The sequence below is a fragment of the Mixophyes fleayi genome, chromosome 8 (assembly GCF_038048845.1).
Source record: "Mixophyes fleayi isolate aMixFle1 chromosome 8, aMixFle1.hap1, whole genome shotgun sequence".
In the NCBI taxonomy this organism is placed as follows: Eukaryota; Metazoa; Chordata; class Amphibia; order Anura; family Limnodynastidae; genus Mixophyes; species Mixophyes fleayi.
This window is the reverse complement of record NC_134409.1, coordinates 57,948,004-58,092,182: the sequence shown is the minus strand read 5'-3', so window position 1 is coordinate 58,092,182 and position 144,179 is coordinate 57,948,004. Positions and strand designations below refer to the sequence as shown.

The following is a 144,179-nucleotide window of genomic DNA, read 5'->3' as shown; positions in this document are numbered from 1 at the left end:
AACCTTGTTACATATGCTACTGTTTGGTTCACTCTGCGAGGGAATCGCAGAGTGCATATGCAAGTTATGAATGATAGGGAATTATGAACTACTAAAGACTAAGGAATCCTGGCGGGAAGAGCAGAGCATACCCCCTGCAGAGATGACCCCCTCCTTTGGATTCCTTAGGATGAACCAGCCAATGATTGACGACCCCTTGGACATTCCTGAGACCCGGACCAATAGATGCAAGCTATACCATCTTCATTGTATTACTGTATTTGATTGTGTATATAAGCAGCAGCTTGTGATCCAGAGTGCAGACATCTTGTCCCCAGACTTCAGGATTGAATGACTGCACTGGATCCAGAGCGCCTGCGATAAGTAACGGCTGTATTTACTATTACTTCGCTTGAGCATATTATTCCACTTATTGCGAATAAATCTTTGTGCTTTGGAAACACAAATCGAGGTTCGACAATCGTTATTGGTTAGCGACAATACTCACATAACAGCTTTTTTTATATTTATTTACACAGCCGGATCCGCTTGCATTTCCATTTTAATGCCAGCAGTGTGATTGTCGCCATTTTCACTGTCGGCAATCACACTATCTGTATTTTATGCGCGACAGTATTTACACTGTTAGGTATTTTCTCCTTGTCAGTATTTACACTATCCATATTTTCCTGTCAGTATTATTTCTGTTGGTATTATAAACATCAGAAACATGACTACCACTTGAATGCCTGAAGCAGAGATACTGTTGTTTTAGAGTTGGACATATCTTGAGATATGCGTGACTCAACATACATACAGAAGATGCATTTTTAAAGCAGAATTTTTACGTATATGTAGTGCTTAGTGAATATTCATGGACCCAGTGTTGGCATCATTGAGAGCTGTTCATCAGGGAATTAAGTTAAATATGAAATAGATAGGTATTTAACAAACTAGTAAATGTAAGACTTTAGTTGGTATTTAATTAATGTCAAGTTGTATACAATAATGCACTCTAAAAAAGTTCCAGAAATAATGAACATTACAAATACTGTAGAATAATTGTGTGCTTTAAGGGTTGTGGAACTCATGGAGAGTTGGATGGACTTCTGTTTTCTTGCATGACATACACATTTCAGCACTGTGCATGCACACTAAAAACACATATGCATTCATCAGCAGGTTTTGTCCCATCTTAAACTTACAACTTCTTATTCTTATAGAGTCAGAATGAGGGAGGAAAGGGGTGGGTGAGCATAGACTGAGTACAGTAGGAGCATGTCCTTATAATTGAGACTGATGTAGACATGGCCACAGACACATATGCACCTGTCAGGAGGTGTATCTTTTGTGGGTGCTGGAGGGCAGGTGTAAAGACACGCAATGATGATGACGATGAGTATAAACAGCACTAGCTAACCGTTTTTGATTGGCTTATTGCGTCTTGAATGCTCCCACCAATAATACTTAATTAGTGCGGCTACTATATTACATGTGGCTCTCAATTTTGGTGACTTAATTGATGCTTCCATTTGGGCTGTGGTTAGAAAGAAGATTCCAGTTTTGTTATCCAATGGGAAAACAATAGAAGCTTGTATTTAATTATACCTTATCATATCATAAATGCAATTTTCATATTTATTATTAACACTGTTCAGATACTATTCCTCTTGTTTAAATTAAACTTCATTATATTATTATATTGTGTACGAATAGGATAATGCGACTTTCACATTTACTACTAACACTCTCAATGTCTACGCTTACTTCAGCCCAAATAACTGAAAAATCCCAAAGGAGAGAATCACCTGCTGGTATTTCAGAGAGTGGTAATCCGGATAACATCAGTAGTTTAGAATGACAGTCTGATCAGGAATAGCGAATATTGCTTTTTCACCATTATGGCATTTAGGCCTTGATAGTCAATGTAAGGTTCTCATCATTCTTTTTAACAAAAAAGAATCTGTGCTCCTACAGGAGAGTATATTCTATGAATTAATCCTTGTTTTAAGTTTTCTTAAATATACTCAGATATAGCATTGGTCTCTAGGATAAACAGTGGATATTCACAGCCATAAGGAGGAATCTTGCCAGGAAAAAGGTCAATCCTAGACACGATGGAGAGGAAGTTTAGTTTGCTGAAAACATCAGCAAAATGGTGATAGTGAGATGGATGTTGGGTTTCCTGTGCTATACCAAAAAAAGGGTAATGAAGTCGGGGGAACTACCATTTGTAGACAACGGCCATTACAATGTGTAATTCGAGAGAGATTTTGAGAGGTACGCCATTTAAGGGTAAGAAATTTGAGTCGAAGCTGTGAAAGTCCCAAAACAACCGGATTAATTGCTTTGGGAATAACAAAGAAGGAGATGGTTTCTTCATGTAGAGCGCCAATCCACATGGTTAACAGTACTGTATAATGTTGAAATAACCCACCTGTAATATTACTTCCATCAATTGCGGTAAGGTAAATAGGGAATTATACAGGCATGCTGGGCAAGGTAAACTGACTGACCATAGAGGCTGAAATGAAATTACTTGCGGCACCGGAGTCCAAGAAGGCAGGTAGAGACAGCACCTTGGAAGAATGATGAAGGGAAGTGGGAATAATAAAATTTGTATTGGCGAGAATGATCCAGGGAACCTAACGTAGCCACTCATGAACCTGTTAGGCTCTGTCATTTCCCGGACGCTTGGTACAGTTTCCAATGAGATGAGCAGCATCACCGCAATAAAGAAATAAATTACTTCAGAATCTTCTTTCTCTCTCTTTGTAAGATAGCCGGGCATGAGCCAGTTGCATAGGTTCCTCGAGAGGGACAATAGGATTCTGATACTGAGTAGCTAAATGAAAAGAGAACCGGTGAGTTTGTTCCTTTTCTTGGGATTGTTCCCAAAAGCGCAGGTCCACTTTGTTGCACAAAGAGATGAGTTCATCCAAATAAGGGTGAAGGTCTCGGGAGGCCAGCTCATCTTTGATAAGGTCGGACAACCCCTGCCAGTAGATTGCGACCAGCGCCTCATTATTTGAACGGAGCTCAGAGGCCAAAGGTTTTAAACTGGATGGCATATTGAACCAATGGTTGGTTTCCCTGTAGTAGGCGTAGAATTCTGGAGGTGGCATTAGACACCCTACCCGGTTAATCAAAGATTTTCTTTAATGTAGCCAGGAAGTTATTATAGTAGTAAAAAATAACTTCGTTCTCACAAGAGAGTTGCCCAGGCAAGAGCCTGTCCGGAACAGAGAGAAATGATATTCGCCACTTTGGCTTTCTCGGAGGGGAAGTTCCCTGGCAGGAGTTGGAATTGAATGGCACATTGATTCAAGAACTCCCTACATATCTTGGCATCCCTATCAAATTAAGGGGGGTTAGGATTGTGCAGCTGAGAAGAGACTGCCTTAGGAGAGATTGGCTCCGCATTTGTGTATTAGGTTGACATTGAAAAGCACACCGACACTGGACTGTGGAGTAGTGAACATGTGTTCTGTGGAGTGATGAATCACACTTCTCTGTTTGGCAGTCAGATTGCCGGGAGATCATTACCTGTCTGACTGCATTATGCCATCTGTGAAGTTTGGTGAAGGAACAATAATGGTATGGGACTGTTTTTCAGGGTTTGGGCTAGGCCCTTTATCTCCAGTGATGGGCGATCTGAATGCTTCAGCATACCAAGTCATTTTGGACAATTCTATGCTTCCAACTTTGTGGCAACAGTTTGGGGAAGTCCCTCTTCTATTCCAACATGACTGTGCCCTAGTGCACAAAGCAAGGATTACAAAGACATGGTTTGATGAGTTCAGTGTGGAAGAGCTTGACTGGCCCACACAGAGCCCTGACCTCAAACCCATCCAACACCTTTGGGATGAACTAGAATGGAAAGTGCGAGCCAGGCCATCTCAACCAACATCAGTGCCTGACCTCATAAATGCTCTACAGAAAGAATGGGCACAAATTCCCACAGAAACACTTCAACATCTTGTGGAAAGTCTTCCAAGAAGAGTGGACGCAGTTATCGCTGCAAAACGGGGACCAACTCCATATTAAAGTATATGTATTTGAATACAGTGTCATTGCAGTCCGTATTGGTGTAATGGTCAAGCGTCTGAATACTTTTTTCCATATAGTGTATATATATAATGGGTCTTATTCATTAAGGAATGTAAAGCAAAAAACAGGAGTAACTTTGCACCATGGCAAACCCATGTTGCATTGGATGGGGAGGTAAATTTAAAATGTGGGGAGCAGATTTGTAATTTGGGTAGGGCATGTGCTAGATCAACTTTAAATTTCATTGTAAAAATAAAGCTATCAAGTATTTGTGTGGTACATGAAAAAACAATTAAAAACAGCCAGTATTTAACTTATATGCAAAAGAATAAACTAATTTGCACTCTTTGCATTGTAACATGGTTTGTCTTGGAGAAAATGTACTCCTTTTTTCCCTTACTTTCCTTAATGAATCTGGCCCAATGTGTTAAATGTTATGTTTTATATGGAAATTCCCCTCTATAAATCCTGCATTTGCACCTGTTTACGTACACTGTCAAGATCCAGAGCCACAAATTATTTATACAGTTTTTTTACACAGATACAGTCTTACTCCCAAATACATATTAATTTAAGTTATCGTAAAGTATAATAAATAATAATAAATTAATTGTATTACCTTTTTGTCCAGATGAAAACTAGAAAAGAAAAGCATACAATTTTAAGATTATTAAAACTACACCTAGTTAATACTGCCAAAAAAATAATATCAGATACCTAAAACAAAATTATGATGCACCTAAATCATCAATGAATACCAATTAATATATCAACATATAAACATATAAAATAAAAAACAACACTTTACAAGTAAATATTCATTTTACTTTATTATACTGTATATGTTCAGCACAAGTACATTGTTGTGCACATGTATGAACACTACAACAGAGAAAGCTCCTGAAGAAAAATTAAACAAACTCAAGTGAACAGTAACTTTCATGGCCAAAAGTTCATGAAAAATGGTATCTCTGAAAAACACTCAGGCATAAGGAAATTCTTGTTTTACTCAATTTAAAATAATCAAAACATATGTTTTCAGAATAAATGCTATTTCACTATAATTTCAAATTACTGTATATCACACAAACATAATTCATAGATCTTTAAGGACAATACAATGTCTATACATGTCTGAACAAGACTAATTGCCTTTTCACTTTCCATAGTAATGTATTCAGAATTTCATATAAATGTTTCAGTAAAAATTATCAACTTTACACTTGTCCGAAATTTCTATGCTAAAATTATCAATGATCATACTTCTGTAATTCCAGAATTAGACTGTAAAACTATAATAATTTGGAGGTAATTAGTCCTATCCTACACAATTTAGATTAGTTATATATTATTTTAAATATAACAAAAATAGAAAAATTAATGTTCTTCCATTTAAATGTACATATTTCACTTGGATTAATTACCAATTGCATTGTGAGAGAAATGTAATGATATTTTCAAATATATTTTTATATCTATCTATGCAATACCTCCTAAGTAGCAAGCATGGATTGAAATAAGATAACCGATACTCCATGATGTTAGTAATGTATGACAAATATTCACATAATATATTGCAAAATATTATAAAGAATACTGACGTTTAAAGCAAATGTTATATGAAGTTTACGTCTAAAACAAAACAAGCATTTGCATTAAAATTCTTTGAAATGTAATGATATTTTACTATATTTTACAATAATATCACACAGACATGTGCTTGCCCATTTATTCCTTATACAATGGATTTACAATGGAATCAAACCTCTGGCAAATAATTTTATTTTGCTACAGAGTAATCACTGAAAAAATGTATGTGTCTATGTTCACCTCCTAGAACCCACAAGTATTGCCTGAACATACCTGAAATAGGACTGAAAGAAGAGTCAGTGTCACCAAAATCTGTAAGTTAGTCATTTCTTGTATTCTTCAATTATTCTTTGAGATTCATCTAAAAAAGTACATTTGTAGTTGTTGACCGAGCAAGTAATTGGTTTGGAAAGAGAAGTTATGTATAATGGATAATATAGACCAAGATAGGACACTGAAAAAGATATCAGGTAGAGAGCACTACTCCTCCCATTGAAATATATCTTACTTTTTGTTCCTGGAGAAAGCATGTTTATGAAAGGGATACTATGACTCTCATTGTTTGGTAGTACATTGCAATACAAGGATTATAAAAGATTATTAACTGTCATATATAAAAGAGAACTGAAGAACAGACCAGAACCTTAAAGGATACATAAGTGTGAGTACAAGAGGGTAGAGGTCACATGAAAAGTGTTGATTCCCAGCAGCTGTGAAAAATACTACAGCAGGAAGTGAAATAGAAACCATTTGTACAAAGTAATGATAAGTATGACATGGGGCTTTTGCAGAATGAAATTATATTTCATGTTAAAGCTTTCATAAGTTAATATTGTGTTCTGACAGTGATTTATAGCCAAGAGGTATCTCAAAGTATATCATAATTACCAACATTTTAAAATAGTTTCCAGTTACAATTAACTGTTGAGCCTGTGCATCTAAGCACTTTTGCATGAGACTGAGACTTAGTGATATTACAATCTCCATGTTTACTGAATTTGATTATAATATATTATTTTGCATTTTAATACTCCTCATTAAATTTTAGCTTATAAAGTCAAAAGTCTAGGAAAAACATAGTAGGGATTGCACTGAACCTAGATATCATCATCATCATCACCATTTATTTATATAGTGCCACTAATTCTGCAGCGCTGTACAGAGAACTCACTCACATCAGTCCCTGCCCCATTGGGGCTTACAGTCTAAATTCCTTAACACACACACACATACACACACAAACACACACACACACACAGAGACACACACGCACACACAGACTAGGGTCAATTTGTTAGCAGCCAATTAACCTACCAATATGTTTTTGGAGTGTGGGAGGAAACCGGAGCACCTGGAGGAAACCCACGCAAACATGGAGAGTACATACAAACTAGATATGTCCCTTTTAGTGTATGTGTGAGGATTCACAACACTAGCTCCAGATGACAGTTGTTCACATTTCACAATAGCAGCTACAAACACCTTTTTTCAATTCCTGTAATCAGCACTCTGCTAAGAACAGCAGTCTATCTAGTCACATCCCCTGGACTACTCTACAGAGATACTATACAATGTATCTCGCCTGTTTGTGGCCTTTATAAAGTCTCTTAGTTCTACCAATCCTTTGTAGGTGCAAAGTTTGGTATTGGACTTCTCTGCTTGTATTTTGAAGAAGACTTGTTTTGTTTGACTGTACATCACAATACTACTTTCTTCAATCCTTCGAACTGTGCTTCATCTCCTACTATTCTACCTTCTCCAGTCCCTTCCCTTTAGCTTGTATCTTCCAACTAGTCCTCTCAAGGACTAAGTGGCTTGGTTGGATGTGTTTCTCTGATAGCTACTCCAGCCAAGTGGTTCTTTCCTGGAAGCTACCAACACCATGACAGTAAGAGAGATGAAATGATTTCAGGAACTGTTTAAAATGAGAAACTTTGGTAGTTCTGTGAGTTTGGAAAATATCAATTGCAACAATTTATGAAAGGTGTTTTGAGTTCTGAGAGGGATGTTCCAAGAGAGAGATATGAGCCAGTGAGACTGCAGAGATTTTAACAAAGATAAAACACAGAATAAAGTCAAATCATACTTACCTACTTTTTAAACTCACAGCATTTCATAGCAGGGGCGGGGCTTAGTGACACGGATTTGTGCCCATCACCTCCGGGAGGATGCCTACTATTCTGGGAGTCCGGGAGAAATTCTGGAGCCTCCTGGAAATTCTGGGAGAGTAGGCAAGTATGAGTCAGATCAGGTACCAATTCCCATATAAGAATATCCAGAGTATCACAAAACTAATCTGCCTAGAGTCTTATGGCCTGATTCATTAGGGCACATATTCTGAGCGTAACTTGTGCGCAGAATATGTTGTGCATATCTCGACTTTACATGCCACTGAATTCATCAAGACACAGATCATAAGATTCGTGGCCTGTTGAATTTGGGCACAGAGCTGCACTGTCCGACCCCTACTACACAGGCGCTGCAGGTACGTATGTACCTGTCATCGCCTGTTGAGCCGGCGGATCATGCGGCTAATCAGTATTAACCCTGCTACTGCCAGACTAGTGCTGATTGCGGCAAAATCGCCCAATCTCACCATAACTAGCACTAGGCCAACCACCCAGGATGGTTGGCACTAAAGCAGGGGGACATACAGCTGTCATACCCCTGCCATAATGACAAACCAACCCCAGGCTATTCAGCACTGGGCTGGATTCCCTAGGGTCTGGGTTGTTGGGTCTGCAAAAAAAGAAGAATTTTCATGAACTTTAAGAATACAAAATGGGGTCCTTTGGACTGAAGATGAGAAGATTGTTTTCATGAACATTTGGAATATAATTTATTTGGGACAGCTACTGTAACCTTGGGAATATTATGGTTTGGCTTTGGACATGGCTACAAGTATTATTGGATTGCAAGCTTAGAAAAACAGATGAAGACATCTGATGGTAAGTATTTGCTCTTCCTAAAGGGGGGACCTACACAATTTTTTTGCAGACCCCACTCGGTAGGGAATCCAGCCCAGTGCTCAACACTCGGTGGTTAGTTTGTCATTATCGCAGAGGGACCCCTGCCGCATGTCCCCCAGCTATAGTGCCACCCACCCCGGCTGGTTGGCCTAGTGCGGGTTATGGTGAAATCAGAGGAACTCCACGCATTTTTATCCGCCCGATTCACCGCAACCAGCTCTGGCCTAGCACTAGGGTTAATACTGGATAGAGGGGGGACCTCAAGCTTTTTTTTTTAAGTATCTATTTTTTTACACAGTAAAGAGGCCCATTGCTAGAGCAACAGATACGGGCAAAATGAAAGGTTACTTCCATGGCCGTAGACCTTGCTGCGTGTGCTCGAGTTTGGCACAGCCCTTCTGTATATTGACTCCGGCAACACACCCTTTCTCATCCAGGACACCCCCCTTTCATGTAGGGGATAGTAAGTCTCTTTTTCGTGCATTAGTGCATGTATCTAATTCTCCAAATCTCCATATATGAGGTTCTGCGATAAATATATATATATAAATAAATATAAAAATCAGGTTATAATAAAAAGCCATGTTGGTATTCATCTAAGCATCTGACTGATAATAAAGTATGCTATTCAACATTTTCCTCTTGTGTTTTAGTTAAGTTCATGGTTGCGAATGAGAACGAAAACATCTAGTAATTAGCAAAGCTGATTGAAAGCCAGCGTGAGACCACAATCTGGTTGTGTTAGCTCCATTTCCATACTAAGTTCATTCCCATTGTTGATTTAAAACATATGGATAAATACATTACCGATACTGCAGTATATGCTTAAACAATAGAGTCATTTTGCTGTTATTCCATAGTAATTTCTCATTCAATATGGAGAAGTTGTTTAATAATTGTAGCACAAGCTAAGATTGACACAGAGATCAGTGATGCACAGTCTAGGTTACTACTGATATCCACAAGACCCTGCCGCATAGCACAATGAATTTGGTGTAGTTACCAGGTCAAGGTCCACCAAACTGGTACTTAGCTTGGTGGGTGGAGCACTTGGAGGTCGAATATTGAGACTAGGCCAGCAGGTTGCACATTAAACAAGCAGAATTAACAAGCTGAGGAATATTCTGGAAAAAAACAAAGATCAAACCCAATCTGATAGTGCAGTACAAAGTCAGGATCTCAGAATCACAAAGACGGAATCAAACCAGGTCAATAATCAGGAATCAAGCAGTAAACGCAGTGGTGGGATTCAGCCGGTTCTCACTGGTTCACCAGAACCAATACCTAATTTTAGGCTCGGTACGGCGAACTGGGGACTACAGGGCTGAGTCCGCCCTCTTCGTTGGTGCAGCGAACAGGGTCCTTTAAAAAAAATATTCACCTGTCCGCGTCGGCACTCCTCCTCCCTGTTCTGTCCGCACTGAATGTCACGCCAGACATTCAGTGAGCAGCGGCGGAGGGAGGAGTCGGCAATTAAGAATCAAGAAGGGAAGAAAGAAGCCGATAGAAAAGGTAAGTGAAGGAACCAGGGTCGGATTTACTGCTAGGCAACCTAGGCAACTGCCTAGGGCCTAGCCGCTCTCATGGGGCCCAGATGGGGGGGAAAGAGAGAAAAAAAAATAATAATTGCGGTCCCTCCCCTGACTTGCGGCAACTGACCTCCCCCCCGCGTCTCGTGCAGGGAGGGGTGCCGCGATTCGGGGGAGGGTGGTCAGGTGCCGCGAGATGAGGGAGGGGGTGGTGTGGTGGCTGGTCTCCTCCCTCCCTCCTTTGTGTGGCCTGCTCTGTGTCACATGGGGCATCCACCACATGACAGGTGCCGTCCCATGTGTGAAGAGAGGGAACAGCTCGTGGATGGAAAAAGGTAAGTTGGGGGGTAGTAGTATATTGCTATATTATGTGTGTGTGTGTGTGTGTGTGTGTGTGTGTGTGTGTGTGTATATATATATTATGTGTGTGAGGGGCCACTGTGTGTGTATTATGTGTGTGTGTGAGGGGCCACTGTGTGTGTGTATTATGTGTGTGTGAGGGACCACTGTGTGTGTATTATGTGTGTGTGAGGGGCCACTGTGTGTGTGTATTATGTGTGTGAGGGGCCACTGTGTGTGTATTATGTCTGTGTGAGGGGCCACTCTGTGTATATTATGTGTGTGTGAGGGGCCACTGTGTGGGTATTATGTGTGTGTGAGGGGTCACTGTGTGTGCATTATGTATGTGTGATGGGCCACTGTGTGTATATTGTGTGTGTGTGTGTGTGTGTGTGTGTGTGTGTGTATGAGGGGCCAGTGTATATATATTATGTGTGTGAGGGGCTGTTTGTGGGAGGGAAATAGTTTTATTTTTTAAATGGTAACATCATTAATTTAATGTTTTGGTTGGAGGGAGGCCTACTTATAAAATGTGGGTGCTGTATTGATTTAATATTGGCGCTGGTTGGAGTTTACTAAATTTCATGTACCCATTTTGTTTTCCAAATAGGGTCTCCAACATTCCAGGATCCAGACAAGCAGCAACTGATCTAAAGACACAGCAGCCACAAGTGATGAAAGTGACGAGAACAGGTAGGAGAGAGCAGCACAGTCTGCCAACTATCCTGAATCTGGTGGGATTTATATTATGAGGAGGTCTGACTTGTTTAAATGTTGCACTATGGGATTCATGCAGAAGACTGACATATTAACATGATTATTACATTCCAGCACTTTTTCATGTTTCTGTAAGCAGAGGGCCGCAGTCAGTAACTGTAGTGGTGGACGGTCTATGACATGGTAGTGATAGGAGATTGCTGTTTTTTCATTACTGGGCTTGCTTACCCTGAACTGCAGTTTCTTGACATGTTAATTATGATTAATACCTAAGTTTAGTTAAAGATAAAGTACAATTTGTGTGAATTGAAAGGTAAGCTGTGGTGGAAGTGGGGTGTATATGGTAGTAGGCCATACCGCTACTTCTCATACTGCCTTCATTGTAAAATAATAAAATCCCATTTACTTGTTTACAATTCCATTACATTTTTCATACCGCCACTTCTAAATTTCCACTTCGAACACTGAGCTTAATATTCATCGTATGGAGTATATGATTAGTATAATTCAAAATTCTGCTAGATCCTTTGACAAAATATGGGGTCCATGGTCATTATTCTTTAACTGCTGGGACCACAGTGTGATGTAGTGTAATGATAAACAAGGGCACAGTGTGATGAGAGGGACAGTAATGAGGGGCCGCAGTGTGATGCAGTGTAATGATAAAGGAGAACACAGTGTGATGAGAGGGACAATAATGAGGGGCCGCATGGTGATGCAAGAGGAGCAGCGTGATGTGCGGCGGCACATAGCTTACCCTTCTACTTAACTATAGGAGTATATGCTATGCTAAAAAAAGATAGTGCTATGGATTGTTTCATGGAGGGGGGGCAAACCAATATCTTGCCTAGGGCCCCATGAGGTCTAAATCCGGCTCTGAAAGCAACGGAAGCAAGAAGGAGCAAAGGCAGCATGGCAGATTGTGAAGGGGGAGCTAAGGCAGCGTGACAGAGTGTGAAGGGGTAGCAAAAGCAGCATGGCAGAGTGTGAAGGGGGAGCAAAGGCAGCATGGCAAAGTGTTTTGAGTGGCAAAAGAAGCATGGCAGAGTGTGAAGGGGGAGCAAAGGCAGCATGGCAAAGTGTTTTGAGGGGCAAAAGCAGCATGGCAGAGTGTGAAGGGGGAGCAAAGGCAGCATGGCAAAGTGTTTTGAGGGGCAAAAGCAGCATGGCAGAGTGTGATGAAGAGGGGCATTACTGTGGCATAATTTGAAATGGAGGCACTACTGTGTGGCATAACATGACTCATTACTATTATAATCTTGAGATTTATTATTTGAATATTAATATGCATTAAATGCATATTCATTTGAGTATTAAATGCATGAAATATTAAACTACCTTTCGGTATATCTTTTTGTATACTTAAAACAGTTATTAGGGCAGAGAACCAGTTGTTAATTTATTTGAATCCCACCACTGAGTAAACGGAATAACATGCTCAGGAGCTAAGAACAGCAAAGCTGATACTAATTGATGTCAGTAAAACCTGATTGCATCTCAGTGAATGGAAACTTGAATACTGAGTATTGCATCTAAATACAGACACTGTGTCACAAAATATGCAAAATTTAAGATTATATGCCTGTTGAAAGTACTAGTTTAATCTATAATGAACTCCGTACTGAACGGAAAGTCATTTTGAAGTATGAGCAAAACAACTCCACTGTTTACGGACGTTACTCCACTAAATTAATGGATTTCTCTATTTGTTCTAACCTGAGTATGGAAATGAAACTTACACTTCCAGATTGTGGTCTCACACTGGCTAAATAGCTTTGCTAATTACTAAATGTTTCCGTCCTCAGTAATATGAACTTAACTAAAATACAAGATTAAAGTGTTGAAAAACTTACATAATTTCAGATCCTTAGATCAATATCAATATGACTTTTTATAATATATATTATTATATTAAATTATATGCTGTACTGTGAAATGGTAGAGCTTGAGTGCTAGCTGCCACCGAATTACCCAGGCATTCATTTCCTTGTTCCTATGCACCCACTTCCGTGGTGCATGGTCAGTAAGCAATGAGAATTCTCTACCCAGGATGTAGAACCTAAGAGCCTCAGTGGCCCATTTATTTTCTAAACACTCCTGTTCCACAGCTGGAGTATTTTTTCTCCCTTGACAGAGGTTTGCGGCACAGATAGAGGAAGGCTTTCTCTATTCCATCAAACCTCTGCAAGAGCACAGCTCCAAAACCCACTCCAGATGCATCCTATTAGAGATATAATCTTCTGCTAAAGTCTGGTGCTTGGAGTATTGGTGCTGAGCACAGAGCTACACAAAGATCCTGCAAGACAGCCTGCTGACCAAAACAACTTGTCTGGGCAAGCCTTTTTAAGGAGCTTAGTAAGAGGAACAGCTCTAGCGGAAAATTTCTCAATGAATCGGCGATAGTAACCTACTAGGCCCAGGAAAGTTCTCAACTGGGACTTCCGCACGAGTTTAGGCCAGTATCTGACAGCCTCCAATTTGTCCACTTGGGGTTTGACATTCTCCTACCACGTACCCTATTTACTTGGCTTATTGCATGGCCAATGTGCACTTCTCAATATTGGCACTAAGATGTGCTGTCTTGAGTGATGCTAAAACATCCTTCATAAATGTAACTCCCAGTCCTGGGAGTTGATGGCTATATTGTTTAAGTATGTAGCTGCATATTCCTGGTGCGACTTTAAGAGCCAATTCATGGCACTCTGAAAGGTGGTGGGAGCTCTGTGAAGCCAAAAAGGCAGTACATTACACTGAAATAACCCATCCGGGGTTGAAAAGACTGTCTTACCCTTGGCAGATGGCATTAGGGGGCTCTGACAGTAACCTTTAGTCAGATCAAATAAAGTAAGGTATCAACGGTGGGCCAAGGTTTCCACTAGCTCATCAATTCTGGGCCTCGGATTTGTGTCTAAACAGGAAACATTGCAGAAATGGATTCTCCTATTTGGCTAGGTTACTAGAAAAATGGGGCTATGTCAGTTGCTCTTGGATTCGTCAAAGACATCGAGGTCCAACATTTTTTTAATTTCCTGTCTCACAGCTATACGCCTAGCTTCGGGAATGCGGTATGGTTTTAATCTCACTACCACCCCTGGAGGTTTAACTATATCATTGTCTATGACAGTGGTACATCCAAGTACCTCAGAAAACACATCAAGGGTCCTTTGAAGTATTGTCTCAGGCTGTTATCTCCACTTTGGTGACAGATTATCCATTATGGGAACTTTGGTTTACTGCACTACTGCGTTTATTAACACGTCTTGTGGATCCTGCTTCTCATGCCATGGTTTCAACAAGTTGACATGATATGTCTGAATTGGTTTCCTCCTGCCTTCTTGCCTGACTTTATAATTAACAGGCCACACAGGCTTAAGCACCTTTTCCAATGAGTGAATAGTTTAATTTCTTGTGTGGGTACCAGGACAACAACTTTGTCACCTGGTCAGAAAGTCCTAAATGCAGTTGACTTATCATAGACCCATTTTTGTCTCACTTGCGCCTTGTGCATTTGTTGCTGTACCAATGGGGTGATCTTCCCCAACCTGTCATACAACTGGGATACAAATTGGATCACATTGGGTTTTTAGGACCTTGCTGCTCCCAGCCCTCCTTGAGGACATACAAAAAATGACCCTTGGCTTTCTGCCCTACAACAATTCGATGGGGCTAAAGCATGTGCATGCTTGAGGCACCTTTCTCACTGCAAACATTAAATAGTGTAATAACAAATCCCAGTCTCAGTTTTCCGGTGTTGCTGCCTTTCTCAACATATTCTTGAAGGTTCTATTAAAATGTTCCATTAACCCGTCAGTCTGCAGATGCTATACTGATGTGTGCATTGTTTTATCCTTAACAACTGACACAGCTTTTTCATGAGACGGGACATAAAGGGAATACCTAGGTCAGTCAAGATTCCTTTGGGGATACCATGCCAGGTGTAGTACAGAATGAGTTCTTTTGCTATTGCACTGAATTTTACATTACGCAAAGGTATAGCTTTGTGTTGCCTGGTGGCATAATCCATTAGAACCAGCACGTACTGCTTGCCTTTGTCTTTCCCCAATTTGGCATGTGCAAGCTAATTTCTAGGCATAAAAATGCAAATATGTGTTTGTAGCATCGTGTCAGGCGCCATCCCGCGATCTCTCCGAGACGGTCGCCGCTGCAAACTCCTAGCGTGCCCAGCCTCTGGAGACACACGCTTCCTGTTGCTAGGCAACGGGATGCTATTAGGCTAGTTTTGTCGCTAGCTATGATAGCGCTACAGGACCTGCTCCCATTGGCTCCTCAGACTATGTAAACTACTTCCTGGCCCTTCACCTGTGCCAGAGTATCAGGTCTGAAGAGCAGCTGATCCACTCAATTTAGTAGAAGCTCCTCACTATGTGGAAATATCTATTTTTATTTTTTATTTTTCGTTGTTAGAAGTGTTTGAAAAAATATCTCTGTATTTTATAGAATAGAAGTGTTTTTAATGAGTATTATAGACATCTTACTTTGTGGATATCCGTTGAGCTACATGATTGGTCTACGGACATTTAAATAGGAGTTGTTACGAGCCGCGGCTCCCCGACGGGCCGCCGCGGCTCGCTTCCGGCTCTCTCAGACGCCCCGGCCGTCTCCATGACGACCGGGGTCTCACTTCCGCCTCTGACGTCCCGGTTGCCTAGGCAACAACCGGGACGCTGTAATCCGGAGGCCGCAGCGCCCGGCCAGCGGTCTGACACCCGGGCGCATGCGCGCAGAAAAAGGTAACTTCTTGTTTTGTTTTTTGTGCATAGATTCTGTGTTGGAGTCTTGGCTAGGAAGTTACCATACCTGGCTCTGATAGAATTGATTATTCTGTTCTCCTGTTTCTGTATGGCCTATTCTCTGAGATTAGTGCAGTAGGGAGGGGTCTCACTGGCACTCACTCCTATTGGCTCCCCTTGCTACTTAAGGCAGTGAGGACAGAGCCTCATTGCCAGTTATAGCTTCCTGTTTAGCTAGGCTCCTGTTCCTGTTTCCCTGCTCCTGTGTTTACTCTATTATTGGATTTCCTGTGTATGACCCCTGGCTTGTTTTTGGACTTTGTTGTGTTGCCTGTGACCCCTGACTACGGCTCGTTTTCTGATATCCCTGTCTGCTGCCGGCCCTTGACCTTTTGCCTGGACCACATCGCTGTGTTCTACCACGCTGCCTCTGGGTTCTCCCCAGTCAGTGCACACTACACAACCCTCCGGTTGTCTGCAGCCAAGTCTGTCCCCACCACTAGGGGCTCCAGTGAACACCAGACATCGGAGCAGATTCCGGGTTCTGTCGTGCTGACTGAAGGAGTTCCTAACAGGAGTAGACAATCATACAAGTAATTTACCTTGAAAAAGAACCAGCCTTGGGTTCAAAACGCGTTGGTGTTTATTCAGTGCTTTACGGAAGAGTCACACACCTACCTGCAGTTTGCCGACTATCGCTGATCCCGGGGTTTATCTGGAAAAGGATTTAACCAGGCTGACAGTTCTTGGGAAACTCGGTAGGAGTGAACTTGCTATGTGCACTATAGGATTATTTTAGATGTTATTTTATCCCATATCATTTATTTTATGTGATACTGTTTCATGAGGTATTAAACAAGCTCGGTTAGAGATAATGCACTATGTGCTCTATCTGTTCATTTATTTTCCATGTGCTACTTGGAGCTGAATATACATTGGAGAAATTAGGACCTTAATGATCCATTATCTACGCTTTAAAAGTAAGCAGATTGGAAGGGGTTTTTAACCCCGCTAACTCTATTACCATCTCACTTGTTTTGTATTATATGCTATTTATAGCTGCATTTCTAAACATCTTACACGTGGTGTTAATTATGAGAATTTTTTTCCAAGCGCATATACTCAGCTTCTATAAGTTTCCCCCTGTTTGGGCTATAATAAAGTATATATCATCTACATTGCGAGAGACTATTACTAAATGATTTCTCTGTTTGTGTTTTTCCTGTCTATATTTGTGAGAAATATCGGAGGGATTTGACAAAGCCGCCCCTTCTGTCTATATTTGTGAGAAATATCGGAGGGATTTGACAAAGCCTTGAAAATATTCTAAAGACATTGATGTGCCATTTCATAATTATCTATTACGGAGGAACTATTTCCACAAGAACATAGTGGACTAAGATAATTTATTGAACAAGACAATTTGTTTAGTTAGACAACTTGTTTAATTAGAAATCTATTCCCAGAACTCATAAGCATCTGATATATACACATTGTTATATAAATGTACTCAATACCTTTATAAAGAGCACGGATCCCGGCAATTCATGCAAGTGTTAAATTCATTCATTTATTTGGTGGTTGTCACTGTAATAAATTAGACAGTAACTCTTTTCTCCAGTGCTCGTCAGAATGTTACTGTGTAGCACACTGAACTGGGGAATACTACCGGATGGTACACACTCATATACGAGGTCCAATAAAGTCTGATAGAATTAGCAATCGAAACCAATGCAATAATGGTAGGTGTATAAATACCGTAACTTTCTTCCGTACATGCTGATCGGATAATGTAGATGTAGGTGAGTCATCCAGTGAACCGTCTAGACCGCCGTGATGGTTCAATTCAGCTGGCGGTACAACGGGTCACAATCCATAGTACATAGAAAGCTCAGCTCAGTCCCGTAGTCTTGGGGCCTAATTCATTAAGGATCTTAACTTGAGAAACTTCTTATTTTAGTCTCCTGGACAAAACCATGTTACAATGCATGGGGTGCAAATTAGTATTTTGTTGTGCACATAAGTTAAATACTGACTGTTTTTTCATGTAGCACACAAATACCTGATAGCTTATTTATACACTAAAATTTAAAGTTTCAAAATTACATTTTCAGAGATCTCCTTTACCTATCATGGTAATTTATTTCGATGACATTTTTTTTTTTTTCCGCAATCTTTTCACCCACTGCAAATATGTTAAGGAGGTACTTTCTCATCTACAGGCCAATCACCTCTATTGTAAGCTTGAGAAGTGTCTTTTTGAACTTCCCCAAGTCACCTTCCTTGGTTATTTGGTCTCTGGAACTGGGCTTCAAATGAACCCTATGAAGGTGGAGTCTATCCACAACTGGCCACAACCAGTTGCCTCAAAGCCACCCAACACTTCTTTACTTTTGCCAACTACTACCGCCAGTTTATCAGGGGATTCTCTACTCTTATTGCTCTATCACCTCCCTAACCCAAAAAGTTGGGTTGTGTAAAGTATGGTCTCAGGACACAGTCTCTGCTTTCAATTCCTTAAAATAAGCTTTCATTTCCACCCCTGTGGTCAAACACCAAACCAAAACACACCTTTCTTTCCATAGGTGGATTCATCCTTGGTTGGTATAATGGTGCAATCTTATCTGAGAGATTTTCACTCGAGTTTCTCAAGTCCTGTGGATTCCTTTCTAAAAAACTTCTCTTCCTGTGAGAAAATGTATGGTATTAGAGATAAAGAACTTCTAGCCATCAAGGTTGCCTTGGCAGAATGGTTCTATCTTTTGGAGGGGGCCCAACACCCGGGTTACAGTTATGACAAATCCCAAAAATCTTACTGTGATGATACCAGGTTTAATTTGACCCTCTGTGTCGCACAGTTGGACTACCCAGTACCTATCCAAGGTTCAGAATCAACCAGGCAAATATCCAAAATAATATAAACAGGTTTATTTAACAAAATGGTAGCACCAAACAGCAATAATAATATATAAGTAATAACCTGCCACAAATAACACTACAGTCTGCTATAGACAACATAAAGGTTATAAAACACCTCATCAGTATCCTAGTCCCTTTCAGGGACTACTGTCTATACATCCAAGCTTCTCCCCCTCTCATCCTTTCAGGCTACCAGCAAGGCAGGCAGTGGTCCTGAGTCACTGTCACTCCGCTTTAGGCGGACACACAGGGCCCTAAGACCTGGAGAGGTAGATCAGGGCAAAGGCAGTACTCCAGGGACTGATTTTCCCTGGAGTACTGAGTCTAGATCTCAATACCAGCCTGACCTCAGCTATCACTCCATTGTGAATGCCTATTTGCTGATCTCTGGAGCTCTCTTTTAAAGGCATTAATTACCATTGTGAAGATACTGGGTTTTCTGGCCCAATTCTACCCACTTCACGCTGGCTGGCCACCTAGGGGTGCCTTACTATGCCAGGGAAGCTACCCAGTACTTTCTAGGGTTCGTATAGTCACTCAGCAAATGCAGTTAGAAAAGTACAACAGTACATTTATTGTAATAAACAACACTAGAATATTATATACAAACAGTAAATAAATACCAGGCAGGTTTACCACATCATCTGCCCCTTACCCCACTAGGTTAAGTAGTTACAATCACCAGGCTGTCCTAACTTAAAGACCCATGGATCTGCATTTGTAGTTCACTGGTAGAGAACGGCAACTCCACACCAGATCTTGCACTTCCAGGAATCAAATCACAGAATGAACATCCCTCCCTCCTGGAGAGGCTCCTTATATCCAGGGTCAAATTTCCACAGTGCATTCCCCTACCTGGGCAAACCCATGGCTCTCTCCCTCTTTAAACATTGGTGGGTGCTGGATCAGGGGGTTGGAGAAGGAGTGGAGATGAGCTGAGTTTCCACAGAAGCTGCCATACTGGTTTGCAGAAAAAAATGTGTGGACTAGTCCTGTGTAGGAATAATGGATACTAATTGCCCCCCCCCCCCCCCACTGTATCCTGCAACCTGATCCTTACACTTACCTACCTGGCTTCACTTTAAGAACAATGAATAACAGCTTCACTGCACTATCAACAATACTCAATAAACAATATACATATGTACAATGAGCTACAATGTCTCCTTATCCACATGCAATTGTACATGTCATAATTCACATATTGTGAGAAACGCGGGACAGGCTGGTTAAGGTCTTATCAAACTCGTTTTGTTACAACCTTCTCAGGAGTTTCAGGAACTACCTGATTGGTCCTTTTAAGTGTTTACCGTTTCACGGGTAAACATGCAGACAAAGGGATAGCAGATGACCCACTCTTGATATAATTAGGGACATGTATTGTTCTGTGGCTATACAGTAGAATTGTTTAAACATGAAGGGTTACAATCCAGAGACATTACATTTAAATATATAATGTACTCTTCTATCTGTTTGACCTTTTTCCAATAATAACTCATACAGACACACAGCTAAACAAAGACAAGAGACCCCCCCGGTGTGATTTACAGTCATGCAAGAATTTGGTGGATAGGATCATAGGAAAACTATGCTGCCAGACATATTAACTTCTTGCAAATACAATATATACAAGTTTAAATATGATTGATAAATATTGGGAAGCAGAGGGCTCAAAAAACTATATGTTTTTATAGTCCAGACTTCGTGAGAAACGAGGTGCAGACAGTTTGAGGTCATAATGATACCTCGTTTCATCATACTTACCTATTTACAAATTGCACAATGCCGCAATCCTCACTAGGCTCGTTGGTCCCAAATTTTCTCTTGTTTCAAAATTTTTACTTATCATCCTGGTACTAAGAACTCTAGAGCGGACACTCTTTCCAGATCATTTAACAGTTCTGATCTGTTTTCTCTTCTTGAAACTAAACCCATTATCAGCCCAACCAAAATCATGGCCTTGACTGGGTCTTTGGTGAAATCTCCTCCTGTTGGTCTCTCTTTTCTGAGTCCTCACCTTTGTCCCAAAGTCCTAAAATGGGCTCATGACAACAAATGTGCTGGCCATGCTGGTTCCAAGTAGACTGTTGTCCTCCTTTACAGATATTATTAATGGCCATGCCTGGGCTCGGATGTCCACAAGTACGTGCAAGCCTGTAATGTCTGTGCTTGGCATAAGGTACCTGTTATCTTAAGGAAAGCCTGTGTCAATCTCAATTGGCACTACAGATCAGGTGCACGGAGTCTAACGAGTTCTCTGGTTTTCACCAAAAACTTCCGCAAGGCCGGATGGGATTCACTGCCGAGAACTCACAGGTCGCAGCCCCCTGGACTACCTTGGTATGTAACAACGGGGAAAATATAAGAGAGAAGTATCTTGAAGGTGCAGTGTAAAGGAACTAGCTGAGACTGGTTCACGGGAGAACAGGCGAAGGGTTATCAGACAGGCAAGTTCGGTACACATGAGGGCACAAAGTTCTTGGTCAGACAGGCCAGGTACGGTACACGGGAGATCAGGCAGCACTTGGTCAGACAGGCCAGGTACGTTACACGGGAGATCAGGCAGCTCAGGGTCAGACAGGCAAGGTTCGGTACACAGGAGTTCAGGCAGCTCAGGGTCAGACAGGCAAGGCTCGGTACATAGGAGCTCAGGTAATAGGAACACACAGGAGCAACTCTGGAGTCAGTAGCACAGCAAACAAGTTGCAATGACACTGTACAATTGTCAGTGCGAGTGTTAAGTAGAGAGGCAAGTTTGAAAAACCCGCCTCTGGAAACGAGTCATGTGACCCGCCGCCCGGAAGTGCCGAGCACGGCACAAATAAGCCGGTGCTGGAGCAAGGAGAGGTAAGTTTCGTTACAGTACCCCCTGCTGTAAGGGTGGACTCCGAATTCCCTAATAGGGTTTGTTAGGATACCTCTTGTGAAACTGCTTGAGTAAATGTGGTGCATGAATGTCTGAAGCTTTAACCCAGGAGCGCTCCTCAGGATCATAGCACTTTCAATCGAAAAGAAACTGTACAGAACCTCTGGATCTGCGGGAGTCCAGTAATTTGTTTCTCATACTCGTGATCTTAAAACCGGGCATGGCGAATTCCTAAAAGTAGAGAACTGATTCTGTACTACCGACTTCAAGAGGGATATATGTAATACATCGGGAATTCGAAGAGAAGAAGGTTCAAGCCTGTAGTCAACCGGATTGATGATGTCAGAAATTGAGAAAAGTCCTATGAATTTGGGTGCTAATTTGATACTGGGAAACTTTAGGCTGATATTCTTGGTTGACAACCATACTTTATCTCCTGGAACCAATTTAGGAACAGGGCGCCTTTATCAAAGATCCCCTTGGAGCGGATGAAGAAGTTCTTCAAGTAGGTTTTGGTCTGTGCCCAAATCTGAGAAAAATTGTGTATAAGAAATTCAACTACTGGAATTGAAGATATCAGAGTTTGGGAAAAGGTTGGTGGTCTCGGATGACAACCGTACATTACAAAAAAGGGAGAATTCGCAATTGCCTCATGAAAATGATTATTATGGGGAGCCCAAGGAAGAAGTTCAACCTAATCCATCTGATGACCAGACACATACATCCGAAGAATTTTTTTGAGTTCTTGGTTGGTCAGTTCAGTAAGTCCATTAAACTGGGGATTATACGCTGAAGAAAAGTCAAGTTTGATACCTAATTTAGTGCAGAAGGCCCTCCAGAACCTAGAAATGAACTGCGAGCCGCAGTCAGAGACAATGGGGAGTTGACAGCCATGAAGATGAAACACTTCTTTGATAAAAAGATCTGCCAGAAGTGAGGAGGATGAAAGTCCCTTGAGTGGTACAAAGTGAGCCACTCTTGATAAGCAATCTGTAATGACCCATATGGCAGTGTACAACTTGGAGGGGGGCAAGTTGGTAATTAAAGCCATGGAAAGCTGAGACCAAGGAACTTCAGAAATAGGTAAGGAAATGAGTGAGCCAAAAGGTTTGGCCCAAGGGACCTTATTCTGGGCACATATAGAACAAGCTCCCACAAAACTCTTAACCTCCTTTAAGAAAGATGGCCACCAGTAATAACGGGTGAGAAGTTCTCTGGTCTTTTTGACTCCAACATGACCTGCAAAACAAGAGACACGAGCCCAATGCAGTAATTTAGGGTGAAGCTGTGGTAATATGTAGATTCTGCCAGAAGTGCAACTGAGACTTTCCAGAGGAGTGGAAGCTAAAATACAGTTTGGGTCCAGAATAGGCTTGATCTCTTCAGGGGAGTCCTGATAATCCAAATTGAAAGATCTGGAGAGCGCATAAGCCTTCTTATTCCGGGCCGAAAGGTTAGAATAATCTCGAATCTTGAAAAGAGCAATGACCATCTGGCTTGGTATGGGTTGAGACACCAGGCAGAATGAAGATAAAGAAGATTTTTGTGATCTGTATATATAGTCACAGGAAACAAAGCCCCTTCTAAAAGATAACTTGATGGCTAATAAATCTTGATCTCCAATATCATAATTTCTTTCAGTGGGAAGAAATTTACAGGAGAAGAAACCACAAGGGTGCAATCTTCCTCAAGGGCCTCGCTGAGATAAAACAACACCAGTACCGTATGAAGAGGCATCCACCTCCAGGAAAAAAGGAAGCTGGGAATCTGGTTTGTGAAGAATAGGTGCTGAGGAAAATGCTGTTTTTAGTAGATCAAACGCGTTGAGAGCCTCAGGGGACCAAACCTTAAGGTTAGCAGTTTTCTTAGTAGGCGCAGTAATTGGGGCAATGATGGTAGAATAGCCCTTGATGAATTGCCTATAGTACCGTATTTCCCCATGTATAGGACGCTCCACTGAATAAGACGCACCTATATAAATCATGTGAAAAAATTGAGGATAAACATTATCCTCAATTTTTTCACAGAGTATTTGTGCAGCTTATACAGTGGAGAGACTACGCTATAGTGAATTCTGACTTACCCTAGTCAGATGCTTCCTCTGTCTGGTAAAGTCTTCTGTCTTCTCTTCGTCTGATCCTGATGCTGAAACCCGATTAAGTTCCTCTCTGCGATGTCCGGATGTCCTTTCAGGACCTTGACAATCCTTTCAGGACCTCAAGGTCCTGAAAGAATGCCTTTCAGGACCTTGTCAAGGTCCTGAAAGGACATCCGGACATCGCAGAGAGGACCTTAATCGGGTTTCCAGCATCAGGATCAGACGGAGAGAAGACTCTACTGGACAGAGGAGTCATCTGACAGGGTAAGTGCTACTGCCCCTGTATAAGACGCACCCAGTTATTAGACCCAAAATTTTGGGGAAAAAGGTGCGTCTTATACATGGGGAAATACGGTAATTCGAAAATCCAAAGAAACATTGAATGGCCTTTAAACCAGTGGGAATAGGCCAATCTAATATGGCTTTCAGTTTGGCAGGTTCCATCTGAAGACCAGTTCCTGAGAGAATATAACCGAAAAAGAGCAATTGTTTTTGCTCAAAGAGACATTTCTCTAAGTACAAAATAGATGGTGTTTCCTATGCTGAGTAAGGACTACTTGTACATGTCTTCTATGGGAGGAGAAATCCTGAGCAAAGATAAAGATATCATCCAGATATATAATGACAAACTGGTAAAGAAGATCTTGAAAAATTTTATTCATAAAATTTTGAAATACAACTGGAGCATTACATAGCCCAAAGGGCATTACCAAAATATTCGAAGTGCCCATCATGGGTATTAAATGCCGTCTTCCACTCGGTCCCATCATTGATGTGGATAAGGTTGAAAGCTCTTCTTAAATCTAATTTGAAAAAGAAGTTAGCCCCTTTGATACGGTTGAAAAGTTCAGATATCAATGGTAGAGGATATCTGTTTTTGATAGTTTTGGTGTTTAAGCCACGAAAATCAATGCAGGGATGAAGACTGCCATCTTTTTTCTTTACAAAAAAGAATACGGCATCGTAAGGTGGATTTATTGATAAAGCCCCTTTTAAGATTTTCTTGAATGTATTCAGACATGGCTTCCCAGGGAGAGCTTAATACCACAATCCCAGACTCGATGAGGTGGAAGTTTGGTTGCCTTTGTTCACAAAAGATGTCAGAGAATTCCAGGTATTGGGGTGGTAAAGACAATGATGAAGTAACTGAATCTAGATGGAGCGGTACCACTTTCTTTAGACAACGAGAGTAGCACTGTGGTCCCCAGGTGAGAATTTGGGCGGATTGCCAATCCAACGTAGGAGAGTGGAGACGAACCTATGGAAGGCCAAAGACCACGGAGTTGATAGCCATGGGAATTACAAATAAAGACATATCCTCCTTATGTAGAACTCCAATCTGTAATGTAAGAGGAACCGTCCGAAACTTAATTAGACCCCTAGATATCTTACTGCCATCGATGGCCGTGAGAAGTACAGGATGTTTCAGTGGGGGTTGTGGGGATACTAAATTCTGAAACCACAGCAGAAGAAATAAAGTTACCTTCTGCTCCGAGAACTTAAAAGTGCAGAAAGAGGGAAAGAACTTTCCCTGCAGCAGAGGAAAACAGGAAAATGAAGATTCTCTTGCTGAAAAGAGTTCAGGAGACAGAGATCATGTGAGCCCAATGAGACCCCCTCTTGTCCCGCTAGGCCCTGTAGTTTCCAGTATGGATAGGGCATGAGAAAGACAAGCACAATAAAGATACAATTTGTTTTTAAATCTTCTCCCCATTTCTTCAGGAGAATGACAAGCCCAGCCTAGCTGCATTGGCTCCTCAGGGGGTAGGGGAGGAGCTTGAAACTGATGGGCTAGGCGAATGATAGGGCGCCGAGTCTGTTCTTTCTCCTGTGATCTTTGTTTGAATCGTAAGTCCACTTGTACACACAGAGATTTGAGATCGTCAAGGGAAGACGGGATATCACGGGTAGCTAATTCATATTTTTTTATTAGACAATCCTTGACAAAAGGTAGGCACAAGCGCCTCATTGTTCCAGCGTAATTCGGATGCGATTGTCCTGAATTGAACAGCATATTGTCCCACTGACTGAGAGCCTTGACTTGAAGAATTCCTGTGGCTGCGCTCGATACTCATCCTGGCTTGCCAAATATGTTTTTGAAAGCCTTCAAAAATTCGGAGCGAAGCCCAGACGAGAGCCTGACCCGAAAGAAGAGATATAATATAGGCGACTTTAGCTTTCTCAGTGGGCAGATTACCAGGCAGTAGTTCAAATTGTACCGAACACTGGTTTAAAAATCTTCTACATAGCTTGGGGTCCCCATCAAACTTAGGAGGATTGGGAATTCGCAACTGCGATGTAGAAGTGGAGACAGGAACAGAAACAAACTCAGCAGGGGTGACTGCTGGACAAGGTGGTACTAGGGTATTTTGTAGAGAATCCAGCCAAACAGATAAATATTGAAGAAACTGTATGAGGCACTCCTGGGGCCTGATTTATTAAGGATCTTAACTTGAGAAGCTTCTTATTTCAGTCCCCTGGACAAAACCATGTTACGATGCAAGGGATGCAAATTAGTATTTTGTTTTGCACATAAGTTAAATACTGACTGTTTTTTCATGTAGCACACAAATACTTGATAGCTTATTTGTATACTGAAATTTAAAGTTGATATTTGTGTGCTACATGGCTGGACACCAGGGGAGAGACTGAACACAGAAACACATGACACAGACCATTTTCTGGCCTGGAATGTCAGATAATGTACGGGCCTACTGTAAGTCCTGTGATGTGTGTCAGCAGCTTGGGCGCCCCAGTACTCGTGTTCCCCTCCGGTCCGTGTCAATAATAGTGGAACCGTTTCAGTGAGTGGTTGCTGACATTGTAGATCCACTATCTGTGCCCAGTAGATTAGGAAATAGGTACATCCTCACTGTGGTGGATTACGCTAACCGGTATCCAGAGGCTGTGGCTCTGTCCACCAAAAGAAAAAGGTAAAAGGTAATAGAACTAGGAATATGGTACTAGGAACGCTGCTAGGAATATTTAGTACAGTAGGATTCCCTAGTGAGTTCCTAACTGATCAAACAATTTATGAATTAACTATTCCAGTGTCTCTGGGCAAAGTGTGAGCTGCAGCAACTTCATACTGCCCCCTACAATCCACAGACTAACAGACTGTTCATTGTTTCAAAGACCATCACTTTGTCAGTTTGTCATATTCACTGATAACCTTGCTGCCCACTTGACAGCTTCGTCCATCCTGCTACTACCCAGTGATACTTTTCATATGTGTGGGCTTTACACCTAATGACGGCTACTTTCTTGGTTAACTGGTTCGCTGTCAAAGTGTGAGTGTGCTACTGATGTCCTGTTACTGTCATAACAGTTCCCAGGTCATAAATTCAGTGCATATAATAACTGATTTACCCTCTGCCAACTCACATGCCTTCCTCAATTTTACGAGTTCACCTACTTGGCTAAGTGAGTTGGGCCAAGGGGTTCAATTTCTAAAGTACTTGCATCATTTATAACAGTATATGTCCATCTGTCTATGAGAAATATAAAACATTACATTTTCAAATTTTCTAAGGGAGTATCACTTATGTCAGGCCTTGCGTTAAAAAGTCTGATTCAAATATTCTATACAATCATGCATCCCTACATACTTGCCAAATTCACCCTCAGCTAGAGTCTCCTCTCCTTCCACACTTTGTGCATCTGGAGGCACATTTTTGTAAATCTTGCTTAGTAAACATACCTAATTTAGGCAAAACTTAGGAGGGAATATGGCGCATGTGGTATATAAACAGTTGAATCATGTTTCTGCAACCAGACTCCTGTAACAAAAACCTGCTGTCTCAGTAAGTATGGAAATACAAATCTGCAGCTGCTTTTGCAGCCATGTCAGTGTAGTGTATAGCCTATGTTCTGTCCTTTGTCAAGTATCGTAGCCCCTTGGGAGAGACAGTATCTTAAATATTTAATCTCGTCTGGCGTGGCTGTACTCTATCATTTTGCAACCTTGTGTCCTGTTACTGAGAAATAAAGGAACAAGTATTTAGTTTCAAACACTGATAATATAAATGAATCAGAACACAGCAATACTAAATTTTCATACTGCACCCATTGTTTGGTTAGAAAGATTGAAAACAGTCATGCCAGGCTTGTGCCAAGACACTGAGGCTGTCTATGAATCCTTGGGAGATTGTCTATGAATTTTGTACCTCTTTATAAGAGAAAGAATGAAGTGCCAACAGTCAGAAAGGTTAAGGAAGACAAAGAATAACAGTACAGAGATGATTTGCAGAAAATTAGATTTTGCATCAAGATGACAGCTGGATTAAGTACTACAGGGAATTGGCTCTCAATTATTTTATTAATTCCCCTTAAAACTTAACTATTCTATGGCCCATCCCCCTTCTTTTTAATCCTAACAGGGAGTTACATTACCCATCAAATCCAGTATCATGTCCATCTTTAGTTCATAAGGAACCCGGTATCTCTGATAACATTATTTCTACAACCTGTGATGGATTTATAACTATAACAGTGGAGTGCAAAATTAGCCCGTGTGAAGCATATCCTGTATATCCCATGTGTGTCTTCCTTTAATATCTAAAAACATCATCAGAATACAGTATACTGCACACTCCATTTTAAATAATAAATCTCGGCCAAGTAAATTAGTATCAGCCACCACAACTAGAAGAAAGAATGCTTGGAATGATCCAATATAACATCTGCCGGTGCATTCAAGGGAAAAATTGTGCACTCCTGCTGTAATATAAATATAGCCGTTTTTTTCTAAGGAAGAGGGAAAAAAAATTGAATTAATACCAAATAAAACACTTTTTTTTCTTTTACTTTTGGTACCAATCAGAAGTTATCCAGACTTCAAACCACAGTCTATTTACTTAATTGGTAGCAAATGTTATATCTAGATGTTATTTTATCTCTAGTCTTTTGTCACTTACTTGTTAATTTACTCTGTCCCCTGTTATATGGTTCTTACTGGGTTTAAGTCTATTGTATCAGAGCACTCAGGGTCAATTAGCTGGAACCATTGTCTCTGCACAACGGAAATATCTGTTTTCTCTTCTCTCAAATATGTGTGGAACAGTATTCCCTCTATGAACTCTGAAAATAAGTTATTACAGGGATTACAACAAATTTATTACAATCCCCCTTCCCTAATATTAATACATTAGGAGGGGGGCTGCTGTCGTGCATGAGGAGATAGAAGGGGGGCTGTCTTAATAATACTTGGGTGTGAGGTAGGCTATTAAGTTAATGGGGAAGTTTAGGTGGGGCTATTTATTTAATGGGTGCTATTTTTTGGGAGGGGTGATGGTGGGGCAATTTAATTTATTGGTGGGCTATTTAATTTAATAGTGGGGCCTATTAAATTAAGATGGGATGACAGCACCGTTAATTTAATGTTGGGGTGGATTTTTTCTAAGTAGGGCCTCCAACATTCCAGGACCCAGACAAGCAGCAACTGATCTAAAGAAAACAGGAGCCACAGGTGGTGAAAATGACAAGAACAGGTAGAAGAGAGCAGGACAGTCTGCTAACTGTCCTGAATCTGGTGGAGCAGTCCCGAATTGGGATGACTGTCTCGCTTAGTCAGGATTTGGTCCGACTACAAGAATAGTTGGGAGGTATGTCCCGCTTCACACTGTACTACTTGTGAAGGCAAAACTGCATGCACCTAACAGTAGTAAATACAGTTTTGCCTGTGTATTCGTCTAAAATGTGTTTAAATAATAGCCCCTCTGTTTTAAATGCCCAGGGCCCCCAGTGCCTTATTCCAGCTCCAGTGATACTTTAGTGGTTCTTGCATTGATTCCATTGCCTGTCTTCTACCTTCCACTGGTCCTATTCTCAGATCACTTTGGTGAACATATTTCTAGCCTCATTGCACTGATAATATCATTAATCCTGCCCCCTTTGCATTCACCAGCAAACCCCTGGAATAACTCTCCTCTTCACTTATGCCATTCAAACCACCACCAAGCACTGGGCACATTTAGGGCCCATACACAATTGTTACAAAACAAGTCTTCTTGTTTGTGACGTGGCGCAACCTGGGGTGGAAAAAGAGAGAGAGAGGGGAGGCTGGGGGGGGGGGGGTGTAGAGAACACAGATACAGATGTGGTACCGACAATATACTCTTGGTGCTTGTGGGTAAGCAGTAGGTTATAGCTCGTTTTGCTGATGTGGGTCTATAGCTCTTTGCCCTGTTTACAGCCCTAATGCAATGTATATTGTGGTGGTTTGGTACCTTCTGTATGGGATGTGTCTGCAGCTCTGCGGGGGTGTTTAAAGCTCTTGGTTGTTTAAAGCTCACAATAGAGGGCAGTAGTGTTGTGATTGCCTCTAGTGGTGTTGGTGTGTGTTAGTTGGTGCTGAGATGTACTAATGATAAACTATTGTGTGTTATATAGTTTTCTGTGTGTGGTCTATGAGGCTATGTGTTCTGTTGTAGTGGGATATGTAGTGATTTGCGGGTGTATGTGCTTACTTTTGCTCAGGAAGCTCTTACAAGAGCAGTTTGGTGGTTGTCAGACGGTCTTTCGTCCTTAGACTTCGGCACATCCCTGACGAAGTCTAAGGACGAAACGCGTTGGACCACCCCTACACACCCCGTGAAAGACTCCCTGAGAACTCATCTCTGCTCCTGGAAACACCACTCGCCCAACTCTCCAAAAACGAAGATTAAAACAGAGGGACATGAGTAAATCCAGCCCGCAGTGGAACGCACAGTGCGCTCCACCAACACCGGAAGTCCGGCGGCCGCCATGCGCATGCGCACTAGGTGAACCAAGAGAACCCGCTCGGCCCCAGTTACGCTACCACTCGGTACACGCTACAATCCACTCTAACTGCAGCGCCTACCCACGGGACAGAAAGACCGGCTGACAACCACCAAACTGCTCTTGTAAGAGCTTCCTGAGCAAAAGTAAGCACATACACCCGCAAATCACTACATATCCCACTACAACAGAACACATAGCCTCATAGACCACACACAGAAAACTATATAACACACAATAGTTTAGCATTAGTACATCTCAGCACCAACTAACACACACCAACACTACTAGAGGCAATCACAACACTACTGCCCTCTATTGTGAGCTTTAAACAACCAAGAGCTTTAAACACCGCCGCAGAGCTACAGACACATCCCATACAGAAGGTACCAAACCACCACAATATACATTGCATTAGGGCTGTAAACAGGGCAAAGAGCTATAGACCCACATCAGCAAAACGAGCTATAACCTACTGCTTACCCACAAGCACCAAGAGTATATTGTTGGTACCACATCTGTATCTGTGTTCTCTACACCCCCCCCCCCAGCCCCCCCCTCTCTCTCTCTCTCTTTTTCCACCCCAGGTTGCGCCACGGTACAAACAAGAAGACAAATAACAAGTTCGGTAACCGGAACACCCGAAGATTCCGTAACGGCAGCACCAATCCCAAAGACACTCCCGTCAAGCGCAGACGTCCAAGGTAAGCTCACCAAAAAGAGCCCCTACCACCTAATCCTGTTACAAAACAAGTGTTTTCTTGCAGATGCTTGAAGCATTTCACTTTTCTGGTGATCGCACTGGATAGCCATTTTTTTAATGTATTTTTTTGAAACACACACAGTACACATTTTTATATATTATATATAGAGAGAAAGATTTGAGTGGTAGTTTGCATCTCATGATGTCAAGGTAAGATGCAACAGTGCGGTGAGGTACTCATATACTGCTCTGGTAGACTGATCAAATACAATTGTGCCGACATGTTTTGTAATAATTAAACTTATTAAACAAAGTCAGATATGTTTTTATGAAGGGAATATTCGAAGGATGTGTTAGTAGAAAACTAAACAAGTTGGAGCACAGAGGCATAAAGCAGTCCCATATAATGCAAAGGCATTCATGTATTTGTATAAAACAGGACTGGCAGCTTTTTCCCTGCGTTGCTTTAGAGATGACCCACTGTTTCTTAAGTCATGTTACTACAACCAAATTCCAGTAGTTCTAAATCCCGCCTACTTTTTTGTTAGCCGCAACTGTCTTGGTCCCACCCACATGAGGCCACTTCAGTAATTTTTTTCCAGGTCCACTTTAAGTTCCCAATCCGCCACTGGTGCTAGGAACGCTACCAATAAATATTGTCTGATGCGATTAATGTGATTCCAAAGCACAAAGAGATTTAATAGCAAAATATAGCAGGATAAAAGCAAACCATGATGAGGCATAAAAGTTATAACAATATACAGGAAAGTATATCTGAATACATTAAGTAAGTACCCCCTGGGCCCAGGTCCAGATTCAGTCTTGTAGTCTGCGTCAAAGAGGATTTTAATACTGGCCCAGAGTCTTGCTTATATACAGTGTGAGTTAACATAAACAGTGATTATGTCACAAATATACACAGATAACACTAAGAAAGTTCTTCATTGGTCCAGAGTTTACGATGTTCCAGTAGACTGCTGTTCATAGGTCAGTGTTTGACAGATAAGCATGACTGTGGCTGCACACTGTGTGCAAGTCCATTCAGCAGAGACAGGCAGGAAGAGTATGCTGCCCGGTCGCTTAGGTGCCAGAGTATATAGGTCCCCTATGCTCCATCATTTCTGTTTTTTACCAAGCATCCTACCTGACCACCTGGATTCTGACCCGGCTTCCCCTGACTCTGCTTTCGGATTATCCCTCGAATTGACTGCATCTTCTTTGACTTTTGGCTTGACCATAGTTCACAGGACTATGCTTGCTCATCGTCTGCTTCGCTGGTGGCTAACTTGGAGGGTCACAACCTGCACGTAACTAGCAGCAAAACCCAAACTGCCTTGCGGGGGTCCCTGGTGAAGACCGGATGCATGTTAGACTCCACTCCTCCTAACTTAACAGCAAGTACCCTTCTGTTTTGGCAGCAAAGGATCACAGTTAAGAACTATTTGCATTCTTTCCTGTGTAATGCTTCGGTCCCACAGATAGTACCTGTCTCATTACCTGCAGTCCATTCATCTGAAAACTGCCATGTTCCAGCATCAGACATTCTCCAGTTCATTCATTCAGCTATATTCAGATCTGTGCAGGTGCAAGCGTATTGCACTTCAGTGGGTGGGCTTACTGATAATTGGGACACCAGGCCAACCATAAGGAAGCTTAAAAATATCTTCAGAAAAGATAAGGGGGTAAATGTATGAAGCTCCGGGTTCTTCAACACCCACGAGTTCGGCGTCTTCAGCGCTTAAATTTAAAGCGGCGCTGCCTTGTAAAGGGAAGTTTCCCTTTACAAGGCAGCGCCACTTTAAATTTAAGCACTGAAGACGCCGAACTCGTGGGTGTTGAAGAACCCGGAGCTTCATACATTTACCCCAAGGTGTCTCTTTCTCACGTTGCAATACAGTCTAAATTATTCTTTAATAAACATTGCAGGAAATGTAACTTCAAAGTGGGAGACAGAGTATGGCTGTCCACCAGGGGCGTATCTAAAATTCTGTTCTATGGGGGCGATTTAGTCCCGCCCCCTTTTTGACAGATAAGCATGACTGTAGCTGCACACTGTGTGTTGGTCCGTTCAGCAGAGACAGGCAGGAACAGTATGCTGCTCGGTCGCTCTGGTTGAAAAACACAATCAGAGCAGCTGGGCAGGACTCGCCTGTTATTAAAGTAATTTTATCGCTTACCAAATAAACATTGTCCAATGCGATTATTGTGGTTCCAAAGCACAAAGATATTTAATTGCAAAATATGGCATGATTTACAGCAAGCCATTATTACGCATAAAAGATATTACAATAAAGCAGGAAAGTATAAAATACCGAATACATTACATTTTCTCTAATGAGCTTCACCCAGGATAACATAAAGTCATGTTGTCTGTATTCAGGATCAGAGAGAGCTAGCTGGGAAGAGCAGTTTGATTATATCCAGTTTAAGTATGGAAGAAACTACTGATGATGTCACTATGTACACCATGGGTGTCCAACCTTTTAGCTTCCCTGGACCACATTGGAAGACGACGAGTTGGTTTGGGCCGCACATAAGATACATTAACAATAACGATAGCTGATCATCCAAAAAAACCATAGAAAACATAGTTAACATATATATATGAGAAAAAAAAGTGATATATATATATATATATATATATATATATATCACTTTTTTTTCAAATCCCCCTATACTTACCTTTCAATCGCCCTGTTCAAAAAATCCTCTCTAGTTATTATACTATAATCACTTTTTGTATTGTTTCGATGCAATATCAATAAAGTGCATTTAAGCCAGGCATTGTATATCAGGGTGCACTGACCAGGCCTGCGGTACCTGACATATACATCACTGTGACCCCAAATTGGGACCTGTTTTGCTAATTACACCACTATGTTAGTTAAGGGATAACAACTTATAATGGGCCAAAGAGAATAATATATAATGCCCCATTAGTATTACAAGTAGAAGTATGTAGCAGGGAGATAAGGTCCATGATGATCCAGGACCAGTTGACTTTTATTCACTGGTCAGCGTCGCTTGAAATAATAAAAAAAATCCCCCTTAACTTACCTTTTAATCGGCTTGTCCTCCTGTCCTCTTCTCTTCTTTTCTCCAATTTTGTGCTGCTGATTGTTCTTCTCGCGTGGGTGACTCCTCTGTGCTGCGCTCCGCAATGGATGTTGGGCGTGATGACATCACGCCCGACATTCACTGTGAGCACCACATGGAGGAGGAGACAAGGGAGGGAGCCGGAGTACCAGCTGACGTGACCGCGTGACCGCAAGGTAAGTATTTTCTTTTCTTTGTTTGCAGGATTTTTTTTTCCATTAACAGTGCTGCCCCCTTGCCACAACCAAAACTCCTTCTGGGCCACATTTACAGGCGTACTGGGCCGTTGGACAACCCTGATGTACACAAACATCACGTCTAGGGTCTTCATTGGCTCAGGGTTCAATGATGTTCCGGTTGTCTGGTGGTCATAGGTTAATTCAAAGGATTGCTCTGATAAGGTGTGACCAGCTGACCCCCAACTGCTAATCACATGCTATGCCCAAGGAACTGATTTAAACCAGAGTCTACCAGCCTATCAGTTTTCCAAACACAATGTCATTTAATCTTTAATCTCCAATAACTATTTATCGCAGGAAGCGATCGCAAAGCCGAAAGTATTTGAGATGGTAATGTGCAGATCAAACTGTCACTAAACATGATACTTTTCCTATATCCTGAGCCTTAGATACTTTTAATATATTATCATTTATGTCTAAACAATCTCTAATACATTTTACTAATAAATAAATGTGGATTGGAATCTTAATAAATGTGTGTTATTTACGATTGTAAGTGCGAATGTAAATGTATGCATTATGAATCCATGCAATTGCGTCATAACACATGGCGTACTAATCTCAATTGCACGGTAAAACAATATTAATCAATCTGGTTTACTTCACCCAGTTATTTGACCCTCACACTGTCTCTGCCGAACGGACCTGAACACAGTGTGCAGCCCGAGGCAGCAAGCTCTTGCTAGTGGGTAAGGGGCGATAGCCACTATCTACCAACCCCCCCCCCCCCCCCTGTAACCACCAGTGCTTCGGCTACCGCAGCATCCTAATACATTTTGATCATTTAAGATTACCAGAAAGTTAAATACTGTAACCTTCCAACTAAATCTTTCTCCTTCTCTAAGGATCCCTAGGACCTTACATTGCTCACTGTTTAAACCTGTGTTTTAATTTCTCAGTCCCATCATTTGATTCAAATTCAATCTAGAACCTCTAAACTATACCCTGCCTGTAGTCCTATTTGGCTCCTGTTTAGACCTTACTTTCCTGTATAGCTCCCTAAAGGCACTAAAGATTAAATCTTATAAATTTATTCAAGTCTAGTGGCCGTACCAAATGGAATCTCAACCTAACTATGGATTTCATGGGGGAGGAAAAAGGAAAGGGAGGGAGAAAATACACAATGCGATTGGCAAGTTTTATATGTCACTTATTTCACAATAGGAGGGATTGTCCATTGTGCTGTATATCTTCATAAGGATAGGCTTCAATAACGATCATGTGGAATCCAAGGAAAAGGTCTTGGTTTTGACACCATCTGATACAAATTTCTTCAGGAGGGTCTCCAAACATACCTCCCGCTAATATCATTGATCACCACTCTCTGATGTTCCTTGCACCTTTAAGTAACTTGTACTTATACATTTTACTCAGACTCCCCTTGTCTGAAGATCTTGCAGTGTGAAGCTGATATCCAGGTGTCTCTTCCGTGCACCTTCACTGCCATGGGAGTCGACAATAAGATCTGGTATGGTCCTTTGAACCTGGGTTCAAGAGCTTTTCTAACGTGTTTCTTTATAACAACCCAATATCTAGGTTCCAACCAATAAGAGTTAGGATCCTGGTTTGGATTTTGAATGGAAAGAAAATCTTGTGGTGGATGTTAGTCAATTGTTTCCTGTTTCTGCCATTTGTTTCTGCATTTTCAATTTTAATGTTGCATTTAGCCTTTCCCCCCACCCATTACTCTGGGGGAGTATAGTGCTGACGTGATACCCACTTCTTTGAGAACCTGCTGTAGTTCCTTGCCTGTAAAATTGGTATCTCTGTCACTCTCAATCACTTCTGGAACCCCATATCGACATACTACTTCTGACATTTGTTTCTTTGCCATGGCTTTGGTGGTTGCTGTTCTACAAGGCCACGCTTCCGGCCAGTGACTAAATAGGTCAATGCACATGTGGACATACTCATAGCCAGCTACTTTTGGCAACTGTATGAAGTCAATCTCCAGCTTTTGGAAAGGGTACAGAGTCTGTGGGTTACTTTTGGGTGGGACTTTTACAGTCTTAACAGGATTGTGTAAAGCACATATCACACATCCATATACATATGCTTGTGCAAATCCAGGAGTCACCCAGTTTCTTACCAGGCCCTTCACCATGGTGCCCTTGGACACATGGACCTTTCCATTTAGGGCTTGTGCTATCACTGGGTACAGTGCTTTTGGCAAACAATAGCGATCCTGCAACCGCCATTCATTTCCTTGTTCCTCTGTGCCCAGCCTTTTCCAGGACTGTTTTTTTAACATTTGGGGCTTTTTCTTAAAACTCTAAGGGCTAGATTTACTAAGCTGCGGGTTTGAAAAAGTGGGGATGTTGCCTATGGCAACCAATCAGATTCTAGCTTTCATTTGTTTAGTACCTTCTACAAAATGATAGCTAGAATCTGATTGGTTGCTATAGGCAACATCCCCACTTATTCAAACCCGCAGCTTAGTAAATCTAGCCCTAAGTCTGGAATTGGTGGTAGGGCCACAATATTTATGTTCACAGGGTTCAGTGGCATTACAGCAGCTTGCTTTACAGCGGCATCTGCTAGGCCATCTGGTTTCTGAGGTCTGCTCCAGAGTGTGTGCCTGTAACTTTATCACCGCTAGTTGCTTAGGCAGTTGGAAAGCAGCAGACAGTGACCTAATGAATTCTGCACACCATGTTTATGGTGTGCCATAAAAATAATATCGGGAACCATCCACAAAGAGTTATAAATCAGCATTTGGTATAAGGATTTCAGAGATGTCAGGTATAGCAGCACTTTCTAATCGCATTAGTTCAATGCAATCATTCACAAGAAAAAAATAAAAAGTTTATGTATTTTATGTGTCTTGCTGCTGCTGTTGCTGACTTTCATTTTCACTATGTGTCTGATCAATATCTGCTTCTGTGTCAATATGCACCCCTTATTTCCCCTCTTTTAAATACAGCAGCAACCTCATATTTAGTGAGCCTGGCTGAGGACAAGTGTTTTGTGTGTGGTTGAGAATTTCTGTTACTGAATGTGGTATTTGTATAGTAAGTTCATGTCCTAACACCATAGGGGTTGGTTTTTTTATCCATCAGTAGTGCAGCTGCCGCTACTGATTTAACACATGTTGGTACCACCCTGATTACAGGGTCTAACTGCATAGAGTAATATGCTAAGGTCTTTCTTTCCCTCCATGTGCTTGTGTGAGCACTCCCTGTGCATGTCCCTGTGTTTCATGACAAAACAGATTAAACAATTTGTTATAATCTGACAAAGCCAGTGCTGGCTCTGAGGTTACATCAGCTTTCAACTGGTTAAACATTTGTTCCTGCTCAGGTGAGAGTGTAAATGGCTTGCTATCGTCCAGAAATAGCTCATAAAGTCTTACGTTTTCTTTCTAAACACAATAGTCATTGCTCAGCAGAGTGTATACCAGGTAAATCTTTTTAGGCATTTACTTATGTTTGTTGTGGCTGTGGACTCACACAATCCAAAAAATATTGCAACCTTCTACTCATTGAGAGTTGGATAAATTCTGTCTGGATTGCCTAAAGGTTCTCTCTCTGTAGTTGGGAAGTGTGTTGGTTCTGTGAGAACAGTGCGTCCAAGATTTGCTTGTAAACAGGTTAAACAGCTAGCAGATTTGTGCAGCTAGTGTAAAGAATCTCGGAGCAAACCAATAGGCCATAATCAATTGAGCCACAGCAATCTTTGATAAGTGTGTTAAATCACAAATAAGCTGTGCCAAAACAGGGTACAAACTTTTTTTTCCATATCTCTTAACTTCCATGTGTCACCTCAAAAAAATCTCTTAGGGTTTGATCTCAATACCCCTTTCGTTCTTGTCCCATTACCACTTGAAACACTCTCGTTCCTCCATCCACACATGCCAATTCCTTCCCTTACATCTGCCATCTCTGCACATTCATGTTCATAAATCAATTTCTCTGTGGTTTCCAGCAATGTTTCACATTTTTCTCTTAAGTTATGTTTATCAACGTATTTTAATATACTCTTCATCATGTGTTGTATCTTAATTGGATCAAAACTACCATCTTTGGTCAAACCAAACTTCTTAAACAATTCACCCATTCCTACACAAAATTCCTTTCCATTGATATATTTAATTATGTCCATAGGCGTTCCTGGAACATTAGATTTTGTACTATTGTTTCTACCCATGGTCAAAATACCTTATGACCTAGTCAAAATACCTTATGACTTGAAACAACAATACAACCTGGACCCGTACCTGAGTCCCAAAGAATCAAATTCCTTACCAAATTGTGTACCTCATGGCTTTCAATTGAATGAAATTAAATCTTGACCATCAAATTTTCCAAACAACAACAAATAATATGCAAAACATACCTTTAACAAAACGGACTAGACAAGACTGCAGAAGTGAACAGTGACAAAAGTGCAAAATGTGTGATTAAAATTGGCAGCTGCTGCTGCCCCACCTCGCTATGTTAGGTATATTTTAGTGGTGAATCAATAATCACAATAGTAAATTGTTATAGGCTCCTAAATTGTTAATCTCTCAATATAGATTATATAATCTCTTTTCGTGTCCTAATTGATATAATATAACAAAAGCTGTTTAAAATTGGTCAGTTAAATAAATATTATATCAGAGAATTAACTATGTGCAAGAGAAAAAAGCCATTGAGAAATATGCTGCACCATGTTCAGATGGCTCTATACAAGTAACAGCCTCTGTATGGAGATTGAACTGAATAACAAGGCTTATACCCTTCTTAATGGAATGTTGTGATACTGTCACTCCTGAATAAATGCTATCTTAAGAGTAGCCTACTTATAGTAAAGTTAGAGAAAAAAACGATACTCTAAGCGGTTCACGTGCTGGCTATACCAGGGGTAGTGCCGTTGAATGTTGTTATCTAGGACTAAAAGAAGAGAAAGGATCTGTTATAATAAAGCATAGAGAGGCAAACGCCAACGCGCGTTTCGCATACTCACTTTAACAAAGCTAACCGATGAGAACCAATGGCAGTGCTTTTAAAGGGAAGAGACAACCCTTGTGATTACATCACAATTATTCATGCAATCAGATATCCTGAATATCGAAGAATACCACTGGGGATTGACAGCTGTTTGGACCTATCCTGAAGCTGAGAGTGAAAGTCCCACCTAGCCAAAAATAACTGTTTAACAAGGCAGGTTAATATAACATATATGCATTACTTGGATCTACAGGTAAATCAAATATCCCTGATGAACTGGTCCAAGTAAATAAACAGACCCCCTTTGTGATAAATACTGTAGGTAATAAAAAATGAAAAATGAATAATAAAGATAAATATAAAAAATCTTATGCACAAATTCAAACGAAAAAAAAAAAAAATCAAAAAAGAAAAAAATCTAACCACGATGGTGCTAGAGTATGAGTAATAATGATTAATAAACCCTATGAAAAATATTATGAAAGCTGAAAAGCAATGCCCTATAAGTGAAATGAGAAGTGTAGGATAAGGTGAACATTGAGGATGTGTTCAGCTATAAACATATGCATAGAAATTAATAAGAAGTGAAAAATGGGTAAAGCGAAAGTGAAATAGTGTAAAAATGCTAAATATAAAGAAGAAATAAATAAAATGGTGAGGTGATATGGGAGAAAAAATATGAGCTTAAGCAGCAAGTGAAATAAGTGTGGAAAGCTAGTGAAGTAATACTATAGGGCCGCGGTAATTAATAAGGAAGAATAATATAGTTATATAAAGATTAGCTCATATTTAATATAATCCTGAATCCTATCCATTGGTACCTGGAATAGAAATGAGATATTAAAAGTACCATTATTTAATAGAAATTATCAGTGAAATGCTCATATGTATTCACAATCACCATCTACACAAAGACCAAGTAGTTAGTATGATCATTCAATTCATTCGGTATCAAGCTATTCATAAGGAATATTTTTTTGATCTCTCTTTTTATTAGCTCTTGTTGTAAATCCCCTCCTCTGATACCGAGGGTAATTTTTTCCATAGCAAACGCTCTCAAAGAGTAAGGATTGCCTTTATGATGTGTTAAAAAATGTTTGGCTACTGTCGTAAGCGGTTTAAATTTGTTTTTATTACTCAGAACATTTCTGATATTACTAACATGCTCGCCTTTTAAATGGTCTTGTAGTCATGCCAATATATTTCAAGTCACACGGACAGACCAGACAATAAATAACTCCTGTTGAGCTGCAATTCACAAACTCTTTGATTTTCCAAATCTTGTGGAATCTACTTTATACTCATCCATTTCCACTGTATACTTGCAAGCTTTGCACCTGCCACATTTGTGGAAACTAGTAATAGATTTGGATTATTGTGTTTGTTGATAAAATGACTATGGACCAGATGATCATTCAAGTTTCGTGCCCTCCTCCAAGTTATTGATACTCGTTCTTCCAATTCTTGTTTCAGATCTGTATCGAGTAAAAGGACATGCCAATACCGTTGAAAAATATCCCTAATCTCTCGACCACTCAGAGCAGAATGTACCTATCATTCTCACTCTGTCCTTTGTTGGAGGTTTCTGTGGAGGAAAGATTAAGGAATCCCTTTCTATACGGTTAACTGTTCGTACCACTTTCTTCAGAGATTTGTCACTGTAACCTCTCAGTTTGAATCTGTGGAACAATTCTTTGGATCTCTTGTCATACGTATCTGCAATGGAACAATTGTCTTTAGCCCTAAGGAATTCACCCTTAGCAACCCCTTTGATCACAGGTGGAAACTGAGAACTGGTATGATGTAAAAGATTGTTCGTAGCAGTAGATTTTTTAAACATGTCAGTAATTAGTCTTCCATCCAAATCTATTTGGATTGTAAGGTCCAAGAAGTTTAGCTTGTACTCATCAATTTCTGACGTTAACTGTAAATTAAGATGGTTCATATTAAGTTGGTCAGTAAATTTATGGAAGAGGCTCTCCCCCCCCTCCCAAAGAATGAAAATATTGTCAATATACCTCGGTTAGCCTTGTTAAAGCGAGTATGCGAAACACACGTCGGCGTTCGCCTCGCTATGCTTTATTATAACAGATCCTTTCTCTTCTTTTAGTCCTAGATAACAACATTCAGCGGCACTACCCCTGGTATATCCAGGACGTGAACCGCTTATAGTAGTGTTCTTTTCTCTAACTTTATTAGAAGTAGGCTACTCTTAAGATAGCATTTATTCAGGAGTGACAGTATCACAGCATTCCATTAGGAAGGAGATAAGCCTTTTATTCAGTTCAATCTCTATACAGAGGCTGTTAATTGCATAGAGCCATCTGAACCTGGTGCAGCATATTTCTCAATGGCTTTTTTTCTCTTGCACCTAGTTAATTCTCAGATATAATATTTATTTATCTGACAAATTTTAAACAGCTTTTGTTATATTATATCAATTAGGACACGAAAAGAGATTATATAATCTATATTGAGAGATTAACAATTTAGGATCCTATAACAATTTACTATTGTGAATATTGATTCACCACTAAAATATACCTAACATAGCGAGGCGGGGCAGCAGCAGCTGCCAATTTTAATCACACATTTTGCACTTTTGTCACATATATTCAATAAAGTATTTATTTTTAAATATTATTCTATTGCTCTAAGAGTGTCCCTATTTATATTCCATGCTTTGTTTCTTTTTGGTTTGCTAATTTCTATGAGCTATACATGGTAGGGGAGCACCACCCAAGTAATTGTTGGAAATTTACAATTCACAACACCATCTCTTGTGTGTATAGAAACTATTCTGTTCATTACAATCAAGATTACACATTCTTGTAGCACTCAGAAACTTTTTCTAGCATGCAAAAAGATATAACACCTGGCATTATATGTCTAAAATAATTGGGGCTATAAATCTGACATGATTTTAGCCTTGCAAAGTAAATTTCAAAACTCTATGTTATCTAAAATAAACTATTTCTTACCAGCTCTTCTCTTATCTACTATTTAAACATGTTCCACATATTTCCTGGAACATTGCCATGTGCTCAAAAATGATATAGAGCCCTCCCTACCCCAAATATAAATCTGCCATCACATTTAAAATTTACATCCCCAACAATGCAACATGGTTTTGCCATGGTGCAAAGTTACTATCTTTTTGCTTTACTTTCCTTAATGAATCAGGCCCACTGAGTTCTTATTTGTATGGTACTTTTAGCGCACCAAGTTCAGTTTTCTGTGTTTATGTGCCAGTAGTGTTTGGAAATGTTACCGGTGTTACAAGTCAATGCTGAATTAAAATGATGTTGGCTTATAATATTTGTAGCCATTTTGCTTTGTCAAATACACAGTCAGAAGCATAGAGGAATAATTGTGATTGTGGATATTTTTATACAGCGATGTACACAAAATTACTCAAACACCATTTCCAAGCTTAGAATATAAATGATGGTGTTCACAACAAAAAGAGATAAAGTGACTTATCTAACGTCAGATGCATCAGCAGGGCCGGACTAACAATGGGCCTGATGGGGCTGCAGCCCCAGGCCTCTCCACAGAAATAGGCCCAGGTCAGCCAGGAGGGTACCTGGCACAGGTAGACGGAGGGGGCTTTGAGGTGTTTAGTGGAGTGGTGATGTGGACCTGGTTGCATGGGGACGGTCCCATCATTGGAGAGCAACAGGAAGCAAATTGCATGCTATGTGAACCAGTTAGTGGTGCACTCTTTAAATAAGGGAAGATGGAAGGGAGATGTAAGTGGTTGGAGGGAAGTGCAAGCTATATCCTCCATGGTTTTAGGCGACTCCCACACACAGCTGGCCACACCTGCACATCACTGGCCACGTCTCTGATGGGACTTCACTTCTTACAATAGGCTCTTTATAATTTTCAGCCCCGGGCCCAGGCCTAATCTGGCCCTGTGTATAAGAATTAGCATCTGTGTCATTGAGTCTGTTCGTGTTGTAGCTCTACCATTGGTGCTCTTACTGACTGTGCCATCTGCTTTTAATGACATAATGTCTTTTATACCACACTAAGGGCTAGATTTACTAAGTTGCGGGTTTGAAAAAGTGGGGATGTTGCCTAAAGCAACCAATCAGATTCTAGCTGTCATTTTGTAGAAGGTACTAAATAAATGACAGCCAGAATCTGATTGGTTGCTATAGGCAACATCCCCACTTTTTCTAACCCGCAGCTTAGTAAATATACCCTTAAGTCCTTAAGAATACTTGAAGTTTGGTTAAAAGTAAACTAAGGAACATCTGGTGAGCATGAAACATAAGTGGGATGGGCATATAGTATGTTTGATAAAAGCAATAAAATAACATTAATAACATTAATAGTCCTCTAAGATAATAAAACCATTAGACCATTATGTCTACATTATAAATTATGTATTAACAATATAACATATGCGTGCTACATATAATATTATATGATCTGCAGTGGATAGCTGGATTTACTGGTGGCATTTGCAACACTGTGTTGCCCATTACAGCTGAAAAAAAAAAGTTACTTGCCCCTGAGAGTCTAACCAGTACCAAAGAGGATGGAATATGTACAAAGCATCACACTGGTGTCTATGCATAGTTCACTGGTATTTGTTGACTAGATTGTGCTGTATTCTAAAGTCAGCCACAATATTGTGTATTCCAATTTCAACTGTGTACTAAAGCAATGTACCAAACCAATGTGGGAATTATAATGCAAACAAAACAATAGCTACGCCATACCAAAATGTTGAAAATGTTAAGAAAATAGGTATATCTAATTTTATGTAAGTGCAGTTTTCAGTGTGTTGAGGCAGTGATAAAAAAAAACTAACTGATGGGCAAGAGAGTATAATAGATTTACATAGCTCTATGTACAGTATGTAGATGGTTTCACACTGGAGTGCATCTTTTGTCTATGGTGACCTTTTACAATCAGGTGATATCAGAATACAAATGGGAGTATAAACAGGACTTGTGTTACATGGGAAATCACCCCAGGTGCTTCCTGTACTCCAGGCAGAGTTAGAACTGTGTCATTGTTTAGAAGTGTTACTAGATAAAAATGTACTGCCTTTGTGCTCTATAAAAGGAACTTCAAACTAGACAGAAATTTCCTTTACTGTGATACATCACTACACCCAAAACAAGATATACAGCAGCTTCTACCAGTCTATGTTTTGTAATATTTAGTATGTGTTAGCTATCACTTGGTCCTATATACAAACAGAGAAGAAAGACCATTGGAACAATATGCAAATAGGGATGTTTATTTCTACAAACTACATTACATTTCTGTACTTAGAAACAGAGTTCAGCTGCAAATGAAACACGTTCTGAAACTAAAATAAAATCTTAATATCTTTGTAGGGATTGTTAGGTAAAAAGTAGCTACAAATGTGCATTCCTGACAGGTTAAATCAAAACAAAATATAAGATGGATCAGTTTTTCCCGTGAATTGGAACATATGTTGTGTAAGATTTTCTTTTTAAGTGACAGTAATGTGGTGACTGAGAACTTTACAGGCTAACAGGTCTCATCTATATGTTGTGTATGGACAAGACATGATAGAGTTTTGAAATCAGTTTAATGAATGACCTGCTTTCTTCCTTGTAATAACAATACAGTATATAATGAAACCCTATATGGCCATAAAATACAAAATCTGAAGTTTATGAATTTACAAAATTGTAACAAACATATAAAATACAAGGGGATTATTAGATATTTTGAAATGTCAACCCACACAGAGCAGCCAAGGACTTTGTGTTTGCTGGCCTACTATGAGTGGAGTCTTATACATTATTAGGTTGCTGTCACATCCTTTAATACTTATTTAATAGAATTAAATACTTATTAATAGATCACAGCAGTTAATCAGTCTATCATTTTGATTGTGACAAATTGGAAATGAACACAAAAGAATATCAGAGATGGGAGCATATTTTTCTCTAGAAAGTTGTGTTTAATATAAAAAGTATGCATGCCAGAATTGTATGCCAAATAATTCTACATGTATATAATATACTATATGTTGAGACCAATTACATTAATATAATGCCTGTTTTAGAACACTGTGCAAATGTACTGTAATTATTTTAGTTATGTATTATATGTAACCTTTTGTGAAGTTATAACAACTTTAGTGAATGCTTCAGTTTATTTAACCAAACATCATGAACTTAATTTATTTAATCTACAATGCTACTCCAATCTCCAATACCTCTAAATGGTTAATGAAAATATATTTTCCCTGAATTTATCTTAGAGTGCACAGAGGTCAAGTTGTCCCTGATCAGAGGTCTAAAGTATGAGTATGAAGTATTAATATATTTACTAACCAAGTTAGGCATTGTGTAAACCTTGGGCATGTTTTTTTTTACAAATAAACATGGTAGAATAGATAGTTTATATTTCAAATAGAATGTATAGTGTTTCTTTTTGTAAATGCTACCAAAAAATGTTCAGCAGTTAACAACGACCTGTGTCATACAGTACACATTTATACTTTTATAGATAGTGTATCTCTGATGTCAGAGTGATTTTGCACTAAACAGTTCTTCAATACATTGGTATTGTTTGGTGATGTATGTGCAAAATTCCTTATGCACATAAATTTGCTTGAAATGTCCAGTTATTCCAATCCTGAAATGTTGTAATGGATTCTGTATGTGAAATGAAAACAATATATATATATTTTAGTCACATATAAATCACAACAATTGTAAACAATTCAAAAGATTATGTTTACATAAAAAGATTATTTCTACTGTTTTATTGTGTATTTTGCACTTCTGAGATTTTGTAGACCATCATACAATTTTTGACACTAAATACATATTTAAGTTTTCAAATTATACAACTCTATGGTGTTATAGCAATTGATGGGGAAAAAAGTAAATATTGTAAGGTTTGAAAAGATTTATACATGCTCAAGCTAATAAATTAAAGTTATATTTAAGAAAACAAAAAAATTAGCAGAGGAATAGGACAGGTCCTATAACAAGGTAGACAGAGGCTGCTAGGGTACTAAGAACAGCAAAATGTAAAAAAGTAATTGTAATATGCTCACTTTTGTAGTGATTTTTTTTTCCTATTTGTAGATTAAATTACAATTCTAGTGACAAAATTTGTTTTTGCTGCAGATGGTTATGTTAGTTTCTGTAAGGATTTAGAAGGTTTCCAAATGAATCAATCAGGTAAAATAATAGGTGTGTTTGGTTTTCTTACCTGCATGCAGCACTTTTATTGTTTTATGTAACACTTCTCTTTCCTCTGTAGATCACTGGAAATGCATACACAAAGATTAAATTAATGTAATACCAATAAAATAAATAAATATGAATGCATAAAATGTGTCCCACATTGGCACATATTGAATAATAGGACAATAATGAATGCTTGCTATGTATGTATGCATATATGTATCTATGTATGTATGCATTCTGCCTACAGCTGATCTTTGGTTGCCTAATCGGTTGACTTATTATATTTTGCCTGTACGTTTAATGAAATAGTACGGATTTTTGATAGCCCTGAGAGAACTGCTTTCATTCAGGAATAATGGAGGAGTAAACCCCTTTGATCAGACTAGGCATAGGGGAAATTGGTTTGGTAGTAAAATTCTAATACTCTGCATATCAGAGAACTCTGGTATGTAGCATTAATTAAACGGTTAAACGTTTTCATTTGCATTCATTACTTTGTTTTTAAGACTGTATTCTAAAACAATTAGACATTATTTCATGAATTAATAAAGTGCTTCTAATTTCACATCTTTCATATAAATTGTTCTTTCTAATGTTTATATATATATATATATATATATATATATATATATATATATATATATATATATATATAATCTATTGGTACTGAATTGTGAGGAGAATATATACACATTGCATAAGTCTTACCCATGCCAAGAGAGCTTCCTGAGCATGTAACTGTAAATAAATAAGAGAGAAGTCACATTAGCATAGGTCTGTAGGTCTGTGTTTGAATATCTGTCATAAAATGAATATTGTGCATAAAATGGAGTATTCACAGACATCCCTGTAATAATATTAATAATAATAATAATAATAATAATAACAATAATATATTGGAATATAGTATGCAGGTGTTTTAGAGATTGTGTTTGTAGCAACAGAATTCTCATTACTGATGCATAATCAGCAAAGGCTTTGTCAGACATCTGTTTTTCTAGTAATACTTGGCAAAAAATACGGTGACATGAACTGTTTATGTGCTTGTTTACAGCAAGCAAAGTGAAATGATTTGTTCAACGTTTAATTATGATAATTCATATAGCAAGTTCTCTTTTGTTTCAGCATTGTTAGAAGCAGATTTCAGCTGAAGCACATTTTGTCTGGGTAAGTGGCACTGATCCGACAACCCCTGAAATGCAATGGTTTATACAGCTGGTGTCCTAATATCCCTGCCCCCTCCATTTTATTTTAATGGTAGCAGGGTTAAATGCTATTGGTGTGATCAGTGCAACTAGCACTCCATTGTGCCATTCATGTAAAAGGTGCTCAACTAATAGGTACATTCTCACGGGTGATTTATCTTAGCACATAGCAATGCACCACGGGCAATGTTTAACCTTTGTAAGGATGGAAACAGTATTTACCATAGAGATGATCCCTAGTTTGATAAATACTGAACAACTGCTACCTTATGAGTGGAACTACTTCCAGTAAGTACTGATTTCAAGCAAAATATTGAGTTCCTACCAGAATATATTTTTTTGGGACAGAAAGAGATTTGGGTGTCTCCTCCACTGACGGGTGAAACCACCACGGTGTACACATCTCCACATGGTATCTCGGTGACATCACAGTAATTGTAGCTGGTGTTTGGACTACACGTAAAATTGCCTTTAGATCCATAGATGTTGACGGTGTAGTTGTCGGGACCAGCTGATGCCCGCCAAGTGACACGGATGCCACTGTTAGACAGTCTATATAGCTTCACTCCAGATGGACAGCAAGCACCTATGGAATACTAAGATATTGGTATACTGCCATTTGGATGAATTAATGTAATACAGTCGATGTTTAGAGTTTTTCACATTTATTACATTTACAGTAAATATAAGTCTGCTATTAGTTATCGCATTAAGAGCATGATTTAGAGTTGCACGTAAGTGTAATTGTGCATCATAAAGTTTTGTCCTGGTGCATGTGCACAACTTTTGGTCATGTATGGAGTCACACGTATCTTGCGGCATATTGCGCCTGGAAGAATGAACACTGACATTAACCTACAAGTGCAGTACAGTAGATATATCAGGTTTTTTAACAAAATATTGCAAGCAAATCAGGGCCGCCGAGAGGGGGGGGGAGCGGGTACTATTTACCCGGGCCCGGGTATGCCAGGGGGCCCGGGGCTGCACTGCCGATTTTTTTAATTTTTTTTTTTATAAAAAAAAACTTTTTCCATGTTGGGGGGGGTAGGGTTCGGTCCGGGTTCGGGCTCGGGGTTGCGCTACTGTAGTGCCGGCCGCGGCGCACAGACAATGCGATGACGTCACGTGAGACTGTGCTCTCGCGTGACTTTGTGGAACTTGTTTACAGCCTGTGACCGTGCCTGTAAGGAGCGCGAGTCAAAGCTGTTTTCTGTGCAGGGAGCAGGGAGCAGGGAGCAGGGAGCAGGGAGCAGGGAGCAGGCTGCAGGGAACAGGGAACAACAATGTAAGTAGAATTATTATGTGTAACACATCCAAAGCAAAGATTAATGTTCCTTATTTGTTTCCTCTATAAATTCGTGGACCACACTTTTTGGAAATGAATATTCTACCACCATATTCTTAGACATCAGTGTCTTCTGAAGGGAACTGTGCTGAAAATACTACAAGTATAGGTAGGATAGGTGTCCAAAACAGAGGATTATAGGGATGGAGCACAGAGAGTGGTTTAAGGTGTGAGAGAACTGTGGGAGGGGATGGTGCAGAAACTAGACACTTTTAAGAGACGTTTTCTAACTGAACATTTTCTAATCAGAAAATGTTCAGTAGGTGAAGTACTGTGCGTCCTTTTCCAATTCCTCCCATCGTCCTCGTGATTTGTCCCTTATTATAGGGAGCTTCAAGAAGTTTTAATTTCTCTGTCAGAGAAACAGATCATCATCATCATCATCTATTTATATAGCGCCACTGATTCCGCAGCGCTGTACAGAGAACTCCCCCACATCAGTCCCTGCCCTGTTGGAGCTTACAGTCTAAATTCATTTTATGTCACACAAAAGTGCCCCCATATACTCCCCCATATGTCATGCTCCGGCAAGCGGGCGCTACACCAATGGTGTACGCAGCAATGCAGGTTTTTTTCGGTAGGAAGGTGGACTAGTGCTTTTAACCTGGTAGACATGGGGCCGGACACAATTATGCATAGCCATGCCCCAATTGTGTAACCACTCCCACCATAGCCACGCCCCCATTTTTGCGGCAAAAAATTTCTGGCCTGCATCAGGGGGCCCCATGAGGTTTCTGTACCGGGGCCCTGAATTCCTCTTGGCAGCCCTGAAGCAAATATCTAGATGACACCAGTCGTTCAGAGGTTTTAGATGAAAAACTGACTGACTTACTAGATGAATAGCCATGATAAGCACACTGTGACACAAGGCCAGTTTCACTGACTGCCTCCAGGGACACAGAGTAGCTTGTTCCACAGGTGATACATCCCAGCAAGCAGTGGTCCTCTAGAGTATGGCATTTTGCCTGTCCTCTTGGTGACTCCAGCATTGTGGTATATGTCAGTGCTCCTGTGGCAGTGGACCAGCTCACATTTGTCACTGATTGAGTGACTTGGATCACACTTATGTTTGTTGGACAGCAAGGAACTGTAACAAGAAACAATAAAATACATTTAATGATATAACATTTTCAAAACATACACTCGAGATGGATCATGCAAGCTGTGCTTAACAGTGGATTAACAGTAAATATGGATATGAATATAAAAACTATTTCTAATGTATTCCTTATTGTTGATATTTTATGCTGAAAATAATTACAGTCATTGGATATTAAAAGTATATTGCAGTCTCTGTATACCATGAATCTGTAGTGGCAAAAGAATGTCAACATGTCTTAATTAGTTACCTGTTTCTAAGGGCACACTGTAGCTGGGCAGGCTTGTTCCTTCGTAAGTAGATGCCACCACACTGACCATATACATTGATCCACATGGTAGTTTCTCAAGAGTGCAAGAGGAACCTGAGCCTGTGCAGTCCAGAAATCCGTTTTCTCCTCTTGCAGTCACAGTGTACATTGCATTATAGTTACTGGACTCCCAATTCACCATAAAGCTGCTTATATCCATCATTGTGATATTTTTAATTTCAGGGCTACAGGGAGCTGAAAGCACATAGGTTACATCATAAGAAACTAATTATGGGGTACAAAACAGTCACTATTTAATGAAACATACAGTTTATTAAACAAATTATGTTCTAACATTTAAAGAATAAGCAGCTAGCAGTCATAATTCAATGAGAATGAACACAATTGTGGACATTAGCCAGAAATGTGTAAATGCGCTGTATGTTACAAGCTTTAGATATCAATTTTATGATTTTAGGTATGAAACAGCTTTAGCGCATTCCTGTCAGTCTTCATGTCAATAAACAAGCCTATCCTTCATTGCAACATAATTCACTAGGAAGATATGTTATATTTACAGAATGGAATGTAAAACACGTGTCCGTAGTATCAAGGTTTCATTTTATTATTGTAATTTCAGCTCACCCTAAAAAAATGCTTCTTTATTCCAGCCTATCAGCCTTCCTACCAACTTCTTTGCCTCTACACCCACCTGCACCACCTCCACTCCACTACTCAGTACAAGCATAATTGTGTCTTTCCCATTCCTTTAGGAAAGCAAATTGGTCCCCTTATGGGAACCCCCTGGCGCTAAGCAGATGATATGCCTGATTTCTAAAATGAAAAAGACCTTTGTAGGTGACCCTGCAGCTCGAACCACGATCCACCAGATCGTAACAAATAAATAAAACGCAGAAAAACGTCAAGCGCTGGGACACCTCTATTAACCAAGTGATTCACTGTAAGTAGGATATTATATAGCAACAGATACCGGGTACAAAACAAGATTTATTAAAACAAGATATTCATACAATAAAATCCTTGTGATATATCACATAATGGTGCTCAGCAATGTGCTATGGTTCCTAGAGAAACAATAGAAACACATGAATATATTCTAAGTTCTTGGCTTAAAGCAAAAGTGGACTACCTATCCCAGGGTTTCTATGTCACTGGTGGGAAAGACAGATCTTATACGGGTCAAAATAATACCCGTGGAAAAATGTACTTTTAAAAACATGATGGTTGCTAAAAATCATAAGAACCGAATACATGCATGATTTAAAAATATAAAAATAAAATAAAACATGGAGCACAAAAAAACAGTCCATAGGTATATTCCATTCCTTTAGGATGTAAACTCTCACAAGCAGGGCCCTCTTTCCTCATGTTCTCCTTCTACTATTGTATCATCCTCTGTATCTCTAGGCCTGTTTGCCTCACCCTGTTTTCTTGAGTGCAGGCCTACTTCACATTGGACAATACCATGACTCTTACTAACTGTCCTGTAAATAACTTGATCTGCATTTCATTACAGTATAACACATCTACATACTGTATGAGGACAATTTTATATATGAGGTTGAGACTAACCATTGTGCTACCTGAAATTGTTCCACATCGTCTCTTATTTGTATAAGCATGATGTGCAATTATAACATTTTATCATAATTACATCTGTTAACAATGTATTAGTAATTAATCCAGAGTTTTGCAAGAAGAAATTTTTATTTTTTTTACCCTTATTACCTTCATTTTGTTGGCCACACATGCTGCAATATCATATACCGCATCAAGCATTTTGCCCAACACGTTGGCGCTTGTGTTTTGCAAGAAACTGTATTGCCCAATAATCAAAATTTATTGGACCCCTTGTTGAAAGATTACTATTGATGACCCCCTATCAGTCTCCAGTCATGTGAGAAGATATCTGGCCACTCCTCCCAAGCCTATGAGTATGGCTATATTAGACACTGATCACCAGCAGAGTTGGCCCATATATGTCCAGCATCAGACAGCTGTGTGAGTTTGGCTCATTATAGACCCACCTTGTTCATTAAAGTTATTTGTTTAATTTATTTGTTGTGACTCAAATGTGTATTGCGAGGAGGAAATATTAGTATAATAACATTATTTAAATATATGGAATTGCAAGGTGAAAGACAAATCAATAGCCCATAACATTCCATACACACATACCTGTTTTCATATACTTTGATGCACATGAGGTGTTGCTGCCCATGTTTTCGCTATATGAAAATACAGTTACATTGTATTGTGTGTTACATTGTAGGCCAGAAAGTGCACACACTGTAGCTGTGTCATTACAGAGGATTATGTTGGTCCCATCAACAGCTTTGGTCTCATACATTTCCGCACCTCGCACGGCAGACCAGATAATTTCTAGTGTGTCACTGGATACATAGGCTGGGTTGAAATCACTGGGGCAGCACGGTGCTGTAGAGTAATAACATGTAATTTGAGAAACATACTATTCATTTTAACATTTAACCACCATGACAGTGAGTACAATATAGATGTGGAAAGGGCAGATCATGAAATAAGAAATGTATATTGATACTGTACAGCAGACATATGTACTCTCAGGTAATCCATTGTCACTAAATAAAAAAAATTTTTTAGCTCAGCATATAGATTGTTACATCTTAGAATCATTACACAAATGACCAAACAAAACAAAAGCTCCCTAACATGTCTCTCTTAAAGTCATGTTGTCTGTTCACATAAAAAATAAAAAACTAGTTGTTTAAATAAAAAATATAAGAATTAACAAATTTATCAGCCAATAAAAATATTATAATGGCAAATTAAAAAAAGTAATATTCAAATACTCAGAGAAGATTATTTCATCATTTTGATTTAAAAATACAGTTCAACTCTTGCCATATGATTTCATCAAATTTCTGTTTTTCCTGTAAATAAGTGTTTTCCAAACTGAACATAAAGCTACTTTTCCTACAGTAGAAAATATTGGGCTCATTGCGAATTCCACTGTACTTGTAAAAAGTAGCTTTTACAACAAATGTAAGGAAAAGGTTTATATTTTATCTTCAAACTAGGCCATATCTAGGGGTATATTTATCACATATGCTCACCTGTAGTGTAGTTAAGAAGTTCGCCCAGGGGGCTTTGTCCTGCCTTGTTATATGCAAAGACACTCATGAAATAGGTGAAACCGCACTCAGCTGGAAAGTAGCACGGTGACTGGGAAGTATTGCAATGAACCTCAAAGCCGTCATCACTCTTCACAAACACAACATAATACTCTGAGAGGTTTCCACTGGACCAGGAGACAGTAAGGTTCCCAGGGTTTTCCTCACTGACTGTAATCCCACTAGGTGCACATGGAACTGAGGGTATAGATGAGTTTCTATTAGTAGCAAAATCACAGCAAATACATGCCATAATTGAATTCAATCTCATGCTAATTCAACTTGTTCACATGGCATAGTTTTACCTATTTTTTTATTTTATTTTTTATTTTTAAGTCAAACCATTTACTTAAAAACAAAGAAAATAAATCAAACAGCAGAAGCACAAAAAGGAAATGTCAGTGGCCACAATCACAGGACATACATTATTATTACTGTGTCTACGTGTGCAGGTATGGGACTCATCCTAGGCACAAAACAGACACAAATGAAATAGTTAGATCAAGTACAAGGTATCGTAAAAAAAAACACAAGTCTGCCAAATGAGGCAATGGCGCTAGCCACTTCAATATATTAAAACAACCACTTTAAAGCATTTATATCAGAGCTAAGGAGGGACATGAGGCCATGGGTGGGCTGACTATTCTGACTATACTGATGACCTGAAGGTTGCTTTGTAGTGTTGTCTGGGTCACAAATTTATCTGGCAATAGTGTCTAGAAAAACTGCACTTTTTTATAGCATACAGTTGAGTTACCAGGGCAAGCCATTGCTGCAGAGTTGGGAAAAACTAATTTTTAGCTATTAGTTTTATAGATTAAAGATCGATAAACAGGATCATACATGTGGAAAGGTCACCATGACAAATCTGCCTATGTGATAATTGTGTCATACAGTCCTAATACAAAAAAAAATGAGTGGAGTGTGCCATCATTGTCTATGTATGCCATGGAAAAACAGTATATAACGCAATTGTTAACCAGTCAAACAATATTTTGCATATTCACATCAAGCATTCTGTGTGCTTGAACGTGTCTTAATCCATATACATTGGAATTCCTAAAAAAAAAAAAAATAAGCCAGTGAATGATTAAAATCAGTTACTTTGGTAGTTTTGGTGAACCTGAGTTCTCATAAATCCTGTGCCTAACTCTGGATTTTCTAGAATGTGAGTGAACAGGATAGACAAAAAATAAAAACCCTGGGAAACGTATAGGCTTTAATAAAGCAACCCATATATGTTTCAGCACTATAGTTCTTTAAATTAAACTAGGGATGTGCACCGGCCACTTTTGGTGTCTCGTGTTTTGTGTTTTGGGTTCGGATTTGCTTGAGGTTTGGGGTTCAGATTTGTTTCACAAAACACCTGACAAAAGGTTTTGGTTCGGATTTAAGGTTTTGGATTCGGATTTATTTTGAAAAAAACATAAAAAGTGTTAAAATCAAGTTTTTTTGGTTTATTTTCACTCCTACGCTATTATTAACCTCAATAACATTCAATAACAATCATTTCCACTAATTTCCAGTCTATTCTGAACACCTCACAATATTGTTTTTAGTCCAAAACATTTCACCAAGGTAGCTTTCTGGACTGCATAGTGGAGTGGTCCCGGTACCCAATTTGGTACCGGGGCCACAATACCTCCTCCGACTTTCAAGTGTAGTGTTTCTAAGTTATAAACCCTACAGTAGTTCGAGCACGTCAATACCTCTTGTTTTAGACGACCATGGTACTGAGCATTCATCATTGAGATCCCATCAAGTATGTGAAAGACAGACAGGGTCGAAGTGTTATTTGTTGACTTTGTTAACCAAAAAACTGTCCCTGTTGCAAATATTCGTGCAATTAAGAGTGACTTTTTCATTTAAAGGCTCAAGCTTTCCAGTGTAGTGTTTCTAAGTTATAAACAGTACAGTAGTTCGAGGACGTCAATACCTCTTTTTTTTTATTATGACTGGGCATTTAACTTTTGGTTTAATTTGTTTAATTGGTTTTAATTTTGTTTTACATTGTGCTCATGGCAGACGACTGTTGGACGGTCAATTGTTTTGTGAAAGACGTAGTGGTCTTACGACTTCCCCTCTTGGAAGATGACCGACTAACAGCAGCAACAGCAGCAGTGGCAGTAGTAGGCGTACCGCTGCAGGATTCCTCGGATGAATCCCTTATTGAAGAGGACTCAGTCTGGCTGGTGACTTTGGCTGCAGGACTGAATCTGATGGAGATCGTGGAGGAAGTTGACGAGGAGGGTGTTGCTGGTGTGTATCCAACAGGACCAAGGGATTTAGGTGTCCCTGTACTGATGACGGTCCTAGCCCCAGTTCCTGAACTAACCACAGAACTGTGAATGTTATTCAGGTGACGTATAAGGGAGGATGTCCCTAGGTGGGCAAGATCCTTACCCCTGCTTATTTGAGCTTTACATAAGCTACATATGGCCATACATTGGTTGGCCGGATTTGGATGAAAATAACTCCAGACCGAAGATGTGCATTTTTTGGTCTTCTGACCAGGCATGACAATGGGCTTTTTAATCCCATGGACATCAGCTGTTTCCCCCCCTGGTGCCTCATTTACAATAACCACATCAGCATCCTCATCATTAAGTTCCTCCACAGCGCCAGCTACATCAATAGGCACCTCCCGAGCCACCTCTTCCCGTACAGTGATGGAAAGGTCAGGCTTGACAACCACCAACACCCTTGGACTCGCCTTGGGGATTTGTGATAATTTCTCTTTAGAAGGCAGAGTTGTTTGCTGTTTTGTTGCTGACAGCATAACTCTCTTCAATTTTTTGTAGGGGGGGGAGGAGGAGGAGGAGGGCTAAGATCCTTGGGTGAAGCTGAACCACTAGTCATGAACACGGGCCAGGGCCTAAGCCGTTCCTTGCCACTCCGTGTCGTAAATGGCATATTGGCAACTTTACGTTTCTCCTCAGATGATTTTAAGTTTCTCTTTTTGCTACTTTTACTGAACTTGGGCTTTTTGGATTTTACATGCCCGGTACTAGGAGATTGGGCATCGGGCTTGCCAGACGACGTTGATGGCATTGCATTGTCTATGTCATGACTAGTGGCAGCAGCTTCAGCATTAGGAGGAAGTGGGTCTTGATCTTTCCCTACTTTATCCTCCAAATTTTTGTTCTGCATTATATGTAGCACAAGAGAGTGTACCCCTAAGCCACACACACTCGGCAAAGCCTTTAAAAATGATATGCGCACAGGAGAGTACCACTGGACTGGAGTTATACAGCAGTAGCACTGGACTTATACTGCAGAATCAGTGAAATTTGTAATATGGCAGTAACAACAATGGACTTATACTGCTGAATCAGTGAACTTTGTAATATTGCAGTACCACTGGACTTTTACTGCAGAATCAGTGAAATTTGTAATATGGCAGTAACAATGGACTTATACTGCAAAATCAGTGAACTTTGTAATATTGCAGTACCACTGGACTTATACTGCAGAATGAGTGAACTTTGTAATATAGCAGTACCAATGGACTTATACTGCAAAATCAGTGAACTTTGTAATATAGCAGTACCACTAGACTTATACTGCTGAATCAGTGAACTTTGTAATATAGCAGTACCAATGGACTTATACTGCAGGATTGTTTTGGGATATTTTTTTTTCTTTTTTATAATTACTTTTTTTGTAATTGTTTTTATACCTATTTTTGAATTTTTTTATAATTTGGGAATAATGGGGAAATAACAATGCCCTTAGAAGGACAGAGCACAGGACACAGCACCACTGGATTAAACAGGACATAGCACAGGACCCAGCAGCACCACTGAACTCAGAAGGACAGAGCACAGGACACAGCACCACTGGACTGAACAGGACACAGCACAGGAACCAGCAGCACCACTGAACTCAGAAGGACAGAGCACAGGACACAGCACCACTGGACTGAACAGGACACAGCACAGGACCCAGCAGCACCACTGAACTCAGAAGGACAGAGCACAGGACACAGCACCACTGGACTGAACAGGACACAGAGCACAGCACAGCACAGAACAGAACTGAACAGCACGAGATATAGCAGGACAGAGGACCACCTAACACACCCTCCCTCTACCCTGATCAATGCCCGAGTGAAGATGGCGGCGACTAGCGGGGAATTTTTAGGATCCGAGTATCGCGAGATCCGACAGCGGGATTATGACTCAGAGCCTCGCTTTCAGTTTTGCAATTGGCGGGAATACCAGGATCTGTCTCGGATCCGGCTTGGATCCACAACGTTCGGGTGGGCTCGGATTTCAGAAATCCGAGTGCGCTCATCTCTAAATTAAACTATCAGACATGGATACACTTCATAATGAAGAACATTAAACGTTATAATAGCTGTGAAAATATTATTAATGAAGCATAGCTAGAAACTTCTCTTGGACTCAAACATATCTTGCAATCTCTGAGGACAGAATGGCAGGTTTTACAATTCTCTTTGTACTGAAATTGTTCCACACATATAGGCACAGTCACTGCATATAACATGCATTTCTATTTATTGGGCATCAGTGGTTCATATCATGAGTCATATGGTATATTTTTCCAAATTTTTTTGTTGATATTAGACTACTAAAAAGTTCAAACTGAAACATAAAAGGATAGAAGCACATAACAGATTTAATGGCAACAATCAAAACAAAGTACACCCAAGAGACTAATTGTTTCAATGTTAGTAAATGTTAGCTTGTCAATATTAGCAAACCATTAGGTATTCTGATGAGTGTGAACTGTAATGAAGTCAATAATTGGGATTTGCGAAAGATACCCTTTGTCCCAAAATGCATCAGGGTGACATTGTTTTGATCCTCTCCACTGAGAATTCAGCATCAAGGATTCCTAGTTTACTGTAGGACTATTTTTTTTTTTAAAAAAAAAGACTCATTCATAGTTTGAACATGCAATACTGCTACTGTTAGATCCAGATCTGTATAATTTGGATCACCAATTGATTCATTGGAAATGTTGAGCAAAATCTATTACACATTTGAAAACATTTAGCAAATTTTACAATTTGAGGTAAAGATAGATTTTTTGGGTTTTGACTTTTTATTACTTTGTATGTAAAATGTTCCAAATTTTGCTCTAGTAATCCACAAACAACTGACAATTAAATTACTATTTATGTAAGGGAAATTGGAGCTGCATATTTTCAATATTGCTGTTAGAACATCATTCTAATCTCAAGTCTCCAAGCAAAAACACACCTGATTTTAGACTCCAGTTGTTTGGTGACTGAGTTGATCCAGCATCATTGACTGCTACCAAGGACACTATATATTCTGTCCCACACTGTAATGAAGAGATTGTGCAAGTGGACACAGACATAGTGCAGTTGACACTGTTGTCTCCACTGTAAAGAACTGCAGTGTAGTTGGATGCAGAGTCAGCTCCAGGTATGGAAAATGTAGCTTCTAATGCTCCACTGTTGAATGTGATATGAACATCTGATGGAGCAACTGGACCTAAAAGAAAATAATAATGGCTAAACATAAGATTGTCTTATTATGGATGTCATTTTAAGGACTTCATTATGGTGAATTCCACCAACGAATGATATAAATTTACTCAAGTTGTGAAGGAAATAAGACTTATGCATAGAGATCAACTGTAAAATGTGGTTTAAATAATGAATATAATTTTTTCCAGATAGTTTCGGAAGTTAAAAATACTTAAATGTCTGCATATAAATGTAGTATCATAAACCAAGTTGAAAGGGTGACAAATTATTTTAGCAATTATTCTGTACATATGAATTACACAATTAAACACACATTCTAAAGAGGGTTGATAAAATACAACAAGTACATTTATTCATAATAATGTCATATTTAAATTGTTCTTTTGACCTGACATCCGGTCAACACTAGTCACTACCAGTCAGCTAGGTAGAGATAATTATCTACCTACTGGTATCTACTGGCTAACTAAAGTCAGAAGCTTAGCGAGATGCAACAAGCCATTGAAGAATGGTAAGAGCTAGAGCTTCAAACAATAAACCTGTGAAATTTTAGAGTTTTTAAATGTTATTGCTTGTAAATTCAAGAATGCAACCCACTCCCCCAAGTACATTGTTTGAAACAATTAATGTGCAGTAGTGAATTTGACAATATGCAATGTTAGCCATTGTAAAGTTACATATAAATGAACGCAAAATCATGCTCAAATATATGTGTCTTAAGCTGTAATGGTTTATTAATTCATTATTGTACATCAAAGTGTTCCTTACGTGTAATCTGATTGTATGTGATGTCATCTCCTGGTGTTCCATTAGCATCCCAAGCATTAACTTTGATAGTGTAGATAGTGCCTGGGTCTAAAAAGGTAAAGTTGAGGGACAGAGCTGTGGTGTTTTGGTTCCATCTGCTTCCAGATCCATCTGATCTCATCACAGAGACTGAGTACAGCACGGCTGAGGGGACAGGCTGCCAGCTAACACTCACAGAGCCACTGGTCAAAGATTCCACTGTAATAGATGCAGCTGCCAGAACTAAGGTATTGGGAAAACAACACAGTAAGTGACAATAATACTCACCTATTGCCAAGCTATACATATACAAACAGACATGGCAACAGACAAAACCTTTAACGATTAATGCACAGAACAGCAGAATCCAAATAACTATACAGTAATTTGCTATGTGTTTTAATACGCTTACACATAGCAATGTTAAATAAATACATTAGGAGAGACTCATTAAAGTACATGCAGCAGGTGCAGAACTACTGCCGGAGCAGCCCATGCAACTGCTGTGGGCCAGATGATGCTGACCCATTCATTCTGGAGGCTCTGCTCTTCCTTTCTGAACATACAAGTGCGGTAAAGATTGGTACACAGAGATTAAGTTGTACACCGCTGCACTTTAGTACTGTTTGTCAAAAGTCCCACATGTAACTTGCTTGTCATATACTTTATGAATGATATTTCAATTATATCAATTACAGAGATCTGAAATTAAGGAAACATGATTTTCCTCCTGCTACCTGTACTTCCTGTCTTCATTACTGCAGAGCTCCTAACAGGTTTTAAGTCCAACTAAACACTTTATCACAAACTAGTACAAGTGCAGATAGTAACATTTGTAAACCCTTATTTCATGCATTCTCCATATCATCAATTTCTCATTTTTTTTTATTTTTATACAAAAAAACATTTTAGTATTTATGTTATCCTTTCCAGAACCACCAATTTATATCTTTTGCTTTGGCACTTTAACATATTTGAAGCTGGTCAGCATCTGAGATCAGCATGGCTAAATCTTATTCCTTATACCTGTTGCTTAGATGCATGATAAAAATGCAAGGAACCTGCACTTTCAGAGAAATCAGAACCAGACCCTTTTACAGGCAAACAAGAGATGCCCCAGTCAGGAAATTCCATTCTTTACACCAGGCCATGTAGGTCTTCTAAACCCTGTAATAGCCACAGGAAGAGGAAAACTTACATGTCCACAGAATTGTCTAAATAAAAAGGTCAGCAAGGCCCTTCTGAGGATGAAGGATGACTTCAAGTTCCAAGCCAACAAAGCCAATTGTGTCAGGTCTATCCAAAAAAGGGTTCCTGAGACTGAAGAGCCAGTAAAAGGGGAAAATGTTGAGGATGAATGGTTGAGAGCTTGAGAGATCTGCATACTGGGACCATCTGGGCCAATCAGGAGTAATAAAATCCTTTTAGTTTTACCCTCAGCAGGATCTGAGTGATCATCGGAGTACAGAGAAAAAGGTAGAATAACTAGAACGGCCACAGAACTGCCCTTGCATAGATTAAACAAATTCTGGGGTCCTAGAACCTGGTACCGCAGAGTAAGAGCCTGGGTTTTAATTGCAATACCAATAGATCTATTTCTGGAGACACTCCATATCTTAACAAGTCTCCACAAATTTCAGGATACTGAACCACTCACTTATTTCAGGCTCAGCAAGTCCACCTCTTAGTTGTCTAAACCTGGAATAAAGGTCACTGAGATGGTCAGAGCAAAATGCTCTGCCCACTGCAGACTGCAAATATGCTTCCTCATGGCCTTGGGGCTGTGAATGTTAATTCGCCACTTGGCTTTGTCTGTGTAGATCCTGACTATGCAGCAATTAAGGAGTGATGTCTAGGTGCTCAGTACTAAATAAATGGTACTGAATTTCAGGACTTTGATTATTAGGATATACTCCTTATAATACCATGTACTCTGGACATGTTGATAAAGGAAAACTGTTCCCATATGAGGAGACAATTATCGATAGTTAGTACCTGCTATCTACTACATCTGAAAAAGTCAGACCTTTACCAATGAAATGCATCAGTTAGACAATTCCACATCTCAAATCGATAACCAGGTTTTATAAGAAGATGAACTAAAATCATAATGGTGTGCACCAAACTGCAATGAGAAATAGTGAAACCCTTACGTGCATTACCAGTAATAAGTGACAAGAGAGAGCTCCTTAAAAGTGTTATATCTAAGTGAAGAAAATATTTGAATGAACTGAAAGCAGGATGTACATTCCATCTCATAATAGGTATGCTTGACCAGCGGGAATAATAACGAGGAGGGACCCAGAATGTGGAACTGTGTCTTGGCTGTACTAACAACTAGGAGGGGAAATTCATCTCCCTAACAGCTTCACCACGCTATATTGGGTGAGATTGTTCCAGATATTACATCTATAATAAGGATTATTACATGCATGTATATTTTATATAGCTTCAGACGCTGCTGGATTACAGTTATGGATGAACAACAAGCATCCATTTGCCTGCTGTTTACTTTCTGTGTAAAGAGTGAACTGGCCCCAACTCCAAATAAAGACTTTTACCTCCAAATAGCGCTTTTGAAGAGCTTTAACCATCTATATACCTGATTGTGTTTGCACAGGATTTAGGTGCACCCCATAAAACTATCTGGACATGTACATTCTTTAGTCTGGGCACACTGGATATATTGAGACAAGTGGAATATTTGTACTTTGAGTCTAGTGTTTGACAGTAAATTGTGAAATGCTTTTTATATATATTTTATATGCTTATTTTGAGTATTCTTTTTAGAATATTAGATATGGCTGTATGTTTAACAGACATACAGGGTCATGCTGGGTGCTTTACAATGCTATAGAACACCAGCCAGGCTATTTAATAATGCTTACTTACCATACAGCTATTCCCCAGTTTGTTGGGCTTAGGGTTTTAGACACCAGAGCGCCTATACAACCATATTACTAATAAATGGTATGTCAGGTATTCGGATTCATTATGATACCTAACCCTAGGCTCTACCAGAATTTATTTGAGTGAAATACCAGATATCCTTATAACATATACACTACTATTAGTAGTAGAGGGGTGTGTTTTAGTACTTGAGCACGATCATATCCACTATACTCACTATATACTATATTGGTGCAGTACCGTATTCCACCTCTAGGAGTGACAAATGGGACTATGTTCTCAGGAGAGGAACTATGTGTAGTAGTCCAAATTAGATACTTAGTATTCTGAAATCAATCATAACAGAATAGATAGGTTTGGACGTAGAAGAAAATCTTTACATTTATACATCCAATATCACTATACCATTTATGTGATAATGGTACAGCTCATTACTTTATATCATTGATAGGACACAGTGAGACAGCACAGTAGTCTTTTTTACTACTTCTTAACAGTGTTTCACCCAATACATTTGGTCAATATGTTCATTCACTGAGTGTTTTTAATTATTTCGCTAATGTATCGTCTGTTTATTATAATAAAGATATTACTTTTAACAGAAATTTACTCTATATATATTGAATCTAAAAAGAGTGCCCTATATACACATTTTCCCATCCCCCCCTCTTTCTTTTTTCCTTTTTTCAATATGTATATTGGTAATGTGTAGGAGCACCTCCCCACCTTATGAGACACATAGATCTCTTCAACATATAAGGGGTTTAACTTGGTGCGGTGAAAATTGTTATGTTTAGAAATACTGGCTTAAGCGCCAATCCTGAATCCTGACATGGAAAATAGGCTATTTAGAAGACCATCTTGTCTTTGAGGTGTCCTGGAAGGATGCCAAAACCTGAAGAGGAATCGTAGTCCTCGTAGATAACTGTGAAACAGAAGGATCCTGTCAACTCCAGATCGCTTTTAGTAAAGGGATCAAATTTTTTAAATTACTGTGAAGCTTAAGCATTTATTGGGGGACACCCATTTCCCTGAGAACTCATTAGAATGCTGGTCTGTGGAAAAAATAACTCTGTAACGGTACTGAACAACATTACTGAGCAACAAAAAATGTCTGATAGTACATATCCAGCAAGGACTCCCTTTTAACAATTCTGAATGTATATAACATACATAGACTGTTAGAATTATATTCAGAAAACACAATATAAAAGATGATACTGTGGCTCTGTCTCAATCCATTAGGGTTAGCTGACATTTAGGTAAATATTAACTAATAAAACCCAGATACATTCACAGTTTCTATTATTTTTATATTGATTTGTGATTATTACAAAACAATGCCCATTTTTGCATACCCTCATTACAAAAGCATTAACTAAAATGGCTAAATGGTCCTTCAGTACCTGTTTTTGCCCATTTTGGAGGAGAAGGCTGGCTCTTCCCAGCTGAATTAAAGGATCTCACAGTCATTTTGTAGGAGGTAGCATCTTGCAAACCAGTCACAGTCCCTGGGGAACTGGTGACAAAGGACTCAAAGAATACCTGTCCAGCCTGAGCGATCACCTGATAGCCTGTAGCTCCTGGTACATCAGCCCACTCCACAGTGATGCTGTTACTCAGCTTTGAATATGCCTGGTCAATAATGGGAACCTCAGGAGCTGCATAAAATTGAATAAAAAACAGTGAGAGAGATCTAGAAACATATGGTTGAAAGTATTGAAAATAGTTAAACAAAACACTAACCTGTAAGCTGGAGAACCTGAGCCTGAGCTAGAGTAATGGCATCTTTGTCCATGGCTTCCACTATTACTGTATAGTTAGTATTGGGAAGAAGTGTATTTAAAGTCCCTATCACAGTGGTTGGATTAAATACTGCAAATGCAGACGGGGCAGCTGACATCAAAGGGGATGCTGTGATTTTATATGATGTGGCCATAGCAACTTTTTTCCACTGAACATATATACTTCTTGATGTGACATCATATGTTGATATTGAAAACTCTGCAAGAAAAATACAAATGTTTATATATAATATCTAAACCTATTTTCTGCAGCTGTGCTACATTTATACAATGACAGCATTTTCAGTTTATACTTGTTGCATGTGTTATTTTTGTGTTAATTATCTTTCATTATTGATACAATTTTGAACAGGAAGAAGCTGAATCAGGGGAAGGGAACAGTTATACCTGTATATAACTATATACCAGGTATAACTGCTACCAGTGCCAAGTCTATCTACTGACCATGCAAATCATTGAGACGCTGGAGATACACCTGCACATAGGTTAAAGTTTGTTTCATGCTTTAATTTTTCACGTAATTGTTGTAATGAAATGGTAGGTGAGCACAGTATGTATTATATTGAATGAAATACCTATCAACATTCCCTCATTTCAACTAAAATCCTGATGTCCCACCTTTCAAACTGACTCTTCTTTGCATCTTTTTCGTTGAGGAGAAACTCTTCTATCGGCTCCCCAAACTGTGCACCCAAATGTATTATATTGACACCAACAATACTGTATCTATCTATCTATCTATCTATCTATTTATTTATATATATACAGAGAGAGATAGAGAGAGAGAGAGAGAGAGAGAGAGAGAGTAGATAAGCTAGGGATTAAGGCAAGTTAGGAAAATATCATCAGGAGAAAGAGTGAAGAAGAATATCTGAAGATGTCTACATAGATTCAACATAAGTGCTTGAACATGACTACAGATAGATTGTAAGAGTTACCTGTGTCAGTTGAAGCCATCTGAAAACATAAAGTACAATGAAAATAAATTAAGTCATGATATAACAACAACTTTGGACATCAACTTTTGTAAAACAATTATATCACATATTATCTTGTGCTATGTATTGTTCTGTGTATTCTGTATTCTGTATTCAAAATTGGAACGACATTGAAAATAGAAGTAATCTACTACCAGTAAATGCAGCAACATTCTTTGTCATATGTCAGTATTTGCATGGTTTGAAACTAGCTGTCTTAATCCACTACTACATGTGCCTAAATGTTCCCAAGGACAAAAAGCAGCATTAGCAACAGGGCCCTTCCAGGCAGCCGGGTGGGTAGGGGTGGAATTAGTGGTTAGCACTTCTGCCTCACAGCACTAGGGTCATGAGTTTGATTCCTGACCATGGCCTTATCTGTGTGGCATTTGTATGTTCTCCCCGTGTTTGCGTTGGTTTCCTCCGAGTGCTCCAGTTTCTTCCCACATTCCAAAAACATACTAGTAGGTTAATTGACTGCTATCAAAATGACCGTAGTCTCTGTCGGTCTGTGTGTGTATATTAGGGAATTTAAACTGTAAGCTCCAGTGGAGCAGGGACTGATGTGAGTGAGTTCTCTGTACAGCGCTGCGGAATTAGTGGTGCTATATAAATATCTGATGATAATGATATGACCACTCTGTAGATGAACTGGCTGTGAGGGGTCCAGCTCCTAGGGAGTTTTATGATTGGCTGCCTGCTCATTTATACTTCAGGTAGCTGTACTCCTCACTAAACATGATAGGTGCAGTTACCCTATACTGTGGGTGTGTTTAGCTGCCTATTATTATCTGGTCCTGGTTATGACATTGCCTGGAAACTGACCATTCTCTGGATTGCAGTCCACCCTTACCATTTGCTTGGATATCACAATATTACTACTATTGCAGCAAAAAGACCTGGGGGAAACTACATACCAGTGAGCAAGTTCAGCTCTGAGGGAAAGGGAACTGCTATAGGTGAAGACCATGACTATCCTGGTTCTAGAGGTTTATTCTGGAAATTTGGTGTCTCTCATTATACAGAAGATCAGAACTGGCTATAAATTTTCTTTTTAGTGAACTTCAGCCAATCAGTGGTCACTAGGAAGGCTAGTAGCCTTAGACTTTAACCTATAATGGAGCTCATATGTAGCAATGGAATATGAAAGAGCTTAAGGGGCTATAATGGCATTAAAGACTATTTGGAGCATATATGGTGTCATCATGGGGCTCTTTGTTGGCATCATTAGGCTGTATGCATGCAACATGGAAGTATTATGGAATCCTTTTGAGGCCATATATGGGCATTATGAGACTGTATGGTGTAATGAGACCATATAGAAGCATTACAGGGTCCCACAAAGTTATACTTGGGAATTATGTTAGAAGAATAAGAGTATATTTTGGCACATTATGCTTTATATGGCATTATGAGGCTATATGAACATTATGATTTTACAGTTTGGTCTGTACATTATTTGGGCTATATATAAAGGACAATTTGGTGTGAAGTACACAGTATTTACTTTTTAATATATCCAATTGGTTAGGTGTAACGTCTAATATTTGTATGGAGCATCCCATGCACCACATGCCTAACAACAAAGGACTTGATGCTGAGTTGGATGCATGTTGGGCTTAATTTACACTCAAAAGAAGCACCCATGAAAATAACATACAGAGCTGGAGGGATCTCAAGATGCATCAAATTGTACACCTGTATTATATATACCAAATTTATGTCAGGCATAGATTCACCCACATATGCATACACACAACCGGGTCATGAGCACAATAAAAGGTTTTGATAGCAAAAAATACATTTGCTATTAGACTCAATATAATATAACAGATAAAATATGCCTTCAAGCAAAAAAGTAGCAAAAAATGTACCCCCCTGCCCAGTCAGCCCCTGCATATCATCAACTACAGGCCAAAAGGATATATTGTTATTATAAAGCCTGGTCAAATATAGAACTATATGTTGTCCTGTAGAGATTGACCCTCTGCATGGTCTTGGATATTTGTTAGCTTTTTTTTTGTTGGCTGTTAATTTTGAAAACCTTCACTATAATAATATAAAAACTTGAAGAAATAAAATATAATCTTCAATCCTCCATGGTAGCCATAATTCGGGGTAAATTCCCTTTCTAATTTAGACAGAGACAGGATAAAAAACACAGTATATAAGAAAGCTCCTTCTCTACCACTATGTTTTCCTGTCTCTAGAATAGATAGAACAGGTAGTGATTTTTTTTTTGCAGGGCTTATCTTCTCTGAGGTCCCAGTCTCCTTGTATCTTGACAGGAGGGCAACCCTTCCTGATATTGAGAAGGGAATGATACAATTCTACACTAAATGGGGCCTTTATATTGACTCAACACCTCCTGATTTGCGAAACAATATCTTGAAATTATTTGACAATACCACCTGGGTTATGTATAGTGCACCAATGACAACCTAACCTAACCTAACTTCTTTACCATAATATGCTTGTCACTAGCTTTGAACCCCATCTGGAACTTAAAATTAGATATGTTGGGACTGTATCTCACTCCTGTTGCCCCCTCCCCCTTCCCCTTCGGTCTCCCTCTTCCCTGATATGGGATTAGAGGCCTGTATGACCTAACTTGCAGGGTGTAGTATGACTATCCTCCTTCAATATTCTTCACTTTTTAGTTAATCGGTTAGTTCACTGAATGGTTCACTGGAAGATTGATTGTTATAATGTTTTATTCTGTTCTTCTTTTATGTCTGTATACATTACCATGGCATCATTACCTTATTATAACTGGAAATTGTGTTAAAATACTCTCAAGTTGTTTATATTTTGAAGATGTTTTGTACATTATGTTCTTTAAAGACACAATTTTGATGTATGTCTGCTTTGTGCTTTATTTGAAAATCAATAAAACTGACATTTAAAAAAAAACTTATTTAGAAATCTAACCGAATGGATCAGAAAAAAGACTTCCACAGAACTGTATAAATCACTTCTTGAGGACCGTAGTAAAAAAGGGAGAGTGAAGGATCTGATTTATAAAGAATGGGCACAGGTGGACATATCACTCTAATATAAGTAGGTTAGAATGTGTGTATCCATTTAGTGCTGAAGAGTTTCAGAATTGGAACATGTTCCAAAAAGTAGACACACGTCTGGCTAATATGTCATCCAGGGCTACAATTCCTATTGAAGATAGAAGTCCCCTCAAAGATCCCATGGATCTACTTTGAAATGTGGTGTAGCTATGGCATCAGTGGAAATAACACTTAGATTATGGGGAGAGACATTTTATACAGATGTCCAAGAGAAAGCTTGAAGACAACACATGTTGAAAAGCTTTGGCGTTATGTATAAAGGAAAAGCGCTTGTCTGAAGCACCTTTGGATACCATTGCTGTATTCAGCAAGAATTCTCTGGTCTGCTCTTGGGCGGCAGACCCTCAGTCAAAAAATAGTCTAACCAATCCCCGTTTGGAGGATCCCTGCATTTTGGAATCAAATTGGACATTGTTACACAGATATCCTCTTTCTTCCTCAGCATGTCAGCACTTCAGTGACATGTAAGGTTATAAGTCAAGGAGACAATATGGCAGACAAAATATGACTACCACATCCAAACAATTATTTTTGGCTTTCAGGACCAAAAAAGGGAGGTCAAATCAGAAGACTTGGGCTTTTCACAAAATGATAGATTTGAAGAGGGTCATCAAGTTCATACCAGACATTTGCACATGGAGTCTGTAAATTCTATTATCCTGGCCATCGACAAATGAAGCTTTCTCATCCTTCAGGCTGCCTACTATCATATCCCTATTACAGTTCACTACAGGACATTCTTCAGGTTCTGGGTCCTGGGCCAACAATTTCAGTTCAACTGCCTGCCCTTCGGGCAGGTGACGTCTCCAAGAACTTTTACTAATGTGCTAGTCACTCTGATGGCAGAATTGAGGAAACAAAGGAATCAAGATACAGCCTTATCTGGACAACATTGTTGTGGTGGGGAGTTCAGAATGCATTGTCAATTGCAAGACAGCTCAGGTGACGCTTTTTCTGTGAAAACATGGGTGGATTGTGAACAAGGAAAAACGTAATCTCATCCAATTACAACAAATAAAGTTCCTAGGTATCCAGGTAGACACCATAAAGAACAAAGTGTCATTGTTGCAAAAAAAGTTTTATCAAGATCCAGTCCCTAGCACATCAACTTCTGTTTGGAGGATTCCTGCAAGTGTCAATAAGAAAAGGGCTTCAGTTCCAGGGAATGTTATCCTTCACCATAGAATTGTCCCATGGGCAAAATGGCATATGCAAGATCACCAGTGTGAACTTATAAGACAGTGGAATCACAGAAATTCTTCTCTGTATAATGCCATCACCCTACCAAGAGCTACTAGACAGCTGCTCAGGTCGTGGTTAAGCCCAAATTTAAACATAAAAGGGCCATCACTTTTGCAGCCAGAAAGGATGATACTTACAACAAATGCCAGTATCACAGGCTGGATTGTCCACTTTCAGTGGTGCAAGGTACAGATCACTGAATGAGAAAAGTCTTCCCATGAATGTTTTGGAAATTAAAGCAGTGTACATGGAAATTCAGCATTTTCATCTTCAGCTAAAAAGGGAAGAAACTCTGAAAATTCTCAGACAGCAGGACAGAGGTAGCCCTCATAAATCTTCAGAAAGGTACCAGAAGCCAGACCTTGATGTCGAAAGCAACAAAGATTATGTTCTGGTAAGAGAGAATTCAAAAGACACTCACAACATTACATTTAGCGTGAATACAGAATGTTTTAGCAGTTACCTCAGTCGAAAGCAGATTCACCGCGGAGAATGGTCCCTTCATGTAGAGCTGTTCCTTGAGTGGATAATATGGCAACAAGCAAAAATGCAAAAGTTCCCAGGTTCTTCTCTCAGCACAGAATTCCAGAGTCAGAGGGAACAGATGCTCTAACAGTTCTGTGGACATATCATCTGCAGTATGTATCCACTCCATTTCACTTCACTCACATTTGAAAAAAGATATAATGGGAAAAGGCAGAAGTGATTGCAATTCTTCCATTTTAGCCTCGCTGTCGTGGTTTCCTGTAGTCTGGGAGATGCTCATGGTCAGGTCTACTAAACCAAGGAACATGTCTTTATCAAATCCAGATGGGCTATATTTGATGGCCTGGAGATTGGGTGGAAACTGTGAGGAAAAAGGGAGTCTCAGAACAAGTAATTAACACATTGTTACAGGCCAAGTAGTATTCTCCAGCTATCTATTACACAAATTGGAATACATGTATTGTATGGTGTGACTTTAAATTCAATTTTTGCAGCAGTAGCAATTCCACAGATCCTTGACTTTTTCCAGGATGGTTTCAGCAAAGGCCTTGATTTATATAGACTTAAGGTACTAGTGCCTTCAATTAATGTGTTTTAGATACCAAGTTAGGCTCAGAAGAATTGAATATTAACTTCTTTGAAGCAGTGAGATGGAATCAACCCTCCTTTGTGGCTCAATAAGACTTTAATTTAGCTCTTAACACTCTGATGTCTGACTATTTTGAACCACAGCAAGAAGTTTATTGAGATGGATTTTCCGGGTAGCAATTACAATTGCTCATAGAGTTGAAGAATTTCTGACAGTGAGGTGCAAGGAGCCTTTTCTCAATGTCTATGTGGATAAAGTGTTGAAAAGCAGTGCCTAGAGCCAATCCAGAATTGTGTCTATGTTCCACATTAATCATGAGGTTTCACTGCCATGTTTCTGTCCACATCCAAAGGATTAAGATGAAAAGAAAACTGCATTTGCTGGAGTTGGTAAAAGCAATTTCTATATATCTGTCTGTGACGGAAGGATTCAGAAACACAGAACAAGTAATTTCCAGATGGATCTGAGACGTTATTACACAGGCGTACAAGAGTAATAGCTGTAAGGTGCCAGAGATCCTCAGTGCCCACTTAACATGAACGGTGGAAAATTCTTCTGCAAGTATGGCTCAGGCCTTTGCAGTGGAGCTTTGAAAAGTAGCTGGATGGTTATCTATTGCAACATATATGGCCTATTTCGGGTTTGATTGTGTGGCCCTCTCTACTGTATTGCTTTGGTACATCCAAGAGTTATTGAGGATTGAAGAAGTGCAAATTATGCTTACCTTTAATTCCTTTTCCTTGAAAGACTTCTTGGCAGCTCAATTTTCCACCCATAATTGTAATTTTATTTTCTTAATATTTTTCAGAAGACAGCTTGGAAAGACATAGGGGAAGAAGAGTAGCTACCGCATCTGGGTGTGTTTTTAACCTGTCTCTACTGGAAAGGGAAACTACTCAGAGCTATGGCTGTCATGGAGTCTTTTGAGGAAAATTAATTAATTGTAAGCATAATTCGTACTTTTCCTTACATCATTTTTCTTATCCCCAATTTATCCTCATGCTTCCCTACACTCACTTATTTCCTGTTTTAACCCTGTTACCCTTTCACAGAAAGTTGCAGAATTATTATCAAGCTCTCACCTATCTACCTGTCCACTTGATCCTGTTGCCTCTCAACTTTTCCTCTTTGCATTCCCCTCACTAATGAAAACTTAACCCCCATCTATTTAATACATTGATTTATACTGAAACCTTTCCCTCCTGCTTAATACATGCTTTAATCACCACCATTCAAAAGGAAACCTCAATTGACCCCACTTGTATTGATTCACTTTAACCCACCTCATTGCTACCCTAGGTCTGAAAACTCCTAGAACAACTGATATGTATCCGTTTGCAATATGGTTTACATCCAGAATGCTGTACTAAACTGCCTCTAATAAATAGACAAATGCTTTGTTCCCTGCCAAGTCTACAAATAATTACTGCCTGTTAATACTCCTATAACTTTAGGCAGAGATTGACACAGATGATCCCCTATTTCTTGCTCAAAATTCTAAATTGTCCTGGCCTCATAACTCAGCTCATCACTAGTTTTTTTCCAACTTTTTGAACCGCACACAATGGTTTAATCTTAGTTGGAGTACCTCAGGGTTCTAACTACCAGCCTCGGACTGGCCCGCCGGACAGCCGGTCAATCCACCGGTAGGCCCAGCGGGGTTGAAGCTCCGCCCCCTCCGTTGTTAGGGCGGAGCTTGATGTTGAACTTTGTTTAGATGGCGGCGGCAGTGACACTTCCTGTAACCACACTACCGCGCAGATGCAGAGAGCCCAGGCTCTCTGCATCTGCGCGGTAGTGTGTTTTTCAGCAGTTTGAGCAGGGGAGGAGGACGTCCTGATATCAACATACTGATCCAAGGTCAGTTTGGTCATCATAGGTTCATACAACACTGGACGCAATAGACCACGCCCCCTCTGACGCTGAAGCCCAGCCAGTTTGATCGTGGCTGGGATACAGAAGCTGGATACTGCCGTTTGATGGACTGAAAGATACCTTTATATGAGCGGTTTTAACATACAAAATGTGAGTGTTTTTAACCCCATGTTTTAACTTAATAAATAGAGAATGTAAAACACCATGAGATCTTTCTCTGTTCTCTCCCTGGTCTCCCATATGTGCACTCTGGTGAGGAGAAGAAACAGGTTTAGAGGGGAGTAAAAGTACATTGTGGTGGTGCTTTTTGAAGCAAGAGGACACATTATTCAAATACTGTATGGAATAGAAAAGGTCACATTGATGTAAGTTTACCATCTGGGACATCGGTATAGGTGGAACTAGAAGACCAACATCCTTTAATGACTTTGGGACCGTTTTCCCCTTGACTTATTCATTGACCCAATCCTTGTGTTTCTTTACCCTTCCCCCATTTGCGCCCGTCCTTTGATATTTATATTCTCTTTCATACAACACTGGCAGCATACCAGCATATATGGAATAAATGTGACAGGCTTTGGATGGGCTGTATTCTGTTCATTTTTTTGGTTTTTAAAATTTCCCTTCTCAACAAGCATTCATTGGTGAAGTATGCAACCGTAGTAGCACTGATGCTGTGTGTATGGTCTTTGACAAGTGGCATATTCTGTAAGAGTCCTTGAAAAATAATTATAACAAAGAGTCATTTTAATAATCAGACTGTGTATACAAGATCTGGCACATGAAGGGAGCTTTTCATGTAGTCTAGTATTCCAATTGCATCCAGTTGAAAATATAATCATTCAGGTTGTATAATATGTTGGTCTATATTGTATGTTAGTGTAGAAAGGCACATGCATAGGAGAACATAATTATATTTATATATTTTTTCTTTTGCCTATTGTGCATTCTTTTTGATGATTGTCCTGTTTAGAATTTAGGGGTGATATAGTGAAGGTATTATAGGCATATATCAACCGTATTTAAAATGAAATGAGATGGATTTCACTGAGATTTGTTGAGAATTACAATCACTTGTTTTTTATGAATTTACTTTTATTCCAGGACATGTCACAGCAACAACAGGTTGGTAACCATTGTACTAAAAAATTAATTGTGCAGTTTATGTCTTCTAATTGATGATGTTATTATTTGGTTTGTGTAGCCCTTGTAATGGCTGTTAATAAGCTCAATACATGATGGGCAATAACAACATATGAGGCGAGGGTTGGAGGTAACAAAATGATGCACTTATCATAAGTAACTGTCTTGGTGCATTAGGAGACGACAGGAGCTGGTACTGGAGTTTCTTCCAAACCACAAGTGTTTTATTAATGGGTCCCATGTAGTTCCCTACCAGTAGAATGGGCAGGGTCTAATGCATTGCATCCAAAAAGGTGCACATTTAAAATAGTGCTATAAGTTGTCCTCCATGGCCTGACCACACCCCCTTTACTGGCCACACCCACTCAAAGTTGGCCACACCCCAATATAGTGGGTCCCTATCACTGAATTCCCCCGGTGGGCCCTTCATGCCCCAGTCCGACACTGCTAACTACTATGGTTTTCAGTACCATCTTCATATTTACAATACTGAAATTAATGTCTCTATTTCTCAGCTCATATTTCCTAATTCGTATCTTCCTTTTCAATTTGGATATCTCACCAACATCTTAAACTGAACTTATCCCTATGTACTAAATGCGGACAGACATCACCTGGGGGGTCCACTTATAATGCATCCCTTTATTTATCAAGTACTACAGCTGTCCTCTGGTTGCTAACGCTATTTTGGGAGACTGTGCTCACAGGAAAAAAAATGCTTATTAAAGCTTTTTTCTGTTTTGCTTTGATTATTTTTTTTACATTTTGTTATTTATTTTTCATTTTTTAACTTTAATACTTTTCTTTTGTAGAATCTGGAACTGGAAGCCCAAGTCCAGTCTTCCAGTTCCAGTTCGCATGCCTAATCCAGCATGCCGGCTCAACGCTGCCAGCCAGTATCACTGGGGAGCTGAGCATCGCTCAGCAGTCCCTGTGTCCTTTTCTTTAAAAAATTGACCAATAAAATATTTTCTTGTTATCATTGGATTCTTAATAAATAGACCACTCTATTTTAATATATTTGTAGGTTTTGCTTCATTGGCTTCTTCCCTGCATAGCAGAATCTTTTTTTTTGAAAGGGGATTTGCAACAGAGTCCCTAGAGCATCTGATAAATTTTTAATATTTCCTCCCTGTAAAACTAGTTATCTTTACATTGCTTTTGCTTTTAAATAGCAAGTGTTTTTTTAGTCAAAACTAATTAGCATAGCAATGTATGTTTTGTTATTTATTTTGACATAATGCATAATATTCAAAAATTTAATTAGCAGTCCCATAGCTGGAAAGGTAAATCTCAACTGCCTGTAAGAAGCAGAACAGGTATTTAGCAAATATTTCCTCTGCATAGATGTTTTCTGAATCTGTTCATTCATGAACAGAAGAAAGATTTTAACTGGTGACAGACCAGATAGGGCAGATCTGGCTCAGACTTTAGGAATGACCTTTCCACCTTCCGATTGTAATATACAACAAATGAAGCCTTGATAACTGCTAATGCTTCCACCAAAGTCAGCTATGATCCAGCAGGGAGAAAGTAAAATTCAGAAATATTTTCAACTCAGTAACTCTCCCTTTTATACAACCACGCCTGACATGAAACAATTAACCTCACTTAAAATCATAGGTGCCTTTAAAATATCACATAATGATCTGCCTATTTCAGTATGTAATAAAATAATTGTGATTACTTTTATTTTCCACCTTTTTAGTGACATACACTGCAACTTGACAAAAGGATGAGAGTCCCAACAAATGAGAGGCATCAGGCATAAATCCCTAAAAATAATAACTGATTTTTTTTCCCTTGCACACTATGTGATGTGTTGATACCGCCAACTGTCCCAATTTTTAGCGGTGACCTGAAAGGCTGATGGTAGCCGTCCCAGAAAGCTATGTGGTCTCACAAGACTTGGGCATGGTTTGTGTGGAGTCGGCGTGGTTTGTGTGGATTAGGGGTGTGGCCTATGTTGGCATGTATGCTATAGAAGCACAGAGTGTAATATAATATACTTTAAAAATACAATATACAAATGATAATTAACAATATCACAACCATACTTATTTATTCATAAAAAATTGCTAATTTTATTTACAAGATTTTTTAATTTGTTTAAACTAAAGCACAAATAAGTAACAACAAGGACACTATATTGCATCCAGTAAAGATGACAGTACAGTTCTCACTCTTTATAATGATAATTTGAAAGATAGGCCAAAAGTGCTGTTAAAGCGAGAGTGACACATAATAGATTTAATGCATTTAATGTACTTTTTTTTGCTCAAAATACAGCTGGCATCTTTCATGAATGTGGAGCAACTGCCTTTTTTTAATCTTTTTTTATGTCAAGCTCCTATTTTTTTTTTAGGTACGTTGATCAATTAATATGTCAAGACCCAGCCACTGTGGTCGGGAGGAAATCAGAGTGCCCCTGCATACACCTCTTTTTTTCTTGCCTGATGCCTTCTGAATCTGCTTTAGGTGATAGGGTGCACCTCTCATATAACAATATAGATGGTATCATTGAATTTATGTTGATGAATAGATTGGGGGATGTTTCATTATTCAAATACCTAGTGCAGTTATTATACTTATTGTGGCTGGGAGTAAGTGTCAGGTCATGGGCAGATAAAGGTGTTCCACAGACAATGCTGATTTGCACCCAAATGCTAAAACAAGATTTTATTTTGCAGGAGGAGATATTGTAATGAAATTCTGGGGGTAAAGACTGCACATTTTAGGAGGCAATCCTAGTTTAGTGGGTACCAACAGAACTTTTTTTAGCCTGCAAAACAACCAGATATTTTACATGTCCTCTAAGGAGCCAGTCTTCACCTAATACATTCATATAGGTATGGCAATTTATAACCAACAGGAATTAATTCAATTATAACATTAAAATGTATAAATGTAAAACAGGTCACCTTCCACTCAACAATAATTTAAAACATAGGTTGCCTATAAGTGATAATGCATTAAATAGTACTAAGGTAATTATAAAGCATAGTGAATTCTGCCATTCTGAAAAAATCTATAGCAAATTATGACAATTACGCTGTTTAAAAACTCTTAGTTTGCTTTTTATTCTTTTTTTCCATACTGTGTTTCACAACAATTAAAATTACATGTTGTAATATTTCAATTTGTTTAGTTTGCTAAAGAATATCTGTTACGTTAATTTCCAAGGGACATGGTTGAGAGGCTTCAGGGAATTTTATCAAGACCGCAAATATGATATTGTAATAATATACAGAAATTGTTAACCTTTCCTGCTGAGAATGAGCAATCACAGATTGTACTGGTTTATAAATGTTGCAGCACTTCATGAAACCCATTATTGTACAATGCCACAGAAAATTAAAGAGAAAATTAAAGAAATTATAATAATTCTACATAAAACAAGAATCAGATTTTACTTACGGCCATAACAGTATAAAGCAGAAGTTGAAAAATGGAAAGATAACGTGAGGTTCTTTTAGCCATCTTCTACCTTGTATTGAATCTACTCCTAGATAAATTACTGCTCACAGGTGCTATGAAGAATGCAGGTCTGTCTAGGATCCCTCCCTACAGTCTGTTGATAGAATGAGGGTGGAGGCTGCAAAGGTATATACTGTGGGATACTGTATCCTAAAGTGAACAGACTTCCCTTTTCATGAAAATATTAAGCCATTGTGCAGTACATGTTGAAAGTAGTGTAAATATCCTATGTATATTGCTTATATCCATCCTGCAAGTACAGTATTGTACACATAGTATTTATGGAAAGTAAGCACTGGTATAGGTGGTGTGATATGTAGCACTGAAAAAAATTACACAACTATTTTTATTTTGTATACAAGGAGACAAAAACAGTAGATTATGCAAAATATAAAATAGCTTTAATGATTTTCTTATATAAAGTGTATACACACAAAGAAAATAGCACTTTAGATTTTGCATAATGTCTTTTTAGAGGCCAGTTTAACCCTGGCAGATAGGGTGCGTGACTAGAAAGAATAGAGTGTGGTCAGGGAGGATCAGAGGTGTCAGACATATCCCAATTTTACTAAAGATTGTTGAGAGGTATATTTATCTATTAATATACAGGACACTCACAACTTTTGTAAGGTCAAAGTGTAACCTGGAATTAACAGCAGTTTACAAATAATCCACTAACAGACCCAATGCCCAGCTATTTGGCCTGAGAGCTGAATATCCAGATCTTTCCAATTTCCAAGTCACATTTAACATCGATCTGGTCACTCTGAGTTTGAGCGGAGTTGCTGGTTCTACCAATGTATGGGCGACTGAAACTACCAGCAAGGCTCGTTTGCAAATTAAGAAAAAAGTTGTCCAGCGCTCATTTTTAGCACATTTGCACCTAATTGTAGATGGCATATCCAGTCTTCGAAAACACCCCCCCCCCCCCCCATAAAAGGTGGGATGTGCCTACATTTGTGGGTTGGCGGGTCCATCTGAAAATATCATAGTGGAAACAGTGAAAACTATACAAGTACAAACAACCTACACTTTAGAATCATCTCTCCATTAATTTAAAATGTTCAGGTTTTGTCCTTATGTCCTAAAACACTGCTTGGTTTAGCCCCATTTATGTCTTAGACCAATCATGAGAGTGAGGGGGCACTGGGACACTCATGTGTCTAATCAGTGTGATTTACCCCAATTCACCCAATTACCCTGATTGCAAACTGAAACATTTTGTACATTTCTATTTACATTTGACAAGTGGTTTCATCTGTGTTTGGTATTGCATTTTTAAACATAAATCAATCAACAGTGGGTACAATGTTCATGAAACCCATGTTAATAATTATATAAATCTGAATTCATAGCAATAGAGCTATTAAAATGAGTGTACCCAGTCTTTTGCTAATATAGCACAAATTAGTATCTTTTTCACACATCTGCATATATTATGTATGTTAAATGTACAAAGGAAAGAGCAAAGTATATGGTGTTTTCATCAAACAAAATGGGGTAATAAAAAAACTGAATTTACCTTCAAATGTGGTACAAATGTAGTGAGTTGCATTGATGAAGTATTGTGGTAGGTGCATTACTTGCAGTACCAGTGCAAGCTCTGTGGGCATCTTAGGGGTTGCCACTCTCTCCCTCAGATGTGCCGCCCCTCCTCTCCCACTTCAGAGTAGTGCCACCACTGCTGCTTCTTACCTTACCAGGCATGAGGTGGGCATGGCATCCTATGCTCCTCAGACTGGATTTATAGCTCTGAGTTGTGACATCATTGTCAAGCACCACACTCTCAGCATCTCACTGACAATGAGGATCAGCATCTAATAGCTAAGAAGCTGCTATCTTCTTTTCTTCCATGGCAGCGGCCGGCTCTCTGAGTGGGGCGCCACAACAGCATTTAAAATATTATGTCACTCATTTAGTGTTTTAAGCAACTGCCTAGGCTTGCCTAATAGTAGCACTAGGCCTCATGATATGTTATCGTTGAGTTGCCACCTAAGAAAATTAGGCGGTACTGTGGGTACCTAAAGGCTTTTTAAAGCTATTTAAAGTAAGCCTGAGACTGTTCTTCTGTGCAGCAGCAAAACAAAATATATCATTGTCCTGCCATTACAAGTTTTGCCCGACGGGAGGCCATCACAAGTGGATTAATACCTGCTTGAACAAGAACTATTCAATAAGTGTCATTCTGGCCAACTATACACACCTGGCATAAGCACTTTTATTGAATCATCATTCATCTTTCTTCTTCATTCCATTTTTCCAATAACCTGTAATGTATTTCAATTTCATAATAGTGTGATTCTTCTGACAGACAGGTTTTTGCTATGTGCTCACTCTGGATTTTATGTAAGTGCATGTACATGCTTTTTCTGTAATGCCATGTCTTTTTAAGACATATTCACAAATACTGCCATTCAATTTTCTGTTAACATAACCATGCCAACTTTTTATCACAGACAGTATAGGTCCCATTTTAAAAAGCTGAATTTTGGCTGCAACTACAGTTATTTTCATTAGTTTGTTCACTATAAATTCATAAAGAACAATGTAGTCAGCAATATTTTAGTCACTTTGTTAATTGTTCTTCATATCTCTTACCAAGGTTATGGTTTGCACTCCAGGGTGTGACTTTAGGCAGAGCATTCCATGCTATCAGGGCCATCTTAACAACAGAATGGGCCCCCGGGCAAAGCAGTGCACCGGGACCCATGTGTATATATATATATATATATATATATATATATCTATCACTTTTTTATTTTTACATATATATATATATATATATATATATATACTCACCCTTTTGATAAAGTCTATTGTGGACGAAACGCGTCAAGGAGGCAGTGTTCTTCTCTGTGTGTTCCAGCCAGCAGCGGAGAAGGATTCTCTATCCCATTTTCGGTCTATGCTTGGACTATTTTGGAATTTTCTATCACAGATAAGCCTGCTTATATTTTATTCAATGTACGGGCAATTTATTTGTCTTTTTGGAATGTGCCATGTCTATTAAATTTTATTATTTTTTATGAAACAACGCACTTATTTTTTATGAAACAACGCATTTGTTATGAATGTACTACACTATTGTGTTGCTATTTCCATTTGAGCCCTAGTGTGAAATCCAATCGGAGGCCAGTTCTGGATTCCAGTGGAATATCATAAAGATGTGCAATTTACCATCTGCAATCTGGTACGGGGCCAATCTGGAATAATTATTTCTACACTAATTAATTGGTGATAATACACTATGTTTGGCGCTTCTCTCTTTTCTATTTTTATCTATAGGTTTACATCTGCAATCTGATGTACAAAAAGTGAAGCAGCCTACTGTATGTGGTTTTATATGCTTATGAGCACGTTTGTTCACGTGTTGTTTTAATTTACACTGAGCGCCGTTGTCTTTTTCACTATTTATATATATATATATATATATATATAAAATCACTTTTTATATATATATATATATATATATATATATATATATGGGCCCCCTTAATTTACCTTTCAATCGCCTAAATCCGATCCCCTTTTCTTCTTTCTTTGGTCCTCAGTGTTGTGATGATCATCACGCCCGACATTCACTGCGAGCACAGCACGGAAGAGGGGACCAGGGAGGGAGCCGGACCGAACGGTCAGGTGACCGCAAAAGGTACATTTTTTTTTTTTTACAGGAGTCCCGTCTTGGACTTGGGCCCCTTTTCCCCCTGGGCCCCCGGGCACCTGCCCATCGTGCCCAGTCGGAAAAATGGCCCTGCATGCTATGGGACCCGAAAGAACAGGGAACCGTGTCCCAAAGGGAAAACAAATTACTATTTTATCCAGGAAGTTCTATGAATAATAATAATAATGATGATGAAATGAAGAGTCGTAATTCAGACTAATGAGCTAATACAACCAATGCAATTACTACTCTGCCTTTGGATACCGAATGGAGCTGGAGCCAGCGCTGCGGAGCTTGTTGTGCCTTACAAATCAACAGCAGTAATAATTATAATGGTGCGTATGACTTTATGGTAATGCATAGAAGGCCCCATCACAATATGTCTATAGTGCCCTTCGAAGTTCAGAAAGTTTTGGCCTCCAAATGCACTTATTATAATTAGTCAGGAGAAAAACTCATCCAGGGGGTAAATGTATGAAATAGCGATAGTTTTGCAAATCGCTGATATCTGGTGAATTTGCATGGTAAATTTAAAGCAAGTTTTGCCTTTAAAGCATACTTGCCTACTCTCCTGGAATTTCCGGGAGAGTAGTCGACCTCCCAGATTCTGACTGCATTCACTATAAAATGCTGAAATTCACTGCATTGAACAGCAGAGGCGGAGCTTAATGATATCATTAAGCCCCACCCACACTATTCAATGTCATGAGTTTCTGCATTTTCTAGTAGGGAGCTGGGCTATGGTGACGCAACAACATCACCACATGCCCCCTCCTACTCCCTGTCACAAGACCTGTCCTCTGGGCTCTCCCGGGGACCGATATCAAAAGTCAGCAAGTATGCTTTAAAGCCGTTACCGCTTTAAATTTACCATGCAAAGATGCTGGATATCTGGGATTTGCAAAAATCACAATCTGATACATTTGCCCCTAGGTCTCCTCTCATTCTTAGGTATTTGCATGTTAGAAGCAACACTAAAATAATAAAAAATGTAAAAAGCTGTAGACATTTGTAAAGGACAAAATCTTTCTTTCCCTAGCCAACCAGCCCATCAATGTGTCATGTATTTTACATCACAAAATGTACTGACAGTAAGAAAAAAACATTGTTTTATTTTCATGTCATAAAAAAACAGTGCTCAATAATAATCTGACAATTCCTTGTAGTACTTTATTTAGAAATACAATATAAATGATTTTGAGACACTGTAAGCGTGATATAACACAGTTACCTTCCTTTAGATATTTCTATTTTCTCTTTTTGTAAACATTTTTGGTAAACATGTACAATTAATTTCACAGACGACGCTGTTTAGACTTTTCTAAATGATGTTCCTAAAATTAAAGTTACATTTCAGGTAAAATCTAGGAAGTGTGAATACACAAAAGCTAGCGATGGCATAGTGTCAAATTACTTTTCTAGGGTTGATCTATTTGCTTGCGGCGGCCATTTTTCCGGAGACCGTTTTCGGGAACAGAAAGGTAACCATTAGTTCTCCTTCTAATGTCTAGAGGATTTCAGATACACAGCCGTGACGTACCCGTCCGTCACTTCAGGTTCACCAGGCCTAAGAAGCGGTTCTCAGGTGCCAGTTACTTTGGCTCTGGCAACAAATATGGCTCCGACCACTGAAACAGGATTGAAACACTCAGTATGGCAAAGTGAGTATATATAGGTAATCGTTTTAATTCAAATAATACATTGGAGGACGGACCACTGGTTTTGGGACCTGCCACTTCACCGTGACATCATATGGCACATGTGACGTCAGAATACATCATGAACAAGATTTTCATAATGAAGCATTACGCTGTACTAGATTTCGTGTGTGCCCAACTTTCCTATTGCCCTGTGTTGTTGTGTTATTAGTACAGGGACCACTTGTATGAGTCCTGTTTCCTGCCCTTCATCACAAAAGTGACTGTTAAATAAGTGCCCACTTGGTTTGGAGGGTGCAACTTTCTGAGGTTTTGCTTTTGTAAGCTGATTTAATGACCTCAGCATGCTAATCACGGACGTACATATACGTACAACGTAATATAGGCATTTAATAGGGGGCTTATATAGTGACTGTTACCAATTATAACTTGTTACTGAATGATTTTACTGTTCTCAACACAACTATTTTATTGGACACAAGTGATAATATTGCCCTATATTCATGGAAATTATGAGAAAATGTGACAGATAAGTGTACAATTTATTAAAAGGTGTGTGTACAAGTTTGATAAAGCCATATGATCAATTTAGTGATTCCCAAATATGGTAAAACAGTTATAGGAGCCTATTCCCCTTGTTATGTTAATTTGGGGAATTTACATTCTGGAAAAATAAGTCTTGTGAATTAGATTTTGGGTAGAAAAGGGTCTGTCTGGGGAAATGCTGGACACATGATATACTCCATTGACAACTACCTTACTCTGTTTTTTGAACTTTGAATGCACACCCATTTGTTTTTAAACTTGTCTATCAGTACACTTGGTGTTAAAGTAAAGTGCATCATTTGTCTATTAGTAATTGATTTTCTTGTCAAATCATTGTGTTTGGTAAATCAGATAGATTTGTCTGTATTGCAGAGATCAAAACTGAAATATTTGATGATTGTAGAAAAGAAAATGAATGGAAGGTAAGGTATTTCTCTATAAACCTTAATAAATGGATTCTGTCTCTATCTATTTAGCACTCTTCATGCATTGTTTGTAGTTTATTAAAATGTGACTTACTGTGGACAGCACTTCATTTTTTCATCTACAGGTAATTGTGAACGTTTTAATAACCCCCTCCCCATTGTTTTCGTAACAGTTTTTAATGAAAGTTTGTCATCGGGTCCTCTGATGTTTTTTGTTATTGTTATTTCTCCCCTCCCCCCCATTTATTTCATAGTGCCTTCTGCTTATGTAGAATTCATTTGCGTAGGAAAGAGCCTATTGTTCAGCATACTGTACTCTCTCCCTGGCTGGCTCTCTACAGCCCACATAGTAGGATGTTTAGAGGAAGCTAGCCCTGGAGCGAATACAGTACAGTCTGTAAGCTTTAATTGGATGGAGAGCCGCGTTGTGATAGTAGCAGTGAGACCTACTTCCTCTGCTCTCCTGCTATGTGGACTGAAGGAAGCCTGTCCGGGAGACAGCCAAGTGCATAATCAATGTTTTGAATAAAATGGTGTCTGCTGAGCAAATGTGGTTTCATGTATTTGATTTGTTTTTACTAACTACATAGTGCAGAAAGCAAAACACCTAGACCAGGAAACAGGTATTTTTTCAATACTAGGGGTTATATTTACTAACTGCAGGTTTGAAAAAGTGGAGATGTTGCCTATAGCAACCAATCAGATTCTAGCTGTCATTTAGTAGAATGCACTAATTAAATGAATGCTAGAATCTGATTGCTTGCTATAGGCAACATCCCTACTTTTCCAAACCCGCAGTTTAGTAAATCTAGCCCCATGTCAGTTTAATTGCCACAAATAAACCATTTGTTGCTATAGTAATCCCTTCCCTCTCTGGCAAAGATCACTTGGTACTTAAAGGGATGCTAACCCTATATTATTTTCCCTTTTTATTTGTCTAAAATTGAATTAATAGTGTGTGTGTCTGGCAACCATAGTTCTCTGCCCTCCAGAGATATTTAGAAAAGGATATATTGATTATTAGCAGGACAGCTAAGTAAATGGGCTATCGGATGCATGCTTAAATCATACTTAACTATTTAAAGAAACTATGTGGGTTTGCCGCCTTAAACAAAGAAAATGTTTTTGCCTTTAGTCACTTCAAAATAAACAAAATCTTTCCATACCTTTTAAGAATAAGGGACATTTAAAAAAAACAAAAAAAAAACCACATAAATATTTCCAGAAAATTACTGTACTTGATCATTTTTAAAGCAATAGTCAAATGCTAAAACTGCATCCTCTAGTACCATATTTATTGGTCAAGTATAACCAATGCAACAGCAGAATGTGTAGTTAATATGTTTCATACAACAGATATAATCTTTTGTAGAACAGGTGTAAAAATATGTGCAATTGTCTTATATTTGTTCTACTTACATGTGCTAGGATTGCAGCTAATATCTGTGATAAGTGGCATAAATTCATGACAGATGTAAAAGAGATAAAAATAGAAATAGTAATCCCTGGCAATTGTGAATTGTTTTCTATTACTTACTACGGAATTGGAGATCAATAGCACAAACAATTGTTAACACAATACGTTTAAACATTGAAAGAAAAAAGGACCCCACCTATAAGATCAAAAAAGTAAAAAAAAACAAAACTGTGTGAGATCAGATTTAGTATATACTGTAACCATCAGCTTAAAATAGGGCTACTGTTCTACGCTAGTGATTGATCATATATTTCTAGTATAAATCTCTTGACTTTCCATGGGTGTATCCACATTGGCTAATGCTTTCCATTTTAGTCATTTCACCACTGTGCCTGTTTTGCTGTGTACCACTTTGTGTCCGCTAGTCACTTCTGCTTATTGTAGAAATTTATAGCTAAAAAGTGTTATTTCAAAGGTTATAATTATATGCTTTTGCAGCCCGTTTAGATATATTTCTACACCCTTGTACAAGTCCTTTTATTCTATTTTTATTCTACTTTATTATATAATTACTAAGACACATATATTGAATTGTCTGTCTTTTCCATTCAGATTCTACTCCTAGATCAGTTTACTACCAAGTTGTTAACATCATGTTGCAAAATGACAGATCTACTGAAAGAAGGCATTACAGGTAAAAACTACTAAAACCCTGCACAAAGTATTTGTGTAGAATAGGATAACATGTTGCATTCATGACACCAGTAATAGGCACTAGTGGACCTGTCGCATTAAATTATTATTTTCATTTTAGTGACTGACAATGTTTACTTAATATTAATTTATTGTTCTCCATAAGAGCTTAACTTAATTAAAACTTTATAGCTGGGAGCCCCTTTATCAGTGTAGTTGCTCTTTCCATGGCTTCATCACTCCTGCTGTCAGAAGGAGAACTGGCAGTGTGAATCTCTAGTTGTGGTGGCAGTAGGCAAGCTAAGGAGATGCTGTATATGGTGGACATAAAGCTATTAAATTGGGTACAACAGTCTGTAGTGGGCATGGTCTACAGCAAAAAATATAAAAAATTTCATATCAGCGCACGTAGTATGTTGTTTATTGCCAAACCACATGTTAAGTATAGTGGATATAAAAAGTCAACACTCTCCACACTTTGAATTTGCAGGTGTATGTGACTGAAATTCAGATAAATTATTTCAGACCTTTTTCCACCTCTTCAAGTGAAAAAGAAATAGATAATTTTTAGTGAAAACCCAGGTGGCGTAACTGTGCACATACTTTTGTAATTGAACTGTAGAGGTAACCGCCTGCAAAGTGATTTTGATTAACCCACAATAAAGATCAGATGTTCCTGTGGGATTGAATCGCAGTTCTCTTGGCTGCACCCTACAGGGATAGCCAATGGCCTGCAAGAAGCTTTCAAAACATCTATTGGATCTCATTGTTGAAAGTGGGAAAAGGCATAATGGACGGCTCCAAATATCAAGATGAAACCTCATGGCCTCTGTTAGAAAGCTAAAGATGAAGAGTGAGATAGAATTGCAAAGTCCAGGTGTAGAAATGTGTTAGAGACTTATTCAAAAAGACTCCCTGCTGTATTAGCATTACTTTAGGGGTGTGCACACTTTCGCAACCATAGTATTGTAGGTATTATGTATTTTCAATTCTTTTTTCTGTTGGTTGCAGGATTACATTAAAGGTGGAAAAAGGTCTGACATGATTTATCTTGATTTTAGGCTTTATATCACAAACACCTGCAATTTCAATTGAGGTGTGTAGACTAAACCTGGTCTACCACTTATCTTTATTTTTTTCGTAATACGTTATTTTGGAAATCATTTTTAATGCACTGAATTTATCATGATGCAGTATATCTTTTTAAGCACCCTTTGACTCTCCAGCTGATGGAAAGCTACAAGTCCCAGCATGCCTTGCCCTTTGAACCACAAGAGCTTAAAGGGATTTCTTGATTTGGAGAGCCACCAGTCTCTGTAAATAGTCTTATATTTAGGCAGTTGGATAAATAGGCCACTCTACACAGTGGGCCTTTCTTAAAGTTGATGGGTGCAAATTTGCATCTGGGCAAACTATGTTTGTTATTTATTTAAATTTTGTTCCTTTTGTATGCATGCAACACTCGCATAGTGGCCAGCTTTATAGTATTTTTACACTGATGTTGAGCTAAATCTCTGAACTATAAATCCTTCTGCACATTTTACATTTATCCCCTCTCCAACATGGTTGTGCCGACAACCAAAATTGCACTTTCTAGCCGAATTTGTTCCTAACGTTAAGTGAGGCCCAGTATGTGTAATGCAAAATGCATTTACCCTCTATTTGTAATTCTGAGACTTAGGGAGGAGGAACAAAGACTTGCTAAATACCTTTGTGGCAGCACAATCCTTGATTAACAGTGCCTTGTCCAAAGGCAGAAAAAAATATATTTAATGCTGTTTTTTAAATTAACTGGTAACCATTGAACATGTCTCAACCTGTTATTTCAGGTAAGCGAGATTCTTGAAATTTTTTGAAAGAGTGGATATATTACTACTGTTCAGCGAAGAGGATTTTAATTGTTTATTATAAATGCTAATATGGTTATGTTTCATGAGCTTGACAAATTCTATTTCATAATTCACATTTATCTCTAGGCTCTACCAATAATTAGAATTCTTTGTGTAACGGAATCTAATCCATGACATAAAATATGGATCAACATTGTAATACTGCCCAACTGTTTCTGCACAAATTACTCATTTTTTGATGTTGCTTATATTTGTCTTGTAGATGTAAGAAAATGTTCCTGTTGGAATAGAAGCTCTAAAAAAGTTTGATTCTTGAGGGCAAAGTAATTGAAATATCTGTAGAAAAGCACTTTACCTGAAGCAGTTACTTGTCTTTTTTAATACTTGTTTGCGCTCTTATTGGTAATCAGACGCTATAAAACTGTTTGTACCTGTCACGTGGTGAACAGGTAAATCAATCACAAAATTCTATTTGTGTTATGGCAAGAAAATATTTTAAATACTCAGGAAACAGAGAAGCAAATATTTTAAATGTATGTTAGCTTTACAAGCATTAGCTTTGATAAAAATGTAATATATAATATGTATGTGTGTGTGTGTTTATGTTTTTTTTTTTTTATCTTTCTCTAGTTGTGGAAGACATCTATAAGATCAGACAACCTGTTCTAGATTTAAAAGCCATTTACTTTATATCCCCCAATGAAAAGGTTTGTATACCATCTCATTTCGCCTCACCAATATTTGTTGTTATAGCTTGTTGGATATAACATCTTTCTTATGACTTAGTATAATCAAAGTACGAATGCCATAAAGTAGATTGTAAAAAGTTGTACAATAAATTTGCTAATTTAGATGTGCACACTTTCCTACATGCTCCTTCAGTGAGGTTGTTCTCCCTCGTCTAGATTCTCACGGCTTTACTGGAAAGCAACTGTGGGTCCTGCAGTGCTTACAGCCAGAGATGAGAGCTGCCAGTGTTGCTGTATTTAAAATGTCCTAATTCTGCAGGCAACTAGGATAGGGCATGTTGTGAACAGCTTTTTTGACTGTAACGGTCATGGCTCCTGTTCATTCAGGAGCTGCGTTCACGATCTATATTTTGAGCAGGAGTTTGAATCTCCTGCCCAACTTTTCACTGAGTGCACTGATCGCTCTCTTCCTTCCAGCTGAAGTGAACTGCATACATATTTTGTGCTCCATTTAAGAGGAAATATTTTAAACCATTAACTAAAATGTGATATTCTTTAAGTGTATAATTTTTCTAGTTGAGCTTTAGCAACACAAATTAAGTGTTCACAAGATCAAGTAGTTAAAAAGCATTTAAAACATTGTAACGGAAAAGGACTAACAGTTAGGTTTGTAAATAATCAGAACAATCCTTTTATTATATAAAAGCATAATGTAAACATTTTTCTCCTAACTCAAGGTGTTTTGGCACTTTAAATAACTCTGCAGTAAGACAAGCTCCTCCCCCTCTATATCTCTACTGGCTGACAGTAACGCCATTTTAGATTAAGTGCCTGCAGGACTTGGCACTTTTTCTGGGGCTTCTCAGACAGCCCCCACTATTTTTATGTTTGATTTAATTTATTTTCTTTGCATTGTATTTATTGCGCTGGGAGATCTCCCCGGTGCTGAGGGTCAAGGCTGTAAGGGGAAGGATCCTGCCAGCTTTCCTCGGTAGATTACCTCCGCGGGGAACCCGGTCACTATCGCTACAGGCAGTTACCGAGGATTCCAGCGCCGCCACCGATCACCATGAAGGGAGGAGGATTAGGCAGACATACCGCACCCAGAGTTATCTGCCTGAGGTAAGGGTCCTTGCAGTGTCTCTGAATCGGTTGCCTTGTCTTGCCAATCCCCTTTCTTGATGTTCCACAAGGATGTGGCATTTCTCAGGATGAAACCTTCGTTCCAACCGAAGGTGGTCTCCAGGTTCCATTTACACCAGGAAATTCTTCCTTTCACCAGAAGGATACATCTTTAAATTGGCTGGAACTGAAACTCACCTTGCAGATCTACATTCAGAGGACCAAGAATGCAAGCTTTTCAGACGATCTCTTGGTCCTGTATGATACACAGAAGAGAGTCTGCCCAACCTCTAATGTATTACCAGTTGGATTAAGGCTGTAATCCGTCAGGTTTACATCAGTGAGGATCATCCTGTCGCAGAGATGTGATCGCCCATTCTACCCACTCTATGGGTCCTCCAGGATGGTGGTGCGGCTCGGTGCTTCTGCTGAGGAGCTGTGCATGGCAGCTACATAGTCTTCATAGCAAATTTTTACGAAACTATAGATTTGACACTTTTGCATCTAGAGATGCTAAGTTTGGTAGCAAAGTACTACGAACTGTTAAGGAGGGTTTCCTCCCTTAGGGACAACTTTGGGGATGTCTCCAGTGTACCCCGTAGAATGAATCAGAAAATAGCATTTTTGTCTTAATCCATGGGGGACACAGGATGCTATCCCTGTTTTGCTCTATTTGTTCTGTTTTCTCGCTCCCCCTCTCCCTGTTAGGCTCCTGTTTGGGGCTTAAACTGGGGTTACTGACAGCCAGCAGAGGTATAGAAGGGGGCTTGTCTTACTGAAGAATCACTTAATATGCCAGAGCTCCTCCCACATCTATACCCAAAGCTTCCAATGTCCCCCATAGATTAAGCAAAAAGTATTTAACATAAGTACAAAAATCCCATTTTTGGAGCCATCAAACACAGTCATATCTATACTGTACAATTACGAATACATAAACTTCAACCTAGCATAACAATATTTTGCTATGAGAACATTTATAGACCAAAACATTGTTTTATACATTTAAATAGAAATAATTTGTTTGGTAATTTTCCTGCGACGCCAGCTCATATTTGAGAATAAAGATTGATATAGGTTAAAGAGACGTTTTAAAATATTTTATATTAACATTTTTGAAGAGGTGTTCTTTCTTTCAATTCTACATAATAAATGCTAATGTAAACATATTTGTAATTAACCCTTTCAACATCCTGCTCTCTCCTGTACTCTGAATTCATCAAGCTTCCACTTGTTGTTTGGATCAGCAGGCCCTTTACTGCAGGGTTTGCTGCAAACCTGAACATAAAATATCCCTTGACCCTTACTACTACTTTGTTGAACTACCAAACACTCTTATGGTTCACAGCCCTGTTACATTTCTAAAGGCTTCTCAAAAATCCTCCAAACTCTGGGTCTAACATACAGTAAACATGAGTCAGTGAGCCCTTCATACTTTGTAAAAAAAAAACATGAAAATGTTGTACTTTTTTAGTTTTGTTTGTTCTTTTTATTTCCATTTATAATTTTGCTTTCTCCAGACACTAATGGGTTAATCCTTGAGGACAGACAGGAAATAAATGTTCCCTTTCTTGCTGATGGTAGGTTCATAGGTAGATTTTATTTTCTTTTGGTGGGGCTTACCTGATTTTTCAGGATCCACCTGGGGGAATGAAACTTGAAGAGTGCTGTGAGAGGGTGTCAGCGAGGAGTTGAAAAGCCTGTGTATGTACCCTCATACCTGATCATAGTGTCGGCTTTAGACGCTGACAGACAGAAACTGCAAGACTTCAGAATGCAAGGGAACGTTGCCACCCTCTGCAAGTTAAAATAGAAAATAAATAAGCCTAGATTTTTCTGCAGGATACTTGTGAAAACTATTAAAACCAGACACGAGTAAGACATACAGACCTCGATCAAAGCTTGTGCTGCTTGCAATTTTGTACTGCACTATGAATCTAAAAAGGTAATTTGTGACAACTGTTAACGGAAGGATAAGAGAGAGCAGTCCCAGCCACCAAAGCAGTATGCAGGTGGATTTAAAAATAAAAAAATCTATTGAAAACACAGTTGTAACTAAAGAAGATTTAAAGAATTTGCAAGAATTAAATCAATTGAGAGCTCAAATTGAGCATAGACTAGTATTCTGGTTAATGGGTTTCTTATAGAAGTTAACCACCCTTTTTAATGGAGGATTGTTCATTGAGCAAGTGTTGGGAGATGTAAAGAAGTATTTTATTACAGGAATGTTTAATATTGAAGACCATAAAAACTCAGATGATGCAGGTGTAGTCTGTGTAAATCCAGACCTAAGAATGGGAGAACATTTTGATCAGGCGATCCAAGATGTGTTTTCCAAGGAATGTCAAGCTTTGAAGAAAACACAAGTGAATGGAAGGTGTCTGGAGAAAATTTCCCCTTTTTAAAGAGAAGTTTTCAATAAGCTTGGGTACTGTCCCGAAGATGCAATTATTATCACTCTGGAAGACTGGGCCCACTCAAAGATCCTATCAGTGGCAGATTGACCAGAGATCTCACCAGGCTTCCCCACCATTGATGTGTGTCCCAGACTGCTTTATCTGCCAGAGGGAATTTTGAAAATGGCAAGTCCCAAATAAGGATACCCAGACTGCATCATCAGGGTATACAAAGCAGAGCCATAGCAAAGTGATAAGCAGAGAAAGCGCAAGCCATTTTTGAGTAAATATGCAAAGTGGTGGGATTTTGTAATGCATACTGTAGTTACCCCAACCTAGGAATTCATTTTCTGTTTGGGTGCGGGCCCTTTAATGTCTACTGCCACGGGGAGAGAAAATGAAATAATTTTCTCTTTTCATTTCTGTTTCTTGATTCCTTCCATGGCAGCTTAGTTCTTGTACCTTAAACTGCATTATTATATGTTCTGGGTTTTTCATCCAGTCTGGGGGACACTGCTTACCATAGGTTGTGGAGGGAGCTTGGGGAGTTGGCACCTAACTAGTTAACTTTTAGTGCTGCCGACAGACCCCCTCCCCTCTACAATCCCCCTGCCTCTTCCTGTCAGTTTTTTTAGGTGCCCATGGAGTTGGGCAGTGTTTTAGTACTGTAGGTAATTTTTAACTTTTTTATTTTATTCTTTTAACTTTTTTTACAGGTGGCAGAGCTGGAGTGTGTTCTAATATAGAGAACACACTCGCAGCACAGCAGCGCAGGCACTACCCTGTCAGATGAGAGCCAGCGGCTCTCACTGACAGGGACAGGAGGAGATTGAAGAAATTGGTGCTTGAATTAGGAGTGACAAGCTGTCTCACTGACCGCTGTCACTCCTGGAGCCTCCCCGATAACCGGCGCTGCCACTGCAGGCATAGAGCGCCGGTTATCGGATACTGCATTGACTGTGGCAATCTTGGATTCGGAGAAGAGGAGAAGGGGGCTATACCAGGATCCCCCCTCATACATAGGAGGGGGAATCTGGTATTATCCACTGCGGAGACCTCCCCTGGAGGTCTCCACTACTCTGCCACATAATACTTTAAATTTTTTATTCAGACACAGAATCGCTGCAGAGGCAGCATTACTGAAGGGGGGGAGCTAACACATAGAGCTCCCCCTCCTTCCAGAGAGAGAGATGGTTTATCCCAGTCTTCTGGCGCCAAGGAGAAGCCCGGGAAGAGAGAACAGATCTGAGGGAGCAGGCACCAGGATACTGCTGTTGGACTTCTCCCCTGTTTGGCCTATGGCTAAGTATCTGATTTATTTAAACACATATTCTGTATTGCTGTGTACAAGTGGGCTAGTAGGAGTTCTATTATAGTTCTCCTACTTGCTTAAGTATTATTTTGTGTTTAAAATGTTACAAGTACAACTTTTATATCTAGATTAGTTGATTACTTGTAGTTTACACTTTTCTCTCCACACATTTATATCTCTCTCTCTACTCAGCTAAACTTAACAATTTAAGTCTGTGTGTTTGGTGTGCCTTCCTTTATTAAGAAATGTCAGATAAGGGAAAGGGCCCTATTGCAAAATATTTTACATGTTCTAAATGTAATGTAAAATTACCCTATGGGCAGAAGGACCCGTTGGTGCTCTGCTCTGTCTGCGAGGCAGGGGTCCCCCCTGCGCAAGCCCAGCATATTTCAGCCCCACTGACGGAGGAACCGGCCTGGGTGACCTCCCTGTCACAGTCGGTTTCCTCTTTAGCACAGATGGTTTTTCAACCTAATCAATTGCTATCTACTGTGGCTACTTCGGTGGCTAATAATACTAGTATTCAGTTGGGCCTCCCTGTTACCACAGGTTCTATTGGAACGTCTATACCAGGACCTTCCTCCTCTCATACAGACCAAGCCCCTGTTCCCACAGAACCGGCATGGTCTGCAGCATTTATAAAGGGTTTGGATAAACTAAACCAGTTACTTGAATCCCCAAACATTCCACCTGCTAAAAGAAGAAGGCCTAGATCTGATAATACCCTTATGGTCCTTTCAGACTCTGAGGAGTTTTCAGAGAAAGAGGGGGAAATTAATTCTGATCCTGACCAGGTTCAACCTTTGGAACAGGAAGAAAGCTCTAAAAGCCAATTTATTAATGATTTTATTTTAGCAGTGAGACAAGCGTTGGACCTCCCAGAACCGGAGGATACTACTCCTAGAGACAGAAGTCTATTTAAGAAGGCCAAAAGAAAGGCTATCCATTTTCCCCCTTCCGTAGAACTTAAGGATATTGCAGAAGGAGCCTGGAAACAGCCTGATAAGAGGTTCTCTGTTCCCAAAAGGTTCTCTTCCCTGTATCCATTGCAGGAGGAAGATGTGGTTCGCTGGGAGAGTATTCCAAAAGTGGATATTCCAATAGCCCGATTGGCCAAGCACACTTTACTTCCAGCTCCAGGTTCTGCATCTCTGCAGGATGTCAATGACCGCAGAGTGGAATCCCAGCTAAAATCTATATTTGCGGCTGCGGGTTCTTCCTTTAGGCCCACATTTGCTTCAGCTTGCGTGGCTAGAGCCATGGAAGCATGAGCAGACCAGCTGGCAGAGGCCTTGCAGGACTCTGATTTACTTCCCCTGGCTTTGCATTTGAAGGAGGCATCGAGGTACCTTTATGAGGCGGCCCAGAACTCAGCGGCTGTATCCTCTTCTATTCAGACTGCATCTATTTCAGCAAGAAGAACGTTATGGCTGAAATACTGGGAAGGAGATGCGGAATCAAAAAAGTCAGTGGAAACCATTCCTTTTTTAGCAGCAGGTTTGTTCGGCCCGGAATTGGATACCCTGATCTCACAGGCAACGGGGGGCAAAAGCACTTCCTTGCCGGTATTCCCTAGCAGAAGCCGAAACCCTCGGGTCAGCTCCTTTCGTCAGCCCTTTCGGGGGACTTCCTTACCTAGAGGACAGTCCTTTAGAGGCAGACAGCCAAATTCTCGAGGCTCCTCTGCCAGGGAGAGATCCTCGTTTGCAGCTAGGCGCCAGGCCTCCAAGACCCAGGAGAAGCCTGCGTCCTGGCGACCACTCTGTTCCAGAGGGGGTACCAGTGGGGGACGTCTGTCTTTGTTTCAGGAACAGTGGGCAGCGTCCTCCCAAGATCCTTAGATTCGGGGTATTATATCAGAAGGGTACAGGATAGACCTGCTAGGCCCGGTCCCACATCGTTTCTTCCTAACTCCGCTACCCCGAGATCCATCAAGAAGGCAGGCTATACAGGATTGGGTCGCCTCTCTTCTTTCTCATCGAGTTATCTGCAGGGTCCCAGATTACCAGAAAGGACAGGGGTTTTATCCAAACCTTTTTATGGTCAAGAAGCCGGACGGCTCCTTACGTCCCATCCTAAACTGAAAGGGTCTCAATGTGCACTTAACTAATGGTGGATGAATTTCGGATGGAATCCCTAAGGTCGGTAATAAACGGCTTAGAGAAGAATCAGTTTATGGCGTCTATAGACATAAAAGACGCATACCTCCACATTCCCATTTGGATCCACCATCAGTCTCTCCTAAGATTCTCTGTGAGATCCTTCCACTATCAGGTTCGGGCCCTCCCCTTCGGCCTCTCAACAGCACCGAGGGTTTTCACGAAGATCATGTCAGTTATGGCAGCATGTCTTCACCTTCAGGGAGTTCAGGTCGTGCCTTATTTGGACGACCTGCTCATCAAATCCTCCACAGAGAATTGCTTACGTCATCACTTATCCCTCACCTTGGAGGTTCTCGAGGGCCATGGATGGCTAATAAATTTAAGGAAATCCCAGATGGTTCCGTGTCAACGCATGGTTTTGCTAGGGCTTATTATGGACACCAGCCAGCAAAGGGTGTTCCTGCCTGTTGAGAAGATCAGTTCAATTCAGAGTATAACAACTCAGGTCTTGTCTTCTCCCAACCCCTCAATGCACTTGTGCATGTGGCTGCTGGGAAAGATGGTGGCCTCCTTCGAGACCATTCACTTCGGTCGAGCCCATTCTCGTTGTTTTCAGTGGGATCTATTGACAAAATGGTCAGGATCCCACCTACGTTTGGATCTCCAGAGGATCTCTCTATCTTCAAGGGCAAGAGAATCATAGCCACGACGGACGCCAGCCTGAAAGGTTGGGGGGCGGTAATTCTGCACCTCCGGCTCCAGGGACTTTGGTCGGTTCAGGAATCAGCCCTATCAATAAACGTGCTGGAGTTGAAGGCTATTCTTTTGGCCCTCCGGGGGGGCCCAGTCCCTCCTTCAGGGCCACCCTGTCAGAGTTCAGTCCGACAATGCTGTGGCATATGTCAACAGGCAAGGAGGAACCAGGAGTGCAGCAGCAATGAATATTGCAGCTCAAATTTTGGTTTGGGCAGAACAATTTATTCCAGCAGTTTCTAATTTCAGGAATAAAGAATTGGAAGGCCGACTACCTAAGTCGACACCAGATGATGCCGGGGGAGTGGTCACTCCATCCGGAAGTTTTCCAGTCTCTGGTTCAGAGGTGGGGTCTTCCGGACAGACACAATAGAAAGGTTCACAGGTTTTGTGCAAGGGCAAGAGACCCCTTAGCGGTGACAGTGGACGTTATGACAATGTCATGGGTGTTCAGGTTGGGATACCTGTTTCCTCCGATTCCCATGCTTCCTCGCGTACTCAGATGAGTAATTACAGGGCGGTCTGCCAGTAATTGTAATAGCTCCCTCATGGCCGCGCCGAGTCTTGTACGCGGACATAATCTCTATGGCGGAAGGACAAGGTTTTCGTCTTCCGTCTCGAGACGACCTTCTTCTGAAAGGTCCCTTCCATCACCAGAATTTACCTCAGCTCAGTTTAACGGCATGGCTGTTGAAGCCAGCCTCTGGAGGGCTAGAGGTTTTTCCTCCAGCGTAGTGAATATTATGATGCGAGCCAGAATGCCAGTTTCAGCTCGCATCTATCACCGGATTTGGAGAGCCTACATCAGATGGTGCGAAAATAAGACATGTCACTCGTCCTCTTTTCGCCTCCCTCGCTTGTTGGCTTTCCTTCAAGGTGGCCTGGAAGCAGGGCTTCGGTTAGGTTCTTTAAAAGTTCAGGTTTCGGCTCTGTCAGTATTTTTTCACCTGAAATTAGCGGATTTACCAGATATTAGGACTTTCCTTCAGGGAGTCTTGCATATTCAGCCTCCCTATGTTCCGCCCACAGCACCATGGGATCTCAACCTGGTACTGGTTATGCTTAAGGGGCCTCCTTTTGAGCCATTACTTGTGGCAGATTTGAAGTGGTTGACCTGGAAGGTCCTCTTCCTTTTGGCTATTGCATCTGCACGTAGGGTTTCGGAATTAGGAGCTCTGTCTTGTCGGGAACCATATCTGATTTTCCACGAGGACAGAGCGGTGTTAAGAACCCTCCCTTCCATCGTTCCAAAAGTAGTTTCGACTTTCCATCTGAACCAGGAAATTGTAGTCCCGGTCTTCTCATCTACTTCCCATTCGGATCAACAGTCTATGGAAAAGTTAGATGTGGTTAGGGCTCTCCGCATTTATGTCAAGAGAACTTCTCAAATTACAAGTACTGATTCTCTGTTTGTTCTTTATGATGCTAGTCTCAAGACAGTCCATTGCAAGATGGATTACGGCAACCATTGAGCAAGCTTACTTAAAGGCTAACCGTCCTGTGCCGACCAGCTTTGCAGGGCAGCCACCTGGTCCTCTGTCCACACCTTTACAAAATTTTACCAGTTTAATGTATTTGCATCTGCGGATGCAAATTTTGCTCGTAATGCTTTACGAGCGGGATTTTCAGAGTAGTCCCACCCTTAGGGGGCTGCTTTAGAACGTCCCCATGGTAAGCAGTGTCCCCCAGACTGGATGAAAGAGAAAAGAGGATTTATGTACTTACGTTAAATCCATTTCTCTGATTCCGTCTGGGGGACACTGCGATCCCTCCCTTCTGCTTTTCTTCTGTGTGCTTTTGGTTGATTTGCTTTTCTCCTTGGGGCTTTTTAATTAACTGACAGGAAGAGGAAGAGGCAGGGGGATTGTAGAGGGGAGGGGTCTGTCGGCAGTACTAAAAGTTAACTAGTTAGGTGCCAACTCCCCAAGCTCCCTCCACAACCCATGGTAAGCAGTGTCCCCCAGACGGAATCGGAGAAACAGATTTAACATAAGTACATAAATCCCCTTTTTTCTCTGTATGTTTGTGTGCTTGGGAAGGGAGGAGGGGACATTGTTTAGTTCAGTGCAAAAGTTGTTTCCTGTCTGGCCTTCCGCTAACTTAAGAATTAACACATTAGTGACTGTTACCAAGCATGGAATCAAGGAATTAATTTGATGGTTAATAATTCTCCAATTTTCCCTTATATGTATCTAATGTAAATATTAAGGGATATACATATAAAAATTCTTATCATATGACTTATTTATGATCATAACCTGTGTTGTTCCAGAGCTCACAATTCAGTTCAGTTACTTTGAATTGTCTTCACTACCATATAATCCCTTTATCTTCTCCCAGAACTTCTGTCAATTTTTTGGGATGGTAAGAATACTGTGGGTGTAATCTAATGGCAAAACATGTGGTATTATTGGGGCCTTTAGGCCTGAAAAGGATTGAACATATAAAAGAGCAATCAAAGAAGTAGTGAACACAACCCATAATTTTGCTCACTTCTTGTATAAAAAGATAACATAATACTATGTCTAACATACACACCTCTCTGTACAATACTCAATGAATCAATGTTTTCAGTTGCAGTCCCTTGAAGACGATATAAAAGTTCCCCTTATTTGTCACCACCTTATTTAGGTGTAAAATGTGAACTGGTTTATGGCAACTAATGAGCTTTTATCTGTCTAGTGCAAGCTAAACAATAAAAACAAGTGCCTTCTGTGTTGAGTACCATGAGAAATTTTTACTTCTAGATAATGGTAATATACACATCACTCCACTTTCAGGGAACGGAACTGACCATATTGTATTTGTCAACTTATTTTGTCAGTTGGCCAACTATGCTTTAGGACTAGTATAATCTTTTTATTTTTTTGATTTATGGTGTTCCATGTGTCTTCATGTGTGTATGATTAAATCTATTACACTTATTTTCTCAAAGAACATGTATTGGCTATGGAAATCCTTGTAATTGTGTAATTTTTACCTCCCTGAAGTAGCTTGAAACTTACTTGCTAAAAAGATTTTGTTCATAAGAGGAGATGATGAAAAGCAAGGGATTATTATCACACCACAATAGAGGAAGCGTAGTTTGTTACAGGAAAATTGCTTTACCTTGTACTGTAGAACTATGGTAACATATTCGGATTGCAACAAATTGTGACTACATTATGGACTGAAATCTGGCCACTAGATTACATTTTAGAGAGTGCAGAATTGCTGTACTTCTGAGTACAGACTCACTGTGACAGCTAAAGCAGCAAGAATGCAAGAGATGTAGTGAAGCCTTCATCTATTTCTGAACATTAGCTTAAGAAAACTATACAATAAAGATATATATCAAAAATACACATAGGAAACATGGGGGAGAAAAGCTTTCACTGATATGTATTTCTAATAGTAACAACCTTGGTCCATTCAGGAACTTTTCAACATAGAGTAACAGTTCTCATAGGATTTTGTTTGGTGAATGGTTTATCAAGTTAATTGAAGATGACACAATTTTAGTCATATCTGTAGCTTAGGGGCCCACAACCATTTGAGGATACAAGAAATATAACAGTGTTAAGGATGATGCTTCACTGGACAGTATAGGCCAAAATTTGTTATGAATTACGTCCGACAGAGTTTAGATTAGGATGGTGGACTCCCTATTCCTAGTTTTGATTCTAGATTTGGTTGGTAGTTTTCCTCTACTTTTAACAGTTGCTGTAAAAAAGTCTTGTTCACTATAGATATGTTCTATAGCCACACGCACACACACACACACACTCGCTATATTCAGGAAACCCTTTTTGTATACTTTAGCATCGAAAAAGAGGATCAGATTAGGGTCCAGATTTTAAATTAATCTCCCTTTAGTGTCAAGATCCCTGAGGCTTGGTACGAATCTATCAAAAGTAGGAATCTCATCAGACCAAACTGATGGGATGTCATCAATATCCATTATTTAGAAAATGATAATGGCACATAAATGAAGCCTTAAAATGAGTAAAGATGTGTGTTCTAGTATTCGAATGAAATAATTCTGAATGAAAGGGCTGCTGGTGACACCATTGTTATCCAGGAGTGATGGAGGGAATACTTTTCAAATGTAAATATTCCCCAGGAGGGTATGCACAATACATCTTAATGGTCTGTTTTGCAACAATCACCCCACACCTTTCTGTAGATGCTTTCTAGATATGTTCACTAGCAAGGTATATGTAGCACATATTTCTTCTGAAGCTCCTGGAAGCTTTAGTGGGTTTATTAGCTCTGTTTATAGTCAGCCCTCCTCTTACCCACCAGCCACCTCCACAACATCTTTCTGATGTCATCTGAAGTGAACAGGGTTTTGCGTGCTACTGTGTTAGTGTTTTTGATACCGCAGAGGGAGTTATAGGTACATAGAGGTCCTACTGCAGGCTGCCCATCAAACATGGCAGGAGCTTCAGGAAAAGCAAATGTTTTAGATATAGATATATATAGAGATAAATATATATATGTGTGTGTGTTTATATGAATGTATATATACATACACTATTCTTCTAAAGCATTTTCTATATATACTTTCTGATAGGTTTCGGATTATATTAGCACTTTGTGTACGTTTACTGTATTTGTGCATCTTGTATGTATACATTTTTTTTTTTAGATTATTAATTTAAATTTACAAATTGATTGTAAAGAGACAAATCATCTTGGTCTTGACTTGCATGTCACACTTATGTATTTTAGTCTGTGGACTGTGTGGTGAAAGACTTCACGTCTAAATCTTCCTGCAAGTACAAAGCTGCTTATATCTACTTCAGTGATAGTAAGTATTGGATCAGCACTGTGAGGACACAGGCAACATATTCCTACAGGGGAATATATACTTAAACGTGTGTACTGGTATAATTGATACAGTGACTTGTTGATTTGCATCATACACATGTTGAAAATCTTAATTATGTTGAGCTCATTTTAGCCAATTGTTGAAAACAAAGGGTTGTACTAAAACTAGTTGATTATTTTTTGTTATTAAGCCTTCTGTTGAATCGAGTAAATGCTAACTTTCTCTGTCTTTCTTTGGGGGACACCAGGGACATTTGGGTATAGAGTAGGGACAGGGCGAACTGGCACTTTAAACTTCTGTTTAACTAAGCCCTAGCTCCTCCCCCTCCATACCCCACCTCCTGTCCAGCCTCAATTTATGTTTAACCAGGCCCACAGAAAGCGGAGATAGAGAGAAACAGAAAAAGAGAATAAAATTAACAAACAACAACATTCTCTTACCAACAAGACTACATGTCAAACTGTAGGAGAAACTAGAGCGTTAAGGGTGGGCGCCCGGTGTCCCCCAATGGACTAAGAGAAACGGATTTTAAGTAAGTATAAAAATCCCATATTCTCTGTCTTCCTTTGGGGGACACCAGGGACATTGGGGACAACCCAAAGTTGCCCTATGGGAGGGAATGCTCAGAAGAAATGGCACAAAACACCTTTCTTCTAAAACTTGCATTCTTGGATGCAAACACATTTTACTTGTAAAAGTTAGTGAATGTGTGTACAGACTACCACGTGGCCGCCTTACACAGCAGTTCTCTGGAAGCACCATAGTGGGCTGCCCAAGAAGCACTTACAAACCCTGTAGAGTGCTTGCATAGATTATCTGGGACAGGCTCCCCAGCCTTACTATAAGCTTGACGAATAACAGCCGTAATCCACCTAGCAATAATTACTTTAGAAGCTAGCCAGCCTCTTTTGTGAGCATGATAGAGACTCAAAAGATCGTCAGTCTTGCGCATCTTGTGAGACCTCTGCACATAAATTCGGTCGACTCGTACAACATTGAGAAAACCAATAGAAATATCATTAAACTGAATACATAAAATCATTCAGGACTGGAATGACAATGTGTTGATTTAGATAAAAACCAGACACAACCGTAGGAAGGAAAGAGTGCCAGTTCGCCCTGTCCCTACTCTGTACCCCAATATCCCCAGTGTTCCCCAATGGACTAAGAGAAATGGATTTTACGTAAGTATAAATATCCCATTATTGTGTGTTCATGAAAAACTAGCAGATACGTGATTTATATTGTACGCAAACTTATATATAGAATAGTCAAGTCAATCTCCTATGACTATTGTGACAAATTGATGCTAAAAGTAAATGAGCATCATATTTAGATTCATGGAGGCTACTCGGTCTCTTTGGAGAAATGATGAGTGTCCCACATTCCTCAATATTGACTATGCATGAAAGTGGTGGGTCACACGCTAAGCTATTCTTGTGTGCTATGTATTGTGATGTGATATATGGGTAATACATATTAGTAGTCACCAAGGAGTGTCTATTATAGGTATTAGATAATCAGGCTTTTATATAATTTACAATATAGAGTGTATTGTTCCTTATAATACACTGGCTTTCCTAATAAACTTTGAGTTGACATCAGAATGATAATAAGCTAGCAACTCAGAATTTGCTGTTTATGCAGATAATATTTACAGTAATTTTAAAGAATAAAGTATCCCCTACTGTAATTGTTACTAATATTAGAACTTAGAGAGCGTTTCTGAATCATATAAAAAGCACACTGCAACAGGAGAATTGCTTTTATACAGGTCACGGAACTTCAGGTAACATCTAATATCCTTAATTCTGTAGAATTACACTATTGCTTATAATACATAAGTTTTAATGAAAACAGACTCCCATTTACACAGACACCCACCTCCTACATGAGATATACCGCTTCATGGTAGGAGTGACCCATTACCAGTTGAGGGCGCTTCCTTTTGGCCTGGTCACAGCACTCTCAGTATTTTCAAAAATGATGACCGCAATGGCTGCCCGTCTCCGTTCTATGGGGGTGAGCATTGTGCCCTATCTCGATGACTTACTGATCAAAGCCCCTTCAGATCAGCTTCTATGTCAGCATTTACACCTAACCATAGAGACCCTGCAGCTTCACGGTTGGCGTATAAATGTGCAGAAATCTCAGTTAATACCAGATGAAAGGATGATTTTCTTAGGTCTCATTATGGATACCAAAAGACAGAAAGTCTTCCTTCCACAGGACAAGGTTTGCTCGGTACAAGACTTGGTAACCAAGGTCCTAGACAGTCACAGGCCTTCCATGCTCCTTTGCATGAGGTTACTTGGCAAGATGGTCTCGACCTTTGAGACAATCCCCTATGGAAGGTTTCACTCAAGATGCTTCCAGGGGGATCTAAAGAAGTGGTCAGGTTCAACTCTTCACTTGGAGCACCAGAGGATACTGTTGTCCCCAGAGACTCGCTTTTCTGTCAAGTGGTGGAAGATTCAAGAACACCTTTGCACCGTACACCTGGATCATCATAACAAAGGATGCCAGTTTAAAGGGCTGGGGCGCAGTGGCGCTACATTTGGACCTTCGGGGTCTTTGGTCGCCACAAGAAAGTTCCCTTCCAATAAATATCCTGGAGTTGAAGGCCATGCTGATGGCTCTCAAAGGAGCTCAGTCCCTTATTCAGGGATTCCTGGTACGTCTACAATCAGACTATGCCACGGCCGTGGCTTATGTCAACAAGCAGGGTGGGACAAAGAGTTCAAGGGCACTGGTAGCTCCCTATTAGCCACGCAGGATCTCCTTTTCATGATAGTAGGACAAGGACTTCATCTGCCTCTTCACAGCGATCTCCTTCTGTGTGGTCCATTTCAGCATTGGCACTGCCTCGGCTGACTTTAATGGCATGGCTGAAGCCAGCCTCTGGCGGTCCAAAGGTTTTTCCTTCAAGGTGGTGAGTATCCTGTTACAGGCTAGAAAGCCGGACTCAGCCCACATTTACCATAGAATTTGGCACATCTACATTAAATGGTGTGAGGAACGGGCACACTATACGAATAAATTTAATTTGCCCTGGCTGCTGGGTTTTCTGCAAAGGGGTCTTGACACAGGGCTCTGCCTGGGATCCTTAAAGGTCCAGGTCTCGGCCCTTTTCCATCTTCTTCCAGAGGCATCTGGTGGACCTTCCGGACGTCCGTTCCTTTTTGCAGGGGGTCCTGCACATTCAACCTCCCTTTATTCCTCCCACGGCTCCCTGGGATCTTTGGTACTTACCATGCTACAGGAAGGCCCCTTTGAACCCTTACAGTCAGCAGACCTTAGATTCCTGACATGGAAGGTGGCCTTCCTGCTGGCCATAGCGTCGGCTAGACGAGTGTCAGAGCTTGGGGCTCTTTCTTGCAGGGAATCTTTCCTGATCTTCCATGATGATAGGGCGGTGCTACAAACTGTCCTTTCCTTTCAACCGAAAGTAGTTTCCAGATTTCACATTAATCAGGAAATAGTGGTTCCAGTGTTTCAAGATGCTTCTGCAGGTTCTACCTTAGAATATTTGGATGTGATCAGGGCATTACGTATTTATGTCCAAAGAAATTCGGGTATCCGACGTACCGATTCTCTTTGTCCTGATTGATTCCCAAAGAAGAGGATTGCTAGCTTCCAAGCAAAACATTGCTAGATGGCTTACCTTTACAATAAAACAGACGTATCTTGAGGCTAACCAGATTGTGCCTACCCACATTACGGCACACTCCACCAGGGGTCTTCCTGGGCTGCGCGCAATGAGGCCTCGGCTGATCAGCTATGTCGGGTGGCCACATGGTCCTCTGTCCACACATTCACCAAATTTTAGCAGTTCATTGGGTTTGCGTCCTCCGATGCTAGCTTTGGCCGTAGCGTGCTATGAGCTTGGCTTCCAGGACGGTCCCTCCCTTAAGGGAGCTGCTTCTGTACGTCCCCATGGTAGCAGTGTTGCCAGATAGGATGAAGGAGAAAAGAGAATTTTTATACTTGCGATAAATCCTTCTCTCTGATTTCATCTGGGGGACACTGTGTTCCCTCCTGCTCTTCTGCTGTTTGCTTCTTGGTTGTTCGACTTTTCTTGAGAGCTTTAGAATTACACTGACTAGCAACAGGGGGTTGCCAACCAGATGGATTCAGAGAAAGGGATTTATCAGAAGTATAAAAATCCTTTTTTTTACAGTATAGTCTCCAATTGACTTGTATTATGCACATATTGCCATCACTCATAATGACATAATGCTTTTTCATATGGAAGAGTTTAGAGGTTTACCTCAATTTCTTTTTAGGGTTACCAACTTTATTATAGCTTACAAACATATGAATATTATAAGGATCATCATTTTTATTATGTGATGTGAAGATTTTGTGATATTATTTTGACTGAAACATACAACAGTTTATAAAAATGAGTACAGATTAAGCTGAAACCGATTTATTTTTTTGCTTTTATGAAGAAAACAATATTTTCCTATTTTTGATGAATAATTTTTATTTCTAAGCAAACTATTTTAATAACCACTTGCACACTGGGTGGGCTATTTTATCTCCGCACAGCACCCAATAACATCTGTAAACATGCAGAGAATTATGAACCTCCTCCCCCATCAGAATGTATAGAAATTCTAGACAAATACAATACATGCCATTACAGCTGTCCTGTAAGAAATGTTTTAATTGCTTTCACTCACAAATATATTTATTTTTTACAGCATGTCCTGACAACTTGTTCACCAAACTAAAATCATGCCAGCCCAAAACCATAAGAAGGTGCAAGGAAGTCAATATTTCCTTCTTCCCCAAAGAGTCGCAGGTAATTCCAGTAACTAAACTTATTGGTCATAAACCTGTTTTCATCCTTTGATTACATGGTGTACATGGTGTAGAACCAGTCATGTTTCTCAGTTACATCTTGTTCCCTGTAGGTGTTCTTGCTAAATATCTCTGATGCTTTTCACCTGATGTACAGTCCAGACAAGGCTGTGGACAAAGAATCTGCAATGCAATCCATTGCTCAGCAAATTGTGACACTCTGTGCAACTCTGGATGAGAACCCCGGAGTCCGCTACAAAAAGTAATTTCCTGGAGGTTTATTCTATTGTGATTTCATTCACCATCACCGTGAAAGCAGGAATACACAGATGAGTTTATCTTGTGAAAGAGAATATTTTTCAGCTGCTCAATTAATGAATACATCATTTAATTGTGTAGAAATCTTGATCCCATTAATAAATTCACCGCCAGAAATCTCTAAATATAAATGTAACTTTAATGACTGATGATTTATAGAATATGTAATAATTATTGTGAATAATATGGTAAGTCTCACTATTTTTTAGAGAACCGCTGGATAATGCAGAAGAGTTGGCCAACTTAGTGGAAGAAAAACTTGTTAAGTATTACATGACTGATGAAAGAAATCAGTGTAAGGTAATGTGGGTTAAGTTTAGCACAATACTTTATATAATACAACATCCTTGTATAAATGTTTTATGATTTCGTAGTAAATGAATGCTTCAAAATGCACAGCTAGTCTTGTCACATTAGAAGATCTACTTAGTTGTTGATTTATCCAACCAGCATTCATAGTTCTATTTCATAGATATTGATTTTGTGGTGCCTGAAAGAGTTAACTCATAATTATTACCTATTTAGAGCACATGTAGAAAATTGTTCAATTCTGGGGGCTTCCAAATCCCCTAATGTTTTGCATGTTACATTTTTAGTTTTTCATATATAAACATGCATAACATTTTATATTTTATTAATTTATAACCTAACTTTGGCAGCCTCCACTAAGGTTCAGTGGGATTCTAATATTGTTATGGTGCGCTACCAGCACTGAATACTTATGAATCACCACACAAAGCTGCAGCATTGAGTACTCATTGTCTGAAAGTTCTCATAGACAGGGTGCTTTTAGGTCTCCAAGAGACTTGGACAAGCCTGGTATCAAATTTAACATTCCAGGCAGGCAAAGCATGTGTTTTAAGCGATTGAAAGTCCAAGCTGTTTCCTCATTCAGTAGTAATATGCATAACATTATTTAAATTGCCAGTTTTATGCCTTGCAGCGGTAGTAGTAATGATCAGTAATAAATGCTGGAATCAGTGGCCAATTAAAAAGTACCAGGATGCTTCACAACTGCAGTCAGGAATGCCAGGAGGAATTTTGGGCCCTGGTACAGCATCTTCATGGGTGACCCATAGGTGATTGGCAGCAGTGTATGAGTTTACATGCTAAAGGGGGTGTGGCCATACCATTGGGGGCATGGCTGTGTATCATTGGGGGGCGTGTCTAGCAGGTGAAAAGCACTAGGCTCACCATCTTTCAGAAAAATGCTTTATTCACACATGCCCCCTGTGACCAGCAGCATTGCTCACGCCTGTCCCCTCTGCCCATATGCTTTAATCACACGTACCCTCCCTCTGCCCACTTGCTTTAATCAGACATATACCTCTCTGTCCATATATTTTAATCACACATGGCCCCCAGCTCTAGTCAGACATGCCCCCTTTCTGCCCAGCAGCTTTAAAACCGTATGCCCCGCCCCCCTCTGCCCAGCATCTTTAAAACCGCACACCCTCCCCCCTCTGCCCAGCAGCTTTAAAACCGCATGCCCATCCTCTGCCCATCAGCTTTAAAAAGCGCATGCCCCCAATCTGCCCAGCAGCTTTAAAAAGCGCATGCCCCCAATCTGCCCAGCAGCTTTAAAAAGCGCATGCCCCCTCTCCAGCACCCCTTCTTCTTACTTCATGGTCCACTGCACAGCACACAGGACGGGAAGATATCCAACAGCCCGTCCGCACTGAGTACCATGTGACCGCTGCAGTCACATGACCTGGTGATTTGTCACAGTGGAGTCTGAAGGTACCTTTAGTGGAAGGGGATTTAGCCACTACCGATTCCCCTCCCCCCCCCTTCCCCCCTGCAATCGTTGGTGCGCGCGCAAGAAAAAAGTACTCAAACCCCAAAAAATTTTTGAACTATAGAACTCCAGTGGGCCCCCAGGCAGGTCCAGGTCCCCCCCTCTCCGCTCCCCTGATTGCAGTAATACAGTGTTGTATCAGAGTTGCAGTACTGTTAAGCCCCTCTTTCAAGATGACAAAAAAAAAAGACATAAATGCACTGCTTTTGTTGCTCTTCAGCATCTGAATAGTAACTGTGTTTTGCTTGTAATTTCAATTTGATTGGGAGTTCGTTAGATGTAGAAAAGTAGTCTCCCCCATGTTTTCTGATTACAAGACAACCTCTGTCTAATTACCAGCAAGCTCCTTGTTTCCTTTCATCTAGAGCCCCCATTATTCGCCTCCTGATTTGTTACTTTGCTTTCTGTCTTCAGCATTTGAACTAATTAGGAGGAAAGGGAGACTGACTATAGGCATGGAAGGAAGTGGCTCACTGCTATAGTAACTATGCAGCAACGATCTTGTAAATTCAAATTATAAGACTGGTACATTTATAACATTCGATTTTGTTTGTTTTTTAAATGTTGGTCTTATGGTCCAAAAAATACAAAAGGCGCAAACTATATACTCAGACAACTAGTACTTTGTAGTGAATGTTTGTAATTAAGTTGCCAGCTGATACCCATTCAGTTTTTGCCACTCTAAGATGCTTTGGAGTAAGGATTACAGGGAACTTTAGACATACCATCATTTGGAGATCATCATGTATTATGCTGGTCACACATGTAAGGCATCTGGCCCTAAAACGGCCCACATGTCCGATGATAATCTGCTGAAAATTGAGCAGATCATTATGCAGCATGTTGGTAGATGCAGACAGCAGATGACTTCAGTTTGACTTCTATTGCGTATGTGGTTGGTCATTTTCTGACCACACTAACAGGATCCATCGATGCTGGAAAATATTGGACAACTTTAATCCAGTTTGGCCACTTATATATGTGTCCACTGCTTCTCCACTGCCCACAAGCAATATAAAGTATAACAAGGAAGTGACTGCAATCCTGTTAAAATGAAGCCATTGTTTGTCTTCTTATATTGAAACTGTAACGTAGCTTTTACATGTCAGGCAAATTGGATTCTGACTTTGTCACTCAGAGCACAGAGATCACACCATGTGTGGAGAACATTGAAAAGAAACACATACCATAGAAGACTGCACCTTGCAGTTCACCAGCTATAACTGAAATGGCTTTACTGATTTTTCAAGCAATATCATACTTGTGTCAGTTCATAATCTAACCTGCCTGTATAATGTAATGTATGCTTTGAAGGACTCTGTGCTTTAGAAAACTATCTCTAGAGCATGTTGATGTGACAAGTAACGGACTTACTTTCTGACAGATGGCTTCATGAGACTCTTGTGTATTCTCAACCTTTTTCATTTATTTTTCTCATGCAGGAGAAAACGCAGTCTCAGCTACTTATACTTGACAGAGGATTTGATCCAGTGTCTACGGTGTTACATGAGCTGACTTTCCAAGCCATGGTTTATGATCTTTTGCCTATTGAGAATGACACATACAAGCAAGTACTCTCTTTATCCTTTTTTCATCATTTCTCCATTTATCCAGGTTATAGAGAACTGATGGCAAATAAAAAACAATTTGGCCTATGTAGTCTGCACCTTTGTTAGTCCTCATAACACTAAACTATACAGGATCCTTGTTTTTTTTTCAGATTTTTGATAGCCTTAGGTGTGCCCCACACATATTTAAATTCACCTGTTCTGTTAACCTCTACCAATAGGCTATTCCACCTATTCACTGCTTTTTCTGTGAGATAATGTTTCCTCAGACTTCCTCTAAACCTATTACCCTTCAGTTTTAGTGCTTAGCCTCCTGTTCTAATACTTCTCTTACTTTCCTCTTGTACCTTTTTAAAACCCTTGTTATATTTGAAAGCTTATATCATAGGCATCACTCTATCTTCTTTGCTCCAAGTTATAAATGTTTAAATGGCCTTTCCTGGCACATTTTGTGATTTAGATCAGGCCCCTTCTTTGCGCAATCTAATTCTAATTGGTTTGTTTAACTGTCGGGTTATGCATTCGAACACCCCTGCACCGATTGGGATGAAACCAACGCAAGGTGGTCCAGTTGGATCCTGGCCAGGTTTGAGTGGAGTTAGGGTCCCAGTCGGACCTCCCATTGGTGTACGTTGGGCAGACGTTTGACCCGAGGAGTCTGTTCTGAGCAGCCAACACATTGATAACTAAATTACTTGAAGATTTAAACCCGAGAAATGCAGGGTACTTCAGATAGTTTTAGATAAAGCATGTTGTATTGGATCCTGTATGATATAATGTGCAGTTCTACATTCCCACGCAGCCTTCAAACCCAAAATCATATGCATAATTAAAAAATGTATACAGTACGTCTTAAAAGACTGAAATGTGATACTGATCACCTAAAATGCAACTGTGGGAAAATAAACATATGTTGGAATGAAATAAAGGGGTGGATTCAATTTTGAGAAAATTAAGGAGTGGGATACATATATGAGAGTAATATACTGTTAACTTTCCAACAGCAAATTAAAATGCTGTTCACAACTCATGGTTCTATAGATGTTTGCAGCTGCATCATGTTGCTGGAACACAATGAGACCTGGGATATTTGAATTTGCTTCGGTGGTAAACTGGTCTCTAAATTATTTGGCACCCTACAAATTAACCAGCCTATCTCTAATAATAAAAATATTTACAATGAATTGATGGTGACTGAGAAATCTTGTAAGAAGCATGGGAGGAGGCACTTTTGATTCCTCGTGTCTATTTTCATGCAAGAAAACCAATATATTCAAATGATAATACTGCATTAAGCATACGTGTAACCTACCCAATTAGATGGTAGAGGAATTACAAACTCGTCCAAGTTCCTTAAATGTAAAAACTCTCTTGAAGGTACATTCACACAATTGATGTGGAATTGCCACCACAGTACAATTTCTGGGGTAAGGTGGTGGAATATATAAAGTCAATGCTAACAATACCCATAGTAATTGAAAATTAATTAAAATAAACAAAAAAAACCTTTACCCACTTTGACAGCAGAAACCTTTTAACCGTTGAATATATAATCTATGAAAAAATGAAGGTAAGCATCTAACCATTTCTTTTATTTTATATAAAGAACCAACATATTAGGTCTCATACATGGGCATTATGTCAAATAGAATACATTAAAAAAAAATGTAAGCTGAATGGTCCTGTACACACACTCTTAAAATGTCAACTTTGACTCCAGAGTTCAGAAATTTGCTAAGCCCTTGTCATGCTGGCTTGCGTTTGTGTATCCTGAATGCTGCAGGAAAATTTAAAGTGTTCTTTAGCATTTTACAAACATTGTTTCAAATGTGCTGTGAAAGCAAGGACACATGGAAAGGTTATGTCTATGCTTTTATCAAGGGTATAATCCCTTTTTCTTGCTTCAGTTTTTACTTGAACTTCAGGGTTTCTAACTGCTCTTAGCAGTTTATTGGTGGAGTGTTTGATGACAAGTAGTTAAATTTCAATCAACACTGACCACACCCTTATCTCTAAGCACTTGGATACACAAGCATATTCATTTGAATTGAACTGTATTGCTTACATGTCTATATTTGAAATATTTTCTGGCTAACCTATTGTAATCTAGCCAGTCTCTGTCTTTTTCAATTGTGACTTTATCCAAGAAAGAGAATATATACACAGATACCTTGTTGTACATTGACCTGGCAGAATGCTGAAATCGTATTTATAGGCAGAAACCTCAAAATGACCCTTGGTTTAATTGTGCTTAGTACAGGGAAATGCTTATTGTGTACATAGATTTGTTCTTTTTCTGTACAGACTGTGAGCAAACATACAGGTTGTGTCGATCCTTGGATCGCTCTGTCATATTCCAGTTTCTCTCACATCCCTTGGGGGACACCGGGACCTTGGGGTATAGAGTAGGGACAGGCGAACACTGGCACTTTAACTTTAGTTAAAATAAAAGCTCTGGCCCCTCCCCCTCTATACCCCAACTCCTGCTAGAGGCTAGTCTAGTTTAAGTGCCCGGCGAGCGGGCTGTGCACGGGGCTGCTTAGCAGCCGTTTTTGCTTTATTTCTGTTTAATTTGCTTTTTTTGTGTATCGGAGACTACTGTCTCCGGGGTCTGACAGCCGGCAGCTCGCTGAGCCGCGTAGTTGGCTGTCAGTCAGAACTCCCCGCTGCTGGTGTTTTCATTCAGCTCTCCCGCGGCTGCGGAAGGCGGGGAGAGTGTGAGGCAGCGATGGGGGATGTCTGTGGAGCGCACAGCACAGACGGCTGTGCGCTGTCTGCGGGGGGGTAGAGCGGAGGTGCCGTGTAGGTCCTTCTTTCTGCCTGCTCCCTCTACCGAATATTTTACCCTTGGAGCCGGGCACAGTCGCCGCAGGCTGTGTTCCTCCTTCATGTACAGATAGCATGCTTTCTGCACACACCGCGTCTGGAGGGTTGGCAGCAGGTAAGTGAAACTCTTTCTCAGCATAGTGCTAAAAGAGGGGAAGCGTAGAAATCGCAGTGGTTCCCTGAGCTGGCTGTTTTTTTACTAAAAGCAGTCATTTTGTTTGTGTAAAGATAAGGTTCTATTTTTAGCTCAGGGAACAGGGTCAGGCAAGGGTCACTGTCTCAGTGAGCCCTGCTAGGCTCTGGATTGGTTGAGGTGATTGTCAGCTTGAGAATAGCCAGTCCAGAGCTGGGCCCTGGGGGGAGTGTTTTTCTCTTGTGCACTTCCCCCCGTGGTAGTCTCACTCCTCGTGAGCAGACACCAGAATAGACAGCCATTTTTTAAAGCTCTTGTTTCTCCCCTTTTCTATCCTGTATACTGTAAGGTAAAGGGTTGGGGGTGGTTCGTGAAGCATTTGTATTTGTTTTATTAATTGGGGAGCTTTTGGCTGTATCGCAGGCTCATTTTCTCTTGTAGTTTGTGTGCTGCTTGTTATCTGTACTGTGTGTATTTCTCTGTACTGTTTTTGTCCCTTCTGTTAACATGTCAGAGAGGGAAAAATCTATGCGTGGTAGGGCTGGTGCTACTATGTTAAGTTACCATCTGGGCAGCCAGGTGCGCAGGCTCTGTTCATATCCTGTCGGCCCGCGGAGACTACTCCTGTTGAAACAGCTGCCGTCTGTTCAAACACGGAGGAACCTGCCTGGGCTCGGTCTCTATTTAATACGGTGGAACTGCTTGCTCAGAAGGTACAGTCTCAACCTGCTCAATCCTCTGATTCAGCTTCCTCAGCTCAGGTTTTGCCTGTTTCTGCTCCAGAGCAGTCTGTAGAACCAGCCTGGGTACAGGGTCTTGCATCCTCGGTACAGGGTTTGGTGGCGGTTTCTACCTCTTTAGAGAGGATGATGCAATCGGCCGCACCGTCTTCCTCAGGTAAGCGGAAGAGGGTGTCGGCACCTCTTCTGGGACATGATTCTGATTGTGGTTCCCAGGACGAAGGTGAGTTACCGCTGAGTTCTCACATAGATGCTGTTTCTCTGGTGGAGGAGGTTCAGACTGATCATCACAGTGTGGGGGAGTTAATTCAGGCTGTGCGTCAGGTACTTGAGATTCCTGAGAAACAAGTTCCTGAGGTTTCTGGATCCTCTCTTTTTGTAAAGCGCAAGAAAAAGGCGTTTGTTTTCCCGGCCTCTTCCCATTTGGAAGATTTGCTGTCGGAACCTTGGACTTCCCCAGTCAGGAAGTTCCAGGTGTCTAAGCGACTTTTCCCCCTGAAGTTCTCGCTAAATGGGAGACACTTCCTCAAGTGGATGCGGCTGTGGCAAGGTTGGCAAAGATAACTACTATTCCTCTTCCTAACCAGGCCACTCTTAAGGATGGTAAAGACCGGAATGTCGAGTCCGTTGTGTCCATTTTTGTGGCCGCGGGTGCTTCTTTGAGGCCTGAGTTGGCATCAGTGTGGATTAACAAAGCTGTTAAACGCTGGTCGGAACAATTGTTTGAAGGTTTGTTGGCAGGCAGGCCGTCCTCTGAATCTGCTCCACTAAAGGAAGCAGTTCAGAGAGCGACAGATTATTTAGGAGGGGCTGATTGGAGCGCGCATTTCTGCCTCGGCGGTTGCAGCGCGTCGGACTCTTTGGCTAAAGTCCTGGGAGGCTGATGTAGAGTCCAAATAGGCTCTTAAGTCCATTCCTTTTTCTGGAGTTGTTCTGTTTGAATCTCAGCTTGACTCCTTTATTAGTCAGGCAACAGGAGGTAAGAGCACTTTCCTCCCGGTCAGTGCTCCCAAGCAGAGGATGTCCAGATATCGGGCCTTTTGTTCCGCAGGAAGATTTCGAGGACCGTATTCCTCAGGCCAATCTTATAAAGGTCAGTCATCCGCCCCTAGAGGTGGTTTGCAGCGGGGACGTCAGGCCTGGTCTGGGCGACGTCCAGCTGCAAAGCCTGCAGACAAACAGTCTCCTCAGCTGACGTTGGTGGTAGGAGCCCGTCTTCTGCGGTTCAGGGATCGGTGGTGTCAGTCCACTAACGATGTCTGGATTCGGGGAGTGGTGAACCAGGGTTACAAGATCGATCTGCTCGGTCTTCCTCCCAGACGGTTCTTCGCCACAGGGCTTCCGTCTTGTCCGAGGAAACGACTGGCTTTAACAGAAGCGATTCAATCCCTTCTTTCGTTCGGAGTGATTATTCCGGTTCCTCATTCTCAAAAAGGTTTGGGGTTTTTATTCCAATCTTTTTCTTGTGACAAAGCCAGACTGCTCTTTCAGACTGATTCTAAATCTAAAGGATTTGAATACACAGGTCAGAGTGCCCAGCTTCAAGATGGAGTCTTTACGCTCGGTCATTCTTGGCATGGAACAGGGGGAATTTATGGTGGCTCTAGACATCAAGGATGCATATCTCTATGTGCCTATTTGGGGGTGGTCATCAGTCCCTGTTAAGGTTTGCAGTTCGGTCAGTGCACTTCCAATTTCAGGCTCTCCCGTTTGGTCTCGCCACAGCTCCACGTATCTTCACCAAGATCATGGCAGTTATGGCTGCTCTGCTAAGGGCCAAGGGAATCGCAATCATCCCTTACCTGGATGATCTACTTTTAAAGGCAGATTCTTCAGAGAAGCTTATGTTGCATATTCGGGTAGTAATGCAGACCCTGGAGTCGCATGGTTGGATTATCAACTTCAAAAAGTCCAAGTTGATCCCATCCCAGCAGATGGTGTTTTTGGGTCTTTTATTCGATACCCATCTGAGGCGGGTGTTCTTTCCTCAGGACAAGATCCTAGCCTTGCAGAGGATGGTGAAATCCCTGTTGGTGGCAAGGAGACCTTCCATTCATTTTGCAATGAGACTCCTGGGCAAGATGGTATTGTCATTCGAAGCGATCCAGTTTGCTCCGTTCCATGCACGACCGTTTTAATTGGAACTCCTGTCGCAATGGAACAAATCCCTTCGAAATCTGGCGAGTCAGGTTTTTCGCCTATCTCCGCAGACGCGGCAGTCACTGATCTGGTGGCTACACAGGCAGAATCTTACCAGGGGAAGCTTGTTCTCAATTTGGAATTGGATTATGATAACAGATGCCAGTCTTCGGGGTTGGGGGGCTGTCTGTCTTCAGGCTCGGTTTCAGGGGCTTTGGACTCAGAAGGAATCCAAACTTCCAATAAATGTCTTAGAACTGCGCACAGTGTTTCATGCTCTAAGAAGTGCGCAACACTTGCAGGAAAAGCCAGTAAAGATTCAATCAGACAATGTCACAGCAGTGGCATATCTCAACCATCAGGGCGGCACCAGGAGTCCCTTGGCCATGAGGAAGACTCACAGGATATTTCTGTGGGCCGAAGCTCACGTTTCGGCACTCGTGACCATCTTCATTCCCGGAATAGAAAATTGGGAAGCAGACTTCCTAAACAAGCAGACTCTGCATCCAGGATGGTCTCTCCATCCGGAGGTGTTTCAACAGTTAGTGGTGAAATGGGGTCATCCAGATGTTGTCGACATGATGGCATCTCGGTTGAATCACAAGGTTCCCCGCTACTGTTCCCGTGCAAGAGATCCCGGGGCAGTTGCGGTAGACGCTATGTCCGTCCCTTGGAGCTACCGCTTAGTGTACCTTTTTCCTCCGATAGCCATGCTTCCACAAGTACTGAAAAAGGTGGAGAGATGGTGTTCTAGTGGCGCCGGATTGGCCGCGCAGGGCCTGGTACACCGACGTACTCTTCATGGCAGGAGGTCGGTCGTGGTGGTTGCCAATACGCCCAGACCTGCTATCCCAGGGTCCCCTTTGTCATCAAAGTTTGCAATGTCTGGCTTTAACGGCGTGGCTGTTGAAGCCAGGATCCTAAGAGCTAAGGGTTTTTCGGATCGGGTGGTGCAAACCATGCTCTGTGCTCGAAAACCAGCTTCGGCCAAAATATATCACCGTGTCTGGAGGACATATATTGGTTGGTGCGAAAAGAAGGGATATCCTACGTCTTCTTTTCGTCTGGCCAGGTTACTGAGGTTCTTGCAGGATGGCTTGCATGCAGGTTTGCGTCTTAGTTCTCTTAAGGGTCAGGTGACAGCTCTTTCGATTTTCTTTCAAAGAAAACTTGCTGTCATACCTGATGTGCAAACTTTCATTCAAGGTGTTCTCCATGTTCAACCTCCATATATTCCTCCGGTTCCGCCATGGGATTTGAATTTGGTGTTGAGGGCTTTACAGCATCCACCGTTTGAACCCTTGAATACGGTGGATTTTATATTTCTAACTTTTAAAACTGGTTTTCTTTTGGCCATTTCTACGGCACGCAGAGTTTCAGAGCTTGCTGCTTTGTCTTGCAAGCCTCCTCTGCTAGCTTTTCATGAGGATAGGGCAGTTCTTCAAACCAAGCCCTCTTTTCTTCCAAAAGTTGTATCTAAGTTTCATTTGAATCAGGACATTGTTATTACGGCTCTATCTGATTCCTCATCTTCCGATAACGATGAGTCTATTCGTTATCTTGATGTTGTTTGTGCCTTGCGAATTTATGTTAAAAGATCTCAGAAGTTACGCAAAACTGAGGATCTTTTGATTCTTTATGATGCTCACAAAAGAGGCTGGCCAGCTTCTAAAGTGACCATTGCTAGGTAGATTACGGCTGTTATTCGCCAGGTTTACAGTGGGGCTGGGGAGCCTGTCGCAGATAATCTGCGGACATATTCTACAAGATCTGTAAGTGCTTCCTGGGCGGCCTGCCATGGTGCCTCCAGTGAACAGTTGTGTAAAGTGGCCACGTGGTCTTCTGTACATACTTTCACAAAGTTTTACAGATTTAATGTGTTTGCCTCTAGGGATGCAAGTTTTGGGAGAAAGATGCTTCGTGCCGTTTCTTCTGAGCGTTCCCTCCCGTGAGACAGCTTTGGGATGTCCTCAAGGTCCCGGTGTCCCCCAAGGGATGTGAGAGAAAATGGGATTTTTATACTTACGTAAAATCCGTTTCTCTTAATCCATTGGGGGACACCGGGCGCCCACCCTTAACGCTCTGGTTTCTCCTTCTGTTTGACATATTGTCTGGTTGTTAAGAGAATGATGTGTCGTTATTCTCTTTTCTTTGGTTTCTCTCTATCTCCCTTTCTGCGTGCTTGGTTAAACATAGACTGGCCTCTAGCAGGAGGTGGGGTATAGAGGGGGAGGAGCCAGAGCATTTGTTTTAACTAAAGTTAAAGTGCCAGTGTTTGCCTGTCCCTACTCCTATACTCCAAGGTCCTGGTGTCCCCCAATGGATTAAGAGAAACAGATTTTACGTAAGTATAAAAATCCCATTTTTTTCTTGCCTCAGAATGCATTACGCTCTATTCCGTTTTGTGGGAAAATTAACAGACATGATTAAGACTTGGAGGGGGAAGCTTTGGGATGATCTGAGGCAAAACAATGTCTTTTATTGTGTGATATGCTCTGTATACAGGGGTTTTTAATTCTTTTTATAACAGTGAAGTCAAATCATACATCATTTTATTATACATTTCTGTTTGTTATGCACACTTATTTAATTTATTCTCTACCTGAGTTTTGGAATTCCTCGCTGTGTGAAATATCCTTCATTATATTGTTAAATAGTACATATTGAATTGTTCACAGATTTAATTATATAAAAAATTGTGTTCTGATTTTTAATAGATATCGGACCGACAGCACTTCAGGAAAAGAAAAAGAGGGTCACTTAGATGAATCTGATGAATTGTGGGTGAAAATACGTCACAGACACATCGCTGATGTCTTAGAGTATGTACAGTGTTCACTACTATTTTAAGAATCTGGCAGTGTATTTCTTCCTATGCAAGTGCTGTCTTCTGAAAGTTGTCAAGCAGCACAATTGACGTTTTGGATATCTTTTTCCTTACGTGTTAAATACTAGTTCAGTAACTAATTTTCTTCCATTTAGATGAGCAGTTTTTTTTATTTTAAATACATCATTTGTTTATTAGTGTTAGCCATCGCTTACCTTTCCAAGAGGGTGGAGAGTATTCAGTCCACATGCACCCAGCGCGCAAGTGCCCACCCACTGTTCAGGCTTTTAGGCAGTGTTTCAGATGAGTTGGTGGTGGATTCTCATGGAAGCGGAAGGCGAAACCAGAGGAAAAGTTTGGAATGCCCAGCCAGCTGGCAATATTCCCTTTCCCAGAATTTGTAGCCAGAGTAATTTGCTGATGCAAACAAAAACACTTCCTTACCTCACTACAGTTTGTAGCCCTTTACTCCCTACTTCCCTGGGTGACCAAGAACTATGGAAGCCACTATCGGTTATGGATCCCCAGTCATGCATCTGTCTATAAGGGCCACTGTCCTACTTCTTGTTGCAGTGTTCCTTTAAGGACCACTTGCATAAGTGTACAGAATGTTTGTTCAAAGGTTATCTTCCATGACATGACCAGTATTTTGTTCATCATTTGCTTCTGTCTGAGCAGCAAATGCTACCTATAAATGGACAGAGCAAGTCTAGGGTGCTGCAGATTGTGTTGCCTATCCAAATTACCCTGTACCCAGCCCTGGAGCAGATTCTCTATGAGAAGCAGAGGACCAGCGGACATGCTTGCTTGTGGGGGGGCCCCAGTGATTTGGCAGAGACAACATGGGCAAGTCTTTGGCACAGGCTATTGCAGAGCTCATACCACTCCTTCATCCCTCCCACACAAGCCACAGGAAGAAGCTCTTCTAGTCCGGAGGCATATGACCAGGGTTCTTTTTAGTCTCTTCCCCTTCAGCACCTGACAAGCGGGTTTCAGCTCAATGCCTGGCGAGGTTGGTACAGGGTGTGGTTCAGGTTTCCACTCACTGGGAAATAATTATGGAATCCACCACATAGAAGATTTAGTGTTCGCAGTCCAGCAGACAGTAAATATTCAGCACAGCTGGATATTTGTGATTTCTGACAATTCGCTGTTTAAGAGAAAGAAGTAACGGACTGTTTGGTTCCCTTTAGTTGCAGGACCATTTATATGAATTGTGGACCAATCCTGATCGTAGATTTCAGGTCTTCTGCACGCTGCAGTACCTTTATCCTCTTCCTAGCCAGGATATTGTGAAATAGGAATCTCTTCCTCAGGAAGATGCTTCCATATCTCCCCTGTCTAAGACCACCACACTATGATTCTGAGCACTGTTACCTTAAGGGATAGAATGGATAGGGAAAGCCTTAAGCTTTTTTACACAATGGCAGGGGCCTCCCTTAGGTCCATGTTAGCTTTGGCTTGGGGCAATAAGGCAGTTAAGAGGTGGTCAAAGTAATTGGAGGATTTGCAATCTGGCAGCTCCAGATTGGATTTGCTAAGTCTGATGTAGCATATGCGAACTCTGGTGTAGCATATGTGTGAGGCCTCTGTATATCTGGCAGACGATACCATCGATGCAGGGCTCATTGGTGTTCTGTTTTCAGCCATACTCTCTGTCTTAGAGTCTGGGTGGCAGACGTAGAGTCCAAAGGACTCTGCAGTAACTTCCCTTCTTTGGGGAGGTTTTGTTTTATTCTGAACTGGACAATATTGTTTCCCTGGCCATAGTGGTAAAGAGTTCTTTTCAAGCCGTTCATGTCCCCAGACCAACGGACACTTGGTTTTGCTCCATTTGTCCCTCAAATAAAGCGAGGAGTCTGATCTCTAGAGGCAAATCTCCGCCCCTCATGGAGGTTAGCAGAGGGGAAAACAGGCTTGTCCAGCTCCCAAGCCTTGAGACAGTAACAGTAAGCATGACAAGCAGGCTATCCACCCAGGATCTCCCATGGTGGAAGCCCATCCGCTTCTCTTCTGGGACCAGTGGTTCGATTCCACCACGGATAGCTTTTGAGAGGTATCGTTTTTCTGCATGAAACCTGGATCTCTTGGAGTCCCACCCAGACTGTTTCTCACCACGGCCTTCCTATAGACAAAAGAAAATGGTTTGCTCTATAGGAAGCCTTTCAGTCGTAGTTGTCCAAGTCCTTGCAGAGCAAATCTCTTCCTGGTTCAGAAACCAAATGGGTCTGTTCCACTCATTCTAAACCTGATGTCCCTAAACATCCAGCTTCTGTTGAAAAAGTTCAAAATGGGACTTTTTGAGGTATATCATCAACAGCATGGAGCAGGGCAAGTTTATGGTTCCATGAACACCAAGGAAATATTCATGTTCTTCATGTTCCAATCTGGGAGGGGACATCATTGTCTCATCAGATTTTCTATAAGGTCCCACCATTTTCAGTTTCGGGCTCTACCCTTCAGCTTGTCGACACAGACGAAGGTGTTCAAAATTATGGCAGTGGTATCTGCCCTCCTGAGATCCAGGGGGTTGATGGTCATATACTAACTGGATGATCTGCTGGTCAAGACGGACACCCCAGACTTGCTGTTCTAACGGCGGCCTAGATTTTAGAATCTCACAGTTGAATTATCAATCACAAGAAGTTCAATCTGACTCCTTCTCAGCGGATGGTGTTTGGATTGGTGTCTGACACCGGTCATCAGAGGGTCAAAAACTTCTCTCTTTACAGGGACTCGTGAAGGTCCTGTTAGTTTCCCAAGGTCTTTTTCTTTTACATGGTGTCTACCAATAAAACTTTTGGGTACCTTGACCAGTAGCGCTCCAGCTTGTTGTTCAAACAAGATGCCATCATGTTTGACATTTGGCTGACCCAACCTGTCCACAATTTCCTATAAGAAATCTGCATTTTGTGCCTTACATACTGATAGAGCATCTTTATTGAGGCAAACAAGAAAATGGCAAACGCTGTCCATTTTGTTAGTATGTACCATAATCAAGTCTAATAAAGTTAACATTTTATTCCTTTCAATATATTGAGTTGATTTCCATTAAGAGTGCTGATATTCAGGTTTTAGTCTTGTAATTGCTAATAGACTGGACTTTTTCATCAGAAAGCTCAGTCCTATTCACACAGTGGTGATTTGGTTTTGTATGACATTGGATTATCCAACTTGTCCTCACAAAGGGAAATCGTGAAATTGTGGCTGTTGGTGGTATGCAACAACTGAAAATGAGAAACCCAGCTACAGAACAATGATCTTCACAATGTCCCCCACTCACTGGTAGCATGCCATATGATTTGCCGACATAACAATTTTGTTTCTATACATTATGACTTGCAATTTTATATTTGTTATTTCACAGAGAAATACCAAAACTGGTCAAAGAAATCTCTTCCAGCAAAAATGAAACTGAAGGAAAGGTAATGTATAATTTAGAGAGTTTGCAAAAGACTTAAATGTGGTTCTTGGCAATATTCAGTATATGCAGATCTTGTGAGTGAGAGCTGAATTTGGATGTGTTTTTTTGTAATCGATGTTTCTCTACAGTGGCATTGCTAGAGACGTCTGGTGTCACCTGCATACACACTTCCTCGCACATCACATATAGGCATATTATACAATCCCAAAGACCACCATTACCCCAATATATTCAAGCCTGCAGTTTTAACCTGGTCCTTGCTGGCGATCTTTTGTTCTGGACAAGTGCCTTTCTTTAATTATATGCACGCCTATGTACTTTTGGTGGCAAACAGAGGATATCTTGCTCTATACAGAGAGACCACCTTCCCTGATGGCACAGATTTGTAGCTAGCAGATGCCAGTTAGAAACTTGCTACAACTATTTGGGCAGTAGTTCTGGTCCCCTAAAACCAGTGAAGGGTAACGGGAAATAACTGAAGGGCCACATGTGCTGGAAGTCACGTGACCCGGAAGACTGCTACCTCTGTTCTGATATGATCAAGAGCAGCGGGCTGGAGCGATGCAAGCGAAGACACCGTTGACTTAAACAGTGAGGGATTAGACCCCAGGTACAGTTGGGGTTACAAACAACCTGTTTGCTAAAACTAAATTTTGTTAAGATGCTACAAATGCTAGCCTGCTGGAACTCCACTTGTTCTTTGGACATTACCCTCAGTCGTAGGAGAATAGTCATGGCAACAATCGGGTCCTTCAGTGGCACCTGGATCTGCTTGCGTCTGCGTGGTTTGTGCAACTGCTACAGCGCCTCTTTTGCTTCTTACTCTTTTCAGATCCTCATGAAAACTTATTTTGTATCGGGACTGCCGAGTAGCAGGTAAATTGTCTCCAGATGCTGAGCTTAGTGCAGGACAGCAGGGGAATATATTACAGTGCTGGCTTTTATCTGTAGGTCACGTTAATACAGCAAGTATAGTTATCTCACAGGGACAGGGTAATAGTGATGTAAATAGATGTTATGCACACTAACACAATTAGTGTTATATACTTTCTCTTTCATCCAGTCTGGGGGACACTGCTTACCATGGGTTGTGGAGGGAGCTTAGGGAGTTGGCACCTAACTAGTTAACTTTTAGTGCTGCCGACAGACCCCTCCCCTCTACAATCCCCCTGCCTTTTCCTCTTCCTGTCAGTTTTTTTCAGGTGCCCATGGAGTTGGGCAGTGTTTTTAGTGCTTAGTGTAATTTTATTACTTTTATTTTATTCTTTTAATTTTTACTTCATTTTTTCCCAGTAGCAGGCTGGAGTGTGTTCTAATATAGAGGACACACTCACAGCACAGCAGCGCAGACGCTCCCCTTTCAGATGAGAGCCAGCGGTTCTCACTGACGGACAGGAAAGGAGATGGAGGAAAGGGTGTCTAAAATTGAGAGTGACAAGCTGTCACTCCTGAGCCTCCCCGATAACCGGCGCTGCCATTGCAGGCATAGAGTGCCGGTTATCGGATATGTCAGTTGACAGCGGCCATTTTTTATTTCGGGAAGGAGATCCTAGGAAGAAGGGGGCTATACCTCGATCCCCCCTCATGCATAGGAGGGGGCATCAGGTATTATCCGCTGCGGAGACCTCCTCTGGAGGTCTCCATTACTCTGCTACAGAAAATTAATTTTTATTTTTTAATCGCTGCAGAAGCAGCACTACTGAAGGGGGGGAGTTAACACATAGAGCTCCCCCTCCTTCCTGAGAGAGAGAGATGGTCTGCCCCAGTCTTCTGGCGCCAAAGAGAAGCCCGGGAACAGAGAACAGATCTGAGGGAGCAGGCACCAGGATACTGCTGTTGGACTTCTCGTTTGGCCTATGGCTAAGTATCTGATTTATTTAAACACATATGCTGTATTGCTGTGTACAAGAGGGCTAGTAGGAGTTATATTATAGTTCTCCTACCTGCTTAAATATTATTTTGTGTTTAAAATATTACAAGTAAAACTTTTTATCTAGATTAGTTGATTCTTGTAGTTTACACTTTCCACTATACATATTATATCTCTCTCTCTCTACTCGGCTAAAAAAAAAAAAAAATTAAGTCTGTGTGTTTGGTGTGCCTTCCTTTATTCAGAAATGCCAGATCAGGGAAAAGGCCCTAAATCAATATTTTTTTTACGTGTTCTAAATGTCATGTAAAATTAACTTGTGGGCAGAAGGACCCGTTGGCGCTATGTTTGTGAAGCAGGGGTCCCCCCTGTGCAAACCCAACAGGTCTCAGCCCCTCCATCGGAGGAACCGGCCTGGGTGGCCTCCCTGACACAGTCGGTTTCCTCCTTAGCACAGATTGTTTCTCAATCCAATCAATTATGGTCTAGTGGGGCAACTTCGGTGTCTAATAATCCAAATACACCATTGGGCCTCCCTGCTTCCTCTGGTTCCAGTGGAACGTCTATACCAGGACCTTCCTCATTACAGACGGAACAAGCCCCTGTTTCCACAGAGCCGCCATGGTCCGCAGCTTTTATAAAGGGTTTGGATAAACTGAACCAGTTACTCGAATCCCCAAATAATCCGCCTGCTAGAAGGAAGCGGCCTAGATCTGATAATACCCTTATGGTCCTTTCAGACTCTGAGGAGTTTTCAGAGGAAGAGGGGGATATTAATTCTGATCCTGACCAGGTTCTACCAGTGGGACAGGAAGAAAGCTCTAAAAGCCAATTTATTAACGATTTGGTTTTAACAGTAAGACAAGCGTTGGATCTCCCAGAACCGGAAGATCCGACTCCCAGAGACCGAAATCTTTTTAAGAAAGCCAAAAGAAGGGCTAGCCGTTTTTCCCCTTCTGTAGAACTTGGAGATATCGCAGAAGGAGCCTGGAAACAGCTGGAGAAAAGATTCTTTGTTCCCAAAGGTTCTCTTCCCTGTATCCATTGCAGGAAGAGGATGTGGTTCGCTGGGAGTGCATTCCAAAAGTGGATATTCCTATAGCCCGATTGGCCAAGCACGCTTTACTCCCAGCCCCAGGTTCTGCATCCCTACAGGATGTCAATCACCGCAGAGTGGAATCCCAGCTAAAATCTATATTTGCGACTGCGGGTTCTTCCTCTAGGCCCACATTTGCGTCAGCTTGGGTTGCTAGAGCCATGGAAGCATGGGCAGACCAGCTGGCAGAGGCATTACAGGACTCTGATTTACTTCCCCTGGCTTTGCATTTGAAGGAGGCATCGGGGTACCTGTATAAGGCGGCCCAGTATACAGCGGCTGTATCCTCTTCTGTTCAGGCTGCATCTATCTCAGCAAGAAGAAGTTATGGCTGAAATCATAGGAAGGAGATGCGGAATCAAAAAAGTCAGTGGAAACCATTCCTTTTTCAGCAGCAGGTTTGTTCGGCCCGGAATTGGATACCCTGATCTCTCGGGCAACCGGGGGCAAAAGCACTTCCTTGCCAGTATCCCTAGCAGGAGCCGGAACCCTCGGGTCAGCTCTTTTTCGTCAGCCTTTTCGGGGGACCTCCTTTCCTAAAGGACAGTCATTTGGAGACACAGCCCAATTCTCGAGGCTCCTTTGCCAGGGGGAGATCCTTGTTTGCAGCTAGGCGCTAGGCCTCCATGTCCCAGGAGGAGCCTGCGTCATGACGACCACTCTGTTCTGCAGGGGGCGCCAGTGGGGGGGACGTCTGTCTTTGTTTCAGGAACAGTGGGCAGCATCCTCCCAAGATTATTGGATTCGGGGTATTATATCAGAGGGGTACAGGATAGACCTGTTGGGCCCCGCTCCACATCGTTTCTTCCAAACTCCGCTACCCCGAGATCCATTAAGAAGGCAGGCTATACAGGATTGGGTCGCCTCTCTTCTTTTTCAAAAAGTTATCTGCAGGGTTCCAGATTACCAGAAAGGGCAGGGGTTTTATTCAAACCTGTTTCTGGTCAAGAAGCCGGACGGCTCCTTTCGCCCCATCCTAAATTTAAAGGGCCTCAATGTACACTTAAAGGTGGACAAATTTCGTATGGAATCCCTGAGGTCGGTGATAAACGGATTATTATTATTATTATTAATTTTTATTTATAGGGCGCCACAAAGTATCCGTAGCGCCGTACAAGGACAAACAATGGCACTGTACAAGGTGAAACAGCACAGTACAAGTAACAGTAAGCACTATAACTCTGGGGGATCAGTCACAGCAAGAAAGAGAGGGAGGGGAAAAGTGAGTACAGGCAGGTAACTATGGCCCAAGAGGGTGGGCACTGATGACAGGTAAAGAGTCACTGAGGGGAGCGGAGAGAAGCAAGAGGAGACAGGGCAGAGGGTTAGAGAGGAGGTGAACTGAGTAGCTGGAGAGCGCAGTTTAAAGTGATGGAAACAGGCGGTAGGAGAGCCCTGCGCAAAGGAGCGTACAATCTAAAGGGAGGGGAAGACAGACAGACACATGAGACGGGAGAGAAGGAGACGGAGTCGAGGAAGGGGAAGAAGGGATGAGAAAGAGAGGAAGCCGATTAGTGGGAGTTTAGGCATTGAGACTAGAAGGCTTTTAGGAAAAGGTGGGTTTTTAATGTTCGTTTGAAAGAGGACAGATTAGGGGAAGTTCTGATGGAGTGGGGGAGCTTGTTCCAATGGAGGGGAGCGGCGCTGGAGAAGTCTTGGATACGTGCGTGAGAGGAGGTAATCAGGGGGGAAGAGAGGCGACGATCGCAGAGGGCGGGAGGGAGTGTGAATAGAGATAAGGTTAGAGATGTAGGGAGCAGTGGAGTTGGCGAGGTCCTTGTAAGTGAGAGTGAGGAGCTTGAAAAGGATTCTGTAGGGGAAGGGGAGCCAGTGAAGGTCTTGGTAGAGTGGGGAGACAGAGGTGGAACGGCGAGAGAGGAAAATAAGCCTAGCAGCGGCGTTAAGTACAGATCTAAGAGGAGTGAGATGAGAGAGGGGGAGGCCGATAAGGAGAAGGTTGCAGTAGTCCAAGCGGGAGATAATCAGAGAGTGGACGAGAGATTTGGTGGCATCCTGGGAGAGAAAGGGCCGAATGTGGGCAATGTTGCGAAGCTGGAAACGGCAGGATTTGGCGAGTGAGTGAATGTGAGGGGCAAAGGAGAGAGAGGAGTCGAGGATGACACCTAGGCAGCGGAGTTGGGGAACAGGGGAGATAGAGGAGTTGTCAACAGTGATAGAGAGGTCAGAGGGGAAGGAGGTACGAGAGGGAGGAAAGACAATGAGTTCAGTTTTAGCAAGATTGAGTTTAACAAATCTAGAGGACATCCAGGAGGAGATGGCAGAGAGGCATGCGGATACCCTGGAGAGAAGGGAGGGAGAGAGATCAGGAGAAGATGGTGGTCCGAGGGGGAGATAGAGAAGTCGGACAGACTGCAACGGTGGGAGAAGACAAGGTCAAGGGAGTGACCAAGGCAGTGGGTAGAAGAGGAGGTCCATTGGGAGAGGCCAAGGGAGGAAGAAATGGCAAGGAGTTTGACAGAAGCAGGGTCGGTGGGGTTGTCAATAGGGATATTGAAGTCGCCAAGGATAATGGAGGGGATGTCAGAGGAGAGGTGGTGTGGGAGGCAGGCAGCAAAGTTGTCAAGGAAAAGGGAGGAGGGGCCAGGGGGACGGTATATGACAGAGACGCGGAGATGGATGGGGTAGAAGAGACAGAGTGGACTTCAAAAGAGGAGAAGGAGAGGGAGGGTTCAGGAGGAATGAGTCTGAAAGTACAGGTGGAGGATAGGAGAATGCCCACTCCACCGCCTGGGCGGACTCGGGGTCTGGCGGAGTGGGTAAAGGAGAGGCCGCCATAAGAGAGAGCGGCAGGGGAGGTCATGGATAGAGGGGAGTTTGTTGCGGACTGATCTAGCATTCCAGAGGGCACAGGAGAAAGGGAGGGAGGGGAGATGGGGATAAGGTTGGCAAGGTTAGCGGTGTGCGGGGACAGGAGCGTGAAGTAGGGCGAGGTGAGAGTATGGGTATGGCAAGTGAACAGGGAGGCATAGTGAGATGAGGGAGGGGCGGGGGAGGAGTAGAAGAAGTAGAGGGGACAGAGGAATCGTCTGAAGCAGAAGGGCGGGAGAGGTGGACAGAGGGAGTCAGAAGGTAGACAAGAGGAAATGAGATAAGAGGCTTAGAGAAGGATCGGTTTATGGCGTCCATAGACATAAATGACGCATACCTCCATATTCCCATATGGATTCACCATCCGTCTCTTCTAAGATTCTCGGTGGGATCCTTCCACTATCAGTTTCGGGCCCTCCCCTTCGGCCTCTCAACAGCGCCGATGGTTTTCACGAAGGTCATGTCAGTTATGGCAGCATGTCTTCACCTTCAGGGAGTTCAGGTCGTGCCTTATTTGGACGATCTGCTCATCAAATCCTTCTCAGTAGATTGCTTACGTCATCACTTGTCCATCACCTTGGTGGTCCTCGAGGGCCACGGATGGCTGATCAATTTAAAAAAATCCCAGAAGGTTCCGTGTCAACGCATGGACACCAGCCAGCAAAAGGTTTTCCTGCCTGTCGAGAAGGCTGCTTCAATTCAGAGCATAACAACTCAGGACCACCCCGTCAGTCCAACAATGCCATGGCTGTGGCATATGTCAACAGACAGGGAGGAACCAGGAGTGTAGCTGCAATGAAGATTGCAACTCAAATCTTGATTTGGGCAGAACTATATGTTCCAGCAATATCGGCAGTATTCATTCCAGGATTAAGAAATTGGAAGGCCGACTACTTAAGTCGAAATCAGATGATGCCAGGAGAGTGGTCACTCCATCCAGAAGTGTTCCAGTCTCTGGCTCAGAGTGGGGTCTTCCGGATATAGATCTCATGGCCTCCAGACACAACAAAAAGGTTCACGCATTTCGCGCAAGGGCAAGGGGACCCCTTAGCGCTGGCAGTGGACGTAATGACGATGTCATGGGACTTCAGGTTTGGATACCTGTTCCCTCCGATTCCCATGCTTCCTCGTGTGCTCAGACGAGTAAAACAAGGAGGTCTGCCAGTAATTCTGATGGCTCCCTCATGGCCGCGCCGAGTCTGGTACGCGGACATACTCTTTATGGCAGAAGGACCGGGGTTTCGTCTTCCATCTCGAGTCGACCTCCTTCTGCAGGGTCCTTTCCGTTACCAGAATTACCTCAGATCAGTGAACGGCATGGCTGTTGAAGCCAGCCTCTGGAGGGCTAGAGGTTGTTTCCTCCAGTGTGGTGAACACTATGATGCGAGCCAGAAAGCCAGTCTCAGCTCGCATCTATCACCGGATTTGGAAAACCTATATCAGATGGTGTGAAAATAGGACATGTCACACGTCCTCTTTTCGTCTCCCTAGTTTATTGGCTTTTCTTCAGATGGCCCGGAAGCAGGGCTTCGTTTAGGTTCCCTAAAAGTTCAGGTATCGGCACTTTCAGTCTTTTTTCACCTGAAATTAGCGTATTTGCCAGATATTAGGACTTTCCTCCAGGGAGTCTTGCATATTCAGCCTCCCTATGTTCCGCCTACAGCACCGTGGGATCTCAATCTGGTGCTGGATATGCTTAAAGGGCCTCCCTTTGAGCCTTTACTTGTGGCAGATTTGAAATGGTTGACCTGGAAGGTCCTCTTTCTTTTGGCTATTGCATCTGCACGTAGGCTTTCAGAATTAGGAGCTCTGTCTTGTCGGGAACCATATCTGGTTTTCCACGAGGACAGAGCGGTGTTAAGAACCCTCCCTTCTTTCGTTCCTAAAGTAGTTTCAGTTTTCCATCTGAACCAAGAAATTGTAGTTCCGGGCTTCTCATCTACTTCCCATTCGGATCAACAGTCTATGGAAAAGTTAGATGTGGTTAGGGCTCTCCGCATTTATGTCAAAAGAACTTCTCAGATTAGACGTACTGATTCTCTGTTTGTTCTTTATGATGCTAATAAGAGGCTGGCCAGCCTCAAAACAGTCCATTGCAAGATGGATTACGGCTACTATTAGGCAAGCTTACATAAGGCTAACCGTCCGGTGCCAGAGAGACCTGATCCTCTGTCTACACCTTTACAAAATTTCACCTGTTTAATGTATTTGCATCCGCGGATGCAAATTTCGCTCGTAATGCTTTGCGAGCGGGATTTTCAGAGTAGTCTCACCCTTAGGGGGCTGCTTTAGAATGTCCCCATGGTAAGCAGTGTCCCCCAGACTGGATGAAAGAGAAAAGAGGATTTATGTACTTACGTTAAATCCGTTTCTCTGATTCCGTCTGGGGGACACTGCGATCCCTCCCTTCTGCTTTTCTTCTGTGTGCTCTTGTTTGACTGCCCTTTTTTCTCCTTGGTCTTTTCTAATTAACTGACAGGAAGAGGAAGAGGCAGGGGGATTGTAGAGGTGAGGGGTCTGTCAGCAGCACTAAAAGTTAACTAGTTAGGTGCCAACTCCCCAAGCTCCCTCCACAACCCATGGTAAGCAGTGTCCCCTAGACGGAATCAGAGAAACGGATTTAACGTAAGTACATAAATCCTCTTTTTTGGGCTTCAAGGCACATATTTTATACAGTTTTTACACAATATATTGCTGGGGTACACCAGCCTCCTGTCCCTTTAACCAGTTCTGGACGATTTCCTTATCTAGCCTGAGGATTTAGCTTGTACCATGCTATTTGTTTGACATTATACTCAGTGGCAAGGGGTTGTGGGCCACATTGAGAGTGGCTTAGCTCCTCTCCACCCTGGCCAACAAAGTCTTGGCAGGAGGCACGAATCTCCTACATTCATTTGGATCTAGAAGGTTCTATTAGGAGCCCCTCCAATGCACAGCTGCTGCTGGGACGACTTGGGCTGCTGTCTCCTCTTCTTTGGACAGCCAGGAATTTTCCTGCAATGCTGTGTTCCATTTCCTGCGAACAGGAACCACAATGACAGCATAATGCTGCCTGATTCACCCCCAATGCAATCATAAAGGTTTCTATTTTCACCAGGATTGTCAACAAGGCTCACTGCACCAATATTATAAATAAAACATTGCCCACAACATGTGCAAGGAAGGGTCATCCGCCACAGTCTGCTGAGACTTGAAAGAAAGTTTAAGCTCTGTAAACTATACTTTAGAAAAAAATTAAAGATAATTCATGTTTATTTTTTCTTGCAGCTCACCATAAGCAAGTTGTCTAATCTCATGAAAAAAATGCCTCATATTCGAAAGCAAATCAGCAAGGTGAGAAGTTATTTTTAATTGTATTTCCCAGCTATAATTTAATCCGTGCAGTGCATGTACCAATCAGCATAGTAGGTTGGATTGTAAAAATCATAAAATGTCTTGAGATTTTACTGTGGATAAGGATGGTTTTCTTCAATTTTCAGTCACAACAATTTGTAGCTTCTTTTCTAGGTAGTTCCATATTGCCAAGTAAATCAGTTGTATCAGCAGTATTTTCAACTGTGCTTCTGGCTGGCTTGTGCCACGTATCATTAGGATTTTGCCTAGTATCTATCTACAGTTTTAAGCATTTATTTTAATCACTTAATAAATAGTATAAGGTAGTTCAACATTTCAGTCAATGCTCTGTAATAGACCATGATGGTGTTACAGTAATTTTTCAAGGAAATGTAGTGTACTTTTTTCACTTTGTTGCTAAACTGTTTTCCAGCAAACATTGCATCTTAATCTTGCTGAGGATTGCATGCAAAAGTTCAAGGGAAACCTTGAGAAGCTGTGTAAAGTTGAGCAAGTAAGTATACATGTTCGTGAAATTGTCGCTGAACAAATAACAGTCATTCTTGCTTTAGTTGTTTTTACATTTGTTGCTCATTTTATGTTCAGTCAGAATTCTGGAACACATAAAAAGAACTATGCTTTTGACAACAAGTTGGCAATGTGACTAGGACAATACAAACAAAATATACCTTGTGGGAATATTCTAAGAGCACGGTAGTGGCATAACAGAGTTATTTATTTTGTACAATTTTATTTTACTTTAACCAACTGGACCTTGAAGTAGTCCTTAATAGGTCTTTCATATATCCAAAACAAATAGTCATTAGTGACTGGTTATTAAGATGCCTTTTATTTATTCAGGTCTCCTGTGTTTCTATCTGGGCTTCTGATTGTTTATTCTTAGAGCTAGTACAGAAACATTATACATGAATTGCTACATTGTTTAGTTTTCTTTTATTTCTTTCTAGCCTACCATTTTGTTGCTAGACATTTTGACAGATCATAGATAAAGTAGTTAATTCTCAAGTTCCCTGAGAAACTATACTGACTTATGCACACTAAAAGTCCATTTATAAAATTGTTATCTTACTTATTTTGGCTTGGCAGTGTTAATTTACTTTTTTTTTTTTTTTTTTTTATACACCGTATTTACAACGATCTCTCCCCTGATGTGCTCCATGGAACACGTGTTAAAATTCTGACATGGGCATGAAAGAACATATAGATGCGACTACTTTTTTCGACTGAGCCGTTCATATGAACATCAGGATTATAGCTTATCGATCACGCCCTTTTCATTTAATTCCTGCTTGGCTACCACTTTAATATAATGGAGGTGATCGGTTATTGAGACTCATTCTGGCACGTATGCAATGCCTTGGGGGTCACTGGATTGTGCTATGTAACTAAACAAAACCTGCTCCATGTGTATCTGAGAGTTACGCTGCATAAAGAGACATCTTACAGCCTGAAAACAGAAAATTTTATTTTGGCGACATGAATTTCAAGAACTGAAGTTCATTCAAAATAAAAGTTTTGTGCCCCTATTTCTCAGTTCATGTGTACTTTGGGTCATGCTGGTAATTTTTTCAGTTTAAAATGTGCATTGGATAAAGAGAATTAGGAAAAACAGGTAATTTTGTGCGATGACTGTTAAATTTGATATACAATCTTGATGCTGTGTTTTGCAGGATCTAGCATTAGGCACAGATGCAGATGGGCAAAAGGTGAAGGAGCACATGCGTGTCCTGCTGCCAGTTTTGCTCAACAAAGACCTGGATAAATATAATAAAATAAGAGCCATTCTTATGTACATCTTTGTGGAAAATGGTGAGTTACAAATGAAGAAACAGGCCATTTAATAATGGGACATAATTTGGTATGTTACTAGTATCACACTTCACATAAGTAATGTTTTTTGTTGTTGTCATAAATATATAATTTTGATAATGAAAACCTATTCATGTATAATGCCTATTTCTGACATTCTTACATGGAAATTGTGATTTAGACTAATCATTATTACCTTTTTACAGCCTATATTATTTGCTGTTCTAGGCATATTGTTCCCCTCATGTTCTCAGTAGTAGCTGTTAATGATGCTGATTGACTGACCCATATAATTCTCTAATACATAAATGTCAAGGGTACAGTGGCGATGTTGCCATTTAATTGTTATACTCCGTTTCTACCTCAAAGGTGTCTTTTCACCAGAGGCCAGCCACACAATCTACACACTGGAACCTAGCTGACAACATCCATTTTGGGTGTTTTTTGCCAGAAAAAGGAGGTTTGGAGTAAAGGGGTTCAGACTAATGCCATATTGGCCACAGGATTCAGTTGGATCCTTTTCAAGGAATTGATTGCAGTATTCATTAAAAACTATGCCACTTGCGCTGAATTTACCAGATTCCACTATCCTGGATCTGGCTTCCCCTTCCATATTCAAAGGAAGGCTCATTCCCTGTGATAAGGACCTCTTGTCCGTGGTTCAAACAAAGTGGGTTTTCCCTGAAAAGTGTTCTCAAACCAATATATCTTTCAGGGCACACTATCCATTTTCCATATACGTTCCATATGACTTTATTCATCTCTTCTAGTGGGCACTCCATTCTCTAGGTTATCTAAACAGGTGATCACCCCTTGCTTGGACACAGCGTTCTTGAAGGACCCCAATTGAAAGGATACTAGAAAGTCTACTGAACTCTCTTTACACCTCTCCTTTGCAATTACCTAGTTAAGGAGAAAGTGGGCTGAGGAACTTGAGGCTGGTCTTCTGGACCTCTCTTCACTTGATTCAATTCTACCCCTGTTTGTGGCCAAGTCTCCATCCTCATAGGAGTCCCTCTGGCTTAGTTAGTGGAACGACCTCTGACTTTCAACCAACACAGAAGTGCACAGTGTACGTTTACAGAACCATCAAAATTCAGTTTGTAATTTTATTGTCTCACTAGCAGTGCTCAAGTTTATAGAAAGGCCATTGACTCCTTCTGTCCTTTATTGGACTTTGAAGGATCTTAAAGTTTAGATGCAGTCTCCTCTTATGGCTTTTATATATATTTATAACACTCCCCACATGCGTATTTGGACGAGACTCCGCAGTGTCTTATGCTTTGCTCTCAGGAAGGGTCATTTCAGGTTCTTTAATTTGGTCTGATGTTTGTCCAGCATGTCACCAAAGTATTTACAGGACTAGGACCCGCATCCTAATGGGCAAGGAGATTTCGATCCAGTTGTTGGTTAGGAACTCATAGTAGGGGCCTAGCCTTAACAGGGTGACAACTGCAGCCATGTTTCAAGGACACAAGGGTTTCTCAGAAAGTCAGGCAATCCTGCAGTCTAGAAGTCTATCTTGTCTAGGGCATACTGCAGCATTTGGGGGATTTATATTCAGTGGTAACCCACCGACCTGACCTTTTTCCACAGTGGCTTGCCACTGAACTGGCTCTCGGTTCTCTGAAAGTGTAGGCTTCTTCGAGAACTATTTGGCCTTAATCTCTGAGGTCAAGACTTTTCTTGAAGGGGTGACTCGTGTCCAGTTACTATTGCCCTAACCAGTTTCACAGTTGGACCCGAGTCTGGTTCTCTTCTCTCTCTAGGAGAATCCTTTTCATTCCTTATCAAAGGTTTCTCTAAGTGAGCTCTCCTTCAAGGTTTCTTCCTCCTGACCATATGCGCAACCTCCATGGCATCTATTTGCTTTCCTTAGAGTTGCTGGAGGCCATGAAAATATAGTTATAACGTACCAGCTCTTTCGAAGTCTCTCTTTGGGCTCTATCAGGGTTGTTTATTATTATATAATACTTTAAATTGGGTATTAGGTCATCATTTCACACTGCTTTACAAATCTATCTCATTGATGACCCCCAGAAAATGGATTACAAATATAACATGAAGATGGAAACGCAATATATTATTTTATCAATATCTCTCGTCCTCCTTTGTTTTTCATAAAGGAACAACTCAAGAGAACTTAGACCGACTTATTCAACATGCCAAGATTGAGAGCGACGGAGATGTGTTGAAAAATTGGAAGTACATTGGAGTTCCGATTGTCCCCAAGGTAAGTAAGGGATGGTCCTGGAGCAGTCATTTATATCCAGTTACATTCTGCATGATCACATAAATAACAAAGGCGGATTGCTCTGAAGACAAAGCTAAGTGTATGCTTTGTAGCAATGCACTATTGTAGTATTGAGTATGCTTACTTTGACTTTATGCTAAGATTATGCATGTTAATATATTATGTATTAATATGTTCATACTTTATTTTTATGTTCATTTTTTGCACTCCTTATTTTCTCTGCTCTGGATTAGTCATGGCTCACACAACAGTTTGTGATATAGTAGTGTGGAGCACACTGGGTTTGGGCACAAGTTCACTCCCTTTGCAAAATATGTCGCTTTTTTTTGTGTTCCCCTTGCCTATGGAACTAATCTTTTTTCTCTATCCTTTCTAAGACTGTCTGTTCTGGGCATTCAGGTCAGTTCTGGTTATGTATTCTCTTTGGTGAGCCCATATAATGGGGCCCCAGTTATCAAAGCCCTTCATTTTACAGTATATGAATGTGCTATGCATTGTTTAAACCGCACATACAAAACGTATGTTCTATAAATGAACTACCTGTAACATTTACAAATACATATGTAAACATTTTAGAAGCTTATCAGAACTTGAAATATTTGCAAGCCTTTTGTTGGACCCTAAAGTGGCTGATTAACTTTTAATAGACAACCGGATTATGCTTGGCTACAGATTGGCTCATGCTGCCACTCAGCCTAAGCAACAGGGCTACTTTCAAATTTGGCCACGCTCACAGGGCCAAAGTGAATAAAATCTGACCGTCTAGCCAATATCTTAAGTTCTATCATGATGTTTACATCAACATTGTGAATGCCAGAATATGCCTGTGCATTTTTAATTTTATTGCTCTTTAACCATGCATTGTATGACCCACTATTTTAAGGCCTCTTGTAGGCTTCTCCTTAGTTCGGCATGTTCATTTTACAGTTCTCTTTCCAGTTTAGAATTCCACCTATGATTGTAAAAATATTGTTTTTAAATTGTTGAATCGTTTCGAATGAAATATTTAGATTTGCACTCATGTGAAACATCTAGCAAGTTTAGTAAGTAGGTTAGTTGCAAATATTGTAACTGAATGGTGGCTTATTGATTGATGTGTAGTTCTTCCAGTTGTCATCTATGTAGGTTGCTGGCCATGAGTACATGACTAATAGATGATGATGTTTAAGAATGACTTTCTGGACAAAATTGTGTTTATTTAAAAATATTTCTCAGCTCCATGAATATAGATCCTTCATAGTCCATATAACCCCAGGCATGACTGAGGTATTAAGTTTTCACTTCAAATGTCTATGACGTGTTTATTAAAACCTTTTGAGTATTGTATTTTTTTTTTTATTCTTTATATGATATTATACCTACCTTTTCATTAAGTTGTGGGTATTACATGGATATGGACCCATTTTTCCAGGCACACTACTTTTTTTTTTTTTTTTTTTTTAAATTGAGTAACTTTTAGGGGCAACCCTGTCTTGTGACAGTGGAATGGAAGAGACTTTTAAGAGTAGTTCTAGTGGCATTCTTGTCTTGTCTTTGGATCAGATTGCCACCATGAAGTAGTGTTGATATTACAAGGATATGTGGCTCTTGGTAATTATATACATGCAGATGCCTCACACATTATCCACTTTTGTAATTTGTATTTTCCCAGCTTTCTGTCTGGAGACCTATATGAGGCACTCCGTATTGCAGATTGTTTAGTGAAACCAAGTGCAATGTAGCCCAATAAGTAGGCCTCAGACTCTTGAGTTTGTCTTGGGAATTACACAAATATTAAATTTTGATTATATCCTTCCAAAAATGCCTTAAAATGTATCAACAGCTTTGTTAAAGTCTTGGACATTTTAAAATTTACAGATAATGTGTAAAGTACCTATGAAAAGGCTTATATTTAAATGTATAGTGTATGTAACTCTGTGCTGGACTCTTAGATAGAGAACATGTGTGCAGGTTTGACCTCCAAGCCTGGAGGTGACAGATCTACCACCATAGCATGATTGTGTGGCATATCTTAGAGGAATATTGTAGTAGTGATGACTGCGGGTAACATTTCCGGATGTCTTGTACATGTTTATCACTAGGGATCTAGGAACTTACATTCCAGTCTGACAGGACTTCTATGTTTGATTTCCTTACTTTTCAAATTTCACTCAGGAAAGTCATACAGGTTTTTCAGACTGATCTCCACTCTGTTCAGTTTTTCATAGGACCTTTAGCTGTCCTTTGTAGTAGTGGATCGGTTTTACTGTAGTCATTTCACTTTATTTCTCAATCCAGGATAGTCTCTGGTTGATGGCTGGCATCTTCGGTTAGACCAGCCATTTCTGTTGCACCACTGAAGCCTGGTGACAATGGACACAAGTTTCTTGGATTCTGGCAGTATTTTGTATACTCTCACTTGTTATTGTCCTCAGGCTCAGTTACGCATCCTTATTATTTGACACACCAGCCAGATCCAGTTAAGCGCACTCTGTCCTCATACATCTGTTTTAGGATGAGTAACAGGACTGGGTCAGTCATAGTAATTTAGTAATAAACCTTGTTTATTAACATGTTTGAGTTTATACTTAAAAAAAAAAAAATTACAGAAGGCTGCAACTGTTTTCAACAATACTAGTATATTCCACTCCCTGCTTTTAACAATCTCATTTCTTCTTGCATCAGTGCTTAACATTGTCACCTACTTGTCTGTTGTTTAAGCTCTCACCCTCTCTTGCTTACCTTAGTTATTCCTTGTATATTTACAGCATCTCATTTCTTTCCTTCCTAAAATGATCCCAGTTCATGACCCCACTCTTCCTAACTCTATACACTGCTCTCCTGACTCCTCTCCCTCATGATATGCCTGGATTTATTTTAAACTGAGTACTGCACTTCACTATGTCTGTTGCAGATCTCCCTGTATCGTTGATACTTGACTTGAAACGTGCAAGTCCACCTTGTAAATGAGCTTACTCAGTTCTGTTCACCTAGATAAATAAAGAATTTGATTCATATGTTCTATGATAGATAGCCAACTTTCCAAGTCAGGAGCATCTTAGCCGGGGTGAATGGGGTCTTTCTCACAAGTGTTTTGAAAGCTAGCTTACAAATGGTGCCTTTCTGTGATTGTGCCAAGCAGATGGGAGATCTCCTTCAATGTCCGCTAATATGTGCTGAGGTAAGGGTGTTCGAATCCGTTCCTAACCCAATGGCCCTAAACCCAGGTGGCTTAGTATATCCAGAATGAAGTCCCATTCTACTATATCGAACACTTTTTCTACATCTGTGGACAACAGGACATTTGGATTATAAGTGGATGTAGCAAAAGTCAAATATTTTTGTGGTATTGTCAGGTGCCTCGCGTCCTGGGACAAATCCCGCCTGATCTAAATGAATAATCTTAGACAAACGTGATTTAAGTCTGTTTGCTATAAACTTGGCGTACAATTTTATGACCACGTTTAGCAGCGATATGGGTCTATAACTGGGACACAGCACAGGATCTTTCCCCCTCCTTGGGCAAAACTGTAATATGGGCCGTCCGAGAATGAGAAAAGTAAGATTGTGCGGATACAGAGTTGAAGGCCTGAAGCATGAGTGGGACCAATTTAGTTTTGAAGGTTTTCTAATATGCTGCGGAATTAGTGGCGCTAAATAAATAGATGATGACGATGATGAATATGATACCGTGAGACCATCAGGCCCGGGCTCTTTCCCGAGGGTGTCATCTTAATTGCCTCCTCTAGTTCTCCATTTTGTATATCCCCGGCGTCTAATGTGGGAAAGATAATCTGTTTAAGATAACTGGCTATACATTCCTGTTTGAGCAATCTACTTGGTGTAATTCGCTGGTGAGGTTATGAAGTTTAGAATAAATCCCTGGAATGCTGCAGCTATATCAGATAAGGTGGCACATAATTCCACAGCCTCTAATTTGATGTGTAGGATGTATAGTTGCGGTCTTTGGGCTCATACCAAGAGTTTACCCGGTTTGTCCCCCCACTGGTAAAACTTACTTTGGTAGTCCAACTTTATTTTGTCTGACATTAATATGTTGAGTGCCTTTCTAGTTTCAGCCAGCGCGTAAATAAAATTTTGCAAGATTCAGTCAGTGCCTTCAGCGAATGTCTGCTTCAACAAAGGTCTAGCATCTCTTTCAGATGATTCCTTGCTCATCCTTAGGATCTGGGCCTATTAGAAGCCTCATGCAGTACTCCTAATTTTTTTTTTTTATTATTATTTGCCTGGTTACATTATGCCTTGGGACAAAATCAGTAAGCTCATTATCATGCCTGGTAATATCGCCTACATAGGAAGAGTTAACCTTACGAACTCTTTACTGCCAGTCGTGGTAGTGACAGTACTTATATCTAAAGGTATTTTTGACCCAAACAAGGAACTTATAGACATAAAAAAGGGGGAGGGGTGTTAAAGTTACAGTGAAATCCTCTTTTTGATGTATTATGATCTTTTCTAGTCTTCACAACGTAGATCAGCCAGGAGGGATCGTTCAAGGGAAGAAACATTTCAGCTCTCTAGGTGGACACCTCTGATAAAAGACGTCATTGAGGTGAGATAACTGGAGTCATGTTGTCTTAGAGGACCTGCCTACGCCCTTCCCATCACCTGTGCGTAGTACTTGGGCTGTTTAGCATACTACTTGACCCAGCTAGCAAACCAAATTGCTACCACTGTTGTTCTCTTGTTCCACTTCAGAAAAACTATTTATCTATGAAGAGTCTATAGTTGCATTTAATACAATATTTCTGAATAGTATTAGTGTTTGTCCCCAGATATTGTTGCTTTACATTTCATTTGATTCTTTTAAGGACAATATAGAGAATAAACTAGACTCCAGGGAGTGGCCCTATTGTTCAGAGTGTCCTGCAGCATGGAACGGCTCAGGGGCAGTCAGGTAGGTCAGACTATTCCTTTACACGTTAATACTTTCCTTAAATATTTTGTTTGTATAACAATTGTCGCCATGAAATGCCCATAAGTTATTCTTTGCTACTTAAGATTAAATAGACATAATTATAATGATATTAAAGTAGTACAGTGATGTTTGTGAGAGATAATGGTCTTATTGTTAGTTTACTGTGTTTGTCCCCAATTGTAAAGCGCTACGGAATATGTTGGCGCTATATAAATAGATGATGATGATTGTGCTATAAGCTCTGCTCCAGCTGGATACCGGCACCCATTCATATATATGTGCATTTGCAGTTTTCTGATATATTTTAAATGGCTTTTTCCAGTTGGGGATTGGAGTGGTTACACAATTTCTCACACCTTCTGCCCTAGACTAGTAGATATGTTGGTGGTCTCCTCCCTGGTATTGCTAGCTGTTTTCCAAATGCATCTTTCGTCTGCTGAAGACCTGTTGAAGCCACTGCAGGGTAACTGAAGGTGAAAGGGATATGACATCCAGCTCTGGATTGGATGGGCATGGCTTGTCACCCCCAAAAATTGAAAATTTCCTTTAACTGTACAAGAATATATTTGCATAATGCAGGCATTTTCTTTTCTTAGTCTAGTACATAAGTCACTTTAGAAAATATATAATCCATAAAATCCAAATCCTCACAGAGCATGGAAAGGCCTTTGATGTTATGTTCTTTCAAAGTCCATCCTTGTGCAATGTACATCCAAAGCTCTCAGGTTTGTTCTAACAATGGTAAAACCTTGTATGATAAGCAGCACTATACTGTGACTATGTATACTTTATCTGATTCAGTAAACGAGTCCTGTTGGGATTTATTTCTTTCTCTTCTGTGTTCAGTGCCCGGCAGAAGCACAATACTTTGACCCGGGAAGAACGAAAAACTACGTCTAAGCTGATTATTTTTGTAATTGGAGGAATCACGTATTCTGAAATTCGTTGTGCTTATGAAGTCACACAATCCAACAAGTTTGTGCAGGTTATAATTGGTAAGTAGTGTATACAACTGAATGCATTCTTCACTTATCAACTTATTAGCATTCCATTTGTTGAACTGTGAGAGTGCAGGCATTATATTAGTAATTTATGTATATCTTACATATTGCTTTATTTCATTACCAGATTCATTGAACCTAACTACAGCAAAATATTTTTTGAATGCAGCTAACTATTCTTCACCCTTTAAACCAGGCCTGTCCAACCTGCGGCCCTCCAGATGTTGTGAAACTACAAGCCCCAGCATGCTTTGCCAATAGACAACCTGTTGATTGCTAGAAGGGCATGCTGGGACTTGTAGTTTCACAACATCTGGAGGGCCGCAGGTTGGACAGGCCTGCTTTAAACTATAGTGAGAGTGCCAATTGTTATAATTCAAGTCTGTGATGTTAATGTGTAATTAGGAGTATTCTAGTCATCAGAGTGCAGAGAACATTGCAGTAGATGCTGCCAACATGTTCTTACCACACCATGAGGTAGCACTGATTAAGGAGTCCCAGAGACTCTGTATATCATCCTTAAATTGTGTTTAGTGCTTGGCACCACCACAAAAAAGAAGGTCCTACTAATATATATGTTATTTAAACTGCTAGGAGTGTTCTTTTCTAAATAGACCGTCATTATTCAGAAAAATTGTGGTCTTTTTTATGTCTAGAAGAAATATTCCATTACGCCGCCTTTTTTAACAAACTGAGCTCAGCCTGAGACTAAACACTGCAGTTTCCTTAATGCTTCTTACGGCTGTATATTTTTGTTTTTTTCTTCTTTTCCAGGTTCTACTCACATTATCACTCCCAAGAAAATGCTGGATGATATAAGGGACCTCACCAAACCTTCTATCCCAAAAGAAACCTTTACAATAATGGAGTAAATAATAAATCAAGTACTCTCATGTGAAAACGTTTCTTACAGGGAAGCATATCTGCACCTTGAGTTTATATATGTGTGTAAATGTCTATATTTGTGGAGAAACATGTGTTTTTCTTTCAATCAACCAACTGGAAATTGTGGCATAAGAGAAGTCACCCAAAATACATGTTGCTTGTAAAAACGAACTTTGCCTTTTAAAACAAAATGTAATTTAACCACTGAAATTCTCAGTAACGCACTGAAGCATGAGCCTGTACAGCTCAAGATAGGAGTTTTTAATGCTTTAATACATGCTAAAATATATACTGTATATGTAATTCTACTTTAATAATTAAGGATTTACCGTGCAATTTAATTTCAGTTTGATTGAATAGCATGTGTGACACCAGATGAGATTTTGAAGCGTTACTCTTAGTGTCTGCAAAAAAGTTTTTTAATTCCACAATCTGTCTACAGCCGAACAACTATGTCCAGCCACCTACTGTTACTGTTTTTTCCTACTAGTGGCACTGTTTGTGTATGGCCTTCACAGCACAACGTATACCTCTGCTAATGCGTTGTCAGTTTTTGTGAACGTTCAACAGCAAACCTTTAACATGTAAAAGATAGTGGATTCATTTTATTTTTGTCATTTCTTTTATTTAATTTTATCATCTTTAACCAGGCACAGAGGTAAAAAAGGGAACAAAGTTGCTATGCTTTTAGTAAACCTTGTTCTACCAAGGAAATATATATAAAAAAAAATACAATAGAAAATAAAGATATTTTTAATTGTATTAGTCTCCTTTATGTATGAGGGTGTTGAATGCTAGAGTGCACTGGCACAAACCTACACTGTGTCAACAGAAATTAAAGGAATACACCTGTCAGCCACAACATTAAAACCACCTGCCTAATATTGTGAAGGTCACCCTCAAGCCGCCAAAACAGCTTTACCCTTTTAGGCATGGCACTAAGACGTTAGCAGCAGATCCTTTAAATCCTGTAATTTGCGAGTTAGGGCCTCCATGGCTCGGACTGGTTTTTCCAGCACATCCCACAGATGCTCGATCGCATTGAGAGCTGGGGAATTGGGAGGCCACATCAATACATTGAACTCTTTATCATGTTCCTCAAGCCATTCCTGAACAATTTTTGCAGTGTGGCAGGGCGCATTATCATGCTGAAAGAGGCCACTGCCATCAGGGATTACCGTTGCCATGAAGGGGTGTACTTGGCCTGCAACAATGTTTAGGTAGGTGGTACGTGTCAAAGTAACATCCATATGAATGCCATGGCCCATGGTTTCCTAGCAGAATATTAATTGGAGTATTTCACTTCCTCCGCCAGCTTATCTTCTTCCAATTGTGCATCCTGGTGCCATCTCTTCCAAAGGGTAAACAACGTGCATGCACCCCGCCGTCCACATAATTTAAAAGGAAACTTGATTATTCACACCAGAACACCTTCTTCCATTACTCCATCATCATCAACATTTATATAGCACCAAGATTTTCCGTAGTACCTTATAATTGGGGACAAACACTGTAATAAACAAACTGGGTAAAACAGACAAAAGGTGAGAGGCCCCCCTGCTGGCAAGCTTACAATCTATGTGACAATGGGAGTTGGATACATGAGGTTAAGTCTACTTATTTCATTTTCGTCCAGCCAGATTGCAAAGGTAAAAACACACAAACCAAATGCCGTTGCTCCAATCCATTTAGGAGATTTGCTGACCCAGTTTGGTCAAAGTCGCTCAAATCCTTGCGCTTGCTCGTTTTTCCTGCTTCCAACACATCAAATTAAAAAACTGAGTGTTCTCTTGCTGCCTAGTATGTCCCACCCCTTGACAGGTGCCATTTTAATGAGATAATCAATGTAATTCACTTCACTTGTCAGTGGTTTTAATGTTGTGGCATCCCTGTACATTTCTGACAATATTCTTTTGTTTTACAGTTGTGGATGTTAGGAAACCTTTAAGCCTTAAAACTTTAACTTATTTTAAATATGGTGAAAGTACAACCAGTATAGTAGCCAATCAATGGTATTTCTTCTACTGTTCTGCATGAGAGAGGACGTTGTACTCAGACATAAAATGGTCCAAATGCAGATGTCTAAGAGAATAGCTTTGTAGATGGCACATTTGAGTTTGTTACACTTTTAAATCATGTTGATCCTAAACCACAGTATAAAGACCACCTGTACACATGGAAAAAAATGCCTGGTAAATTAATTCCCTGCTATTTGAGGCAGTGAAGTTTTTTAAGTGGAATTAAGTAGGGTATTTATTTGTGGTATTGGCAAAATTGGACTATGCACCACTGTAAATTTACTGTTTGTATATACACCCACCTTGTCTTTTATCATGTGGGGAATGAATTTAACACCTACCATCACCCTGCCACTGAGTTTAATGTTGACAGTGTGAAAGAAGAGGACAAGGGTATTCCTATTGGAGGCATTCAGACTCCAAATCAACACCACTCACAAAATCAAAAGTGCTCTACATATTTAATGA

General features: G+C 40.5%; 2 protein-coding genes across 2 annotated transcripts; one reads left to right on the top strand and one right to left on the bottom strand.

Annotated features, from left to right (window-relative positions):
- Window positions 1–46,108: 46,108 nt before the first annotated feature.
- FNDC7 (fibronectin type III domain containing 7) lies at window positions 46,109–65,746 on the bottom strand. Its single transcript, XM_075184174.1, has 13 exons — window positions 65,728–65,746; window positions 64,731–64,988; window positions 64,391–64,645; window positions 60,057–60,317; window positions 59,035–59,292; window positions 53,750–54,004; window positions 52,833–53,090; window positions 50,634–50,888; window positions 50,117–50,371; window positions 48,265–48,525; window positions 47,443–47,472; window positions 46,757–46,811; window positions 46,109–46,191 (listed from the first exon to the last, which is right to left on the bottom strand). The coding sequence occupies exons 1-12, from the start codon at window positions 65,744–65,746 to the stop codon at window positions 46,780–46,782; spliced, it is 2,397 nt and encodes a 798-aa protein (XP_075040275.1). The 3' UTR covers window positions 46,109–46,191; window positions 46,757–46,779.
- Window positions 65,747–82,847: 17,101 nt separating this feature from the next.
- Window positions 82,848–142,455, top strand: STXBP3 (syntaxin binding protein 3). Its single transcript, XM_075182610.1, has 19 exons — window positions 82,848–82,980; window positions 83,896–83,945; window positions 85,978–86,059; window positions 88,539–88,615; window positions 100,996–101,074; window positions 105,805–105,905; window positions 106,018–106,166; window positions 106,432–106,522; window positions 109,463–109,587; window positions 118,144–118,248; window positions 121,621–121,678; window positions 130,740–130,805; window positions 131,239–131,319; window positions 132,497–132,635; window positions 134,762–134,868; window positions 139,349–139,441; window positions 139,701–139,786; window positions 140,654–140,802; window positions 141,583–142,455. Exons 1-19 carry the CDS (start codon window positions 82,935–82,937, stop codon window positions 141,678–141,680), a joined length of 1,782 nt encoding a protein of 593 aa, XP_075038711.1. The 5' UTR covers window positions 82,848–82,934; the 3' UTR covers window positions 141,681–142,455.
- The last annotated feature ends 1,724 nt before the right edge of the window (window positions 142,456–144,179 follow it).

Excerpts from the sequence above, each read along its gene's own strand:
- FNDC7 (XM_075184174.1), bottom strand. Across the intron at positions 60,318-64,390 it reads TCCAAAATGGGCAAAAACAG|TTCTGGCAGCTGCATCTATT; the intron begins GTACTGAAGGAC and ends CCAATACCTTAG. Across the intron at positions 53,091-53,749 it reads ACTTCTTAACTACACTACAG|CACCGTGCTGCCCCAGTGAT; the intron begins GTGAGCATATGT and ends ATTACTCTACAG.
- STXBP3 (XM_075182610.1), top strand. The coding sequence starts at position 82,935 with ATGGCTCCGACCACTGAAACAGGATTGAAACACTCAGTATGGCAAA. Across the intron at positions 106,523-109,462 it reads ATGAAAGAAATCAGTGTAAG|GAGAAAACGCAGTCTCAGCT; the intron begins GTAATGTGGGTT and ends TTTCTCATGCAG. Across the intron at positions 134,869-139,348 it reads GAGTTCCGATTGTCCCCAAG|TCTTCACAACGTAGATCAGC; the intron begins GTAAGTAAGGGA and ends GATCTTTTCTAG.